Source organism: Varanus komodoensis, unplaced genomic scaffold (genome assembly GCF_004798865.1).
Source record: "Varanus komodoensis strain SLA01 unplaced genomic scaffold, ASM479886v1 scaffold4, whole genome shotgun sequence".
NCBI lineage: Eukaryota > Metazoa > Chordata > Lepidosauria > Squamata > Varanidae > Varanus > Varanus komodoensis.
This window is the reverse complement of record NW_025335941.1, coordinates 48,845,558-48,989,736: the sequence shown is the minus strand read 5'-3', so window position 1 is coordinate 48,989,736 and position 144,179 is coordinate 48,845,558. Positions and strand designations below refer to the sequence as shown.

Below are 144,179 nucleotides of genomic sequence, written 5' to 3'. Positions count from 1 at the left end.
ATCCTGGGTACTTCTCTCCCTCTCCCCCCCTTGCTCCTCCAGGTAATATCCCAGAGGCCCCAGAATTCAGATAGTTGCAGCTTTTGGAGATTATCCAGAGAACAAACAAGGTTTGTGTACTGAGGGACAATACAAATTCCAGTAGAACAAAAAACAGAGGGCTATATCCACTGCCCCCCTGCAATGAGTAGCTTCCTGCACACTGACCCAGCTAAGGCTAGAAGTTTATCTTGTGTTTTAGGGCATGAGCCCAATATGTGCTTTGGGAACAAAGAAGAGAAAAAACAGGGTCTGTGATCTGTAGCACAATGGGGAGGACAGGGGACCTAGCTGGGCACCGCACCTAGTGCTCCTTCTTGCTCCTATCTCCTGCCAAAGAGGTTTTGTCTCAAGCAGGATGAAGAGGCTATCCGATTTGCTTCACATCATAACCCACTGCATGGGACAGGACTGCAGGGATTTCCTCTGGCTCTAATGTACACTAAGAGGCCTATATTCAAGCTGTCAACATATTCTAACAGAAGCCATCAAGTGCCACTTGGAAAATTTGGGGGCTGCTGTCAATGATGTTCACCAGAATTCCACCAGTAAAGTGCCAAGGGATTTTTGCTGCTTTCACCAAGCAGTTCACTGGTTGTTGGGGCTAACCCATGGTGGGTTGTTTCATCCGGATGCAAGGAATACAACAAGCCACCACTGGCAACAACCACCCTAGAACTGCCTATGCACAGGTGCGTTTCGAAAAAGCAGCCCACCCTGGGTCACCTGGACTGCATTCAAACAACACAACGACTCACTTTTACTAGCCATTGTGCGTTATCATGTTCTCTGAACCAGGTCATAATGGTTCACAAGGTTCTTCTCAGTATTAGGTAGAACAAGAAAGAATGATTAGTTATATGTCAACTAATGATCACAGCTTTGCTACTAAACCTTTTACTTATTTATTTTATTTATTTATTAAAACATTTTTATGCCGCCCCATTCGCCGAAGCCTCGGGGCGGCTTACAACATAGATAAAACAAGTTAAAATCCACTTAAATTTGTAGACATGGTTTCCCTACATGTAACTCTGGCATTGCCTAATTTGCTTGACAAATCTGTCTGCTAGAGGTATATAAAATTATGAAAATGTAGACTAAAATGCATGGAGACTCTAGATTTCCTGCTACAGTTTAGAATGATTACCAGACAATTTGCAGTGCTCTTTCTACCTATGCAATAAAAAACTTAACAAAGCAAAGTACCTTGTCTCATCAGCATCAACTGATGTTCATGTCGAGCTGCTTCCATTTCTGCTTCCAGTTTCTCCTTAGCTTCTCTAATGTTTCTATCAACTTGTTCACGCTGTTGCTTTTCCATTTCATCAAGAGCCTTCCAACGTGAAGCATATTCAAATTCAAATGTTCCAGGTTGGGCAAAACGTGGTGGCTGTTCTCTTTCCCTAAGAAATTTCACATTTCACATGAATAGAAGGATTTACTTAAATATGACAGCAAAATACAAATGGACAATTTCAATTCCTTCAAGCTTTCTAAATTAAAAAGTTACACATTTCTAAATTAAAAAGGTATTGTTTTAATTATATATTCTGAGTTTAGGCCATACAAGATCTAGAAGCAGCAATTTTGTGTATGCACACACAACTGCCCAAACACATAGGATGGAGGATGGAGTGATTTTTTTTAAAGGGCAGGCACATATGTGCTGTGCTGAAACTTTCCTTTGTCAGTGTCTTAACATCCTGCAGCACCTATTTCTAAGCATTTTTCTCCCAGCCAGGGAGCCTCCTCAGATGAACATGCAGGGAAGGCAGCAAGAAGCCACAGCAGTCTTCACCATCTGGCATCTCTCTCAAGATGACAGAAAACTGATCCCTACAAGATCCAATTCACACTACTGCTGAGTGAGAGAACAGATACCAGCACTGGATGTTGCCACTGGCACTGTGCATGAGCAGAAGGGGGAAGGAGAAGGCAAAATGACACTCCTCCACAACTACAGCTATTTCCATCTTTTATATTGCTTCTAGTCCAGCCAATCTTCTTCAATTTCAAATGAAACACTGGCTTGGATCACGCATAAAACAAAGCCACTGTGAGTGAATTTATGGGCAGGACATCTCATTGCAGCAGTAATTTTGAACATTTGGAGCCATAAGCCTAAAACAATAAATGGGTTCTTGGTGCTCTCTCAAATGCTCAGACAATGCAGCCTTGCAAGGTTCACATGGAAAGAGAAGCTACAGCATGCTGATGCCATGCCTCAGAAGTTCATAGTAATGGCTGCCACCAGAACAAAAAACAAAAAACATGAGGAAACTTGCCCACAGTAGCTTCTCATTACATGAAAAGCAGATCAGTCTCTAAAGTCTTGATGAGTCTACTGGAGTGCCTTCATATTTTGAACCTCTGCAGCTCACACTTCGTGACACAAACATAAGTCCATCAGTTATAAGCCTTCTCCTAGTATGTAACTGAATAGTCTACAAAACCATTTTAAAGATTTTAAAGCCTCTATTATTGTACTGGAAGTAGCACTCAAGCCTTTTTTAATTAACCCTACACTTTCCAACATTAACGTCTCATTTCTCAATTACTTTATTTTTCAAAATTTTATAGTATAGATTGGTAACACTTACTTATGATACTGTTGTGTTTTTTGCATTAATTTCTCAGGCAACCCATCTTCATTATCAAATTGTTCCATAGGTTCTACAATAACAGGTCGAGGGGTTCTTTAAAAAAAAATACACATTTTTAATAAACAAATCAGAGTTCCATAAAGTGAAACTTCAATATAAAATGCAGTTTACCTAACAGCATGTATGATCTCCATGCAGAAAGTATACAGAGCTTTGCAGAAAGTATTCACACCCTCCTTTGTCTTTTCTAATTTTTGTTGTGATAAAACCTATTTAACTGACAATGTTGCCCCTTGATGTGTGCAAGATATTCAACACTGTGAACATACAAAACATCCTTACTGTGGCACAAATGTTAAGTAAGCAGAAACAAACCAGCATCTGCTGAATGAATTTAGTCATCATACAATACTTGGTTATACCTCTGGCAGCAATTACCATTGTGAGCCTTCTTGGTTATGTCTATGTCATTTTTGCACATCATTCTTCTTGGTAAAACTGCCCCACTTGCGCCAGGTCAGGTGAGGACTGCTGATGAATGGCAACATTGAAGTCTTGTCACATACTCTCAATCAGATTGAGTTCTGAGCTTTGACTAAGCCATTCTAAGACATTCAGATTCTTCTTTTTACACCACTCCAGTGTTACTTTGGTTGTGTGTTTAGGGTTCACTTCCTGCTGGGAGATGAAATTCTGCCCCAGAACCCCTGAAGAATGAAAGAGGTTGTCCTCTAGATTTTGCTGCATTCATCCTGTATTCAATACTGACCAGTTTCCCAATCCCATGTTATAATGCAGCAGCAAAATACGAAAAAGTCAAAGGAGGAGTGACTACTTCAGCAAGTATGCTAGGTGGAGCATGTTTGCAAAACAGATGGAATACTGATCATGTACACCATAGTATAAACACCAAGGCAGAAAATAATTAATTGATTCAGTCAATACTCTATGTATGTATAACTCCACCTATCAAAATACATGGATATTTACTTTCCTCCCCAGTAATTACTAGAAATCCTGATTGTGACTGAGAATAACTTTTTTTGTGGGTAAACATAGGACATGCTTAAGGCAGACTTAATACAAATACAAAGCTTGTAATGTACTTATGATGAGAGTGTAAACTCTAACCTAGCTTTATTCAGTCATAAATGTTGTTGTTTTAGTAATGCAATATGTTGTATATAATATTTTCTAAAATACTAAAGTGTTTAATTAAATACCTTATCAAATATATAGTGTATCCTCTGAGGTCACGTAAAGAACAGACCTTGTGGCTTTGTTGCTAGTGTCAATAATTAGATGTGTATTTATAATACTGAATCACTTAACAACTGTGAATACTAAACATTCTGGTTAATGTAGAAAGTACATTATCTTTCAAATATTAATATTAGAAGTGAGAGACCCACTCCATGGGTCTCCATGCCACTCCACTCATGTTGTCCCAATGAATACTGGTACGAAGGCTAATAAACTGAATTATGGTTTGTAATTTGGAAATTAGTTAAGCAACCTAGCCTAAATGGGAATGCACTCCTACTGCAGGAACATTTACACACAAAGCTTCACAGTTACTGCTACATTCATCCTTGTTACTGAAGGCTCAAATAGCCTCTGTAGTACTACACCCATGTACACCAGATGCTCATGAGCAAGGATGGGAGGCTGCTGCTTCATTCATGTTCTGCTTATGGGTTTCCTATGGGTAGCTGACAGGCCACTGTGTGAACAGAATGCTGGACTAGATAGACTCTTGGTCTGATACAGCATGGTTTTCTTATATTCTTATAGAGACACAGAAACATAGTGAGTCAGAAGGGCCCTCCCAGGCCATCTATTCTGACCTACTTGTGAGCTTAAGTCACTTCAATGCCCTGGAATGCTTTTTTGCCCAGTTTCACCTGGCCTGCCAGCTACAACTTTCCTGGATAGAGATAACAAGACCACAACAGTTTATGCAGTGGTAACTTTCCATCCAGGTCACTGCAATACTTTATTCTGGACTGACTGTACTTGAAGATAACATAGAAAATGCAACTAGTGCAGAATGTGGTATCTACAGTGCCAAAAGGGTGACCTTCACTTCTGAGTGCTATAGAATCATAATAAATGAAGTGAAATAAAGTACAGTAAATATTCAGCATAACTTTAACTACACTTGTTTCCAATATGCTTCCAGTTTTAAGTTCAAAGTGTTAATAATGGGATTCAAAGCTCTATATGGCTAGGGACCACAGCATTTAGCAAAGCTTCTCCCCTTATATAAACCTGCCCAAGTATTAAGATCTATCTAGGAGACCCTCCTCTGTATCCCACCATTGGAGGTTACATTAAATAAGGTTGCAAGGGGGACTGCATTCTCAGCTGTAGCCCAGGGTCATGAAATGTCATCCCACTGGAGGTCTGGCTTCATTTGCTGCAACATAAAGACCTAGGTATTCATCCCAGCTTTTGGATCTTAGTGACCATAGCTTGATTATGAGTTATCCTTATGAATTTTATATTGGACTATAGAGTTTTTACTGTGCTTTTATAATTCTATGTCAAATTGTTTTTAGTCATGATATACCATCCTGAGATCTCTTAATGTAACACAGGTTTGCATTTCAATAAATAAATATATAAATATGATACATAATTGAAAGTCTTATTTGCAAAATGCAATGGTGATTATTTAGTAAAGGTCTGTAAAGCAGGATGGGAATTAAGAGAACCCATCTTCCCCTGGACATTTTTCACTGAACATCTACAAATAGGTATGAAACCTTTCACTGAAGCTGTTGTCACCATCAGCTTCTTTAGATAAAAGAGAAATCGAGACTAAATAATGGGACCTACTAGAATAACATTTACCACAATGAAATTGACAGAAATAAACTTACGTTGTCAGCAAGAATGCACCGTCACTGCATCGTTCCAGAGCTTTACGTGCAGGAGGTTTTGCAGCAAATTCTACAAAGCCTTTCCCTGTTGCTCTGCCACGATCATCAACAACAACAACAGCTCTTTCCACAGGACCAAATTGAGAGAAAGCTTGCTCCAGAAGTTCATTAGAAACAACAGGTGAAAGATTCTTTACAGTCAAAGCAGCTCCATGAGTAGCAAATCGAATTCGTAGAGGTCTGCTCTTCAAAATAGTTCCATCAAGTTCTGCCTTTGCTATTTCAGCCAGAGTCCTAGATTCCTTTTCAAAAAAACATAGGTAACACTTAGTTGCATAAAATATATGAACAATTAACTTTCCATGCACACAGAGAAGGATTATTTTCCATATAGCAAACAAAACACAAGTGGAAAAGAATTGGATGGCAACTGTGCTAATACCTGAAATCCCTGCACTTCCATAGATCCAAATCTGGAGGAAGGCTTGGGTCATGTTGTAGCTGGAACACTCTGACTAGCCAGAGCCAAACCAGAAACACATACAGTCACTGGCCTTTCCTGCTCCAGTATGAAAAAAGGGGTAGGACACCACTACCCAAAAGCACCTCAAGTATCTTCAAGCAGGGATAACCAAGCTGTTTCCCTCTGCTGTTCCTTTTTTATGAATTCCTAGCAACTACATTCCCAGACTTCACAGAATACTAGAGTTGGAAGGGGCCAAGAAGACCATCAGGTCCAATCCCCTGCTTAGTGTAGGACTCAAGTTAAACCATCTTTCTCAGATGGCTGTCCAACTACCTCTTGAATGCCTCCAATGTAGAAGAGCCCAAAATCTCCCAAGGTAATTGGTTCCATTATCATACTGCTCTAATAGTCAAGAAATTATTCTGGATGTCCAGCCAGAATCTAGCTTCCTGTAATTTGAGCCCATTATTCCATTAGTCCTGCACTCTGAGATGACAGATAAAGTGCCCTTCTCTATGTGACAGCCTATCAAGTATCTGAAAAGTCCTATCATATCTCCTTGCAGTCTTCCCTTCTCCAAGTTAAGCATGTCCAGTTATTTCGACCTCTCCTCAAATGGATTTGTTCCAGTCCCTGGACTGTCTCTGTTGCCTTCCTCTGCAATTTTTTTTTAGTTTGCCAGCATCTTCCTTGAAGTATGGTGCACAGTACTCAAGATGGGGCCTAACTATCACTGAATGGAGAGGAACAAGTACCTCATGTGATTTGGAAGCTATACTTCTGTTAATGTAATGCAAAATAACCTTTACTTTTTTTGCAGCCACATCACATTGTTGACTCTTAGTCAACTAGTGATCTACAATAATTCCAAGATCTTTCCAACTTAAAGCATTGCTGAACCATTATCTCTCCTCTTGCAATTGTGCATTTGGTTCCCTTCCTCTGGGTGTAGAACTTGACATTTGTCCCTACTGAATTTCATCCTTTTGCTTTCAGACCAGCGCTCCAGCCTGTCAAGATCACTTTTGTTTCTATTTTCTAGTATATTAGCTATTCCACCCAATTTTCTGTCATCTCCAAATTTGATCAGTGTTTCCTGAACCTTTGTCCAAATAATTCATAAAAATGCAGAAGTGTATTGTCATGGTGCACTTTGCCAAAAAATTTGCTGAAATCAAGATGTCTTCAGCATCCCCACAATCCACAAGGGAGATTACCCAATCAAAAAATAAGAGCAATCAGCTTGGAAAGATTTTTCTTGAAAAATTCATTTTGGCTTCTAGTAATTATTCCACCGTCTGTGATGTACTTGCAGATTGACTTTATAATCAGCTCCAGAATTTTTCCAGGTATTGATGGCAGACTGACTGGTCTGTAGTTCCCAGGATCCTCTTTTTTGTCATTTAGAAGACAGGGACGACTTTAGCCCTTTTCCAGTCATCTGCCACTTATGATTTCTCAAAAAAAAGATAGTGGTTCTGAGAGTTCTTCTGCTAGATCCTTTAATTATTTTAGGGTGGAGTTCATCAGGCTCTGGAGATCTGAACTCATTCAAAGAAATTAGGTGTTCCTTGATCATTTGTTTATTAATCTCAAGCTTCAGTCTCAACTCTTCAGTTTATATTTCATTTCTGCCTGGACAGTCACAGATCTGCTTTTTGGAAAAGCTTCAGCAGAAGTAGGAAGAAAACACTTTGGCCTTTTCTTTGATATCTGTTATCCATTTGCCCTCTTCACTGAGAAGCTGAACCACCATTTCTTTTCTGTCATTTAGTGTGAACATACCCAAAAAAAGGCTTTTTTGTTGCTAGCCTCAGCTCACTTTTCAGCTTTAACCTTCCTGATCTCACTCCTGAACTTCTGTGCTACCTATCTGTACTCTTCTTTTGTCACCTGGCCTTCCTTCTACTTCCAGTACATCTCCTTTTTTTTAGTCCAACTTGAAGTGTTCTGAAGAGCCACACCAGTTTCTTTTGTCATCTATCTTTTGTTTTTATTGAAATTGTAATTGTGCCTTTTAAAGTTTCTATTTTAAAAACTCCCACCTGTCTTGGACTCCTTTTTCCTTAGGGTCACTTGCCACTTATCATTGTCCTGAGTTTATTAAAATCAGTTTCCTAAAGTCCAGAATATGTGTATAGTTATATTGCATTTTTGCTTCCTTTAAAATCAAGACTTCAAGTATGCTGTGGTCACTTTTTCCCAGAGTTCCTGTAACTTTATCAACTATCCACTTTGTCCCTATCAGTATTAAGTAGAGAATAGCTGCTCCTCTAGTTCCCTTCTCCACTTTCTGTACAAGAAAAGTTATCCACCATGTGTGTTAAGAATTTCTCAGAGGAGCCACTTTTGGCAGACTTTGTCTCCCAACAGAAACCCCAGTAACTGAAGTCCCCCACTACTACAACACCACACTTTCTTGAAATACTGGCCATTTACTTAGCAGAAGCACCATTCTCATCTTCTCTTTGAGCCTCTAACCTCAATTGTTTTACTGTTTTGCCTAGCAATGAAGGCAGGTTCAGCTGTGCTACGATTGCCTGCTTTGTGACACTTTTTTCCTCCAGCAGCAGCTTTCCCCATGCAACTTTGGAATACTGGCAACAACAGGACATCAGGTTGCATCATCTCCAGCCATCAGGGCAATCAACCTGAGAAACCCAGGTTCTCTACCCTCCCTGCTACTCCTATGTCATCCCTGGCATTCCTGAGGGCTGTCAACAGGCCCCACTGCCTCCTGCCACAACTGCATGACAACATTCCTTTTGGCCACTTGAAAAACCTTCTCAGGCAAAAGGCCACACAGGTATCGTCAGTGAAGTCTTTCTGGCAGGTTGTGTTCCCTTTGTCCCTGGCATGGCCTATTCGTGCAAATACCCTCCATGTTGCCTGAGTAACAGACCCTGGCAGTTAGTCCTATGCAAAGAAAAGTGTGAACACACATGCAGCATGGAGGGGGAGAAATGGATGTGTGGGTGGGTGTGTTTGCCTGATTGTGCACAGCAGGGCAGCAGTGCCGAGCATTTCTGCCATGCTCATCTAGATCAGCAGTGCTATGCTAGCAAGTAGGCAGTTGCTTCACAGAACAGCTAGAAAAACAATCCAAAAAAGCAACTGGTTGAGGACATGCCCAGGGGAATGCATGGGCTAATGAGGGAAAGGCAAGTGACACAGATAGGAGTGATGCAACCTGCGATTGATTCTGTGCTGCAGGGGCTAACTGGATATGTGCCACTATTTGGAGGAAAGATGGAGAAGCATACATAGGAACTACAGAAATGTCTGAACCCAGGACACAAGGTAAAATAAAACATGCCACACAAACTGCTCTGCACTGCTTAGCATTATGTGTGAATTCAGCCAGTGACTATCAGTTTAACCCACCTTACATGGTTGTTCTGAGGATGTAATGGAGAGGGTTATAGAAGGTACCTTGGGTTCTTTGCAAGAAAAAGATATGGATTAAAAAGATGCTGTTCTACAGTGAGCTGTCTAAGACTGAAAAATGTGTTACAAGAGAGCCTCTGATGACTCTTACAAAGAAAAACCAAGGTAGTACAATTAGGTGGCACAAGTCCACTTTATAACATGTTTGGAACCTGAAATATACAGTCCAAAATGGAGCTTACTGTACTTGCACTACATAGAACTTACTACTGTTCCTAACATGTGTGAACACTAGACCTTAAACATACCCTTCTGAAGTATCCAATGTCATTCGCTTAGAGTGCTTTAGGCCAATCTAGCAGTATATAAGTTTAATAATAACAATAATTCTCTTGACTCATGGCAGGGATAACAGAAAACAAACATCTTCCTCCCTTCCAAAATTTGTTAATGCTTTTGTTTCCACAAAGGAAAAATACATCCTATAAATTGCAATAAGCATGTGAAAGTAGTGCTATTTAAGATACACTGTAATACAACAAATATTTGTGGCTGAATTTAAATAAAATCTGCACTACTTGTATAACTGATTCTTATTCTTCCTACAAGCACTAAGCCATTGCAGCTGCAGTATACTTTGAAGGCTCAATCCTATGCCTGTTTAGACTGAAAAGAGTGCTACAACTCCCAGCAATCCCCGACCAGCCATGCATAGTATTACAGCCATGCATAGGATTTTGTGATAATTTCATTAGTAAATAGTAAAGCCTACTTCTCATGAGGCAGAGCCACCCCATCACCTTGTTTTTGTAGGGAACTGGCTACAATAAAATGAGTAAGACAACAACTATGTCAGAAGCAACTCAGAATGAATGCAATCACAGGCTAGAGCCTATTTGAAGGCCTACTCTGTGGCAAAACAAGTAGCAAAAAAGAGATTCTTTTCTGCCATTACTGCACCTGCAAAGATCTACCCAGGGTGGTCAAGGATCTTTTATACACTGACCTGCAAGGAGGACTCAGATCACTGGAAACTACTTGCTCAGTGCTTTGCAGACAAAGTCACTTGGAGCTACTCCAACTTGGATGCTGCAGTTGGTACAGTCCCAATGGATGTAACTTTGGCTCCAACTTGTCCCATGTTATTGGATACTTTTCAATTTGTATAGCCTGAAGGTGAGGGCAGAATCACAGGAGAGGCGAGAGCCACAATGTGTGTTCTGGATCCTTGCCTTCCTGGCTTGTAAAAGTAGCCAGAAGGGGACTGGCTGAGTGGCTAACACCTCCTTTAGTCAAAAGAGAATGATGAAACCCATGCCAAAAAGGCCTTCCCTGAATCCCATGGTATTAGGTAAGTAACAACTAGTCTCCAAAATTGCACTTTTGGGCAAGGCACTAAAGGGTGTGGTGGCCTTCCAATTCCAGGGTTTCCTGGATTTATTGTTGTAAGCCGCCCCGAGGCTTTGGAGAATGGGGCAGCATAAAAATGTTTTAATAAATAATAAATAAATAAATAAATAAAAAATATCTAGATCCATTTCAATTTGACTTCAGACCTGAATATGGAATGGAAACTGTTTCTCTGGGAACTAGAAAGAAGTGTGCCCCTATAGGTTCTGCTGGACATCTCAGTGGCTTTTAATACCACTGATTATGATATCTTTCCCAGCTGCTTCACTGGGATGAGAACTGAAGGTATTATCTTACAGAAGTTCCATTCGTTCCTAAAAGGATGGACCCAGACCACAACTCTTTTTTCTCCTTTTCGTCTCATGCCAGGAAAGCTGTTTTGGTGCTAAATCCATGTCTATTGGCAATAATGGACTGGATGAGGGCAAACAAATTGAAGCTAAATACAGTGGTACCTTGGCTCACAAATGCCTCAGTTCACAACCAAATCTGGTCGCGAACAGAAATTTTTGAAAAATTTTGCCTTGGGTCGCAAACTCCGCAGCGGGTGATTGCGATTGCACCCACTTCCTCCCCCAGCGCACCCACATTGGCTACCACCTTCCCCCCAGCGTGCCAGTGATCGCACCAGTCTCCCCCCAATCACGCTCACCTTCCCCCCAGGTCCACCCATCCCCCCCCCCCGAGCGCACCCACTTCAAATTTTTGTGATAAAAAAAAAAGTTACAGAATGAATTAAAATTCGTTAATTTACATTAAACCTTATGGGGAAATTTGACTTGGCTCACAACCAATTTGGGTCATGACCAGAGTCCTGGAACGGATTAAGTTCATGAGCCAAGGTACCACTGTACAAACAAGACTGAGATACACTTGATCAATTGAAAGACAGATCAAGAAACAGAGATTCAAACTAAATTGGATGGGGTTACACTCCCCCTGAAAACAAACGTCTGCAACTTGGGTGTATATCTGGGGTGAAACCTGAGCCTACATATCCAGGTTTCAGCAGTGGCCATGAGTGCATCTTCACTGTTAAAACTAATGCTCCATCTGCACCCACTCTTAGAAATGTCTGATTTGACACAGAGAAACATGTGTACACCCCATTTGGATTACCGTAACACACTCTGGATGGAGCAACCTCAGAAGAGTATTCTGAAACTCCAGCTGGTTTAGAGAGCTGCTGCTGGACTGCTGGCCAGGGCAGCCTACAAGGAGCATACATCTCCTATGCCAAAAGAGCTTCACTTCCTACTAGTCTGCAGGCACAATTCAAGCTCAAGCACAGGCTATTTGAAAGAGCAAAGTTTCCCCTATGAGCCTCCTTACACTCTAACATGTTCTGGGAGGTCCTTCTCTTAGTCTTACCTCACAGGCTGGATGTGTGGGAATACGAAAGACACCTTTGCTGAGACTGCCCTAAAGCTTTGTAACAACCTTTCCAGGGAGGCTAAACTGGCACTCTCCCTCATGTATTTCAAAGCTGTTTGGGAACTGTTCAGGCCTGTGAGACTGTGTTGGATGAGCTCTATTCTACATATATTTAAAATTCTTAATTTGGGTATTTTATGTAATTTTAATATTTTACTGATTTAATTGTACTTTAAACATTTATATATTTCTGTTTATGTTTTTATTTTTAAAACTGTTTTTAACTGTTCTAAGCTGCCTTGAATCCTATTACTGGGAATAGGCAAAATATAAATAAGTTAACAATAGTAAAGTAATAATTCAGTAGTACTGTGACTGCATCCGCTAGAACAAGGGTCTCAAACTCAACTTACCTGGGGGCCGCTGGAAGTAGAGTCTGGGTGAGGCTGGGCCGCATCAAGTATTCCACCACCACGGTGGTGGTGGGCCGCTCATCCCGCAGCCCCTCCCCCGTGCCCCGCCCGTCCCAGCAATTGGCCTGCGGGCCGCAGGTTTGAGACCCCTGCGCTAGAATATCCAGCATACAAGTTAGATCAGTCACATTTTGCATTTAAAAGTAGTTTCATCTTCTAGGTTATCTTCAAAGATGTACAAACAACCTAGTTGCTTCAGTGCAAGTTTTACAAGCTTTTCAACTTTTCTTGTAACAAATATAAAACTGAACAATGCACTGAAGAATTTAATTTAAAAAAAGAACTAGCAGGGAAAATATAAGAAGAATCTAGAAAATAGTATGGTACCATTAAGGAAGAAGCACCTTGCCTTTTAAAGTAAGGGAAGGGCTTCCCCACTTTCCTGACCTTATTACAGCAAGCAACCATTTTGCCAAGCAACCTATGTAAGAGGGGTTAGAAAAAATGAGGACAGCAGATCAGAGTGGCAGCCAAACAGCCAAAGTTACACTGGGGCACTAAACAGTTGAGGGGCCAAACAGTATTTCTGGCACAAACACAAAATAATCAACCTCACAAAAACACAAAGGCAGCAGCTTTCTTTTTTTCCGCCCAAGATGATGCGGATACTATTTTAACATTTTAATTGCATCTCTTTTTGATGCTTTGTCAGGACAGTTTTATACAGAAGCCATTAAAATGTAAATAACCTTAGAATAAATAACTAATGTGGTTAATATTAAGAAAGAGGAATCCTTTACTGTGGGTTGGGCAGGAGATGGGAAGACTGCAGGCTTGTCAGGATCACTTTTTATAGTAGAATCCCGATTGCCATGAATCAAAGCCAGATGCAAAAATTATTTTAAAGAAGGGTTCCAGTGAACATGGTCTGAGCAAAGGAACTGATCTCCAGCACACACAAAAGCCCACTCCTGATTATCCCAAGCTTTATCTCAGCAGCCTGATTTAGGTGCAAAAATGCTTTTTGTTGCTGATATTATTAAGCAAAGGGGAATCAGAAACCCGTATTAATCTAGTGCATATGGCCCAGAAATTTACCAGTATAACCTTTCCCAACCTGGTGTCCTCCAGATGTCCTGGATTTCAATTCCTATCAGCTCCAGCCAGAACAGTCAATGCTGATAGGGGTTGCAGTCTAAAACATCTAGAGGACATCTGTTTGGGGAAAATTCTGCTACTAAATCCCTATCTATATTGTGACAACCTACTCCTGCTGTGAGGAACCGCAAAAAGTGGTAAGAGAACCTCCAGCCAGAGCAGGCACCGAAATGCAGAGACCACTCGCGCGCACGTTGTCCTCAGGGGAAGAGGGGCTTGCTTAGTAGGTGCGCGCCGACGGCAACAAAAAGGGGGGCGTCACACTCTCGCGGGGTCTGCTGCAGATTCAGTCTCCGGGGGGGGGGGGACAGAGAAAGATTCCTCACGACCTCGTGCTCAGGGGAAGAAAGAAGGGCAACAAGCGGTTATCTTAACGCGTGAAGATAGGAAAAAGCCCCTTCCTTCCTTCCTTCCTTCCTTCCTTCCTTCCTTCCTCTCTCATTCACTTCCTCACACAGCCTTCCCAAAAGGCGCAGTTCCTCACCAAACGAATGAAGCCAAAGCCGCGGTCACGGTTAATAAAGACCTCACTGGGCTCCCCATAGCGCTCGAAAAGGCGCTTGAAATCCTCCTCGGTGATATCGGTGGGCAGGTTTCCTACGAAGAGACGGCACCGCTGCGTGTAGCTCTTCTCGCCGGGCTTGAGGAAACTCTTTATGTCAACGGTGAAGCCGCCGCCACTCTGCTCCTCCTCTTCCTTCACCATCACCATGGCCGCCGCCAGCGCTTCGTTCTCTGTCGGCTGCTCCAAACCCCTCAGCCCTTTCATGGTGCCGCCGCCCACCATGCTCATCGGCGGAGCGGCCGCCGGGGAACTGTTCTCGATCTTCACTTGCTTCAGGTTCCTGTTAGCAGACATAGCTCGAGTTCCTTGCCCTTATTTACCGTAGTACTGCTGGAAGGAGAACGAACCCCACGGAGAGGTCTCGCCTCAAACACCAGCAACGAGAAAAAGGGGAGGGGGAAACCTAAAATGGCGGCGACAGCACTACCCACTGACGACTCCTAACGTCGCTCCTCCCAAGAATCGTGCCCTCCTCCTCTCGCTTCCTTATTACGCAGGCGCATGAAATTTGAACAGCGGCCGACCAGCGCGTTCGCCTTCGAAATGCAGTGCGCTTGCGCATTCCCCTCCCGCCTAGACGATGGGAAAGAAGGGATAGACAAAAGAACCGAGTCTTCCTTAGGCGGAATCTATAATGATTCTGTGACGGAGTTGGTGTTGCGGTTCAGTGGAGGGCGCTGATGCTGGTTGCTCGGAAACGGCAGCTAATGTTTACTTAACTTATTATAGTATGGCTATTTCCAGGGAGAAGAGCTTATGGAATTTTCTGTTTTATATTTATTTATATATTTATATTGTGGTTTATATCCTGCCTTTTTCCTACAAAGGGCTCAAGGCAGCTTACATCATCTCTCCTCCTCTCATCTCATCCCCACAACAACAACCCTGTGAGGTAGGTTGGGCTGAGAGTCTCTGCCTGGCCCGAAGTCACCCAGTTGGCTCCATGGCTGAGCGGGGACTAGAACCCAGATCCTCTGAGTCCCAGTCCCATGCTCTTAACCACTACACCACACTGGCTCTCCTACACCACACTGGCTCTGGTTTTAGGAGCCATAATAACTGGGCCTGGTTTAAGTTCGACACACCTTGGCTTGGGAGTGGAGATTTGCTATTTTGCTCTCAACAGAATTTATTGAGTCTGTCCTGGGTGTATATAGTTCTGGATAGGGCTAAACCTTAACAAACAGTGCTCCTCAGAACCCTATTTAAAATGCTATTTTAACCTTTCATGCAGAACAATTATATATAAAACATTGTACATTATCATTTTTTAAAATAACCTAGTTTTATATCTCACTTATATAGTGGTTCTGAAAATTGCTGCTCGAAGATAGCAGGTAAAACTCCAGACAATATGAATTCAATCATCTGCATGTATACTCAGATAAAGGTCCCATTGACCCTGTTTGAATGGAATAGAAATCAACCCAGAAATTGCCTGGTTGCACACTCATTTTCAGTTTTCAGCAATAAAACTACAAATGCTGCATTTGTAGGTTGCTTCCATGATATCCAACCCAGGGCACTTTGGGGTGTAGTTGTGATTTTCTAAAAAGTACAAGTTAACCTATGGTTTGCAATGCACATACCCCAATTTATGGGTTCATTAATTCATAAAGTATTGCTAGACATTGTACTCCCATCGGAATAGGGCCACTAAGTTTCTGCTAAGTATAAAGGATTATGACCTAAACTACTTGTATGGCTAAGGAGCAGTGCAGTCTTTGAATAATACAGGACCAGCCATAGAGCATGGCTACATTTGTGACAACTGAAATCCTTTAAAATGTAATGGTATGAGAATTTCAGTTCTACCAGAGCAATCCCCTACAGAACAAGCAATATTAAAAAACAAAACACTCTTGCCACTCATAGAATACTGATTTAGTTGCACCAATGCAACCCATTGTTTGCTTCCCTATGGTGTTGCCCTGGGTGTTTAGAAAATAGCTAATCTTCCTTTATTGGAATCACTGAGAAGTGAATGTGCTAACTCACATCCATCAAAGTAATGCAAGGTTTCTTGTTATCAAATACCACACATTTAATTATACATAATTATTAATTTGAAAGTGTAAGTCAAAAGAAGTGAGGGTGCAATATTGTTGCTTTTAGAAAGCCAAAGAAGAGGTCAGAGACCAAGGAAATACACTTTGGGGTCAAACCTAAGATTCCAAGTACCCTCTCCCCAGCCTCGCACCTGGTGCACAAAGAACCATACTGGATGCAGCTCAGAGGTCACAAGACCAACCTCAGAGCCAGAACTTTGTGAACATTGCAGAACATTGTGAGAATATGCAGAAAGGAGGAGTGAGGGTCTGCCAGCGCAGGTATCCTGGCAGGGTCTCAGCCTCTCTGCCTCATGCTTCAGGGCAAAGGACTTGGCAAGCTGAAATAAGCTCTGAAAATCTTTTGCCCCCACTCTCCTTCTGACCAACACTTGATAGCTATAATACAAAGCTAGGAGGGTTATGGGCAGTGTCAGGACAAAATGGGCAAAATTTTTGCCATATTATAGCTGCCACAAGAACAGCTCTAGACTTGTCATGCTGTGATCCTGATCTGAACAGGAATCCATGTTGCAAGTCTTGTTCCTCATTTTATTTATTTATTAAAAGCATTTCTACCACATCCTTTATATATACATGTACCTTTAAGCCTGTTCTGAAGCCTTTTGTGTTTTTTCCCCTTGTCTTAATCCATTCAATCCTTTTGTTTCCACTCTCATGTGCTTCTATCAAACTGCTGACCTGATCCCCCACCCTCTTCCAAACCATGCACAGAATTCATCTTCATAATCCCCTTGGGGTCTACCTACATGCTGCATGATTTCTTGTATGTACGAATAAACTGTACTTTTTTATTGTATACCCCAGCATACTTGTGTTTGCAGTTTCTTAGACAAAATTTAGGTGGAGCCACCACTGCTCCTTCTACAATGCACTGGATGCTTCTAAGTCTTCCAATGCTTCCAAGCATAAAGGGTCCAATTGATAGGATTGCACCCTGTAACTAAGAATATCACTTAGGTTTAATTATTCAGTTTGGAGTAAGGTGGTCTGAGCATTAAAGATATAATTCAGAATTTATTCTAGCATGAAAGATATGGTTAAGCCTGCTAAGCATGTTTAAGTGTCAAAGGATTGCTTTAGAAGGTAATTTTTATTTTATTTTAAGTTAATGCAGTGATTTGGTTCAAACAATATAAGTAATTGGGGCCTGTAAGGTAAGGTAACTTGTCATATTGTCTGAACCCACCTACCCATAGTGTATAACAAACTAGGCAACTGGGTTCAGGTTAACACAACAAACCATCCCTAGTTTATAAGCCCCATGGTTTATTGTGTTGTGTTGTTAGATAAATGCAGCCTAGCAGTTATCAGTATAAAATGAGCACAGGCTGTATGTTATGCAACACGTAAAATGATCAGGTCTTGCTGACCATATAAGGAATCTTGACTGATTTACCACTTTTAATGGCTCACAATTAGAGAGTAGTAATTGGAGCTGATAGCCAGGGTATAAAAGTTTATTGAACTGCACCACAAAGGTGTGAAGACCACTTTGGTTTTAAAGTAGCTGTTCACCCTTCAGCTGAAACCTGTTAATAAAATGTAGTTTTGAGCCTACAAATTGGCACAAGTATTCTCAGGAGATTAATTACTGGGTACAATTTACCCAACAGTGTGAACCCAGTCTGTGAGTCCAAAATATATTAAATACTATGTTAATAATAAAATTATATTGTAGAAAGTGTATAAATATGTGTTGATGTCTTTGCTGTAATAACCCTTATCGTTTAGAAATTCACCAGCCTGTGTACCCATCAGCTGAACTGCTTATTCACAATAAATATAAGCAGTAATGTAATATAAGGAGTAATAATATGAGTAAGGAAGTTGGTACTTGGATATGAATATTTCTTATATAATATTAGAGCAAGTTGTATTTGATCAGAAGACATCTTTAGGAAATGCTATTCCCTGTTAAGCTATTAAGATCTTAACATTTTTATCAATGCTCTCTTTTATAATAATTACAATGTTTATTTTATGCAAAGTATTTTGATGTAATAAGTATATTTTAATTTTAATAAACAAAAATAGATAAATTTTTTCCTGAGTAATTCTTTATGACGGTCTGTTAGTACAAAGCCAAAAACTGAATCCACCATAGTACAGTGGCTGGGAGTTATAGGCCTTTTTTAAAACTTGCCAGGGATTATGCCGTTACTCAGTAATAAATAACTTAATTAGAACTTATGAATGACTAGTTAGAAGTTTATGAATGACTTCAATTAAGGAGTAGATGGAATCTTTACCATATTGCAGATGACAGAAGATTGAATTGTTAACACCTCTCAAGACAGAAATACAATTTACAGTGGCTTGAATAAAATGAAGAACTGGGCTGAAAAAACCAAAGAGGCATTAAGCAAGGTGACTGCAAAGTTCTGCATTTAGGAAGGGAAAAAAACAAGTGTACAAGTACAGGATGTGACATAGCTGGTTTGAAAATAGTGCAAGTGAACGGGGTTGCAGGTTGATCACAGTTGAACATAATGCCACTAAAAGAAAACCTATTGAGATTTCAGTAGGAAGTCCCTCTTTCTTAGCTTCCCTCCCTGTTATGCAGTAAGCTTTTTATCTCTTTAGAATAAGAGAGTAACATTAGCATGAAATAAGGGTATTTGCTGCCTAGGCAACATCAGGTTAAAAGTTTGTGTCTGCTTTCTATTTTCTGATGAATAAGCTTTCCTTTCTAAGTGTTGTTGTGTCTCTGTGAATGCAAACAGGATTTGCTCTCTCTGGCAGCTCACATTAAAGCCCAGCAAAAGATCCCAGAGCTTATGAGACAATCCTTTTGAGGTGCATTGCTCCCCAAGATTACCTGATGTAGCAGTTTACAGGTTAGAGCCCCTGTCAGGTCATCAAGACTCTAATAAACAGTCCCTTGGAATTTACAGTTGTGCTGAAGCTACAGAGCTTTTCCTGGAAAACATCTCTTTACTGCCTTAAGTCCCTTCTGCTTGTTTTTACCATTGCCTGAACTGTTGGATGTATTCCTTGACTGGACATTCTACCAAATCTAAACTATTCTTTAGTCCTGATACTGTTAACAACCTGCCATAGAATATATTGCTAGAAACAATGTCTATACTAGCTAGAACACTTTCTTGTTTGGATTTAACCCCTCTTTAATAGACCTATCTTAACACTTGGGTTTTTAGCCTACCTGATATTTAGGGTAGTAAAGATCTTAAATACAGTACAAATAGCTTGACTCTAAATGCAATGCAATAGCAATAACAATGATAATGGGGAATATCTGTACTGCCCAGTACTCTTACCTGCCTACTATTAGCTTGAACATAGTTCACCTGAGATCCTGAATCAAAGAAGTCCTGAAAAGGAACACTTCTACTGCCTGGTGGGCTGTCTCACACTTGTTTGGATTTATCATAATTTTTAATCCACCTTGACACATATCCATGAAAATTCCACCATAGACTCTACTGTTGTGCTGTTTGTGTTCTAGTTTAAGGCTTGTTCTTATTATATCTTGAATTGCCTGGAATGTTATCTTGCCTGAAGTTATAATCCTTATCTTTTATTCTGAACCACTGAGATCCCAGTTTGGAAATTATCATTGCATAATAATTTGACATGGTTGTAGAGGAAGCCTTTCCCTGTTTGCGCGAATCATAGTTCATAGCCCAAACGGTGAAAATCATGCAGAAAGTTATTTTTGCTTTCCCTATATTCTCGAAAACTTGCCCTGTTCCTTTACATCTTCAGAGCCACCTGTGTTGTTGGAAGTATTGATTGAGGCTGAATAGCTACATCATCTTACAATTCCTGTGTATACATACGTATCGATTATCAATGAATGTATATGATAAACAGGATCTCAAGGAAGAATAAAGCACCCTATTTTTCCCAATCAATGAACTGGGTTAACAAATCTTAGGCTACATTTAATTCAGCAAAAATTGATGTTATGAGTAAACTGGATGCCACAACATCTCTGATAAGGTCTTAATTAAAGCAGCCAATTGTTGGAGATATAATGCTTTTCTTTTTCATACATTTTGGCAGCTTTTTTGGGGAGGAGATAATGACTGGATAAATTTTGTGATGGAATTTTCTTTAGTTTTTTAATGATATACATTCTGTTTTAATTACCTATTCATGTCTTGATATTTAAAGCTACGTCAATGTAAATGAATTTTTTATGACCTTTGACAGGTAAAGTCTAATGCTACAACACTGGAAGAATAAATGGACACTTGCAGTAACGCTATGGATGGAGGATTTAATGAAACTTTCAGATTTTGAATGAGTAGTCTGGGTATAATTTACAAATGGACAAATATATGGGTATTTAGGTTGTATGTTTTACTATACACAAATACATAAGAATAAGTTAGTGTTGTGGATCCTTTAAAATTTTATCCAAAAAGTGTAATATTTTAGTTTATCCTACATTCTTCCTCTCTCTTCAAGGTTTGGTTTTGTAACACACAATATAAAAAAAGGAGCTGGCCAAAAGCTCTTTCCTCATTCTGTCATTTGTGCACAAACTATACATGAATTCACATGTAGAAATTGATCTATTGTTTTCTCAATAATTATTACATTGTCTCATCTGAGGTTTGTTAGGCTGTAAGTCAAAGCAAATGGAAATTTGGATGTGTTTTCATTAAGCTAGGGCAGGATGGTTCTTAGTTATGCTACAGAATTATACTGAATATGCTATTCTATATCATATGGCCAGGAATTAACATTGGTGTTAGCATTTGTCTCATTCCTCATGCTTTCTTCTCTCCCCATGTTGTTTTTGTCCTGTTTTTTAAACTGTAAGAATGTCAACCTGGACACTTTCATTTTTATTCTGTGCACAGTCTTTCATTAAAGCACTTTATGAAATTACTAGCAAATATGTGCTTCTTCTTACAGGCTGGAATGGCTCTTTGTTCAGTAAAGTGAAACTATCAAGCAAGGTTATGGAGCTGTCATACATATATACATTGTGCCCATCCTGCCTGACCAAATTGATGGCCCTGGCACCCCTCTAGGTACAGCCACTGCCATGATGAACCTCTATAGATTCCTGAAGGGTCTCCCCATTCCAATAGTCAAAGTCATAGACTCTCAGCCTAACCCATCTCACAGGGATTTGTTGAGAGTATAAAATGAAGAGCAAAAGTTTGCAATCTGCCTTGGGTATCTTGCAAGAGGAATAAAGGCAGGGTATAAATGTATTACTATTATTATTATTCCCTTTATTTTCCCAAAAAGCCAGCCCCCCTCTTGAGATCCCTTCAACATCCAAAATTAGGCCATTGGTGACTGAACAGAGAATATTTTCTGCCATGGTAATTTGTATACAGGAAGCTCTCTTAGAAAAATACACCTGATATGGGCCCCCTCTTTGTCTAGCATGAAAGAAAAAGGTTTTTACTTGATCAGGAATTCCGGTATGTTTATGACTATGATTAGTTTTATAGCATAACTGTGCTAGATGTTATTGGTTTCATGCCTGTTATTTCTGTGTTCTTAACTTTTTTTCCGTGTTACTACAATGCTTTTATCAATTATGTGCTTCCTAGGGAGTTTTAAACAGAAGGCACCACAGAAATTAGTCAGAACTGGGCAACAGAACCAAATGTGACAGCACAGAAATAGCCTTCATTTTGTTTGTGCAAATTATTTTGCAACAGTGCTAACCTACATTTTCTTTCATGACCAATTTTTGTACTGAGCTAGAAAAATAATGTTTTCTTCAGGACTGATTTATTATGACCTCAGAGGATATAGATCTCTGGAAGTCTGGCCACATGTTTGATAAGATGTGAGAGTTATTGTTGCCCCCTAGTGGACTCCCTTGTCAAATGTGGAGCATTTCCTGCCCTCAAGGTTTAAGGGTACTTCCAAACTAACAGTACAGTCTGATTATTCTTCCATTGTAACCAAAAGGCAGAATTACAACTGAATTTCAACACTGGCACTTTGTGTGTGCATGTGTGTGAGAGAGAAACAGAGTGCATCTTACCATGTTCTGTCAACAGTGAGCATACAATTAAAAACGTGTCCAAGTATTTAATTTGTAGTAAAGTGCTTTTTACTTAGGTGTTTTTGCACAATTACTGGTTAATCAGTTTTTCTTTTTAACAAGGCTAGTTGATAACTCTTTTAGTGGTAATAAAATGATTATAAAAACTTAATAGTGCTAAAATGGAACAAACTTTAATTGTTTAAATTTGCAGTATAACATTTTTAATTTATGCTATTATCCAAATAAAGACAATGTAGCACAAACTGAAACCACCCAGGTTCAGCTCCTGAGACTGGGGCAGATTCTCTGCTCTGTCCCGTAATGTTCTGGCACTAAATTCTGTAGACAGGCAGCACGTGCAGGCATAGATGATGCCATTACAAGATGGCTGACACAGCACTATTAAACTCCCACACAAACACACATGCAGTATATTTGGCTGCTTCTGTTTGCCATATAAGCTTCACACCACTGATAAAATGGTTTCTAGTTCACCTTTGTTTAAAGATGTTTGTTTTCAGATAATCTCTAAGCTTTTGTGAAGCCACATAGGCTCCTGCTGTTGTGTCCTACCTCATTTCCTTGGAATTGTTTGTAATTGTGCCTTTAGAATTTCCCGTTTGTGTATGTGTTAATTCCCACCCATCTTAGATTCCTTTTCTCATTAGAATCACTTACCATGGGACTTCACTTATCATTGATCTGAGTTTATTAAAATTAGTTTTCCTAAAATCCAGGATACATGCTTGGTTACATTTGTCTGTTGCTTCCTTTAGAATCAAGAATTGAAGTATGGCATGATCACTTTTCTGAGCATTCTTGTAGTTGACACTTTGTCCACTAGGTCTTCCCTGTTAGTTAATATCAAGTTAAGAATAGCTGTTTCTTGTTTCTTCTTCCACTTTCTGTTGGAGCTATGTTTGGCAGAATCTGTCTCCAAGCAAACATCAGGTAAATTGAAATTCTTCATAATAATCACATCATGCCTCCTTGAAACATTGGCAATTTGCTTTTCAAAAGTTTCCTGCTTGTTTTCTCCAGGGCTACGTGGTTGGTAATATACTCTAACCACTCTGCTCCTTTTGTTCCTTGCTCCATTTATATTAATCCAGATGGTCTTTATGGGGTTACTAAACTCATTCTCCTGTATTTCTGTGCAGAGATATGTATCTTTAACATAGTGCAACTCCGCCTACCTTTCTGTTCTCCTTCAACACGTCCTGTCCTTCAGTTGTTGAATTCGAATCACAAGAGTGATCCCACCAAGCTGCTGCTAGTGATCAGGTCATTCGCTTTCTGTTGTAGCTCTTAGGACATGCCCCTTTCACTTGCAGCTCTCTTGAAAGAGAGTGCTGCTGGACTTGTCCAGGCCTCCCACTCCTTTGCCTCTGCCTTTGACACCTCTTCCACTACAAATCTGCCACCAAACTCCTGTTTGCTTTCCCTGTTGGCTCACTCTGCTTACTCGTTCTCTGGGAGCTTGGCTGCTTGTATCCCAGAGTCCCTAGACCAGCTGGGGCAGCTTTCTCTGATCTGCTATGCTAGAAGTCAGGAACCTGGAAGTAATACCCATGGGCACCACACTGGAGACCACATTATCTTCTACACCTTAGCAACAAAGAACTACACACCAGCATAAAATTGATTAACCAGCATCCTGGGTAATAGTAGATCCTGGAAGAGAAAGATATAAATGTTAGGTTGCCAACCACTCAGTTCAGCAAGAGCTTCTGTGCCTTGGACAGTGCAAGATAATGGCTGTTGTTATCCTTAGACACCCAGCTCTATCCCAGGAACACCTTCATCTTTTGTATACCTGCATACAAGCAGCAGTTGGACCATTAAGTCCTAGAATCTGGATGCAAAGTAGGTGTTTGTGAGGAGTGAAAGAGAATAGGGAATGGTATCAACTTCTGCCTCAGTTTCCTCCTATCAAGATGGAGAAGTCTATGGTGACTGTGAGTCTACATACTATGTCCTCCTTGCAGTATAATTCTGTGTGCATGTGTTAACTTCTTTTGTATTCAGGTTGTGATCCTCCAAGATTGTGAGCTTTAAACTAAAATCTGTAGGGGAGGGAGATGTGCAGCATGACATACCATAACCTGGCAAAGAATTATATATTTCAACAGAGAAAAAACCTCAAGCAGGGCCCAACACCAGCCTCCCAAAAAGCGTAGGAAGAAAACCAGGGCACAGCAAGAATGAACTTCGATGTCTCTGCACCAATGCCCAGAGTATAGGAAACAAACAACACAAACATGAGCTCAAAGTACATGAGTGCAATTATGATCTTACAGGAATAACTGAAACTTGATGGGATGACTCACATGACTGGAATTCTACAATTGATGAATACAACCTGTGTAAGAGACAGGACAAAAAGGGAGATGGAATTGCACTATATGTAAAAGACACATATGTCTGCACAGAAATACAAGAAGAGGAACCTAGTAGCTAAATTTAAAGGGAGCAAAAAATAAGAAACACATAGTTATTGTCATATATTATTGTCCAACCAGTCAAAAAGAGGATAAGGGTGCAACCTTCAAAAAGCAACTTGCCAGCATTTCCAAGAAGAATGAAGTAGTCATCATGGGGGGCTTTGGGAAACAAATTCTGCCAGGCATGGCCCCTCCAAGAGAATCCTGACATGTGTTGCCGACAACTTTCTCCAGCAGAAAGGAGGAGGAGGTAGAGAATCAGTTATCCTCAATTTAATACTAACAGGGATGGCCTGGTGGACAAAATAACAACCATGGGAACTCTGGGACAAGTTGACCATGCGATACTTGAATTCTCAATTATAAAGGAGACAAAGGGTAACTGGAGCCAAACAAGCATCCTGCACATCAAGAAAGCCAACTTTAATGAACTCAGAAAAATGATAAATGAGGTGCCATGGCAACACACACTAAAGGGAAAAAGCATCCAAGAGGGGTGGGAAATCTCAAGAAAGAAGATTTTCCAAGCACAGCTATGAGCAATTCAATCAAGAAAAAAGTGTAGAAGACAGCAGAGGAAGCTCACATGGCTCCACAAGAAGTTAAGTGACAGTCTGCAAGAAAAAAAGAACATGTACAGGAAGTGGAAGCAGGGCCAGGCCACGAAGGAAGAATAAAATAAATAGTAAGGGATTGCAGGAATAGCATCAGGAAGGCTAAAGCAGGAAATGAACCAAGAATAGCAAGGGTTGCTAAAAACAACATGAAAGCCCTCTTTAGATACATCCAGAACAAAAGATATGAGAAAAAGAAGGGTGTTCAGCTACTTAAAGTGGATGACAGACTGATAACAGATGACAAGGAAAAGGCAGAGGCGCTCAGTTGCTACTTCGCCTCAGTCTTCTCCCACAAGGAAACCTGCAATCTAGAGGAAGTACAAGGTGGAAGTGAGAGATATCAGCCCAAGATTGACAGACAAATGGTCAAGGAATTCCTAGATGGAATAAACACTTTCATATCTCCAGGACTTGATAAACTAATTCTATGACAAGGTTTCAAGGTGGCTAGATGGAGGAGACATGGTGAATGTGCTTTACCCGGATTTCAGCAAGGCCTTTGACTTAGTGCCGCATGATATCCTGGTTGAGAAATTGAGGAGTTTCAGGATAGACCAATGCACTGTCCAATGGATTAGGGCATGGTTGACTCACTGAAAGCAGAGAGTGGGGAATCATCAGGATGGCAGCCAGTAACAAGCGAGGTCCCCCAGGGCTCTATCCTGGCACCAATCCTGTTCAATCTTTTCATCAACAACATGGAAGAAGGGGTGAACAGTCTGCTGATCAAATTTGCAGATGATACTAAAACAAGGACAGTAGCCACAACTGAAGAGCAGGTACTCCAGATCCAGAAGGATCTGGACAGACTATGGAAGTGGGCAGGAGACAACAGGATGGCATTCAATGTGGGTACATGCAAGGTCTTGCACTTGTCATAAGTACAGGTTAGGGGACAAGTGGCTGGAGAGCAGCACTTGTGAAAGGGACCTCAGGGTACTGATCGACTGCAGGCTAAGCATGAGTCAGCAGTGTGATATGGTGGTCAAGAGAGCGAACACCACCCTTGGCTCATAGGCAGAAGTGTAGCTTCTAGATCGAGAGAAGTATTACTGCCACTCTATATGACTCTGGTGCACCTCCAGCTGGAGTATTGTGTTCAGTTCTGGGCTCCGCATTACAGAAAGGATATAGCCAGATTAGAGTCAGTGCAGCATAGGGCCACAAGGATAGTGGCCAGATTAGAAGGAAAACTGTATGAGGCGAGACTGAGGCAACTGGGTATTTTCAGCCTGGATAAGAGGAGACTCCAAGGAGATCTGTTGGCAACATATAGGTATGTGAGGGGGTGTCACACAGAGGTGGATAGAGACCTGTTCTCCCCAGCAGAGAAAGGCAGGATGCATTCCAGCAGAGCCATGAAGGAATGAAGGTTCAATTTGGATGCCAGGAAGTACTTCCTGACAGTTAGGACCCCTAGGCTATGGAATGGACTTCCATGGGAGGTGGTTGAAGCCCCATTGATGAGGGTGTTCAAGGATAGGCTAGACATGCACATGGAAGGCATGTCATGAGCGGAGCTGGCTGGAGCCGGGGGTCAGGCTAGATGGCCTGGGAGACCCCTTCTGACTAGCTCACTTTCTATGTTTCTAACTCCATCCCAGAGTCATAATAGAGCTAGTGGAGAAACTCTCAGAACCACTGGCTATTATCTTTGATAAATCCTGGTAAATGGGAGAAAGGCTAATGTTGTTCCTATCTTCAAGAAGGGGAAAAAATAGACCAATTAGTCTGACATCAATCCCTGGAAAAATTCTGGAGCAAATTAATTAAAAAATCCATCTACAAGCATCTTGAAGAGAATGCAGTGATTAATAGAAGTCAGCATGGATTTGTCAAAAATAAATCCTGTCAGACTAACTTAATCTATTTTTTGACTGGGTAACCTCCCACATGGACAAAGGGAGCACTGTGGACATAATCTACCTAGACGTTAGCAAAGCTTTTGACACAGTGTCACATGACAGTCGGATAAGTAAATTAGCAAAAACTGGACTAGATGGAAAAACTGTTAGGTGGATTCAAAATTGGCTGCTAAATTGGACACAAAGATTCCTCACCTTCTCAGATTGGATGGCAGTAACGAGTGGCACAGGGTTCAGTACTGGGACCAATACTCTTTAACATCTTTATTAATGATTTAGATGAGGTAGTACACAGAAAGATAATCAAATTTGCTGATGATACAAAATAGCAAACACCCTAGAAGACAGAATGACGATCCAGGGCAATCTTGATAAAATTGAACACTGGGCTCAAAGCAACAGAATGAGATTCAGTAAAGATAAGTGCCAAGTCCTTCACCTAGGAAAAAGAAACCAAATGCATCAATACAAGATGGGGAATACGTGGCTCAACAGAACTGAACAAGAAAAAGATCTTGGAGTAATTGTGGATAATAGGGTAAATGAGCCAACAGTGTGATGCAGCCACCAAAAGGGCAAATGCTATTTTGGGATGCATCAACAGAAGCATCACTTCCAAATTATGAGAAGTAGTAGATCCTCTATACCCCTCACTAGTCAGACCTCATCTGGAATACTGTGTCCAGTTTTGGGCACTAAGATTTAAGAAAGATGCAGAAAAACCTGCAGAAAGGGTCCACAGTAGGGGAAAAATGCAGAGTAGGGCAAAAATGCAGAAAGCATCCAGAGTAGGTCAACAAAAATGATCCAGAGTTTGGAAACACTATCCCATGAGAAGAGACTGGGAGAACTGGGCATGTTCAGCCCTGAGAAGAAAAGACTAAGGGTGGACATGATATCCCTCTATAACAGTGATGGCAAACCTTTTAGAGACCGAGTGCCCAAAACCCACTTATTTATCACAAAGTGCCAACACCACAATAAAACCTGAAAATTGAGGTTGTAGTTTAGAAAAAACACCTCACATTCAGTCCAAGCAAATACATATACATCCTTGGCAGTGCACTGACTGGTGATGTGGAAGTTTGGACTAGTCATGGCTATGAGTTGTGGGTTGTGATGCTACTCCTTTCCAGGCATGCACATGTGTCCTGTGTGCGCTGTTATCTGATGCTCGGCTGCTGGAGCAATGCTGGGGTGACCTGGCTCGTGTGCTGACAGAGAGAGCTCTACGTGCCTGCTGTGGCACACGTGCCATAGATTCACTACCACTGCCCTAACCCTAATATAGGGCTAAAATACCATTGAAAAAGGGCGATTTTGGAAAAGCCTTCATTGAGTAGCTTTTTCTGCACAGCTCATCATTTCTGCCCATTCTAAACACATTCCAACCATCAAAATCATGCCAGGACCTTGTTTTTCTAACACTAAACCTACCCTGGTGTACACCCCCTAACCCTTTTTGTTGTTGTTAGTCACGAAGCAATGTCCGACCCATTGTGACCCCCATGGACAACATTCCTCAAGGCCTTCCTGTCCTCCACAATCCCTTGGAGTCCACTTAACCTCACACCAACTGCTTCAGTGACTCCATCTAGCCACCTCATTCTCTGCTGTCCCCTTCTTTTTGCCTTCAATTGTTCCCAGCATTAGGGTCTTCTCCAGTGAGTCCTTCCTTCTCATTTGGTGGACAAAGTATTTGAGCTTCAGCTTCAGTATCTGGCCTTCTAAAGAGCAGTCAGGGTTGATCTCTTCTAGGACCGACCGGTTTGATCACCTTGCAGTCCAAGGGACTCGCAGGAGTCTTCTCCAGTACCACAATTCAAAGGCCTCAATTCGAAGGCCTCAAAGGCCTTTGGCGCTCAGCCTTCCTTATGGTCCAACTTTCACAGCCATACATTGCAAATGGAAAAACCATAGCACTGACTATACACACTTTTGTTGGCAGGGTGATGTTCAGTATGCTTTCTAGATTTGCCATAGCTTTCCTCCCAAGGAGCAAGCATCTTTTAATTTCTTGGCTGCAGTCCCCGTCTGCGGTGATCTTGGAGCCAGGAAAATAAAATCTGTCACTACCTCCATTTCTTCCCCATCTATTTGCCAGGAAGTGAGAGGACCGGATGCCATAATCTTAGTTTTGTTAATGTTGACTTTCAAGCCAACTTTTGCACTCTCTTCCTTCACTCACATCAAGAGGCTGTTTAGTTCTTCTTCACTTTCTGCCATTAGAGTGGTATAATCTGCATATCTGAGGTTGTTGATAATTCCAACTGGTGATTCATCTAGCCCCACCTTTCTCATGATGTGCTCTGCATATAAGTTAAATAGGCAGGGCAACAGTATACAGCCTTGCTGAACTCCTTTCTCAATTTTGAACCAATCAGTGCTTCCATGTCCAGTTCTCATTTTTGCTTCTTGACCCACACATAGGTTCCTCAAGAGACCAGTAAGATTGTCTGGTACTCCCATCTCTTTAAGAACTTGCCACAATTTGTTGTGATCCACACAATCAAAGGCTTTAGCATAGTCAATGTTTTTCCGGACCTCCATAGCTTTCTCCATGATCCAGTGTATGTTGGCAATTTGAACTCTACTTCTTCTCCCTCTTCGGAATCCTGCCTGTACTTCTGGTAGTTCTCGGTCCACATACTGCTGGAGCCTAGCTTGTAGGATTTTGAGCATAACTTTGCTAGCATGTGAAATGAGTGCAATGGTGCGGTAGTTTGAACATTCTTTGGCATTGCCCTTCTTTGGGATCAGAATGTAAACCGAACTTTTCCAATCCTGTGGCCATTGTTGAGTTTTCCAAGTTTGCTGGCATATTGAGTGTAGCACTTTTACTGCATCATCTTTTAAGTTTTTGAATAGCTCAGCTGGAATACTGTCGCATCCACTAGCTTTGTTGTTGTTCAGACTTCCTAAGGCCCATTTGACTTCACATTCCAGGATGTCTGGCTCGAGGTCAGTGACCACCCCATCATGGTTATCAGGGATTTATTTATTTAAAACATTTCTATGCCGTCCTTCGCTATCGCATCTCAGAACGGCTTACATGATTAAAACCAATAGTCATAAAAACAATCAATAAAACAGTACAATAAAATTACTATGAACCAATACAGATAAATCAAATCAAAAGCGACTGTGAACCACTAAAATGCTAATTTTAAAATAACGATTAAATAAAAAGGTTTTGGCCTGGCAATGAAGAGTATAAACTTGGCGCCATTTTGTCCTTTATCATGCCCATCTTTGCATGAAATGTTCCCTTCATATCTCCAATTTTCTTGAAGAGCTCTCTGGTCCTCCCTATTCTATTGTTTTCTTCTATTTCTTTGCACTGTTCATTTAAGAAGGCATTCTTATCTCTTCTCACTATTCTCTAAAATTCTGCATTCAATTGGGTGTGTCTTTCTCTTTCTCCCTTGCCTTTCGTTTCTCTTCTTTCCTCAGCTATTTGTAAAGCTTCCTCAGACAGCCATTTTGCTTTCTTGCATTTCTTTTTCTTTGGGATGGTTTTAGTTGCTACCTCTTGTACAATGTTGCAAACCTCTGTCCGTAGTTCTTCAGGCACTCTGTCTATCAGATCTAATTCCTTAAATCTATTTGTCACCTCTACTGTATATTCATCAGGGATATGATTTAGGTCATACCTGAGTGGCCTAGTGCTTTTCCCTACTTTCTTCAATTTAAGCCTGGATTTTGCAACAACAAGCTCATGATCTGAGCCACAGTCAGCTCCTGGTCTTGTTTTTACTGACTGTATAGTTTCTCCATCTTTGGCTGCAGAGCACATAGTCAATCTGATTTCTGTGTTGACCATCTGGTGATGTCCATGTGTAGAGTCGTCTCTTGGGTTGTTGGAAAAGAGTGTTTGCTATGACCATCGTATTCTCTTGACAAAATTCTACCAGTCTGTGCCCTGCTTCATTTTGTACTCCAAGGCCAAACTGCCTGTTATTCTGGTTATCTTTTGGCTTCCCACTTTAGCATTCCAATCCGCCATGATGATAAGGACATCTTTTTTGGTGTTAATTCTAGGTGTTGTAGGCCTTTACAGAACCGGTCAACTTCAGCCTCTTTAGCACCAGTGGTTGGAGCACAGACTTGGACTACTGTGATGTTGAATTATTTGCCTTGGATTCAAACTGAGATCATTCTGTCATTTTGGAGATTGTATCCCAGTACTGCTTTTCCTACTGTTTTATTGACTGTGAAGGCTACTCCATTTTTTCTGAGGGATTCTTTTCCGCAGTAGTATACCTGATGGTCATCTGAATTAAATTCACCCATTTCTATCCATTTTAGTTCACTGATTCCCAAGATGTCAATGTTGAGTCTTGTCATCTCTTGTATGACCACGTCCAGCTTGCCTTGATTCATGAATCTTACAATCCAGGTTCCTATGGAGTATATATCTTTACACCATCAGACTCTCCTTTCTCCACCAGATACATCTGCAACTGAGTACCCTTTCGGCTTTGACCCAGTCGCTTCATTCTTTCTGGCGCTACTAGTACTAACCCTCTGCTCTTCCCCATATTGGGGAAGCGTATTGGACACCTTCTTACCTGAGGGGCTCATCTTCCGGCATCATATCTTTTTGCCTTTTGGTACTGTGTCAGAATCCTGGAATCTCAGTTTGAGAAGAGGAAATAAAACTCGGGTTTGTGGGAAAGATCAAGCATCCAGATCATCTGAGGCTTTATTGTATTACCCAACGTTCCCGTGGTACTCACGATAATGCATGCATTACCGGGCAGGCAGAGGTAAACTCTGCTGCCAAGCTTCAACAGAACTACAGGGTTTTTATACCCTCCCAGGTACAGGGCAATTGATGACAGAATGCAGAGATTACAATAAGATTCTGAGGTCATCACATACAGAACAGATAAAGGAATGTCAGTCAATCACACAGAGACAATAAGATTACAATATTTCAAATTGCAGTGTATTGACATTTTAGTTGAGTAACTTGAACCCATCTCCAGGTCTGCTTAGATATGTAAATTCAAGCTACTGAGAAACTATTCATGATAAGCTCAAACCCTTATCTGGATTCTAGACATTCTGAATTGACCAGGGCACATGCCCTCTGGGCTAGGAAGATACTTCCTTGTAAAACTGAATTCCAACAATGATTATTTAATCATTGTGAAGGTATACAATGTAAATTTGGACTAAATGACCTGTGTACTGTAGCTTACAGCTAAAGGTGAGAGAAAGGAGCGGGGAATGAATGCCATTTTAAACAGTGACAGCAAAGAGTACAGGATTTGATCCCACAGTGCAAAAAGCACACAGAAGTGATACTTTTCAGACAGGATTTATCCAAATTTTCCCAACAATCCCCCCTTTGTCACTAGCTTCGCAATGTGACACAAACAAGTGAGTCAGTTTGGATAAATCCTGTTCCAAGCTTTTTTCCAGAAAACAGTTTCCATCTCAAAACTAAACTAATGTGAGGAGAAAGTTATTGTATACAATGGAGACTTGTGTATTTGCTGAGAGTTCAATTCAAAGGGTAGGAAAAATGGGAAACAATTGGAAAAGCAGCAAAGAGAAAGAAAGAAAGAAAGGAAACAGTTCAAAACACATGAGATGCAACCTCAATGCTAGTAGTCCTCATGGGAAACTCCATGCTGATTTTGGCCCCCCCTTTGGCTGCAAAGAACTCAGTGTCAGCCAGCTCTCATCCTCACCTGCTCCCTCACCGCTTTCCAGTTTTGCCACTCAATTTTGAGGCCTGGTTCCTTTGCTCCCTAGGTCTCCTCTGACCCATTTCAGCCTTAAGAATTTCATCCTCATCTGGGCTGAGGCCCTCACGGTGAGGAATATCCTGCCTGCGGCCACCATCCCTTCTGGTCAGCAAACTTGGTGCTTTGCAAGGTGGGAGCAGTGTGAGATGAGGCAATGGCCTGATGTCCAGTTCAGTCATTTGTCTTGCTCTTTTAGGCAATTCTTCAAGATTTCGTTGTCTAGGCTTCACTCAAGTTTCTTAGCTGTAGACCTTGCCTCTCAGAGTTTGGTTAGTTGTTTCCTTGTGGATGATGCAATGGAGCAAGGCAGAACACAGGAATGGATTCCCATCACAGTCACTGCAGTTCCTGGACCCAGGACGTAGCATGGGACACGGAGGGCTTTTCCTTCCAGGGCTGTAGAGAAAAGGAGTCTTTTTTCTTTTCTGGGGTGCCAGCGTGGCTGTTTGGTTCCTGGAAAGGTGCAGCTCAAAAAAAAAAAAAAAAATTAATTAAGAGGGAAAAAGGCTTTTACACTTCTTCACAGAAGCTGGTTGTAGGCAGTGGCAGATCCACATAAGTTTGCAGAGAAACCTCAAGATGTAAAGTCTATGTCCTTTTTGAGTCTCTTTAGCACAGTCTCCAGAAGAAAAAGTTTGGGTTGCTGAAATCAATCCAGCCAATGCCAAAATGCACACAAAAGAAATCCTTTGTTGAACTTGTGTTGCACAAACCTGTTGCTTGCCTAGGTTAAAGAGAAATGTGCTTTCTGCTGGACTTTGGACAATGAGAACAGTTTCACACAATTTCTTATTACAGAGATGATACTCTCCCACATAGATAGAAAATGCACCAACCCATTGTTAACACAAACAAACCTGAACTAACACACATTTCATCAAACAATCAATGCTTGTGCATTTAGATGAACATATGAGTACTTATGTTCATGGAAAGAAGTTTTGAGAACTTGCCATTTTAGCTACCCACATCCTTGGGCTGGTAAATGGGCTCAGTCCCCAACAAACATTAGGCTACTGTAAGGGAAATTTTCTTTTAGCACAATCAATAACAGTACCAACAGTAACAATCGTTATCACTAATATTTGGCAACATTGCAAAAGGGAAAAGGAAGCAAAACTTTTTGTTGAACTCCAAAGGGAAAAGTAGCCTCATAGATTTGAAAAGAAATCCTTCCCACTGCATGTGAGTGCACGAACACATACACAGCCCCAGAGTTTCATCCATTCCCTCCCAATCATTCAGTTGTAGCATAGCAACAACAAGATGGTATACTCGGAATTCAGAACTTAGACACACATATATAAGACCCAGATCCATGTTGCATAGGAAAATGGAAGTTATTGGAGAGGGAAAACTCTTGATGGCTGACACAAATCATTGCTCACAACGTTGCTTTTTAGAAGGATTCCCTGCCTTAAAAAAAATCCCCTAGCTCCTCATTGGGAGTGCTTAAGGGTCTTTGTTTTAACCCAAACCTTCCCAGGCAGAATTTTTCCTGAGGCAATACAAGCTTTGAACACTCAAAGAACCTCAAATGCCTTGCCTCAGTTACACAATTTTATTTTTATTTTATTTATTTATTTATTTATTTAAGACTCCAAAATTTCTTTTGAGAGTTTTCTAGATACTCAAAGACTTATTTTTAGAACCTGTGACTAGAAGCAGAGCTGCTCAAACTTCCCAAAGTACTTTGAACTCTGCACATGCTCAGAGGCTTTGTATGCGCTACTTCTGCAGTACTCACAAAGTGGTGGTACCTTCCTGCCAGAGCATCCCCCCTTTTCTTGGCTCTGTGGAATAGCCAAGCCGACAGAGTCAAGAAATCCACATTTTCCAGTACAAATTCCCCTGAATTCAGTTGGCCAGACCAAACCAAGAGAAGAGGCTTCAGTTACTGTCTCTTTAAATAATGGGAGTGCTCTTAGCAAGGTAGACCATTCCTTTTTTAATTTTCTTGTCTTTACTCCAAAAGTTATACATTTCTTCCCATTTTTTTTCAGTAGAAAAAGTACCAAATCACCATTTACCAAAAACTCTTAAAATTCTCTCTCACACCAAGCACCATGCACCCCTTGAATCAAGGAATTCGTCAAATGCACTCTCATTCTCACATGGCATACACACAACATTGAGAAAAATAAAAATCTTTTTGCCTTTCACTCAAACCTCACATTCCAAACAGCTCTAAGTTCAACAGGGGGAGAAAAACCAGCCAATTTGACAGAAATATTTATTAATGGTTAACAGCAATCTGTCTTCCCCTGATTTACACTCTGCCCTGTTGAATTCCAGCCTGCTACTGCTCAGGCTAATTGCTAAACACAACAATTCAAATTTTCAAGATTTTACCAGCAAATGTCCCAATATAAAAGAAAAACCCCTTTCTTTATCTCTGGAAATCCTTTCAGCTTTCAGGATTCCTACTCTTGAGAATTCTCAACAGTATATATTTTTTTTCCATCTTTCATCTGCCCATCTGCATCCCCTCCTGGAATTTCAAACACAATTATTTAATCTAACAAGAAAGAAATCTTCCTACCTAGGAGGGCTGTAAGGCAGATGGAAGAGGCAGAAAAACTTGCAAGACATTAAAACAGTGTTCGCAGTTTCTGACAAGGAAAGGACCTGCATAAAAATGTTTCTATATAACCCCTCTTTCATACAGGGCTTTCACACAGGATAAGCTTATTGAGGATGTCCAGAAAACTGGGTAGGACCTGTGTTTGCAAGCCCAATTCAAAGGGCCACACATTTCCTTACTTCCCAGTTCTAGCTCATATAGAAGGAATGGGGGAAGGAAAAAATCACACACACATTTCCCTGATCATCACCTTTTGCCCAGCCAGACTCAGCCATGCTTAGGCTCAGGCAAATGACCTCATGAATCTGTATCTCTATCAAAGCCAGGTTCACACATTCTCATCTCAGGGGCAAGAACACCCACCCACACCCTTGCTTTCAACCATGCCCTGAAGAGGACAGATTGGTGCGGCTGCGTGGGAAGCTTCTATTTCCTGAGGAACCTCCACTCTGGGCTATGCCTACCTCCCAGAAAGGGTAACACTTTAAAATACAAACAGACAAGACAGAAAACACAGACAGCAACAATGAACACAAGACTTTCACAAACAGTGAACCTAAAACTCTTACACAAATCCCAATGCAAACATATACTCACACGTGTAGATCTTTCCTGGTGCACCAAAACCATATTAGCTAGCTTTTTCTCCACCAGCTTGGACCAAACAACCCTGATTCCATCTCCTTAGGATGTATTTCCACCAGATGCTTTTGCAAAAGGTGTAGCCAATTTCAATCAAATGAGCCCTCTGAGGCCAAATTAGTTAGGTTTGACCATGCTGTTTTAAATCAAAATACCAAGCACTCGCTTCTGCAACAACCCCGTAGGTGCCACCCATGGCCATCCACACCACCCTGCAGTTTGTTGCAGAGGTGTCCATGGGGTAATAAGCCGAGATTCTGAAACCCCCCTGCTTTCTGGGTGTCCACAATCAAAGCCAACATGCAATGAGGTTCAAAACCAGATCTAATTACATTGATCTGTCGGCGAAACGGAAGAGATGGCCAGTATCTGTGCTCCCACAATGGAGAGAATTTTGGCTGAACTTACCATCTCTCCTGCCCAGGATAAAGGGCCAAAAACCCACGATCCCACCTTCGTCGCCAAATTGACAGAATCCCGGAGTCTCAATTTGAGAAGAGGAAATAAAACTCGGGTTTGTGGGAAAGATCAAGCATCCAGATCATCTGAGGCTTTATTGTATTACCCAAGGTTCCCGTGGTACTCACGATAATGCATGCATTACCAGGCAGGCAGAGGTAAACTCTGCTGCCAAGCTTCAACAGAACTACAGGGTTTTTATACCCTCCCAGGTACAGGGCAATTGATGACAGAATGCAGAGATTACAATAAGATTCTGAGGTCATCACATACAGAACAGATAAAGGAATGTCAGTCAATCACACAGAGACAATAAGATTACAATATTTCAAATTGCAGTGTATTGACATTTTAGTTGAGTAACTTGAACCCATCTCCAGGTCTGCTTAGACATGTAAATTCAAGCTACTGAGAAACTATTCATGATAAGCTCAAACCCTTATCTGGATTCTAGACATTCTGAATTGACCAGGGCACATGCCCTCTGGGCTAGGAAGATACTTCCTTGTAAAACTGAATTCCAACAATGATTATTTAATCATTGTGAAGGTATACAATGTAAATTTGGACTAAATGGCCTGTGTACTGTAGCTTACAGCTAAAGGTGAGAGAAAGGAGCGGGGAATGAATGCCATTTTAAACAGTGACAGCAAAGAGTACAGGATTTGATCCCACAGTGCAAAAAGCACACAGAAGTAATGCTTTTCAGACAGGATTTATCCAAATTTTCCCAACAACTGTCCATGGGGTTTTATGGCAAAGATACTGGAGTGGGTTGCCATTTCGTTCTTCAGTGGATCACATTTTGTCAGAGCTTTCTGCTATGACCTGTCCGTCTTGGGTGCCCCTGCACAACATAGCTCATAGCTTCATTGAGCTACACAAGCCCCTTCGCCACCACAAGGCAGTGATCCATGAAGGGGCCCCTAACTCTAATATAGGGCTAAAGTTCCATTAAAAAGAGGGCAATTTTGAAAAGGGCTTCCTTGAGTAGCTTTTTCTGCACAGCTTAACATTTCAGCCCATTCTAAACACATTCCAACCATCAAAATCATACCAGGACACCTCATTTTTCTATCCCCAACCCAGAGATGGTAAATCTTTTAGAGACTGAGTGCCCACACTACAACCCAAAACCCACTTATTTATCGCAAAGTGCCAACACTGTAATAAAATCTGAAAAATGAGGTTTTAGTTTAGAAAAAACAACTCACAGCCAGTCCAAGCAAAATATATATATCCTTGCCAGTGCAAGTCACAGCTAATGAGTCGCAGCTTGTGACATCATTGCCTGGTACTGCTACTCCTTTCCGAGCATGTGCATGGCCCCTATGTGCGCTGTTATCTGATGCTCAGCTTCTGGGGCAATGCTGGGGTGACTTGGCTCGCATGCCAACAGAGAGGCTCTGTATGCCCGCTGTGGCACACGTGCCATTGGTTCGCCACCACTGCTCTATAAGTACCTCAAAGGCTGTCAGAGAGGAAGCTCAAGATCTCTTCTTGCTGATGCCGGAGCGTAGGTCATGGAATAACCGATTCAAGTTGCGACAACCCAGATTCAGGCTGGACATCAGGAAAAGCTTCCTCACTGTCAGACCAATATGACAGTGGAACCAGCTGCCTAGAGAGGTGGTGGGCTCTTCCACACTAGAGACATTCAAAAAGAAACTGTACAGCCATCTGAGTGGGATGGTGTAACGTGGTGTCCTGCACCAGCAGGGGGTTGGACTCAATGGCCTTAATGGCCCCTTCCAACTCTACTATTCTATGATTTTATAATTCTAAGGCAAAAGTGCTCATGAGCATTTGGCCAGTCACAGCAATGACTGAAGTGGAATGACTGGTCTTTGTTAATCCAGAGATAACCTGCATCTGGGGATGAGACCCTGCTCCCTTTTAGACCCTGTTCTAAAAGATGTTAGAAAAATGCAGTTCAGACAAGATTGGGTTATTTATTTTATTGCTACTATTTGATTTCTATATTGCCTTGTAGCTGAAGATCTCTGAATTTAGACCTCACGATAGCCTACATTCAAGGGTTAAGTATGGGTTGTTATTGAATCATGGGTTGTTGTTTGAATCTAGCTAAGATAACAAACCATCATGAACAATCCACAGTTCACAACCCAACAAATCATGGGTTGTCTGCGATTGACAGGCCATGGCTTGTTAGCACAACTGGGATCAGAACACAATAACACACATTTCACCAGTCAGCCAGGGTTCAACAATGAACATTCAACAAAACCTTGAATTTAGGCTGTTGTCTGAATTCATAAAGCGATGTTTCCAATTATTTAATGTACCATCAACTTGCCTCATTTGTAGAATTCTATGGAAGGTCATGCTTCACTTCATCATGGGGTAACACATGAAAAATACACATAACATGAATGCCAACATGTTTAATCTATTATGAGTTTTACGTATTGCAACTTATAACAGTAAATGAATATGAATTTTTTGCTACTTTAGAACCTTATTTCCCTATTTAAAAATAATAAATATTGAATAATTATATCAGATGTATACAGAAAAGATATGGTGTGAGAATGAAGGAATTCTAAAAACTGTACTTCTGTATCTGACCACAGATTCTATTTTATTTTAGGATAGCTTTATTAAGACCTTTAACATCTTAAATCCTTCAAATATGGTTAGAGTTGTACTGGTCTTTCTCCTGACAAACACAGTAATTGTTACTTTTCAGCAGAAAAGTTACAATTATTATATTTAAGTCTTCTCAAATATAATTACTCTAAGATTTAATGAAGTTAAATCACAATCCTATGCATGTTTAGATAAAAAATAATCCTGCAACATTCTACCTAGTCATAATTCCAGTTATATTTCCCACCAGCTACTTAAGACAGGACAGTTTTTGTACTAGCACCCATATTGGGGAGCTCCCTTTCTAGAGAGATTAGACTGATCACCTTTCCATTATATTTTGACAGGCAGTGAAAACTCCTATCTTAATTCTGTTTAATGTTTCGTGTTACTCATTACTGCTACTGTATAATTTGATTGAATGTAATGTTTGTATTCCTGTGTTTCTTTTTTAAATCAGATTTATTTTTTTAAAAAAGTTTTAACTTAGTTTTTAATAGTAATTTTATTTTGTCATCCTGGACGCTTGGTAAACAGACAGAGTGATTCATAGACCCAAGACTGAAAAGAGGAGGATTAGGTAGGCTACCTTGAGTTTCTTGAAGCAAAAAAAGCAGGATATAAATATGATAGATGGAAGACATTATCTGGCAGAAACAACTAGACACCTCACAGATTACAGGTTCAGGGATTCTATGGGGAGAGGGAGTTGGTTTTCAGGTAATCTAAGAACACCGTCTTATGCATGTTTAAATAGAAGAAAGTCCATCACCTCCCATGCTAGCTAGAGAGTTGTAGGACTTTTCCTGTTTAAACATGCACAGGATTTCACTTTAAAAATCTGTAACAGAAGGCTAAGGAAGTTCAATATTCAGAGTCATACATGAGGCTATTCTGTGGCACATATTACCTTGAGATCCCAGAAAAGTACATGAACTGAATTCCATAGTAGTAGCTATAGATACTTCACCAGGTGGTTTGTACCCATTCTTAAGCATGTTTACATTGTGTTCAGTTACATCTGAATAAGTGCCCTAAGGACATAGAAACTTGACTTGTACTGTGAGTCACATCCATGGTACATCTGGATCAGTACCATTGAGACGGAAGGCCAGTGTGGTATAGCAATTAAGAGTGCTGGACTATGACTAAGTATGGGTTCTAGTCTTCTCTTGGCCATGAAACCCACTGAGTGACTTTGGGGCAGTCACTGTTTCTCAGCCAAACCTACCTTACATGGTTGACACGAAGACAGAATGCAGGGGAGGAAAATCTTGTTAGCTGCCTTGGGTTCCTTGTAAGACAAAGAAAGGCAGGATACAAGTGCAATCTAATAATAATAATCGGTGGATAGCAACTTTCCAAGTTTTCAGGCAGGGTTTTTCCTGCCCTACCTGGAGTTGCCAAGAATCGAATTTGGAATGGGCTGCATGAGAAGCATGTGCTCTGTCACTGAGTGTTGGCCCCTTTGCATTGAATGCATTGAATGCATCCATGGACCTGCATTGTCCAGCAATGGCAAAGATTGCCAGCAATTGACTGTTACCCTTTTACAATATATGAGTAAGACCTCAGAATGAAAAGTGTGGCTAAATTTGGTCACATATGTTTGATAAAAATACATGCAGGCAAGTTGAATCCATACAAAGATGAACAACTAAAACCATAAGAACAACATAGCTTACGTATGAAACAGAAATGAATAGATATTGGCATCTTTAGTTGACCAAAGCAAGCAAGCAAGCAAGCAAAAGTGTAAAGTGTACTCGTGGTAGATATACAAATTATGGAAGTGAAAAATTAAACTCTGAAGAAGGCTGCATGCATGTTTCATATATAAATTAAATAAATAATGTCATTAGCAAATTGTCATTTAAATAGTTGAGTCTGGTAACTTGGCAAAGGCTATTTACCTATGCACACTGTGTTATTCTGAATACTCAATCTGGAGCAATTTTGCAGCTCCATATTTGGGGCCCAGAATAAATCTGCCTCTCACCCAGTCAAACTGGAAAATAATCCTTTCAGATTTGTGTTTAACTTCCTCTGTGTGAACACTTGGTTCAGTTAGCTGAATTTACTTGCTGTGTAAGCAACTTTATAAGTGGATAGGCTTAATAATGCTTTTGTGTCACACTTTAACCTGAATTGCATAGGATGATAGGTAGGAAGTTTGTTGGATACATATGATTAGGCTCCATAAGTGCTTTACATTTCTGCTTGTTTTTTCTGAGGCAGAAATATACTCACAATCATTTTGTATTGCTAACAGTCAGATGATATTGTCAATTTATTTACAACTTTCCTCAACTTAATTTGCACTATCTATAAGAAAAGTAAGGCCATGAAAGTCAGTATCTGCTTTTAAGGAATTAACCATAATTGCACAGGTGCCATTTTGAACAAAAGCCAACCATCACTTCAGCATTTTTAAGATTAATTGATTTCCTTGCAGCACCTCTGCCATATCGGACAACTGAGATTAAGTGTTTCTTCCTGTTGTTTTCCTACGCCCATTTGCTGATCCAAACTTTAAGACATTAAAAAGTCTCTACCCTAGCTTATGGGAATTAGCAGTACAGTTAGGTACGCCTTGGAGAAGGTACAGAGTATTTTCCTTAACTACTTTGTGATCTTAACCAGAACCCACACTTCTAAAAGTAAGATCTCTCTGCTATGCATGCTTACCCAAACATGATGGAACTTACTCCCAGGTAAGTGCATAGCAACGCAGTCTAATCAAATCTGGGGTTTTCATAGCACAGCTCATAGTAGCCCCATTCCTATATGGAGAAAGTAATGCCAAACTTCGTGTTCTTTGGAAAAAATAATAAAACAACACAATTCAGTCTGAATACTCTTGGTTCCTGTGCATTGCTGCCTAAGCTTTCAAGAGGTTTTACTAGCTGAAAATCAAATCCGGAATAGAAATCACAAACATGCAGCTATAAATGTATAGAGTGGCATTATCTCATTGTCTGACCTTATTATAATGGTCAGCGAGTACCAAATAAGTTTTTCTCTTCCCTACCAAACGGGCGTTCTAGACTTTGTGTAGTGCTGTTTGTAAACCTAGAAGTGCACGCTTTCGAATTTTCCATAAATCGGCCCTATGCTATTAATAGTTTCACACACGTTATTTGGTCAAAGCGGCTGCCAGTCTCCTACGTCTCCATCTAGAACAGTTGCGCGCTGAAGCGACAGCTCCGCGTTAAGAATTCTCGTGTCTTCGGCGCACGAAAATCAGCAACCATGCCTGGTATCGAGGGCAAAAGAGCGAACTTAACATCATCAAACGGTGCTCCCGCGCAAGTTACCCAGGGAGTTGGCATTGCAAGCAGCTTGCATATGTGAGACGGAAAGGGGCCAGCCGCTCCAAGCCCGGCTCCTTTTCACATATATAAACCTATCTCCAGGGGATAAAATACTGTGCTGTTTGCATGGAACTGCTGCAAGGTGGAGTGAGAAAAGAAAGGCGGTGGTGTCTTTTTCCCGCCTCTTTCTCCCCGTTTTGACAGAGCAGCAACAGTAAATGGGCTAGTAGGTGGGTTAACCAACCAAACGAAAGACTACGCACGCCCGCGTCCTCGAAGAAGCGGGCGTCAATCCCAGGGCTAGTGAAGGGGGAACCAACCGCGCAAGGGAAGTGCGCATCCTCCATTTTGGCTGAGGGAGGGTGGGGAAGCTTGGGTTTCGGTATTTGTCGCCTTGGCAGCTTAGGGTTCTATTTAGCACTTATATGGCATTGCCAAAGATACCCCCCGTGCTTTGCTATGACCCTGAAGCGAGAGGTTCTGATATCTACACCTTAGAGAGCCCCATGTTGGTTTGAAGTGGTCCCAAGTTCCCCGCAGCAGCTTCCGACAAAATGGAGGACGTCACCACCATTACCAACCATCACCACCACCACCAGGAGCCGTGCTGGGCTGCTGCTGCTAGTAGTGACACAGCTTTCTACAGGGTAGTCAGCGGGGAAAGAACCTTCTTCCTGGAGACTGGGAGCTTTGCCCGTGGGGAAGAGCTTGTAGGTTTAGTTTCATGCTTAGGGGACTACTTCTGTTAGTCTGCCCCCTCATTGATATGGTTCTAGGTTCTAATCCCTGCTGTGAGGGCGGACGCTGCTAAACAAACCGTGAATTGAGTATGCCCATCGTTACCCCTTTACAGAATGGGGAAGTCACCCCGTTCCAATTTTTGCCCACAGGGAGCGTGGAAATCAAATTAATGGGTTAAACACCACCTCCGTCCCTGGCAAACGTCGTGGGGGGAACCACTACCCTTTCATGTAGGAAAATAAAGAGCACAAAGTTCTGCATGAAAGTATCCAGCCGCAGTAACCACAGGGACCTCAACCCCTCCCCATTCACTAGGAGAAAGACAGAGGTGCTGCAGCTGTTGGTGGTGGGCAATGCAATTCGGGTTTCTTTAACCTGATGGAACCAAAGAGGGAGGGACCCTAGGCGGGCGTGAGCAAGTGACTGACAGAAGCTCAGCTCAACCAGCTACAGAAAGTCCTGATAGGCGGGCGAATGCTCCAATGCGTTTGGCCGGCACCAAAGCCCTCCCCCTGGGAAAGCCAATGGGCGGGCACACGAGGCGGCCTTTCCACAAGCTCGGATGGTTGGGTTGGTCCCTCCTCCTCCCCCTTGCCAGCAGCGGCGCTTTAGCCCGGGACTGGACCGAGTTAGAGTTGAGGAAGCGTTCGAGGAGCCGTGGAGGTTGCGTGTGACCCCGGGGAGAGCTACTTTCCCGAGACCGGTGAGGGAATAAGAGGGGCCGGTTGAGGTAGCAAGAGCTGAGCCGGGTTAGCCGAGCTGGCTTGAAGCCCAGCTGCCCTTTCAGGGTGGGGATAGGAGCAGACCAGCCGTGCCTCAGAGCAACCCGGGCTAAATACCCCGCTGCGTGTCGCTCTTCGCTGCTGCTGTTTTCCCCTCCCCCTTTCTCCAGTAGGGATCGGGAAGGCAATTAAGGGAGGGGGAAGGCGATTAAGAAATGGGAGGGAGCCCAGTTATGACGGGCGAGAGGGTCTTGGGCAGAAATGCGAAGGGGGCTGCCTTGGGGTATTTGGCGTGGGGGGGCGCAATCCGTTTTAACACGTCTTTCTTTCCAACGGCCTCCACTGGGATTGGCTTTGCCCTTAGTCCTTATTTTCTCTGTCTTCCCCGCTTTCTCCTTGCGGGGGTTCTCCTTTGCGCCCAGCGTTGCGCTCCGCGGATCCTCGTCTTTTTCTCTCGTTCCCCTCCCGTATTGTTTGGCTGGGTCTCTTTAATGGCGGCCGATTGGAGGCGGCAGTGCTGCTGGCTGACTGCAGGGGGCCAAACCCGACACCCGGGGCAATTGGTAGGGACGGGCTCTGGGACATATATCGCCGCTTGCGACGTGAGGAGTGGGCTGGTGTGGATTATATCGATTTATATTCGTTCTCTAGGTAGCTCTGAAGAGGGGCGCAGAGGCTTTGTGTGTGTTGTGGGGGGGAGAAAGTCCCTGGCTAGTACCTCCTTCCCTCCCACCCCCCCTACGTCTGTGGGCCGCCTGTTACCCTCGCGCCTCCAGCAGACTACTCCAGCTTATTGCTTTTGGAAAGGAGGAGGAGAGAAAACTGATCCCTTTTCATAGGATAGGGGACGCGTGGGGTGGTCAGGTCTGTCTCTGGGGTAATAGGTTTATATCCCACTGGGAAGGGGCAGTGGGGGGTTGGAGGGTTCAAAGTGGAGTGTTCTGCTGGCGACTATGACTTGCCCAGCAGAAAGGGCGTCTCCTGGAGGGGAAGATGGGGAGGCGCGCCCACTACCCCTCTTAATGCCCCTTCCCTTCCCCCACCCCACTAGCTCCTCCTCCTTTTCCCTAGGCTCTAGGCCAGTTTGGTGCAGCCTTGGCAGAGCCCAGCAAGGAGAAGGAGCTCCATTGTGAGTGCTATTTATATATATATATTGCCCCGGTTACAACTGCCTTGGGAAGAGATGGTGGATCACCCTTTTTTGGCACGAGGGGTCGAGGTGGGGGGGCAAAGAGGAGGTGCTTCCAAGGTAATGGGGGCGGGGAAGCTTGTTGGGTGCAGCTGCTGCTTCCCTGGAGCGAAGCCCCGGTAATGGCCGTGAGGCGACTCCTCCCCCGCGGGGTGGGCGCTGCTGCTGCTGCTGCAGAAGAAGACATCGCTCCTGCAATACCAACACCCGCACGCAGACGACGGGCTCCGTCGCTCGCTTTACCCAGCTCTGCAGCAAGGGGGAGGGTATCTTTGGAGTGCCCTCTAGAGTTTCGGAGCGGACTTTAAAGTGACATATTTAACCAGATTTCAAATTAATTCCCTCGCAACTTCGAATCCCTGTAACCTTACCTGACTTCTCCTTCGGGTAGGAAGGAGAAGTCTTAAAAACAATTTAGTCTTTAGCAAAACCTGTTCTAGTAACTGCCTTTGTGTGTTTGGAGCACATGCTTATTTTTCAAGTAGATTTGCTTGGAGATGGGAGATCCTGAGAGAGTACAGTTAGAGGCCACTGGTCTTTCACTTTGCTTCTTTTAGGCAGCCATCTTCCTTGCCCCATTTCCCTCCAAACTCAAGAGGTTGGTTGAGAAGCCCATGGGTTGTCATTGTGCCACTTTTGTCTCCTCTGAAAAAGATTTTCCAAGACTATTGCAGATTTCTGTGAAGAGTCACCCAAGGAGACGTCCCTGTTTTACATTCTAAAAAGACTGCAGTTAACTTTTCTTTCTTCATCTCACTGTAAAAAACTGAAATTGCTAAGTAACAAAGTAATTCCATTAGGGAAAACTTCAAAGCAACATCCAATGGCCTATTAGTAGGAGACTGAAAGTGATCAGTAGCTATCTGTAGAGGGTCTCGCCCATAGCAGGAACCCATTGGTGGTATTTCAGTATGTGGCCTATAGGAGGTAGTCATAGGATTGGATTAATCAAGATCAGTACTACTTTTACCATCATCTTGTCCATACTTTAGATTATAGCTACACTAGGCAATGATTTGTCCCCAAACCATTCTTTAAAATTTTTCAGCTGAAGTATTCTTCCTACATTGTTCCCATTTATGTTACCTTTAATAAACAGCTGTAATGATCTGTATTTTTATTTCTCTTTGTAAGATCAAAATATTCTAATTCTAACATGTGTTTTATAATTTCTTGATCTTTATATATCCTCTTTAATGTGTCTTTGGTGGTTATCTTCTGAGTCCATGAAATTTATGGCATTATGTGATAGACCCACATTTCAAATGCCTCTGTATTTTTATTGTAATCTGTGTTAAAGTCTGCAGTTCTGTTTTCTAATAATGGTGGGGATGGGTATACTTTCATGTGAATTATTTGAGGTTTATTCTGAAGAAAATAGCAGTTTAATTCCCAAGAACTGCTGTATTTAAGACAGAGTATTTTTTAAAAGTATAGACTGGAAATTCAGATCTTGAGACATGACATGGAGAGGCTTGAACAATAAGCATGGAATCCCATACATGTTTAGACAGAAAAAAGGCTTATAACTCCCAGCAAGCCTTGCTTAGGATGGTGCCCTAAATGGCTTCATTTGGAATCCATCTGTGATAGGCTTGCTGCTAAAAGAGACTAATGTTAGAATTGTTTGAGAGCTCGTGTAATGTAGTGATTAAGAGTGCAGGACTGGGACTCGGGAGATCTGGGTTCTGGGGCCTCCTCAGCCATGGAGCTAACTGGATGACTGGGCTAGTAACAGACTCTCTGCCTAGCCTACCTAGGGTGGTTGTTGAGGAGGAGATAGAAGTGAGTATGAAGTGAGGAGAATTATGTAAGGCAACTTCAGTTCTTTGAAAGGAAAAAAGGTGGGATATAAATATAACAACTATTAATAAATATAACTCAATTGCATAAAGTTTCACTTGTGACATTGATATGAAATGATGCGCAAAACAGTATGCTACTATTAAATATGGTTTTTCTGACTTTGTGTGCAGTCTTATGGATAATAAAGGATAAATTGACCAATAATTGCTAAAATACTTCTATGCAAGATAGAGAACTACAAATTGCACTACAAATTGCTTTAACCTACCTGCCTAGAAGTCACATGCAGACATTCAGCCTGCTCATATGAGAACTTAAAGGGCAGAGGGAATGGGGTGCACACAAGCCCTCCTCTCATGGTTCATCTTCCCATATTTATTTGAATCATCTGCTGGATTTTCTGTGTGTTTACTTCCAACACCAGCAGGTGCCTCCTTGTGTTTAGAACCATGAAAAAAAAAAACCCAAAAAACAAAACAGGTTCTTGATGATTTTGAGACTTCTCAAGTTCAAATAAAAGTGAGAAGAAGCATTCTTCTTTAAAACTTACCCAGGGGAATTTACATCTCAGGGAAGGGATGCAGAGGTGTGAATATTGGGGTTTGAGTTCACATGTTCACCTATGTCTCCTCACTGTGAGCCCTGATACGATGTGGAATGTCAAACTAAGTCTCTATTTAAACTGGTCTGAACCACAATTTTAAGAAATTGAGAAATGGGTTATATTGAAATAACTCAGCTGTATTTCCAAATAAATATGTTTAGATGAGAAATGTTTAATTTATTTAAAATATTTTTGACCCACCTGTTATGGTCCTCAGCCCTCACAGAGAAATCACAAAAACATGAATGTGCAATTGCAGTTAAATACTTTGCTATAGCAGCAGCTACTGATTTTTAAGCATCAAACAGACTGGAATAAATAAGTCTTGAGATTTTAATAAAAGCCAAAGTGATGAAGCCATACACACCCTTCTGGAGAAACAATTTCAAATCCAAAGGGTCTCCACAGAGAGAGCCCTATCTGTAGTAGCCACCAGTCTAATAGCTCTTACTGGTGAACCCAGCAGATTCAGCTAGCAATACAGATATTCATGGTTGGAGAGGCTTATAAAGGTGCATGTGGGCTATTAGGTAATATGGTCCCAAGCCATTTAGGGCTTTTAAGACCAAACCTAGCACTCTGGATTGGGATTAGAATCTAACAGGCAGCCAGTGGAAACAATGTAGAAAAGAAGTAATATAATCTAAGTTCCTAGCTATGAGAAGTGTTCCAACTGTTACATTATGTAGCGGTTGCAATGTTTGAATTGTTTTCAGGGTCAGGCCTATGTAACATAACAATATTGTGATCTGGAAATAATCAACATATTTGTCACTGTGGCCTAGTCAGCTTTCTATAGGTAGGGAGGGCCACAGCTGGCAAACCGGCCTGAACTGGTAGATGTAAACAGCATAGTGCATGAACCTGCACAATAAGCTGCATTGTAGAAGAAATTCAAACATTCCAATAGCCTTTTGCGTAGCTTGGCTCAATCATCAAATCGAGGAGGACTGCAGCCATGAAGAAGACTGAGAAGGACAGCATTGAAGGAACTAGTAAAGAACATCAAGTGTGAGAATGCTTTCACTGGAGACCAAGGTCAGGACTATCCAAGCTATTCTTAATCATTGTATATTTGTATGAAAAGCCAGACAGTGAAGAAAGCTGACAAGCATAAAATGTGTAGGAAACATGATTTTGAAGGAGTACTTTGCAAATACTGTGGTCCAACTTATCTGAAGGCAGAAGGGATAAAACTGAAACTCTTGTACTTGGGGCACATTGGGGGAATGCATGACTCAATGGAGAGTCCAATACTGCTAGGGAAGGTCAAAGGCAAGACAAGGAAGACCAAATATGAAATTGATTGATTCTATAAAGGAAGCTGCAGCCTTGAGTTTATAAGATCTGAGCAGGTCTGTCAAGGGCTGGACATAGATTCATTCATAGAATGAGTGGATTAATTCATAGAATCTCCACATAAGTCAGAGACAACAGCATGTAACAATAGGCTTTGACTCTAGTTAGGAGTGGAATATAAGATTACTTTGTCTATGTGATTGGTTTGGGCCCTGCTGACTTTACATGTTTCTAGGAGCTTAGGAATGCTGTCAAGGACGGGACAGTTTGGAGGACATTAAAAGTTGGAGACAACTTGATGGCATGCAGCAGCTTTATGTGGAAGAACCATTGATGTGATCTAGTGTTTACTCAGGAATGATGTATGTGTAGGCATCTTGCTTTCAGTGATAGTTTATTGTTTTGATTCATTTAATTTCTCTAGAATTCAGGACAATTTTGAATAGTAATTGTTCATAAGAGCAAAATGTCAGCTGAGATATTAGATACAGAGTTCTTAAGGCAATATAATATAACATTGGTTTCTGACACTGATACAGTGTTCAGAGTAACCACATGAGCATATCCATGGAGAATATTTATTTATTTATAGCATTTGTATGCCGTCCATCACATAGCCTCGGGATGGCTTACATAAAATAAAACACAATACAGATAAAATCCAGATCCACCCTGGCTGCATATTAAAACCTATAAACTGATATTAAAAGTTATTAAAATATTGTTGAAATATATAGGTCTTAGCCTGGTGCCGAAAAACAAATAACGACTGCGCCAGGCGGACCTCTCTGGGGAGCACATTCTATAGGCGGGGTGCCTCCACAGAGAAAGCCCTCTTCCAGGTACTTTGCCTCCTAATGTCTTTCACGGAGGGTTCCCGGAGGAGGGCCTCTGCTGCTGATCTCAGGGTGGGAGAGCAAATAGGGAAGAAGGCGTTCCTTTAGGTTTCCAGGTCCCAAACCATTAAGGGCTTTATAAGTAATAACTAGCACCCTGAATTGAGCCCAGACTTCTATGGTAGAGGACTGGGGTTATGTGAGAGTAACGCCCAGTCCCCGTCAGCAACCTGGCTGCTCTATTTTGCACCATCTGAAGTATCTGAAGTGTCTTCAAGGGCAGCCCCACGTAGAGCACGTTACAGAAATCCAACTGGGAAGTAACCAATGCATGTGTCACTGTCGGTAGGCAATCGTCCCCCAGGTAGGGACGCAGCTGATGGATTAACTGAAGCTGAAGGAAAGCGCTCCTCACCACTGCTGTCACCTGAACTTCCAGGGACAGCTCCGGGTTGAGGAACACTCCCAAGCTGCGGACCCTGTCCTTTAGAGGGAGTGCAACCCCATTCAGGACAAGGTCCAAGCCACCTACCCAAGAGCTCGAACCACTCACCAATAGGACCTCCTCCTTGTCTGGATTGAGCTTCAGTTTATTGGCCCTCATCCAGCCCATTACCTCGGCCAGGCACTGGTTCAGTACAGCCGCTGCCTCACCTGGATCGGTTGAAAAAGAGAGGTAGAACTGGGTATCATCAGCATACTGATGATTCTGCAGCCCAAACCTCCTGATGACCTCTCCCAACGGTTTCATGTAGATGTTGAATAGCAAGGGGGACAAAATGGACCCCTGTGGTACTCCATGGTGTAGCTGCCATGGCGCAGAGCCAGAGTCCCCCAGCACCACCTTCTGGAATCGGCCGTCGAGGTAGGAGCGGAACCACTGCCAAGCAGTGCCTCCTACTCCCAGTCCTGCTAGCCTATCTAGAAGGATACCATGGTCGATGGTATTGAAAGCCTCTAAGAGGTCCAGGAGGACCAACAGGGATGTACTCCCCCTGTCTCTCTCCCTCCACAGGTCATCATACAGGGCGACCAAGGCAGATTCAGTACCATACCCGGGTCTGAAGCCGGACTGAAATGGGTCCAGATAATCAGTTTTATCCAAGAATGCTTGGAGTTGTCCCGCCACCACCCATTCCAACACCTTGCCCAAAAACGGGATGTTGGCCACCAGTCTATAATTGGCGGCCATCTCTGGATCCAGAAACACCTTCTTTAGGAACTCTAAAGAACTTTATAGACCGGTGGCTAACATCCCGTTTATGTGGAACTCTACTTGTTCCATTTTCTACCAGGTTCTCCCATTTTATTCTGATCAGGATTCTGGTTCACCCATTTTGTTCTGATCAGTTAGCTTTTAAAAAGTTGAATGAATGACCAAATGCTACATAATGGCTTCATTGGGATGTTCACATGATAGACTTGTTAACGCTGAAGTTACAGATTGTTCGTGTTGGAAACCTATCCCTTGACATTTTATTGGCGATTCAGTGTTCACCTCAACAGTTTAGCTTGTAATGTAGGTCATCTGTTAGTTTGAAAATGAAGCTTAACAGGAGGGCACTTTGAGCAGGCTCTGTCTTCTAGATTTTTAGGAGATCATGAATTTAAAAATGAAAAAAAAAATGCCATTATTTTTAAAATGGGTGACCAGTAATCTTGTGATAACAGAAGTAGTTGATAATGATCTTATGTTTTCTTCTGGTTTTTAGGAGGTACTTAGAATGGAATGATACACATCTTGTATTTTTCCATTAATGCATAAGTTAATTAATTGCATTACTAAATTTTAAATTTAAATTTAATAACTATAAAACTTTAGCTCCCTTGTTCTCAGTGAAGTTCAGAACAACATTCCATATTTCATTGACAGAGCACATGCTTTGCATGGAGAAGGTTCCAGGTTCAATTTTTGGTATCTACAATTAGCTTGATTTGATTGCATTTTATCATACTACAGTTTGCTTACCAATGCCAGGATGTCTGCATTATCACCAACACTATTTTTTCACTGTACTCTTTGCGTTTCACTTCCACCTGACCTCACCGCTTACAATCAACTCCCCTGTGTGCAATGTGTATACATATTTCCAAGTTATGATAGCATCATGTATCTGATTACCTGAGCTCAAGTCCTCAAACGGTTATGCCATAATAAATTTGTTAGTCTTTAAGGTGCCACAAGGGATCAGGTAGTAGGTGATATGAAAGACCTCAGTTGGAGACTCTGGAGACCTGTGGCCTGTCAGTACTTGTCTCGACTGGACAAATAGTCTGACATGATATAAAATAACTACTCACGTTTCCTTGTTTTGCCTAGAATTACCTTGTCAGATGGGTTACCTAGAGAGATAGTGACTGGCCCAAGGTCACCCAATCAGCTTTAAAACTGATTCAAAGAAGATCTGCTTAATCTATTCTATACATTATACCATAGTGCCTGTTTGAAAGTAGCTCTCTACGTAGTATTCCTAGTAGCTTATAGTATAAAAACATGTGTTAAAAACATTTGTCATTGAAAGACACATGCTTAACTAAAATATTTTCAGGAGAAAATAGATAGCCGAGCACAAGAAAGTCCCTGCACAAGAGGCATTTAATACCTTAAACGGAACTATTTCTTTAACACCTTAGTTTGGATGTATGCTCATTACCAAAATCATTAGTCTGCTTGGCCACTATACTGATTTTAAAATTTAGTCCATTGACCCACTGGTTCCAGTGTAAAAAGTGATTCTTTTTAATTGATAGTTTGAAAGGCTTATTGAGCACAGAACTAACACATAAGTGGCTGTTGGCTTGATGTTATTTCTTCTTAATACTACAATAAAGTATATTCATGCTTTATTTCAAGATCTCGCACCAGCAGAATAGTTGAACTTGTGAATCCATATTAGAATTATGTGGCCTGTTTACAGTACTTAAGAGTATATGGTTTAAGACCAGTGTGCAGGTTTGAGGCATGCAGCATCTATTTTTATTTTGTTTTAACTAGAGCCTCAATGTCTACCATATGGAGCCAGTCACAGAATATTAGTTCATAGAAGGTTAAACTGGTGATCATGGAACTTAGCCCACAGAAACTGGTTTTCCTTGATGTATAGCTGTTGCATATGCTTGAGTATTATGCCAGCAAGCGGTATTCACATGAGAAGCCGTCACAGAATTGTATTTATAAGCATAAAGCAAGAATTTAAAGCTGTAGACTGTTTTTGCCAAGATGTATTTAAATAATTCAAAGTATAATGCCAAGCATGCACACCCACACATACATCTTTTATGTTTTCCTCTTACTTGCAGTCTCAGACAAGTCCAGACAGACATCTATGGTTGGGTGGACACACACTATTGTGCGTACAAATACATACACACTTTCATTTAGTTGTTTCATATATGTATGCACATATCTGTAACTTGCTTATCTACCTCAATGGAATTAGTCATTGTTGTGCTGGTGGGTCAGGAAGTAAACAAGGAGCCTGTACAAGAAAGGTATCAGCTTATTTGGTGAGACTGAGCAGGGCAAGCTTATCTACTGGCTGGTCTCCAGGCTGTCTGGCCTAAATGTGCCTGCTTGTTACTTGCCTGAGGACCAGTGTGGATAAAAATCTGTTTTTTTAAATTAAAAAAGGATTTTTTGATCAGATTTCCTTGATATAAATTGATTTTATTTTTAAAACTAAGGTTTTTTTGAGAAAAATCTGTGTAATAGTTTTCCATTTAAGATACATTATTGTGCAAAGGTTATTCATCAGGAAATAAGGATTAGTTTTTAATTATGTAGTATGAGACTGTATATTCCTCAGTGTTCAAATTTTTTTGGTAAATGAATTCTATTAATCCATTGACAATGTCATGCTCTTCCGGAGGTTTGTGTAAGATTACTGGGCAATTTTTCTGTCTAGAAGATACCACAGATGATTGGTTTTACACTCCTCAGAGGTGTGAATTTGTGTCTGCAAGGATCACATGTCTCTTCTTCACAGAAAAAATGGTAGAAAATAAACATACAGAGTTGAGCAAAAGAGGACTGTTCCTTTGCAAATCTATGTACACAGAACCAGTCCCCTACCTCTTCAAGTGCTAAATTTCAAGAAATTCAATGAATAGAAGGAGATTGTTGGGAGCAGAATAGACCTGCACAAGAAGTGTGAGGAGAAGGAGGAAGCAGTAAAAATGAAAGGGCAGAACACAAGTCTTTAGAACTTTTTGTGTATAGAGTGAGATTTATCATATTCTTTGGGGGTGATACTATTATTTAATATCTGCAGCTTTCCACTGCATAAAGCAGTATAGAAGAGACAAGCACACAAGTGCAGAAATCCATGATTAAGAGAAAAATCACAAAATATAAACAATAAGCAACCCATTAATACAATTAATTAGCACTGTAAAAACATAATCTAAGAAAAGCAATACAGTACTAATGTAGAATCCACAATGCCACCCAGCGCAACCTAGAATGAGCATGGCAATTGGGAATAAATGTTTGTTTAAAACATTTCTATATTGCGTTTCTGGGGGGGGGGGAGGAAGGAGAAGATTTATAAAAATTTAAAATGCAAATAAAATATATTATGTATTTTATAATAAAACAAATGTTAAACTGTGGAAATTTAACAGTGTGAATTATTTTGAAATGAGCGCTTTGAACTTAGCTTGGAAGCACAGTGGCATCAGTGCAGTTGACCAAGGACCAGATTGACCTGTTTCCGTCATTTGGCCACTAGATGCAGTTTCTGGACCATCTTCAAAGGGAGCCCTGTATACACTATAATATGCCAATCTAACTTAGAATGCTACTGAAGCATAGACAGATGTAAGTATTGGGAACACTTCTCCCAGCATAAAGCATTCCGGGGTGGTTTCCTCAGACTCTGAATCTGAGATGGAAGAGCTGGAATTCTTGGCTGAAATATCCAGACTGACAAGCCCTCAGATAAACCAAGTGACTGGTGAGATCCAGACCACATCTGATTTTGGGGCAGCGGGAGAGGTACTGTTGTACAGGCAGAGCAGGAGAAATATAATTTAATAAGCTTGACTATTCAATGCCAGTTCAAGCAAACTGGCTAATTGATGATATCTGGTGTTCCTACTGCCTAGCCCACAAACACTTGGAAACTCCCTGAGAGTGGAGCAAACGCCAGCTTCTTGGTTTGAGTCTGTCTGTCTGTCTGTCTGTCTGTCTTTTCATTATTTGGCATATTAGCTAACCAGATTGTCTTTGGCTGATGACCTCTGCAATTATCCAGCTGTATTACCAGGCCAGTTTGGCTAGCCTGTTTTTATTGCAGTTGTTTGTAGTTGTTCAGTTGCAAAGTTGTGCCTGGCTTTGCAACCCCATGAAACATAGTACACCAGGCCCTCCTGTCCTCCACTATTCCCTGGGGTTCAGCCAAATTCAGGTTCATTGCATCAGTGATACTACCTAACCATTTCATCCTTTTTGTCCCCTTCTTTTGCCTTCAATGTTTCCCAGCATCGGGGTGTTTTCCAATGAGTCCTTCATTATCATTGCCAAAGTATTTGAGCTTCAGCTTCAGTATCTGTCCTACTAAAAAACAGTCAGGATTGATTTCCTTTAGGATTGACTGATTTGATTTCTTTGCTGTCCAAGGGACTCTCAGGAGTCTTCTCCAACACTGCAGTTCAAAAGTGTCAATTCTTTGGCGCTCAGCTTTTCCTGTGGTCCAACTCGCACAGCCATACATAACAACTGGGAAAACCATAGCTTTGACTGTTGGTGATGGCGAAGCTATGGCACACATGCCACAGCAGGCACACAGAACCCTCTCTGTTGGCATGCAAGCCAAGTTGCCACAGCATCACCCCAGCACCAAACATTGGATATCAGCACACATAGGGGCCATGCGCATGTTCAGAAAGGAGTAGCGGCACCAGGCAATGACATCATGAGCTGTGACTCGTTAGCTGCAATGCATCCGAGCTTTTGCATGACCGGTCAGTGTGCTGCCAAGTATGTGTGTGTGTGTGTGCGTTTATTTGCTTGCACTGCCTGTGAGTTGTTTTTTCTAAACTAAAACCTTTTGGGTTGCAGCTTGGGCATGCGGTCTCTAAAAGGTTAGCCATCACTGGGCTATATGAACCTTTGTAGTCAAGTGATGTCTCTGCTTTTTAGTATGCTATCTAAATTTGCCATGCCTTTCCTCCCAAGGAGCAAGCATCTTTTAATCTCACGACTACAGCCACCATCTGCAGTGACTTTGGAGCCCAAGGAAATAAAATCTGTCATTAGTTCCATTTCTTCCCTTTCTATTTGCTAGGAAGTGATAGGACTGGAGGCCATGATCTTAGTTTTTTTCATGTTGAGTTTCAAGCCAACTTTTGCACTCTCTTCTTTCAACCTCATCAAGAGGCTCTTTAGTTCCTTTTCACTTTCTGCCATTAGAGTGGTATCCTCTGCGTATCTGAGAAACCTGGCAATCTTAATTCTGGCATTTTGCATGATATACTCTGCATATAAGTTAAATAAGCAGGGTGACAATATACAGACTTGTCATACTCCTTTCCAAATTTTGAACTAATAGGTTATTCTATCTGTTGCTTCTTGACCCACATACAGGTTCCTCAGGAGACAGGTAACGTTGTCTGGAACTTCCATCTCTTTAAGAACTTGCCACAGTTTGTTGTGTTTCATGCAATCAAAGGCTTTAGCATGTTCAGTGAGGCAGAAATAGACGTTTTTCTGGAATTCCCTAGCTGTCCCCATCATTCAGTGAATGTTTGCAATTTGATCTCTAGTTCCTCTGCCTCTTCAAAACTCAGCTTGTACTTCTGGTAGTTCTTGGTTCACATACTGCTGAAGCCTAACTTGTAGGATTTTGAGCATAACCTTGCTAGCATGTGAAATGAGTGCATTTGTACAGTAGTTTGAACATTCTTTGGCATTGCCCTTTTTTGGGATTGGAGCATAAACTGACCTTTTCCAATCCTGTGGCCACTGTTAATTTTCCAAATTTGCTGGCATATTGAGTGTAGCAGTTTTACTGCATCATCTTTTAATATTTTGAATAGCTCAGCTGGAATACCATCACGTCTGCTAGCTTTGTTGTTCCTTAGACTTCCTAAGGCCCATTTGACTTCACATCCAAGGATGTCTGGCTCGAGATCAGGGAGCACACCATCATGTTATCAGGGACATTAAGATCTTTCTTACATATTTCTATGTAATTTTGCCACCTCTTAATCTCTTCTGCCTCTGTTAGGTCCCTGCCATTTTTGTCCTTTATTGAGCTCTCTAGTCTTTCCCATTCTATTGTTCTATTTCTTTGCACTGTTCATTTAAGAAGGCCTTATCTCTTCTAGCTATTCTCTGGAAATCTGCATTTAGTTGGGTGTATCTTTCCCTTTCTCCCTTGCCTTTCACTTCCGTTCTTTCTTTAGGTATTTGCTTTCTTGCATTCCTTTATCTTTGGGATGATTTTAGTTGCTTCCTCCTGTACAGTGTTACGAACCTCCATCTGTATTTCTGCAGGCAATCTGTCTACCAGATCTAGTCCCTTAAATTTATTTATCTCCTCCACTGTATACTCATCAGGGATATGATTTAGGTCATACCTGAGTGGCCTAGTGCTTTCCCCTACTTTCTTCAATTTAAGTCTGAATTTTGTAACCAGTCAGCTCCAGGTTTTTACTGACTGTATAGAGCTTCTCAATCTTTGGCTGCAAAGCGCTTCAGTCTGATTTCGGTGTTGATTTCAGTGATGTCCATGTGTAGAATTGCCTCTTGGGTTGTTGAAAAAGTGTGCTTGCTTTGACCAGCATGTTCTCTTGGCAAAACTCTGTTAGCCTTTGCCCTGTTTTGTTTTGTACTCCAAGGCCAAACTTGCCTGTTGTTCTGGTTATCTTTTGACTTCCTACTTTAGCATTCCAATCCCTCATGATGACAAGGACATCATTTTTTGGTGTTAGTTCTAGAAAGCATTGTAGGTCTTCATAAAATGGGTCTGTTTCAGCGTCTTTCGCATCAGTGGTTGGGGCATAGACTTGATGTTGAAGGTGTGCCTTGGATTCAAACTGAGATAATTCTGTCGTTTTGGAGATTGTACTCCAGTACTGCTTTTCCCACTTTTGTTGACTATGAGGGCTATTCCATTTCTTCTAAGGGATTCTTGCCCGCAGTAGCATATATAATGGTCATTTGAATTAAGTTCACCCCTTCCTGCCCATTTTAGTTCACTGATTCCCAAGATATTGATGTTCAGTCTTGCTGTCTCATGTTTGACCACATCCAGCTCACTTTGATTCAAAGATCTACATAACAGGTTCCTATGGCAGTATTGGTCTTTACACCATCAGACTTTCCTTTCACCTGCAGATACATCTGCAACTGAGTGTCCTTTCAGCTTTAACCCTGTTGCTTCATTCTTTCAGGCACTACTAGCACTAGCTCTCTATTCTTCCCCAGTAGCACACTGGACGCCTTCCAACCTGAGGGGCTCATTTTCTGGTGTCATATCTTTTAGCCTTTTGATACTGTCCATGGGGTTTCCATGGCAAGGATACTGGAGTGGGTTGCCATTTCCTTCTCCAGGGGATTGCATTTTGTCAAAGCTTTCCACTAGGACCTGTCCATCTTGGGTGCTCCTATATGGTATAGTTCATAGCTTCATTGTGCTGTGCAAGCCTTTTTGCCACAGCAAGACAGTGATCCATGGAGGGGTTTACCCTGTACATTGTCTTATCAGCAGCCTTTCACCTTGATCTGTTTCAAAGGATAAAGGAATGAGGGGAAAGCGTAGTTCACAATAACCATTGACAATAAAGTATTGCCATCCAGATAGTATAACTTTTCTGCCAGGCAAAACTGATAGAAGACAGTGCTACAGAGACTACCTGAGCCGCTGAGGTGGAAGATGGATTCAGGAGTTTCCCCAAGCCATGCATCAGCTTCATCAGGGGCATGTAACCCTATCAGGAGGTAGTTGTATTTTCCCCATCTGGCCAGAGGAGCCAGCAGAGCCTTGTACGGATTGAACCTCGGCCTTATTTTAGTGACTCCCATTCAGACCATTACCATGGCCAGTCAGATGATTGTGCACATCTGCCTAAGCTGAAATACAGAAGCAGAAATGTGCATCATGAGCAAACTGATGAGAACACATCTAAACTTCAGATAAACTTACACAGATTTTTCTTGTGTATATTAAACAGCATGGGGGAATAGAATGAACCCCACCCACACTAGTGACTCCATGAGGCTAACCAACATCCCTCAAGCATGCTCTAGAAATGGCCATCCCTTAGAACAGAACCACCAGTAAACAAATGTCTCCAGCTCTGACAGCCACACCAAAATGAAGTCATGATCAATCATACCAAATGCTTTTGAGATATCAGTGTATTAACAGGTATGTACTCAAGTCTTTCTCCTGATTGTGGTCATCGTATTGGGCAAACAAGGCAGTTAAAATATAACATCTGGGTTTGAACCCTGACTGAAATTGATAGAGAAAAATAGGTTCTTCAAAGAACTTGAATCTTGTCAAGCAGAGTGACCAGGAAAGGGACCTCCACGGCCAGTCTTAAATTGTTGAGATCCTCTGGCTTCAGGAAGGACTTCTGAAGCCACCACTATGTATTGCAGATGGACTGGGATTGTTCCATTTGTAAGAAATACTACACTGGGGCAACTGACTGTTCCTTTCTGGCTAGACTTCTCTAGCCATGAAATACACATGAATAGTGTCACCCACCTAAGCTTCTCACACACATGCTTCAGCCACATTAATTTAAGCCCCACCAATACTGGAGCAGACAGTACAGGGCATCTCATAAAATGGATGTACTAAAACATGAGTTGTGATCCCAAACTACTCAAGTGATTTTTATGCTCAAAATGCCATGCGAATAGCAGGCCAGTGAGGCTTCACAATCTCCTATGGACTAGTGTGTAAAAGGCTCCAGAGTATCTGGAAAGAAAAGATCCACTAGATTACATAAGATGGATGTAATGGAGGCAGTGAAGTACCGCTTCTTTGCTTCATTCATTCATTTATTAAAACATTTTTATGCCGCCCCATTCGCCGAAGCCTCGGGGCGGCTTACAACAATACCGCTGCTGAATAAACTTGATGTTCATCTTGTACTAGTATTTGATTACAGTCATCAGGAATCTTTCTCCAATTGGGATCTTGTCATCTTCTAAGAGAATGGAATAGCTCAGAACATTACATCCTGCTTCCAACTCTGCTACTTCCAGTCAGGACACGACAAACAACCAGCTGTATTACTCTTTTACACAATAACATATTTTGTATGCTGATACTTTGATTTAATCACTTTAAATGTGTCAGTGTTTGAGAACAGTTTTTACCCCTGTAAAATAATTCAACTGTTTCTCTTAGACTTCTGTTAAAATGTAAAAGTGCAGTTATAGGAAATACAAACAAACATTGTGAGAAATTTAAACAGTACTACAAATTAAAGTAGTTTAGTGCACAGTTCTTGGAGATGTCTGTAATGCTCAAAATTCAAGATTATTATTGGCAATCTCCAAGGAGCTGGTGGAGCATGAAGATCATCTTAATGCTCCTGACCAGCAAAAAAGGCTGAGGTGCTGCCAGGCAACATTGATTCTTGGCAGTGCTAGTCTCCTTACCTCCACCTAGGAACACCCCTTAGACCTCTTCCCTGAGAAGAGAAGAGAGTTCAGAGAAGATATCCATTCATGCTGTCTTTATAATCTGGTTATACTAGGAGTAACGAGACCATCTAGAAGAATAGCTTAGTCAGGCTTGCTTACTTTTCTTACCTGTTGGAAGACAAGAAATAAACCCAATCCAGGCATCTAACTTTTTTAAAACCTTGCTGGATGATGTTTTATTGTTTATTGTCTTGAATTATATACCTAGTCAGTATTCTGCTGGTTTCTGTCAATATGAATCCTCTGTTGTTGGCTCACAGTCCTGGGTTGTCCTCACTTTGCTTTCTGTTTCCTTGAATCTTTTTGTTATGGGAAAGGATCGACACTTCTTGCCTTGAAATACATTATTAAAGTTTCTTGTGATTCCTTCTGTGGTCTGTTAGCAAACTTTTAGACTACCTTGGTTGGTACCTTTGCATCAAACTGGAAGCCCTCTATTTAGAAACAAGTTTAACTTCTGAACAACATTAAGGGAACTTGCAATAATCCGAAGAACTAAATATCAGTTGTAGTTAACTTTGTTGTTGTAAACTGTCACAAGACCTCTGTGATGGGATGGTATACAAAAGTTTTAAATACATAAACTTTAACTTTTCTACTACTGTGACATAAGCTTCCTTTTGACTTTGTAACTCAGTGAAGATGGAACAAAGTTAACATCAAGCTAAATTTGTATTAAAGGGTATATTTGAAATTTAAAATAGCATTTCCTAGTGATAGTCAAAAGTAACAGTAAAGAACAAATTGGAGGTGAGAAAGGCAACTGGTAAAAGTCAGTCTGCTGTTATTCAACCAGCTGAAAACAAGTACATATGGATAGACAGGTGGAAGTACAATAATTTTTTATTGGTGGATATAGTTCATTTGTTTTTAACTCAAGTTATTCTTGCTATGTTGAAGGTTTGGTAGGAATTCACATGCATTCAGTATAACAGATTTTAAACTACAGGCAAATAGGAAGAGACAAATATCTTTGAACTGAAAGGTTCAAAGCAGTTTACAACATGAAAGAAATGATGTAAACTTTTAAAAGACAGCATTATATTATGCCAACAAACATTATATGAATAGCTACAGAAAATTGTGTTATGTTGCATTAAAAGGGGGTATAGAATAAATTGTGCACAGGAAAATATAAATTTTCATATATATGAAAATACAACAAAATATAACTATTATACACATAGATATGAGGCAGATAAATGAACTACAAAGGTATTTCCTGTAATTTCCTGGAAAATGCTACAGGGAATGCATTTTTAAAGAGCTAATTTAGAGTAGCCAGTGTATAAAACTAATTTGATTCCATGTACCTTCAAACCTACCCATAACTTCTGTTAGAGTCCGTTTGCTTCAGTATCTCTGGCCTAAGGGAACTGTACATAGGGAGGCTACAGTTTTATAGCCTCCTGACAGTTTGGATGCACTGGGCCAAGGTTGATGACAACACTTTATCCTGGGAATTGGAGAAATGCTTCTTGCAGCAAGCCTGGAAAGAACCATACTAGCAGCTTTCCAAGGCTGGGAAAGTTACCTGGAAGAAAGGGAAAAGGAAAGTTTTCTTCGTGAGAGGTGACTGAAAAGGCATACAAGGTATCTTGATGCCCCTGCAGCTTCCTTCCATTCACTTCTGAAAAGCTCCAGCTAGGCAGTTAAAAAGCCTGTCTAGTGAGTGAAGCAGAGTGTTAAGACTGGGAAGCAAAGGTCACTTCACTCTTCTTCTTTTCTGCAAAGGATTACTGGAAGTTTAAATGGCTCTTAGTTTAAGACCTCCATTCTTCTCAAAATAAAGATATAATCATATCTTTGTTTAAAGTTTATATTCAAAATTGTAGTTATAGGAAATAGCTGAGGGGAAAATTAGTTTCATGGTAGAAGATTTGCACAGTCTTCTGGAAGCTTTGTCTTTGGAAAATATTAAGGTGAGCTTCTGTGTTCATGAGAATGCTGAACTGGGAGCCTGGAAGATCTAGATTCTAGTCCCCACTCAGCCATGAAGCGCATTGGGTAGCATTGGGCCAGTCGTGGACTCTAAGCCCTACCTACCTGTTGTGAGAATAAAATGGAACTATTTAAGCCATCTCACATCGTTGCAAGAATAAAAAAAACGGTGTTATATAAATGCAATGTAGTAAGAATAGTAGTAATGAGAAGAAGAATGGAACCAGCAGTAGCTACAACACACTGTTGTATTGTAGATACAACATTAAGAGTATTGTAACTTAATGTTAGTGTACTTTCTAATTTTCCATGACGTTTTAGGTCATCCGTTACCTCCTTTAGGAGAAAATATTTTACAATATTTTATTGTAAGTAAAATTGCCTTCAAACTTTTCTCATAGCATGTATTATTTGACACCTGTTGGAATTCTGCTATTATTTCTCAACAAAGCTCAGCAAATAAAGCAGTATTTCAGCTATATGTGTGTCGTTTCAAATATTAAGGTTTGCCATTTGGTTTATTTTCAATTTAAATGACCAGTTTAAGGGGTGATGATTGGCTTTGAAATAGTGTCTTCTGAATGTATTCTTATTATGGATTAAATGTGTTTCAGGATAAGTATTTTCAACCAAATGCCCTCAGTTGTTTTGGAAAAGTGAGCCAAGTTTCCAGCACAGACAAGGCATTGGAGCAGCTTTTAAAGTATAACGTATTGCTGCATGTTCTTGAATGGGTAAGTGTTTGGGCTGGGAACATAGAATATTGTTGAGAAGTCGTGTTCAGATTGTGAAGTACTCCAAAAGAATATATCTAAATTGAATGAATAGGATACAGAATTCCAGAAAGAGATTTAATATATGTAGACATTTCTACAGAAATTTATACTGTGTGAACTGATTGTAAACACCCAGAAAAAAATAATTCTTTGGTACATGAACCCCCCCCCCCATGATTATGCTGAAAAGGGCAAAATTTTATGGGGTTAGTATGCTATATCTAAGCTTGTGTTAACCCCCCCTCCCACACACACACACGCACACAGAACCCTGTAAAAAGGACGTTAAGGGAGAGCATAAGATTTACTGTGTAGTCATCCTCAATAACAGGTACCAGGATAATTTCAGGTCTTTTTTTGGGGTTTTGGACTCAGAATGAACGTAAGTCAGAGTGGAGAACTTGTGGCCCATCGGATGTATTTATCAGGAACTTCTGTCAGTCCTAGTCTGCTTACCATTGGGAAGGAATGATGGGAGTTGTAGGCCAAACATATCTAGATAGTTGCAAGTTCTTCACTGCTGCTTTAAATGCACATACCGTTTTTGCAGTTGTTATTTATAGCTAATTTAATCCAGAACTAAGGTACAACTCTAGGGTGCTAGGGTGTTTTTTTAACAGGAACATAAGTATTTGAACAGTATATTCATAGATATAGCAATAGCCTTACCATTCCCATGGATAGAATTAATGTTAAAAGGTGACAAACATTTAAATTAAGATAAAATCAAACTACAAATCAGAAGGATGGAAAAGGGCAACAGTTTGCATTTGGGTCAGATGAGAGATTGACATTTAGGATTATTTCTTTTGTGGGACAATTTGTTGGATGGACAAGGCTAGGCAGTTTCCAATCAACTTTTCAGGCATAGTGGAGTTTGTGATTTTTGGAAATGTAATATAGTGTGTTTGCTACTAATGATTGACCATCTTGGAAGTGCTTAGGCTGTAGGAATCCATCATGCAATAAGATGATTGCATATTGAAATGTCATTTCAGAAACCAAATCTAAAATGATATATTACATTTATATACCACCTGTATTCCTCTTGCAACAACCTAGTGTGACTTTCTTACAAGGTTTTCCCCCTCTCCATTTTATCCTCACATAACAGCCCTGTGAGGTGGGTTAGGTTGAGAGTCTGAGTGGCCCAAAGTGACCCAGTGAGCTTCATAGCTGAGTAGGTACTAGAAACAGTACAAATTCCTTGTCCAGTGCTCTCATCACTATGCCACGCTGACTCAGTGATAAGCTTGAAACATTTTAATATCAGTTTCTTAACATAATTAAGCAATATAATCATCAGATTTATTAAGTTGGACAATAGACAACAAGGTTTTGGCTTTGGTAGCAGCCATAAATGTGGTTATGTAATTATTTTGCTCTGGATCTAACCCTGACATGGTCCATGTCAGGTTCAGGGTATATACAATTCATGTAAAATTACAGCTGATCCACTCTTGGGAAACTTTAAGGTTCGGAAAAAACTGATCTGTGGCCAACTTCTGAGATAATATAGCTGTAATTGTATAGCTCCTGACAATGTGTAAGTGTGCTGTACATCCATGAAAGAATCTATGTGGCCAGTCATTTCAGATAAATTTAAATGGGTTAAATTTAGAATTCTTCCACCAGTTGTTCTTTGATATGATGTTTTCAGGATTTCCTCATACTGTTAGGCCTTGCCTCTGCATATGAAACAAAATGAAGATGATTTTTACAGGTAGCACTTTCCTGGCTGATTTTAATATTGCATATTTAGGTAAGTGGTGCTCTGTAGAAGACATTCAATTTTGTAATAGCTTATTTTAGACATAACACTATACTACCATCCCTACTCTCCCCAAATTTCTAAAAGATACCATCTCTTATCAAAGTAATATTTAGGTATAGAACTGGTAAGATAATAAGATTACACCAAAGATAGAAATCTTTGCTTTTGACTTCCTTGAGCATGTAGTGAGAAAGGGAGAACATGTTGCTCCTGTAGGTCATTACATATTAACATTAATCCCATGGTTTTGCATAAGAATTGCTTAGTACTGAGCCATTGACCTGCTTTCTATAACTCCATATCTTGTACAATTCTCTTATGATCCTCTGGTCTTTAAATAGCTCTTGTCCCTGAACCCTCTATATATAGAGAGACAGCCAGCAAGAGAAAATATCTTTTAAATGCTGCCTAATCTGTTTATATATGTAGATGACAAAATGTTATAATGAGATTAGCATAAAACAGGAACCAAAAATAGGATTATTAGAACAGATATTTGCCTTATGTGTTAACTTTGGCAATTTTTAGAACTGATTTTGACCAAAGGTAATGCTGTTTTCTTTTGAATACATATGACTAAATCAGCAAGGCAAATCAAGTGGAAATGCTAATTTGGCTTTTTTTTAAAGGCAAGAAATTGTATTATAGTAAAATTATTATTTTTCTTTTGTAACAGTTTTTCTGGAAGGTCCACAAGGTGTCTGATAACCAACGCTGTCTGAACGCTGTTATTGGGGCCTGTCACAATGGCAACTGGCTTAGCCAATGTAGGAAGCTCTTTTGGAGGTCCATCTAATTCTCTGGTTTCTAGATCTAAGTTCCAGAGTGCTTCTGTAGAAGACGACGACGATGTTGTATTTGTTGAACCAGTACAGCCTCCACAAATTTCTACACCATTGATAACAGATCATAGAAATTCTGTTTTTAGTTCACCTAGTAATGAAGAACGTCATGGAAATGACCCCAAAGTAGTGGCTCCAACAAAAGACCTGAGCTCTCAAAAGGGAAGTATAACTGAGACTATTATTATTGATGATGAAGAAGATACTGAAACAAATCAGGGGCATGAGAGAAATGATTCCAGTTTCAGTGAACGAAGATTTCCAGAATGTAAAAACAGAACCAATGAGATGGAATTCTCAACACCCAGTTTTTCAAGAAGTAAGGTAAATGCAGGAATAGGTAGTAGTGGTATAACCACAGAACCAGACTCTGAAATTCAAATTGCTAATGTTACTACATTAGAAAGAGGTATGAGCTCAGTGAATGTTGGCCGTTTAGAAAATACTGAAGGGCGTGACATGAACTTAATGATTACGCATGTAACATCACTACAGAATACCAACTTGGGAGATGTATCTAACGGACTACAGTCAAGTAATTTTGGTGTTAATATACAAACGTACACCCCATCTTTAACTTCACAGACCAAGACTGGTGTAGGACCTTTCAATCCTGGTAGAATGAACGTACCTGGAGATGTCTTTCAGAATGGAGAATCTGCTACTCACCACAATCCGGGTTAGTTGAACTTTATCTTTATCCTCAGAGAATTATCTAAGACTGATAGCGTAAATTAAGTTGCAGATCCTTTTTCAAAGAATATGAGTGAATTTTGCAAATCAGGGTATGTTTATATAATCCTGTCTATTTAGAAACTGGAGAAAAGATAAATACAAAATAAGTTGCATGTGCAATTCATACATTTACTGAACAAGTGTGTGTAGTAATGGATTGTTCTAGCCATTAAAGTATATTAATTTGCATTCTAGGAATGTACTCCACAGCCTTTGTTCCTGCAGTCTACATGAAATTTGCACTGCAGAATTGGGTGTAGTTAGTGACCAAACTGAGGAGACAATTCTTTTTTATTTGGCTTCTGTTAGCAAGATTATTTACTTGATGCATTTGGCCCTGGGGAATAAACACAGGATTAGTTTGTACTTGTCAGCAAAAATTGAACCTATGTAACAGGGGTGAGCCAAACTGCGGCTCAAGAGCTGCATACAGCTCTTCTGAGTTTATTTTGTGGCTTGCCACTCACTGCTGCAGGTGCCCAAAGGTGCCCACTTGTCATTCACTGCCCCTCCACCAACCCCAGGCACCTGTTTGCTGCTTGTGGCTCATTGCCACTGCCTGTGGGCTCCCACTTACAGCTCTCAAACATCTGACATTTATACTCTGTGGCTCTTCATTGAGCATGCCTGGCCACCCCCATTATATAAAATACAGTCTTTGATCAGTTAAAAGAAAAATATTCTTGTTTTGATTTATTTACGTTATCCATATCTGCAGTATAATGAAAAGTGTATTAAGTGGCTTACAAAATAAAATTACCCTGATTACTGGATCCAGTAGGAAACTGACAATAATAAATACAACATGCGATCTTTTGCTTAACCTCAAAAGTCATTTTCCACCTTGGCTTGTCTTAAAATAGAAAAAAATGCTTTGATTCAACTTTTCTAGTAATGTTATGGTTTCAGTGTGAGGTTATAAGTATAGATCTATATTAAATTTAGACCTCATTATAAACTAGACTTTTAAAAGATACTATGCCCGAATTCATTTTAAATCAGTTTTGAAGCATAGTTTTCTTCACCCTGTTTGAAATACAAATGTGAAAATTAATTTTGGTCACCTGTAATAAAAAGCATGCAAAATTTATGTAAAATGGATCATTCTGTATAGTAATGACTGAATTGTAGATGATGAATACAGGGGATGTTCTAGATACTTTTAGCGAGACCAGCTCATGTTTCAGCCAGCAGTTGTTTGCTCAGTTGCTCTGATATCACCATATACTTTCAGTGAAACTTGTTGGATATGGTCCAGGCTTTGTTTCCTTCCAAAAAGTGGTGCACATCACTTTAGATAGGTCTTCTGGGTGACAAGGTACTCATCTTCTATATATCTATGATAGTAATCCTTTTAACTACCTAATGTTATTAAAAAACAGTCCAACACTGAATTCTTATATATAGTGAAGTTTAACTATGTTCTGAAAACACAGTAGTAGTGCTACTGGAGAGATACATAATTTTCAAAAGTTTTGTGGACAGCATTAGTTGCTTAATACCATTCTTAAGGTTATTTCTAATTATACAAAAGTACAGAATTTTGGTTAGCATTATGTATGGACTTACGATTGCATGAATGTATCAAATAATTTGAAGCCATGGTCAATTTTCAAACTAGTTTAGACTGAATTTGAAATTGTTTAAAGTTATATTTAAGGAAGGCTTAATTTTGTTTTGTGAAAATGGAACAAATAATTTTTGCATTTAAGTAAATCCCAAGTAGAAATTAAAATAATCATAGAGAGCTCATTTTTACACAGCTTAATACAGTAAAGGATTGTGTATTGCTTTATGCAATTGTGTAAGTCTTTGTTAACACCTGTATTGCAGCTAGGGAATTTAAAGCTGAGTGTGTCTTGCTTTAAGCTACCCAGTGGGATACAGCTCATATATGATACATATTTCTTAGTGGAATTTGGCAGGAAACCATTTTGTAAGATGCAACACACTTCAGGCCTAAGAGTTTCTGCCTGTGTTCACATGCTCTGAGAATCTATAACCTTCCATGTGAATATGTAAAGCATGTGAAATGTTCTTTGGTCCATCGCTGAGTAGGAATTCTTAGTGCCTTCTCACAGGTATAATGCACAGTTCTGTCTGCTGAGCCACATGGGATTGTTATTCCTGTATATGACTGTTTGTGAGGTTAGCTAAGGTTATACTAATAGCCAAAATTTTAGCCCATTTATAACTTCTAAACAGTGAACTTTAATATTTTTAGTGTATAACTTTGTTTTTGTATAATTTTGTATGTTTTTGTTTTTGTTGTGAGCCGTCCCAAGGCTTTGTTGCGATGAGGGCGGCATAGAAATGTTTTAAATAAATAAATAAACTTCATTCTTTTATATTGTTGTGACTTTGGGAAATACCAATAAAACATTCCTAAAGTTCATCTGACAAAAGTGCAGCCATTAATGTTTTTGCTGTGCTGTATGACTGAAATGCTGTGTGGCAAAGGAAGTTGAAGTTTAGAGGGCAATTTGATAACAAACTTGAACAAACCTTTCCAAATCAAAGACATGTTGCTGCTTGAATATTAAATCTGATACATAGTCACAACCTAGCAGTAGTCTAAAGTAAACTTCAGAATGATAATTTATTTTCATGTGGTTTTCTTTCCTTTCTGTAGTTGGGAATTGTGACTAGTTACCTAGGGAAAACCAAGTGCTGTTGTGTTCCAGTTAATGACTCATCCATCTCCCATGCATCTATCATTATCGGGTAGTTATTCTGTAGATTTTTCTGGTAGACTTCTTTAAGATAATCTGACAGATTTTCTCAGATTATTTTAAATTCTAAAGCATTCCTCTGGAAAGATAACCACAAAGGATCTATACAACTGCAGGTCTATAAAGCCTAAATTGATTATAGGCAGTATTCAAGTTTGTGAAGTGTACTGTTTTGTTTCAATTATACTCAGTATGGTGGCAGGGGAAAAGGACCAGATGCAAAATAGCTATTTGGGTTGGAGCTGTTTACCTGGTGAGCCACACACTGGAATAACCTGCTTATATGAGTGCAAACCTGTATTTGCATAATTACAGATCTTGACCCTCAACAGCTTGCTGTCAAATAAAATTGCTATATAATGAAATATATAAATCCCACCTTATTTATTTCCTTAAATTTGGGTCAAAAACTTGTAAAATATTGGGCAAAAACAACCATGTGTACTTTTAAAAACATTGTTTACTAATTGCAGGTAAAGGAAGTATTATGTTAGATCAGTCTGTGGCATCAGAAGATTTTCTAATGCAAACAGAAACATTTTCTATGCAAATTACTCTGTGGAAATTAAACCAGTAGGAACTTTTTCTGAAAAAACTACTTACAAATTTTTAAACATTGTAAGTAAAAGAATGCTGCTGCTGTACTGGAAACTATCCAGTGATATACTGGTAGATCCCCATTTATGTTCTGTCAAACCTTAATTGGGTTCTCTGAATGGGTAGGTATTCTCAACAGCTTCTAATCTTTGGGACCTGTTTCAGTATGCAGCATAGGGCATTGTTGCATACATGGAAGAGTATGTGCATTTTATCCTTTGAGGTATTGGACAAGAATTATTATTGTCCACTGCCTAGAGAGCTCTGGCTATTGGCTGGTATATGAATTAATTAAATAAATTTCTCTTTTTTAAGTGCAGGAAAGGGGCTTTAAAGGTACGGTGAGCTGGGCTCTGTAGTTGAAGCAGAATGAACTTGGATTTTTGCACAGAGAAAGGCAATGGGTAGAGAACATTCACAAATTTCTAGTGAATCATTTCAAGAATTTCTTTACATTTTTAATGTGTTCTATTATAACTAGCATCTCAGAAAATACATACTTCTCTAATATCAACAAGAAGGAAACTAAGTTTGTGTTATGGGGGAAGGTCTTATTTCATAAGCACCTTTTTAGCATTCATTTTATTTCTATACTACTGAAGTACATTATGTAGACCCTAAAAGTTAAAAATACTGCATGTTGAATTAATTGTCTTTAGGTTTTCCTTGAAGAAGCAGTGAGAGTGAGAGGGAAAGGCACCAATTGTAAAAAAGGGAAAAATTCTCAGAAACCAGAAGGTTAACTTTTTTGTGGGGGAGCACAAAATCAGTATAATCTGTTTTTTACACTGGTTTTAATCAACATTGTAACATACACATTTTAGATTTGATGAAACAGTCTTGGGCACGAATCTACAGGCACGAATTTGGTTTGCACGACAAACACTGATACGGCTTGCAGCACATGCTAGTGAAATTTCATTATTCAGTGCAATGCAGCACAATTTGCGTTACTTCTTGTGTCTGATTCTAATGGTTTTAAATGCTTGAAATCAAAAGGCTCATTTGTTCGTTCTTCCATTTTTCATAATGCTTGTATTTTCAGCAATTAAGTTTCTAAAACTTTCATAGTCAATAAATATAAGCACTAGGATTTGAATACAAGTGTAACACTCAGATGTGCCATTCTAATGTAGTATATAGCACTAATAATTAAAGTAAATGCCCTGAAAATTGTTAAGACTGCAACTTTTGCACCTGCTGTAAATGAATCTTTTCAAAATAAAATTTAGTACGTTTACGCACTCAAGTTGCAGTGCAGACAATTAAACTTGCATCTATCAGGAATGCAATGATAATTTCTGTAGCTGAATCAGAAATGGAACATATTTCTGAATCTGGGGATTCTCTACCTTTGTTTGCTAACTTAACTTGGTTGTTGACTTTTTTCAGTGTGTTGACCACACTCTAGGAAATTGTTACTCCTTATGTTGGTGTAGAAAATCTCAAAGCTTTCTGCTTTCATTTTTTTCAAAGTGAGGCACAGAACACAATTGCTTTCAAATGACTGACACCTTCTTTCCCCACACAACCCCATCCCCACTCAGAGTTATTACATAGAATGACAATACTGACTGAACTTACTTTTGACATCATGAGAAAATTCTCAGCACTTTGTGTATGTGAACAGGTTTAATTATAAAAACTTCACATTTTAAAGAGTTTTGCTTTATTGTTGAGGAGAAAGAATATGTTCTTTAAAAATGCTTTACATTAGAATATTCTGTTGCTGTTTCAGTGAATAATATTATTTAAAACTTATTTAAAATTTGTGCACTATAGGAATTATTGCATCTCAGCTCCATTTATATTCCTAGCAAATTATCTGGCATGTTGAGTTAAAAGATTAGGTCTTGTTTTATTTACATTTGTAATGAAATACAGTATTTCACTTTTGAAATATATGCTATGTTTTCCTTGTAAACTGCATAAATTAGGAGGCAGCGGTTTACCTAACTTTCTTAATTTTGTCTCTTTAAGATTCCTGGATATCTCAGTCAGCTTCATTTCCAAGGAATCAGAAACAGCCAGGGGTGGATTCTCTCTCACCTGTTGCATCCCTTCCTAAACAAGTCTTCCAACCTCCTGCACAACAGCAACCTTCAAAACAGGTTAAAGTCACATGTGCTAACTGCAAAAAACCTTTGCAGAAGGGCCAGACTGCATATCAGCGCAAAGGATCTGTTCATCTGTTTTGTTCCACTACCTGTCTTTCATCATTCTCTCATAAACCAGCTCCAAAGAAACTCTGTGTTATGTGCAAAAAGTAAGGGCCACATCTTAGTATATTATTTTTTCAGTAAGATCAATGTTCCTATCAAGTGATCTAATTACTAAAATATTAGTTTTACTGTTCAAAACATGAATAAGCTATCTTTCTTCCGCTTGCTCTTTTCCATAACTAGATTGCCAAAACATTTTGTAGATAAGCAGTTGGTGTAATTCAGAAATAATGGCCAAATTATGGTTAACCTTCTGTGAACATGCTGTGAGTGGTACCAAATCCTACATTTTACCAGTGATACGATCTTAAATTAGTTGTCCCCTTTGAAAAATTGAGAATATTATCTTACCAGTTTCTTGTCACTTTTCAATCACTCCTCTAACCTGCATCAATATGTTTTGAACTGCTAGTTTGTTTAGTAAAAATTCTTCACCAGTTTGGAATGATATATAATGTAGATATTCATTGAGAGAGAAATAGACTTTGTTTTTGAAGTTTTAGAATCTATACTCCCTCTGTTGATTCATTTGCAGCCTTATGCTGAAAACACTGTTTTCCATCAGTTTGAGCAACATTTTCAATTGTGTGATTCCTTTGCTCCTCTGTTTTCTTAAATGCTGAAAAATGCTAGTTTTAATCAATTCATGGATAGTAAGCAGCAGTGTGTGTGTGTGTGTGTGTGTGTGTGTGTGTGAGAGAGAGAGAGAGAGAGAGAGAGAGAGAGAGAGAGAGAGAGAGAGATCAGTGACCTACTCCTGATCCATAAACATCTAAATACAGCTTATGTAGATACCCCATTCAGGTTAATAATCATTCATCTGCAGGCTAAATTCAAATTCATAGGACTGGTCTGTAAGTCAGGCCCTCTATATACAAATATATTTTAAAAACCTTTTCATTTCCCCAATATTTTAAGACTTTATTGTTTTAATGTGGGTTTTATTGTTGATTGGTTAAGATTTTGACTAGGATGCCATGTTTTATTCTATTTTGGATTATTGTTAAACCATCTCAAGACCACAGTAAAGGAAGGTCTAAAAAGTTTTTTAAAAAATTAAAAAATAAAGTTGATATGCTTCATGAGGAAAATGTGCCATGCAAATAAGGTGCAGTGATATTTTTGAATGGTGACCATAACTGAGTGCGTCAACTGATTCTTGTAAAATAGTTTGAAAATTGCTTAAGCCAAAATGGGATCCGATAATGAACAAGAGTTTACACAATAGCATAATACTTACTGATGTGTTTCCAGTGAATCCCCCTTTTATCCAGCAATACTACTAAAAGTTTTAAGTATACAGTGTACATTAAATTATTACTCAAGCTTTTTTTTGCTCTATAGACTGTTCATAGAAAAACATTTTCCACTTAAATATTTGAAAAATAAGGTGTCTATGGACAACTGGTAGATCATTAAGAATTCACAAAAATACTAGGTTGGTTGATTTTCATTTACAGCTCTGGCTTACGGTTCAGTTATTGTACCAGCCAAAGGCCATAACAAATACATCAAATGTTTGTGTATGGACAAATGAAGAATTTCAAACAGCATAAAATATAAATAGATTAAAATAAACTATGAACAGAAATTCATCTTAATTCTGAATTGTCAGTGCATTTTATAGCAATTTTTTCTAATTCTTCCTGATCTTTTTGCTGCCAAAACAAAGCAACTTTATTTGTCCTATAACTATTAATCCCATTTAAAAGAAAAATAAATGTTTCTGCCAAGGCATTGCTGTATCCTTATGACAGCAAGGGTTTTAAGAACCTCTCTCTAGGGTCAGTATATAGAGGCCAGATTAACATGTAATGAACCATATCTTCATATTGATACAAACCACAGATCTTCATTCAAAAGACACCTTGTTTTATTGCCCTTTCAGAACTGCAGTTGGCATAACTTGAAATTGTAATTCCATACAAGTATTTCTTAAAGAGGATGTTTTCAGTCTGAACATATAGCAAGCACTAAACTGTTTCATTTTCAAAAGAGGAAAACACTGAGATAATTTAGAGTTTGTAATTAATTTCAGGCCCTTTCTAGAGTCTGTCCAAAATAACCAATCCCTTAATTGTCTCTTATCCAGAGTAAAGATGGTATTCCAATCAGAAATGTACTGGCTACATGCCAGATTGTGTAGCATTGACTTCCAGATATGGTTTTCATTAATTTCCAAATTGCACAAAGATGGGAAGTATTCGTTAGGGAGAAGAGCAGTTCATATTAAGATACTGCAGTTGAGCACAGTCTGTTCTTGTACTTTTTAATGGTCATCCTGATTCTGTGTACAAAAGGCTGCAAGAGTTGTGGAAGGAAGTCAGCAAAGTCTATGAAACAAGTTATGCTGCACTATTTGCAAAAGATTTATGGTAGCTCTGTCCGTCCACCAAATTTCAGCCCCGTAAAGCATTTGTGTGATCACTTTGCCATAATACATTTTCAGGGTAGGTTCAAGCAACTTTCCACCTTTGTTACTATAGATTTTATTAATTCTGCAATGGTTTTCTGCACCTTCATTTTACAGACATTGTGTTCTTTGTATGAGAGCAACTCATTGAAAAGAATGCTCAATTATTTATTTATTTAAAACATTTGTATGCCACCCAGTTGGGCCACAGCACCTTTGAGCAGCTCACAATTACAGAATAAAAACACAATAAAAACCAATAACACAGTAAAAAAAATAAGAATAAAATACAAGTGGAAATACAATGGGGTCTTATGGCATTAGTTATTCAAATATTTTTAAACAATATCTAAATGAGCAAGTTTGTTCAATAATATGTTAGTCCGGGCACCATTGGTACTTAGACCTATGGCTGCCAAAAAGCATAATCTTTGTTTTAGAGTAATTTATTGACAAGTCTTAATGTTACAGTAAGTACTGAATGCCTCTAGAAGCCCATACAGGAGGGAAAAAAATTAATAATAGATCATCTGCATACCTTAAAATAAAGAATTTTCCATTCACAGTTTCTGGAGAAGGAGGATTTACTTTTGTTACATATCACAGCAGATCATTAACATAAATATTAAAAAGACAGCTAAGAGACATTTTTGTTTCACTCCCTGAGCTTTGTAAAATGTTCCAGCTAAAGAACCATTCAGTCTAATCCTAATCCTCATTTCAGTGTTGGTATATAGCAGGAGTGGCCAAACCAAGCCATGTGAGCCACATGTGACTCTTGGCAGTTTGCCACTGCCCATGGTCACGCACTTGTGGCTCTCAGACATCTGACATTTACCATATGTGGCTCTTCTGTTGAGCAAGTCTGCCTACATACCTTTTCTCCTCTGACTTACAAGAATAGGTATGTGCAGAATGAGTTCAAATTCTGCAGTGAAGATTAAAATATGATTTTGAATTTTATACTCCATACAGTGTTAGAGCTACAAGAGTTTGTCCTCCTACTGATTCTACTAGCTTAAACACTCCGGAAGGACTGGGGACAAAATAAGATATTTGTACAACATAGTTTTTATTTGTGAGGTGCTTAGGCAAATCAAATAGCAAAGAAAAGGCTGTTAAGACCTTAATTAGTTGGGGAAGACTCTTACCTATCAGTAATGGTAACCAAGTATGGTCAAGAACCTGTACACAATCTCAAGTTAGTACTTGAAGAGTGAAGTTTGTTCCCTTTGTTCCTCATAATAAAACAATTTAATTTTTGTTCACTTTGGAAGACTATCTCTAGTGGTGTTCTCGATGTGTATGCATCGGGGCCAGGCTGCTGAGGATGCAGTGCTTTGCTTTTTCCTTTTTTTGCTTTCTGCTTTTTGCTTATGTTGGTGGCAGTGATTAAAGGTTTAAAGTTGTGGTAGCATTTCTGAATGGTGAGATTTATAAAAGGAACTTTGTTAAAAACTATGGCAATGAGTTCCATAGATCCAAGTCTCTTTTCTGAATGTGTTTAGGAAATACAGGTTCTTAAAAAAAAAAAAAAGAGTCCTCATGTTCTGACACATGTGGTGGCAATTGCAACTTAGTGTTTCTCACACTTCTAGAACTACAGTAGAACCTCAACTTATGTGGGTTTAATTTATTTTATTTATTTATTAAAACATTTTTATGCCGCCCCATTCGCCGAAGCCTCGGGGCGGCTTAATGTGAATGGATTTACCATGTTTCCCTGAAAATAGGACCTACCCCAAAAATAAGACCTAGTCTTATTTTGGGGTAGGTCCTATAATATAAGCCTACCCTGAAAGTAAGACCTATTACCAAAAATTATTGATAATAGGTCTTTTTTTGCTTACTTACAGAGTAAGTAAGTTGCAGAGGGTGGATGCAGAGCGGCTTAAGCCAATACTTCCTCTATAGTCCTGGCTCCTGTGAAGGGTGGAGTGATATCCAATGCACTCCGCCTGTCACAGGAGCCAGCACTATAGAGGAAGCATCGGCTCATGCCACTCTGCTTCCTCTGCTGCCTGTGACAGGACCGGTAGCAGGTGCTGGAGAGGATCGGGGTATACAGCTTTTGGCAGCAATTGGAGTGCAGAGCAGAAGGGTGCACAGCAGAAAAGTGCAAGCAGAAGGGTGTACATTAAATGTACATTTTGTACACTAAAAAAAAAGACCTACCCGAAAATAAGACCTAATGTGGTTTTTTTTTGTTTTTTTTTTGAGCAAAAAAAATATAAGACAGTGTCTTGTTTTCTGGGAAACATGGTAATTATTTGCAAGTTTGCTGTCAATAATTACCTGAGAATTTTGGAGGAGTTTTGCAGCCTATGGCATCACCACCACCATAGGGAGAGAGGAAGTGAAAAAGCATGCCTTGCCCTTCTTGCCTTGCCCTTATGGAGAGGGAAATCTCCCAACTATTTCCTTTGTCCAAAGAAGATGCATTGGTGAGTGAAAGGGAGGGTGAACAGTATGAACATATGGATATAATAAATGAAGAGGAGCCCCGCTGGATCAGACCAAGAGAAAGGGAGAAGCAATCCAGTGCACCTCTAGTTTCAATCCCTAGTATCTACGGATAGGGCTAGGAATGAACCTTGCCTGAAATCCTGGAAAGCAGCTATCAGTAATGACTACATTATGTTACATGAGCAGACTTGTGCTTCTGCAAAGGAACCCTAGTGTTTTCTTGTAGCCTCCTGTATATCACACCAAGTTGTTTTGGAAGATCCCCCAGCTTGCTGGACTGGAGCAGATCTGGAGAGCACTTTGTGGGTAGGGGGTGGGGGGGAGGTGACATTTCATTTGTCAGCCGTGTCATTTTGCTGATAAATGGATGCCCTTGGCTGCAACCCAATATAAAAGAACTTCCAGTGATCCGTGTAGAACTGTGAAATCTATGGTAAAATAAACTAGGGGCCTTGTAACCAAAATATGAGATGGATTTGCAGGCTCAAATTTACAAAGAAGCACGTGGTATCGACCTAGATCGCATAGTTGCATATGAGAAGTGCACAGGGAGACAGAGTTGCTCTAAACATGCCAGAATGAAGGGTTTTGGCTTTCAATGTGCAAGCTATCATCTGCATTATTCCTTAGTCTAAGAGCCCAATCTAATGAGCAGCCACAATCTTCCTGATCTAAGTAATATAATTTTGTTCTATCTTGTTGCTTCTATAGCAATATAGAATGATAGTTTTGTAAAAAGCATAACAAGGGTGTAAAGGATCTAATTAGATATTGCTAACTCTGAAAATGTACCGTTTTACATGCAGATTTCTATTTACATACTATAACTTTAATATATTCTTGTGCTCTTTGGAAAAAAAAGTTGTAGTGCTGTGGATAATGTCCAGTTACCCTCTTTTTGGTGTAATTCTATACATGCCTGGGCAGAAAAATTGCTACAAATCCTAATGTTTCCCAGCCAGCCAGTTGGTTAAGCATACCTTTTAAAGTGTTAGACTCGTTATAAATATATTTTTTAAATTAATCACATAATTTCTGTTAAAGTGAAGCTTTTGGTGGTTGCTAGAACTCTGAGGGGAATTCTTTCTCTTTCAGAGATATAACAACAATGAAAGGTACCATTGTTGCTCAGGTTGATTCAAGTGAATCCTTCCAAGAGTTCTGCAGTACATCTTGTTTGTCTTTCTATGAAGATAAACAGAATCCTTCGAAAGGAATATTGAATAAGTCAAGATGCACTATTTGTGGTAAACTAACAGAGGTTTGTTTACTTTTTCCCCTTGATGTACTAAAATAATGTTACAAGTGTTTATAAGATGGATTACCCAGTTTCATAATATAATTAAATTATTTAGGTGAGATTTCTAACCAGTTGTGGATACAGTTTCACTTAGTGCAGTGGTCACTCTGCTAATTTTTTGGTATCGTACAAATTCTTAAGTATAACTAAGGAGATGTGTACTAGTTTCCTTATTTTTTCAGGTTCTTTGAGTGGATATATATGTCAGCCTTTCCATCATTCCTAGACAGTATGGGAATTGCCTTCCCGGCTGGGAATGGTAGGAATGGCAGTTCAGTATAACTGGAGGGTATAAGGTGAAGGAAAGCTGATTTACAGCTCACTGATTTGTATTTATTTAAATATTTTTGCATTGGTTTTGTTATCTTGATGTTGGAAGCCCTCCCCTTGGCATTATCAGTTTCAATGCAGTTTTCTTTCTTTGTAAAGATAGAAGCAATGTAAGTATTGACCCAGTTCAGACCCAACAGTTACCCAAGTTTTTAAACCCTGGTTTACTGCAAATGAACCCACATGCTGGTTTTGGAAACTAGATTTGGAACCAAAGTTTTAACCTTAGAATTGGAACCCTGACTTGTTTAGCTATACTTTCTGGTAGAAGGAAATTACCACGAGTGGTCAAGTTGTGTGAAGTGACATGCTGATTAATTCATGGTAACCCACTGTTTAAAATAACTCAAGTTTACAATTATATTGGGCTTAGGCCACTGAGTATTTGAGCTTTGCCTTGGTTAGCTGCATTCTTCTTTTAAGATACAGGTAAAACTATTCTTAACATCTGTCTGAAGTGTTAATTGATTCTGTGGGAAGTAATTTTATATTAAGTAGGCATAGTTGTTATAAAAATGGTGATCATAAATGTTTGGAGTCTTACTAGATTACTGTGGTTGACAGGGAATGCTTTGACTGTGATGTTTTCATATTAGGTTATTCAACTCCTTTTAAAAAAAGACTTAAAGTACCAGTACTGCTTGTATATCTGAAAATGTATTTTATTTTCAAACTAACTATCTGAAGTTATGCTGAATCTTTTTATCAGGCTAAATCTAACTTTTTTTCCTTTTAGATACGTCATGAAGTTAGCTTTAAAAATATGACTCATAAGCTGTGTAGCGACCACTGCTTCAATAGATACCGAATGGCAAATGGCTTAATCATGAATTGTTGTGAGCACTGTGGTGAATATCTGCCTAGCAAAGGCGCAGCAAACAATATCCTTATGGTTGATGGGGAGCCAAAAAGATTCTGTTGCCAAAACTGTGTTAGTGAATATAAACAGGTAATTCTTCTATTTTCATTTGATCATATTTTAAATTGTTTAGTTAATTTGTATTGAAAGTTTTATGGTAGTCTGCATTTTGTTGATGGAGAAGTGCATTACTTACTAACAGGTGAAGATAAATGGAGGATATGCTGTAACATCCTGTTGGTTGAGGTAGTAACTCCATAATCTCTTCTCCTCCACATAGCTTTGAGGCATATCTGTGGTATGGAAAGCTACTTTTCTTAGTAAAGCTAGGTTTCACCAATTAATATGTTTCAATCTTTGTTTTTAGAGGTTTCCATTTGTTTTGAAACTGGATTAAAATAAAAATTTGCCCACAAAACTTGCCTGCATGCATATGTTTTTTTCATTGAGACAGTGGTCAGTGTAGGTGGCTTCTTCTCTGAAATGAATTATTTGGCACATTGCATCCATTCAGCTAGTGTGCATCTGTGACTATGAAGCTAAGCAGTCACAACTTTATACAACAGAGCCTCTGAAATGATAATGTCAACCAATAATTGCCAATTGTAAATTTTTGAACTTACATTTTTATCCTGTCCTTCCTCAGAGGAAGAGGTTTTTCTGTCTTTCTGTTCTCACAATAACCTTCCACTGTAGCACCCTGGCCCATATGCCAGGTCCCCTTGCTTTCAAGAGAGGTTTTTCAGAATATTACACTGGAGAGAAAGGGTCAGTTTCCCAGTCATGAAAATCTCTCATGCAAGTGCTGCATGGGATCCAGCCCTTCAGATTTTGTCCAATGTATTGTTTCATCAAAGTTTTTTTTTTAAAGAAGATCCCAGTCCATATGGAAGAGTTATCCATTCCTTTCTGTGAGTAAGGTTATTTTGTAGTTATATAAACTAGGCAGATCTTGTGCCAATTTAAAAATACACAGTGATTTCTGTATTAACCTGACCTTTTCTGAATGTTGAGATAATACTTCTATTTTAATAATATGTAAATAGCAGTTCTAGAAGCATAACATGGGCCTTGTTGTTTTATTACACAGCAAAACAAAAGGGCCAAAATAGGTTATTCAAGATACTAAAAATGATAGGCATACAGTGAAGCCACGGAGAAACTTGGAGAAGCCTTGAATAAGATTTCATGAAGGAACCCAAAAGATACAAGAATAACATGGGAGTTTCCCCACAACCAGTAATGCATTGCTGAAATTCCAAGTGAACATGGAATTGTGGTCAAATTACAACTCTGTATCTCATCATTATTGTGACATGTACATTTTTTCATTTGTATAGGTACTTTATGCTATTTTTGACATAACATCCCTTATGTTTTCAGGAGGGGGTGTGGTGGTATAATATAGATAATCTTAAAATCATATTTGAATTCTTGAGGTTTTTTAGGGCTGGTGCAGACTATTTTAGAAAATTTCTGAGAAGGGAGGAACACTTAAAGAGCAACTTAAAACTGTTTAGGAAGGTGTTGAGGAGGGGACATTTGGGTTCATGTAAAACTTGGGACCTAATAAATGCTCCCTTTTTGCACAGTCCATGAGTCACCATAGAGTACTACCCTAACCTCCCTTCTTGCTGGCCTTTGGCTAAGTGCACAGCAATGTGCTTGGCAATTATTTGCATTTGGAGGCCCTTGTGTGCCTGTTTTTGTGAAATATAGTAGCTTTGCTCCTCCTCAGGGCTGCTCCCACCATATGTTTACTCTTGGTGGGGGGCATTCATTTGTGTAGGCAGCTGAGGGGAGAAGAGAGGCTGTTGGATCTTGCCTAGGAGGCCTCCCTTTCTTAGATAATTTTGTGCAAATTACAGTGTGCCTAGCTTTACATTCAGTTGGCCAAACCTGAGGTGTAGGGAAAAGCATATTATTGTTTTACTGCTTTTCCTTCCCATATGTAGGAGAGGGATGGAACATGCTGTTGAAGTATAAATGGCTTTTCATGGTGATACCTTAAGATTCTACACAGGAAATTAGTGCTTTGGCGTTATACCCTTAGTTTAGCTTATTTGATATGTTGTTGACTCTTTGAGCCTGTATAAGTGTTGTTTAACATTAGTTTTGAATATGTTGTAGAAGGGTAAAACTATAATCACAATTGACCCTCTTGTTAAGCATTTTGTGCAGTACCTTTAGTCTAACATAGAGGTTATTATAACCAAATGTAAATTGATTGCTTCTTAAGCCATGATTTTTTTTAGCATTTTTAATTTAAAAGTAAACTAGCATCTTTCTGCATTCCAATAGTTAAAATTATGGACATCTTTATCAGTGACTGTTTTGAAATTAAATATGACACATATTTAAAATATTCTCAACACTAATTAATTAAAAATAAGAATTTAAGGGAAGTCAGTTTGAATTAGACCAGTGGTCCATCTAGTTCAACATTCACAAAGCGGCAAACCAACTGCCCACAGGATTCCTTAAGCAAGATACAGCAGCTCCCTTCTATCCAAGCTCCCCAGCAAATGGAATAGACCAAGAATTGGCAGAAGTGAATTCAATGCCCCTGTTTATTTCATTGGTCTTCACAGTTGATGTTCCTGATGGAGTCTGCTCAGCTCCTTTTGAGTATTGCTTGATGTAGTCATTTGGATATATGACTTGTTTTGATTTTAATCTTTTTTTCCTTTGGCCTATTCCTTAAAAATTAGCTGGAGTTCCACCCTAAATGCAATAAGCTATACAAAAATTGCTGCCTTCGTTTTTTTGCTAATATAAGAGAAATATGTATTAAATAGTAGTACAAATATTTGGTATTTATGTAGTAGAAAAACTAGAACTTACACATAATATTTGTACCTACTTTACATTTGTTAATAAATAAATTTTCACAAATAACTTCTTTTGAAGTAATTGCTTGAATTCCAACTTTGGTCTTGTACATTTTTCATGTACCTTATTCTTGGTAATATTTAAGAACACATAATTACTGGATAATTAGCTTGGCTTGATTGACTGTGCTTAAAGATTGGTTTTCTAAACCACACCTCTAGTTTGTTTGTGGACTACCACATTTTCTTGCATTATGGCTTCTCTGTGGGAAAAATGCTTGAAAGGCTTGCATCTGAAGCATACTTCCATATGCATTTTGATATGACTGCACTTGAATGTAACGGGGAAGGGGAAATACTGCTCTGTTGTTAGTAAGCTTGTGCATGCTATATTTTGCTGAAAATGGAATATCTGCAGACTGGATAATTTCTGTTTGCCACCTAGCAAAACTTCTTTCCCTTAATCTCATGCTTCTAATAGAGCCACGACAAAGTGCAGAAGAGAATTGAATTTCGATTTGCCTTTTCTGTTATATTCTGAGAAAGTAATCCAGAGCTTTATTTTAGGGTGGTCTTAAGGATTAGATGGAAGCCCTCCAGTCCATGTCCACAAACATGAAGCTGCCTTATTTTTGGTCCATCTGTTTGAGTACAGTGCCCACTGGGGTCTTAAGGGGCTCTTTCCTCCTCTGCTGCCCAAAATGCTTTTAATTGGAGGTAGAGGTAGTATAAGAATACTGTTTGGAAGGAAAATTGGAATACACATGAATTATGTCTGTTCTGCCAGTAAAATGTCTGCATGTGGTCTGTGAAGATACTGGACATCTTTAATACTAGGAAGTAAAATTCTCTACCTTCTTTATAAAAATAAAGTTGTTGAAGGGAAGTCAAACTAACACATAAGTAAACATAAGCAAAAAACCCCATCAGTTAACTTACAGCAAAAGATGGTGCCCTCTTTATGGTATGAAATAAAAGAAATTAAAAAGAGATTTCAAATAGCCATCCATTTTTTTGTCATTGGTGACTATTATGAGGCTGAAAGCAGCGCTAAAAATAATATAACTGAAACTCCTAGAGCAGGGCAATTTTGCTCAAAGTAGGGCCTTTATATATTTGATTTTTGGCTACAGGGAAGAATTTTGGCAAATGTGTCCTGGATTCCTTTTCCTTCTTTGTTATCATGTAAGAGCTACACCTGTTATTCTCTTTCATATGCAGCTGTTTAATGATTCAGGAATCTGTCCAGACTGGCATGTATAGAGGAAATTAATCTGAATCCCAAGGGGGGTTTTCCTTTCAAGCCTAAGGACAGCCTGATGATAAAAAGTAGCACTAGGAGAAAAGTTGTTTGCTTTTACAGTTGATACTTGCTTAAGCTGGACTGCTTCCTAGAAATGAGCAGTACTTGAAGGAAGAAAGGAAAGTGGAGGAAGAAATGACCCTGCCTTTACCCTAGGAGAAAGATGGAGCTTTCTAATAGGAGTTTGTCTGAGAAAGTCAAGCATATAGCACATGCAGGCTGCTTCCTCATTCCTTAAATCTAAATGGCATAGGATTATGGAGGATAGAGAAGAAACAAAAGAGAGAAATGTTTGGTTGGATCTAGAGTTAAGTATGTGAAACTGAGTGGTGGAAGCAGAATTCTTTGCCCTTTCTCTTCCTTGTTCCCCAGTGTTTTGAAAATGCTACACATAGAGTTGAAAGACCCTGCTGAAATATCTATGGGGTGGTGGAAGAGGAAAAGGAGGGATCCCCCAAAAGCACCTTCCATGAATAGGACTGCACTCTTAAGAAAGTGCCCTGCCCGACTTTAGGTGATCCCCTTCCCCTTCCCTTCCCCTTTTACTATAGTCCAATACATTCAGCAGGCTTCACTGATGTTATTTGTAGCATTCTTTGTAGCATCAGGGCTGGAGCTGCTTCTTTAGGAAGAGGATGCCTGCTTCTGCCAGCCTAGTTCAAAGCCCAACCCCATGTCTAAATTTTAACCATTTTTGTGTTCATACTTACAAAGTCATTACGGGATCAGCTTAGAAGGAAAGAGGACTTGGCTATGAAGTGGTAAAGATGTTTCAGTGTGGCATGGCAGACAACCGTAGGCAAGTGAGTAGGTGCTTATAGGTGGTTGTATGCCTTTCATAACACAAGGAACATAAGAGCTAATTCCATGTATTACTCTACGAAGTACTGTCATTGTACAACTGGCCGCAAGAAATTACTTTTACATGCTTGATTAATTAATATTAATTTAAAAGCTGCCTAGTTACTTTGCTGGATACATGTGTGTCAGAAATGCATATGCATATTGAGTGGTTTACTGATATTCTGGTACCTATATCTAGAAACCAGTTACTCATTGGGAAGTTGATACAGGTATCAGCTCGTTCTTGCTTTGTGGACATAGTGCATACTATGCTGCTTTGTCATTCACACACTAAACCGCGCATAATTTTTCATTAAAAATTATCTGATAAAATAGTGACATCTATTTTATAAACCAGTATCTTTTGGTTGCTTTGCTTTTACTAGCCCAGCTGCATCTGTCCTTGGCCTGCTTTCTCTTTCGTGTTTGATACTTTAGGGAATCTCCTTTTTAGTTTCTGGCTCCACATTTGTTTTCTAGAATTGTGACTGCCCACAAAAAGGATAGTGTGGGCTATGTGCTGGTAGATCGTGGTAATTATACAGTGTCAAGGAAGAATCCCTTTGTTGCCAAAAAGTTTTGTTTCGAGTTACAGCAATTAATGAAGAAGAAAATGAGAGCATGATGCTAATGGGTGGCTCTCAAAGAATGTGCTATTGATCTTGTATTGATCTACTTGACTGGGTAAGTTAATATTAGTCTTCACGGCAAAAGAAAGAATAATATGGCAAAACAAAACAAGTAATTTATTTGGCATTTAAATGTGGCAGTTGTTGAGCCAGATACCTCTTGTAGCCAGTCTTCCAAAGGTGGCAAGGTGAGTACTTTTAGCCACCCAGAGAGCATTATGTTAACAGGCGGCTCTTGCACAAAATAAATATGCCAGGACAGCATTAGCTTTTGGTTAAACTCTTTATGTTCTTTGGATCTGTGAGCTACTAATCTAAAATTTAACACACTGGTTCTGAATTTGTAATAATTCATATCCCACTGGCAGACTTGTTCTACCCTGATCTCCACCTCCAACATGTGTTGTCTCCTTACTTGTATGCTTGTTGTACTTGATTTCTTCTTTCTTTTTTGCTCATTTAGAAAGCAATCATTTTCACTTCCTTTCACATCCGCTTCCTACAATTACTAATTGCTTCTATTTTCTCCTATTTCATTCAGTTTTCAGAGGCTGTTTCAGTCATTTTATTTTCCCCCAAAAAAACTTTGCTGGTACTTTGTATTGAATGTTTTTTTCCCCAAAATTTATTGTGTGTACTTATAAGCATTAGGTGTACCCATTGTGCATCTTTCAGTGTCCTATACTCTGGCACATGTGTACCAGTTTTTCTGCCCTGAAGTCCACAATTGGTGTCTTCTGGGTGGCAGGGGATGCACACAAGTGTGTACACAGGAAGAGAGAGAGAGAGAGAGAGATGTATATTCATGCACAACTCTGTTACAACAGCATTGGATTCACCCTTCTATTTGAAGTGATTCAATGGATTTCTGAAATGTGTGCTGGCATATCTAGAACTTAACTATACATTGGCTTCTCTATCTTAAGGTAAAGGTGATTTGGACCAAAGAAACAAGAATCTACCCCTTTGCTCATTTTTCTGTTCCATGTCATCTCACTCAAAGCTGCCTTTACATAATAATGCCAAATCTGATATGCATATTCTAATTCTTTACCACAGGCGCATTAAGGCAGCACAGGCCCAGTACTAAGGCACAAGTGTACATAATGGACATTCTGGAAGTCAAATGAAAAAATTCAGAAAGTGTTATGACAGGTTATTAGTGTTGTGGAACTGCTTGTTGCTATTTTTATAGATTAAATCATACTTGAGAATGCTTGGTGTGCTCATTATATACTTATTATTATTATTATTATTATTATTATTATTATTATTATTATTATTATTATAACATTTCTATGCTGCCCCTTGCCAAAGCCTCGGGGCCGCTTACAACACAATACAATACATTGAAATACAATAGAACATAATAAATTACCACTAAATACAAAAATACAAAAAATACACTGAGATACAAACATAATAATATAAAATTAAAATTAACAGTATAAAATAAGTAAATAAAGAATATAGGAGGAGAAAAGAGAAGGAAGAAGAAGTTGCCCTGGACAGATCATATATTTTAACAATTAAAATGATGTTTAAATAAAAAGGTCTTTACCTGGCGCCGAAAAACCAGTAACGACGGTGCCAGGCGGACCTCTTTGGGGAGTGAATCTATAGTCCTTTGAACTGCCAATCCATTCACCTCAGTTTAGAATTCTGCTAGTTTTCCCTTGATCAGACAAAGTACCTATCTTCCTTAAATGGATGTTTTTGGTATCTTTGTTTTTATTATTGTAATTCTATAAAACCAAAAGCACCATCATGACTGACAAAAATCTGTGCCATTGTTAGGCTCCAAAATTGTGCTGAAAGAGATGAGTTTTGTCCCTTATAAAAATTACAATGGGGCATGCAGGCATTCAGGGACTTAAAATCCCAACCATCTGGAATGTACAAGGCTACTTACCTGTGTTCTACTCATGCCAGCAGTTACTTGCATTTGGTCAGGCCTTCATTATCCAAAATTATTGGTAAACCTTAGAAGAAGACTGTTCAAAGCAGAGGAAGATGCTTCACAGTAAACATAGAATCCAGATCATTTACGACCCTAAAGGTTAAAGCCCAAACCTTAAATTGGACCTAGAAAAACAAATATGTTTCTAAATAAAGGAGTCGACATTCATCGATATATGGGCAGCTGCATTATTGTCCTATTGAAGATTTTGAACAATCTAGTCTATAAGTCAACAAAGTATGAATAAGAATATTCAGATCTTTGTTTTTCAACAGCAGGTGCAGTTAGCAAATGAACTCAAGCAATATTAAAAAGCATTTCAGGCCACAAGTATTACTTTGGCATCCTGGAGCAGAAATGGACCCCAAAACATACCTGAACTGAACTTTATATAAAGATGATAATCCTTTATAAAATAGGCACTTTTCCAGGTAGCAGCTTGCATGGACCTCCCTTCAACATAATTCCTAGATTGAGCATTAGTTTATTCAAGCCTATCCAGTTTTTCTGCAAACTGTTGGTGCTCTTTTTCCTTCCTTCCAAAGGCAATTAGATTCATCTGACAAGGGGAAGTAGAGCTGGGTGTTACATTCCTATTTATGACACAGCAGTCTATGACACAGTTACGTTCCTATTTATGACACTATTAGACTACTCACAATTTCAGGTAGATGTTAAAAAGTAAAAAGGTGAAATTGATTTCCCTGGGAGTTCAAGATAATTCCTTTGTGAAGAAACTAACTCCATTCCAGTACTCCATTTTGTAGGCTTAGTGAATATACATAGATATTACTGTAGTGTACAGTACAGGTTTTGAAATAGATTATTTGGGCGCTTTGTGCTTCTGTTTCTCTCAGGCTCAGAGTTGGTTTGCTTCTTGTACCTTTTGAGCACTAGATTGTGGTGCGCTCTGACAGAACATATAACCTATCATGAAACTATAATGCTTAAAAGCATGAGCCATACTTTCCCTCCCAAATACTTATACTGATTTTTGCTGCTCTGTCTGAACTTGTCCTGCAAGTTGCAGTCCTGTTGCCTAAACATGAACCAACCTCTTCTTTCTAGAGTATAGGCCAATTAAAGTCTCAAAATGAATTCATGATACATCGTTCTGAATTTGCGCTGTTGTAGTTTAGGATGATTGAAAAATGGGTTTTTGTTGTTCTGCTTACTCTGGTTTACATTACCTCATTTGTCTCACTTTGGACCATGAATCACTTGTTTTCCTTCCTTCCTTCTGAAGATTTAATACTTAATATGAAATATTACAGTGACAAGTAACACTTCGGAACAGAGGATAGCTGAATCAGGTACATGGAGAAATGGGTGATTCTTTCTTCAATCTTAGAAGGATTGTATTAAGAATCCATCTTAAATATAACCTCTTAAATGTGAAAAGTTCAGATATATAGACGGGCCAAGTGAATAACATGCTGAAAATCCATGAAATCAAGGCATATTTTATTTCTAATTAATATCTGAAAGAAAAAGATTTATTTTTAAGTTTCTCCAGAGCAAGTATTGTGAAGAAAAAGACTTTGTCCTTAATTCACATCCTTGAATCTCTAGTTCACATTGGTTATTTTTGGTGAAAAATCCAGATGGTTTTTTTTTTTTTTTTTGTTCTATGCCTATTTTTAAAGAGGTCTCTAGTTCGACCTAATGCTGACTTCCTTTATTCTTTCCCACCTTTGCCCAACATCACAGTTACTTCCCATAGTTCAGTTGCATGTTCTGAGACAAAAAAGGAAACTTACCTAGCTACCCCACAGTTTGTACCCAGTGTGTACCCAGCATAACTCCAATTCTAATTCTGTGTTCTTCAGCACAGTTAATTAGTAGAAAATTCCTGCTGTCATGTTAAACTAAATAGCTGGATAGTGTCATCATTATAGTAATGTGTTAATAATTTGCCTGTTGTTGACTGTTAAGTTATAAGGCTTCAGAATGTAGGAAGGCTTTGATTGCCAGTTTATTACCTATAGCTGATAACTACACTTTGTACAAAGCATACACCACAATTTTATTTTATTTGTACCCTATCTTTCTACCAAATAAGGTTTTCTTTGTAAAAGTGTTCATTTTTTGTTCTTTTGATCTTTGGATTTGTACCAGCAAGAATTAATAAGAGAATATGGAACTTATTTTTATTATAAAATATTTTTCTTAAAATACATAAAAACATGATGGCTTAGGTTGAAGTACCCAGCTTTTTGGATTGCAAAGCTCATGGGCAATTTCGGTTCACAGTGTGTGGAGCACACATGTGCACAGGCAAGTACATATCCCAGCTGTCCTACAGGTCTGTCTTTCCTGCAAAGATTTCTGCAGGGAGGAAGTAAAAAGGAGCCTTCTGTCCAACACCAGCAATTCCAGTATGGAAGCATTTCTATATTGGAAGAGCAATCTGTATAGCAGGTAGCAATGGGTAAATCATTGGAAAAACAAGGCATGGTTACAGGGGAAAGTGCAATGGGCAGACTTCCAGGGGAATTGAGAGGCACGCACACAATGGAAAGTATTGCTAAAGTTTCTTAGACCCTAATAGTTTAACAGGAAAATATTTCATTAATATTTCTTTTAGCAAAGATTTCTGGTGCTTATACGTCTAGTAGGAGTTTTTACCTAAATACTAAATTTCTCATTCATTGTTGACATGGCTATTCAGTTGACTGATACTAAATCTGGTAAGCTTCTGATGATAAAAAGTACATTACAATATCATACCACTTATCCTATTTTATATAGAAATTGTATAACTATATAATTATATAAACTATATCTAAATAGTTTATTATATAAACTATTACCTGCTGCCTGATAAATTTGGACTGAATGCATTTGGACTTCTTAAAATATGTACTAAATTAATAAATTTAAAAGGCTTAAACATTTTCCAGGCTAGATAAAATTACTTCTGAATATTTGAGAAAACAACTTCTTATTCAAACCTTAGTTTATAAGTTTTGTACACATCAAGCATTTTGATGTTCATGTCTTATACCAAGGTGTGCAGAATATAGATCTCCAGACTTCAACTCCATACATTCCAGTAGAGATTTCCATGAGTTAAAGTAGAAATTGTATGGAAGTATATCTTCTGCCCACCCATCTTCATACGTATTTTCAGTCATTTAATACAATTAAGGTTGGATAATAAAGTAACAAGTTTTACACTTCAGTACTTTTCAAATAAATTGTTTCTGGCTATTAAATCCCAGAATTCTCCATCCCTCACAGATAATTGTTCAGGTAATGTGCCTTTTAGTTTAGTATACTTTTCTTTTACAACATCATCTGGGTGCTATCCAGTTCATTTTCCTAAATTACCAATAATTCATTGAAAACCGGTTCATGTCTTGTTTTTAATATAATCATTACTTTTTAAAGCTTATTTTTTCTAAATGGTAAGTTATGTATCATTAAGCATTTCTACTGCTCTTCACATGGTATTTACAAAAAAATCTTGAGAGAAGTAGATTAATAATTTCTCCACACTCCCCTGGAAATTTCAGTACCCTCTGCTGAAGAAAATTTAGCTCTCAGATTCATTCTGAAATTAAAATAGTGCCCAAATGGACAGTGAGTGCCAGTATTCAACACGTTGTATCACATGTTGACTATTTTGTCATTTCTTTCAATTTCTCGATAAATGTATTGAATCTTTCTTCAAAGTGTTAAGCAAACAGAATATAACATACTGTTAATCAAACCTATTCTTGTTAAACAGACTTTGATCAACCAATATAGCAAGACATTTTAAGTCATCTTTGAGCTAGCAAAATGTGTCATAAATGGAAAGATTAGAAGTGTTTTCTTGAACATGAAGGAAAAAGAGGAAAATGTAAGGTCTCTGTTGGATCAGAGTGATCCATTGTGTTTTCTGCAGTAGACAACAAGCAGCATGTGAAAGCAGCAGCCCCCTTCTGTTACTCAATAGCGTACCAACTCTGAACAAAACAAGTCATGAAAAAGATGCATGTAGCCAAACAACAACACTCCTTTTCTTAGAAAATAGGCACCTTTTATAGGGCTAATTTTATTTTGCTCCATTGTTCCTTCCATTGAGTTGAAAGATTAGTCAGATCAATGGTCCATCTAGCCTGGCATTGTTGAAACTGTCTGGCAGCAATTCGTCAAGGTTTCAAGCAGGAGTTCTGCCAATCTCACCTCAAGATGGTGGGAAACTGAACCAGGAACTTTCTGCACACAAATCATGTGTTCCATCACTACAGTGCAGTTACTCTATAAGAGTGCTTCTGTGCTAGAGGATGCGCCCTCTAAAGAATGTATGGAAATCCACTATATGTGTTTCAAAGCTGTGTTTCTGTACAAATCAAAGAAATACACATTCTTGCCTTGTTTTAATACAACTAAACCACTGTTCTTCTAGTCTGCTGTTTTCTTCCAGGCTTTTAAGCTAGTTGTTTCAACCTATTTTCATATATTAGAATTTAAGTAGATGGCTTTGCCAAACTGCATCAGAACATCTTCCATGCAGATATAAAATTATGACTGTTTTGAGTCAAATCCAAATCAGACCAACATGACATAAGTTTCCTTGGTGGGTATTGATACATGTTCAGTATAACCCTGTGAATTTCAGTCATAATGTCTAATAGCATATGGAAACAAAGCATTTCTATTGTCTGCTGTATAAAGCAGATATTTCATTATATGAATGGCATTTTCTTATATTCGACAATAACTGAAACATTGAACAATGGGAGAAACAATAGAAGCTAAAAGTGAGTTGCCTTTAGTGTTTTATCATTTACAGAAGAATTTAGTGTGAAGTTATGGAGTTATGATCTTGGAGTTATGGGAAGCTGAGTGAAAATGTTGACCCAGTTTGTGGATGCTGTCAAATTGCCAGCGAATTCCATGGTAAGGTTTATTGGCAAAGAAGTCAGAAATGAACAATATGAACCATTCCACTTAAAAAAACCCCACTATGTTGTATCTACAGTTGAAATACTACTATGCACAATTCTTGTTGCTCCCCCCCACACAAAAATGGTAGAAAAAGGCAACCAAAACAATATGGGAACTGTGCAGCATTTCGCTCTTAATAGTTTAGGAAAGGGACTATATGGAGAAATAGAATCAAGATTTATAAAATTATACATGATGTGAACCAACAAGAAGCATTTTCACATTCTAATTCAGTGAAAAATTCAATATTTGTAAGTTTATAACAGTGAAAAGGAAGTACAACTTCCTGTGTCAATATATTAATTTACTACTACAAGATGTGATGTCCACTAGCTTTGATGGCTTTAAAGGGAGATTATACTTGGGAATATAGGACGACTTGATTACATGTATTATATTTCTATGCCACCCAGTAGGCAAAGCTCTCTCTGCAGTTTAGAACAATTAAAAACCTTAATAGTACTATATTCTACATAATATAAAATGGTGTCATAAACTTATAAGCAAATAGAGAATACACAAATATATCTAAAAAGAATACCATATATGCAGGTATAAAAGGTGACTTGCATGTAAAATATTTGGGCTGTTGATATTTTGGGCTGTTTTCTGATGTTTGTCATATGTTGGCTGTATAAGATAACACTCAAATTTTGCTTTGCTATTTTTGGTTTCAAGGGTTATCTTGTACACCCATTTTTATGGTAACAACAGTACGAAATAAGACCTGTATTAAAAACTTCATTGTATGCTGCAAAATACCTGTGAGTAGGGGAAGGTCTTAACCCGGAGTTTAAAAAATGGCAATGTTGGGACTAGGCAGACCCTGTAAATTGTTCCAAAGGGCCTTTAGATGATGAGCATAGTATACAGGTCAGTTCATCATGCTAAGAGAAGCACTTTTTCCAAGTATATATTTATTTCATTTTTTATATTTTTAAATGTATTGCATTCCTGCGTGATATAATTTGGAACTAGTTATGATGGCTATGCACAGGCTGCAAGTTCAGTGCCACTGTAATACTGAATGCCTGTTGATGAGAAGAAACAATAGGAGGAGCTGTTAGAAACATAGAAACAGCGAGTCAGAAGGGGTCTCCTGGGCCATCTAGTCTGACCCCCAGCTCCAGCCAGCTCCGCTCATGACGTGCCCACCATGTGCAGGCCACCATGTTGCCTTTATTCCTGCTTGTAACCTTCCAAGAAACACGGATCTGTTAGAATCAACAGGGCTTCTTTTTATTTTTATAATGTTTTCTTGCAAGCTCCTTTGAACACAGTCAGCATGGGAATATAAATTTGGCACTGCATGTTCTGTGCACAAATTTATATATGTTTTGCATGAACTGTTTAAAGAGTTGATACAGCATTTTTTTCTGTTCATGAAATAGAACAGCATGCTCAAATTATTACCTGAGATTTTGGTTAAAAGTACGAACTTCCTAACAATATAAGCTATTCAGCACTAGAACATGCTTCCTTGTATGGTGATGGTGCCTCCTTTATTGGAGGCTTTAAGCAGAGCCTGGATGACTGCTTATCAGGGATGCTTTAGCGGATATATTTTAGCGTTCTTGTATTGCTAGGGAGGTGTAGAATAGACCTAAAAAGACCTTTCCAATTCAATGATTCTGTGATTTTCAAAGAATTCAGTATTTTCAAAGATTCCAGTATACTACACATACCTGATCTTAAGAGCTATTCACTGAGTTCACTTACTGGCTGTGTTAGCACAGCCTGGTTGAGTACAAAGCAGAAATGAAGAGTTTGAATATTTTTACTTCTGTTTTAGATTAACATCTTGCTGTGACATTAGATGGTCAATAATTACAGTTAGCCTTAGCAGAAACAAACCATTTATAAACTTAGTTTGTTTCCAAGATTACCCAAAATTTAGGGCATGAATGTAGTGCTCATCTATGATTAATTTTAAAAACTAAGGCAGAAGCAGTTCTCCCCACAGACTGGCTGCAAGGAGATGAAGGAAGCACAAAAACCTAAGGCTTGCCTTGAAAAAGTCTAAGGCTTGCCTAGAGTCATCCATGTTCTGATGTTATATATCATCACAGCTAGTCTTTCCTTCATAGTATTTTATTCCATGGTTCATTGTAACAGTGGTTGCTTGCAGGATGGCCAAGAAAACTTGGTAATTGTATATGAATTTTGTTTTTAATGAACAAAAGTTACTAGATGAAAGCTTTATTATGTTTTTCTTGGATTGTTCATACCACTGTAGAACATTAGTTACAGTTTTGTTCTTTCTGGCTTCCTTTCTTGAAATCACATACTAGCCATGCACACTGTTTGGGTAGATGTTCAGGTGTTTTTGCTGCAGTGTTAGAGATGGGAAAGCCTGGGGAAAAACAAGAAAATGAGGCAAACCAATAACATGATTTCCTCTCCAGGAACCTTTTGGAAAATTTAAAAAGAACAATTTCACCCCTCCCCCCGCCAAATGTCTGCCTTGTATTCCCAAGCCTTCACATCTTTAGACATGGAGCAGTATCCTACTGTGTCATTCTCTGAGAACAAATGATGTTGCACTAATGAGCACTAGGTTCTGAAATTTGCTCAAGAGGAGAAATCAAGTGATCTGCAAGAGAGCTTTGGCTATTGGGTGGTACAGAAAATAAATAAATAAAATTACATTTGCACAAATTTGGTTGTACATGCAGGTAGTGTATTATGCCTGTGCAGTGGAAAGCTTCTCCAGATCTCTACTAGTGCTAGTTTGTTTGTAGAAAGCTGCTGTTGGCTACCATTCTAGATCAGTATGCAAAGTGAATCTTATTTGACATTTAGGGTTATAGACTTAAAATGGCACAAACAACAATGAGTATATTACTCATTTGGTTGCAATTTAATTTAATCTAATTTAATTTAATAGTGTTATCAAAGTAAAAATATTAGTATTAAAGGTTGTATTTGTAAGTTTTGATCAGCAGCTTTAAAGGCACTTAATTGTTTGATGGTTTTTATGTGGAAAACTTGGTGTTATGTTTTCTGCAAAATGGTAAGTATCACTTATTGCCTGGGAACATGGTTTCAGGAAAAGACAATCACATCCTTGTGTAGTGACTACACACGCCAAAGAAAGGTTTTTGAAGTGTGCTTAGGAAATTTGGAGCCATACATTAATTTTCAAAATTATGTGATAAGAGTTTATTCTCTCTTCCCACCTTCCCAACAATACATTTTTATGGAACAGCTTAAATGCAGCTAAAGTCACCTTGAATGTATCAAGTGCAGAAACCTAAGATATAAGGAATTATGTTTGTGTTTTTGAGGTTAGAGCCACCTGCCTGTGTTTGAATGCACAGAACCCTACTTGTTTCATGTTTAACAGCACACTTGGTTTCTGAAATTATGACAGTTAAATCCTTCCCCCAACTTTTTCTTTCCTATGGTAGTCTTATTTAAAATTAATGGGGCTTAAATCAGGCTACTACTGGCTGCCATGCAATATATAATACATACCATAGGGATATAACCCTACTCTAGCAAATCTTTTCATTCTTGTCATGGGGATGGTGACTTCTTTTTCCATCATGTTTAGGACAGATGCTTCCTTTTAGGATTGAATCTTCCAAATCCTGTCTCTTGAGAGCTAAAGTTTATTGTGGTTAATAAAGGTATTCCTAAACCTGGAAATTTGAGTACTGTTTCCCTTAAAATGCCCACACAACATATGCCTAAATTCATGTGGATTTGAAAGTGTATGGATTCCCACACCTAGCCAGTGAACAGGCTCGAGTATATTTAAATGAGGTCTGCATAGCCACTCAGGAGGGGTTAAAAAGGAGTCTACCTAGACATTTAACAGACTCTCATGCATTTATGTTGGTATGCATAGTCAGATCCAGTTGCCCTGATAATATAGTAGGAACAACCTTTACACACTACACAGTTCAAAAATTGGCTTGTAGTATGATGGGTGCAGATAGAGTGAGTAGGTACCACTTAAGCTTGTGAGATGTCCATGCTTTAAATATATGTACATGCCATTCTAGTATGTGATGACTAAGCAACTGTGACAATATCTGACATTTGAAGAAGATAGTAAGAAAATTTCTGCATGCCTGTTGTAATACAGCAATTTGAATCAGTCATAACTAATGTAATTTTTGCTTTTGTTTTTATTTGCTTTTTAGAAATTTGGCAAATTAACAGCTTGTACTGGTTGCAGAACCCAGTGCAGGTTTTTTGACATGACACAGTGCATAGGACCTAATGGATATATGGAGCCATACTGCTCAACCGCATGCATGAACACACACAAATCAAAATATGCAAAATCACAAAGTAAGTGAAAAGGGTGGTGTGTTTCCAACAATAATCATAGAATAATTTTTCACTATAGGGGAGTCTTTTTCACATATTGCTTCTTCTGATATCCCTCTGAAATAGAACTTAGTTTCTGCCCAAATTACATTAGGACATTTTTAAAAACCTTGCTTTTGCTTATCTATTATGCATGAGAGCTGTAATGTTTTCAGGCTCTGTCCCCAGCTCTGTCGTCATCTCCTCCATTTTACTTTTTCAGAGCAGTGACAGGCATAGACTGTAAAAGAGTGAAATGGCAAAGGGAGAACCAGGTAACATCAGGGGAAGTATGGCAGCTTGGGATTAAGGTCCTTCCTCCTTACAGCATCCAGCCTACCAGATTGATTCAGGAAGGAATCCAAACCTTCCTTGCAAAAAGTTCCCTCCCCCTGCTTTTCTGCCTTGAGACTTCTAATACTTTAGCTCATGCTTTGGTCAGTTACAAGTTCTTTTTACTGGGCATGTAATAGTAGCCTCAACTTTCTTGAATTCAGTGTAGCATATGTGAGGTTTACATTTTATTTTGACAAAAGGATGCTGGTAGAGCAAAAATAAGAGTGCACACTGCTAGCACCAGTCTACCATGTCTGCGGTGACCAGGCTGAATACATGGTAAATTCTTTTGGCATATACTTGACAGATATCATTACACTTTTTGCATACAGATATAAAACATTTTGGTTAGGGTAGGAACTTTGTAAATAGATTAAAATAGTAGAAGATTGGCTGGATTTGTTTGGAAAACAATATATTAAAATTTGTCAACATATGTTATTTCATTTTAATATAACTTTCACATTGGTCCAGTTTAGACCATCTTTTGTCTGTCTGGGTAGGCCCTTTAATCACCCACAGGTAGAAAAATCAAACCAGGAAGCATCTAATTAACCCTGTATTGTCTGAAATAAGACAATATTAAATCATACTTTGATGTAGCTTTAATATTCTGACTTGTTCCAAAGCAACTTAACCACAGTTTCCCAGTTCAGAAGCTGTGAGTTGAATATACAGACAATGGGAAACCTTGGTTACTTAGACACTTCCTCATTAGAGTGCTCAAGGAGATCAGAGGCTGTATATACAGACTCAAGATGTAGTAATGCTTTGGCTTGTTAAGCTGAGGTATGGGCCTGGCCTGCATGCAATGAAAATCAATATGTTGATAGGGCTGCAGGTAAGCAAATGAGCATGCTGCTTCCTTTGTGCTCATCACTTCCACTTTCAATGAGCAGCTCACAAAAACTTTGGCTTGCTTGTTACCACTCTGACTTGTCAATTCCTTTGTTAAAAAACTCAGGAATTGCCATAATGTATGAACCAGGTTATGGTTGTCCAAACACAAGCCATTGATACAGCTTTGAGAAATGCCAGCTTGTCATTCATCTCCATGTACATTTGCATTTATTTGTAAACTACATTTTTCTTTTAGGTATGGGAATTGTTTGCCACTTTTGTAAGCGAAACTCTTTACCTCAGTATCAAGCCACAATGCCTGATGGAATTCTGTACAACTTTTGCAGTTCCAGTTGTGTAGCTAAATTTCAGGTTAGCTGTTGTGTTAAATCTCTTCCTCCCTAGATATGTATTTTTCTGTGCATGTCTGTTAGGTACTCTGAATATGTTTATATTAAATTGTGTTACTACTTGGTGTTCAAAGTCACTTTCTAAAAATATATATTTAAAGACATGAGCCTTCCAATGTCCCTTAACCAAATAATTTTCCAATTTTAAGGGTTTTCATGTCGAGAGCTTCCTTCTAGAGGCATTTGATTTTCATTCCCTGTTCCCTGCACAGGAGCAAATTATTTATATTCTCTTCCTCACTGTGAATACCCCATAGACACTTGGATACAAAATTTCTTTGGCCCTATGCTCTTTGGCACAGATAAGCATGAGATTCCCTGGTTCAGGCATTGCTGTAATAGAAATGTGCTTCCTGCCTGCTCATATTTTGCCATAAATTTAATGGACAGCACTTTCTAATTTCTTCTTTATCCCAGTAGAAGAGAAGTTTTAATTTCTGGGATCCTTTTGGCTGCAAGAAAAACAGAACATCAACCATAGCAATCAACCCCATTGTAACTGATACATTCTTAGCTTTTTAGAGAGGACAGTTGTATTGAACAGAATGACTGACAGTTTCTAGAGCATAGGTTGCCTTGTGTTCATTCCATATGACCAGCATTTGAAGCTTCAATGTATATATACTTAATTAGGCTGCCATGTATATTCACTGCAAAAGTTTCAGTGGCCAAGTTGTGAAGAGCATTTACTTAGCCAGTTGTAAAATGTGTGCCTTTGAACAGGGGGCAGATGTTTTATGTTGCTTAAATAAATAGCGCACTGCTTGCCTTTTCTGCCCTGGCTTTACTTTATGCACCTTCCATGAATTTGCTTTCAGATGATGAGATGTACAAGCAGATGTACTATGTTTGAATGTATGAAATATGACTGTAATTCTGTCTAGATTCAATTTGAGCAGATGAGGCTTGATGCTGAACTGGCCTTTTGTTTGTGTTGCTTTCCTAAAACTTTGCCTATTTTGCTTTGTGAAAATGAGAAGTCCTAAGATGTCATTGTAAGAATGCATTCTGATATGCAATAGGTATGATCCAGCCAAAGTTAACTATTATTAAGTCTGATTGAGTTTGGGAGATATTCAAGCATTATTAGTAGGAGAGTCAGTGAGTATTAAGAACTGCTTAACTTTGGCTAAGTTTTTGCCATTACTTGCAAACCTAATGATTACACTGCATTTTTAACTGTGCCCAAATTATCACTAAAATACATAATTGATTTCAACCTCAGATTTGATTTTGACTTGTGACCAACTAATTTTAACATGGTGATCTATCCTTGAAAAGTTCATACAGAACTTCAAACAGAAATTCCATTAAATGGAATATGGTTTGGCAATACTTTAAATCAAGTACATTCTTGCTCTTCTGGTTCATCTTCGACTGAGTATATTTGCAAAGTTATAGCTATATATATAGAGAGAGAGTGTGCGCGTGCGTGCGCATTCTGAAATTGCTAGAATATATTTGACCCGCATCTCTTTTTATACTTATAACCCTGGCTGCTTCCTTTACATCCAAACCAGCTGTACCTTTTCTTTGAAAACTGCAAAATAGCGCTTAAACAATTTTCCTCTTGGTCTTTAACCTTTTTGTACATTATCTGCTAGACACACTTTTTGGCTGCCCCTCGCTTTTTTATTTTCATGTTCTAAGCCTACATCTCAGTCTACTTCTTGAGCCTTAGGGTATATCTTCTGTTGTTCATAACTATATATGTTGGCTGTTCTGCTCAATCTCCGTTTTCCTTCTGCCCAAGAATTGTTGGCTTTGGGAGGGATGTGGAAATCTTCTGGCCTACTTGTTTATGGGCCATCAATCATATTGGTGAATATAAACGTCGGGTGAATTTGTTGCGTATGCAAAGAGGGACGGGCAGCGCTCAACTAATGTTTGTGGCTGATAATATTGTGTAATATTGTGTTGTGGAAATGAAACCAATCTGTGGATCTAGACTGCCCTCATTTTCACTAAAGTGAAAATTTACAGGTAAGTTGTATTTTCTAAGAAGTAGTAGTTTTAATTGGGTTGTCCCAGCTTTGATCTCAAAAACAATTAACAGGAGATATATTTTTACGCACAAATAATAAACATACAATATTCACTTGACACAACAGGTGGGACAAAAATAAAAATAGGCCAGTTTTTTTTGTAATATTAATTTAACATTCTCATGTGAGGGTGCTATAATACATTAAAACTGCTGAAGTAGATGTATGCCATCAATTCCGATGGATGGCAGCTTGATGACTTTTTGTGGCACGCCACGTTTGCCTACTAGAGCCCACTCTTGTGAGGTAGGGCAGAACCATCTCCTGAACCCAATGGTAAATGCTTTTATCATGCACCCACAGGAGGAATTGTCTTCAAAGGAAGCATGACAGCTTTGATATTATTGGGACACTGCAGATTTGTGTACCATTTCATTGGCTCAATACCCATAAACATGGTAGTTATCAAAATCAAGTGAGTGAAGGTGAAATTAGGATTACAGAGCACTTTGATAGACCATAAGCAGTGTCTGAACAGCTATTGGAACCAAGAATTTTCCCCCAACTCTGCCATAATGGTCATTGCCACAACCACAGGAGAAGATGTGGAGGAAAGAAAGGGGAGTGTGCCGGTGGTGAGGGAGAGCAAAGGACATGGATCTGGTTGTACTACAAGTTTTTTAGTGCCTATACTTCCCCCCACTTAAAAAAAAAAGATGAGCATGCTGGATGGGCTTAGAAGCCCATCTAGCATAATAGGCTACAAAGGAGAAACAAGAATGGTCTTCTGAGAGCAGCTTGTCTTGTGCCATCACTACAGTCTTTTCAGCACCAGGCAAAAACGATTGTATTCACCACAAATTTTAATAATTGATTTAAACAGGTGATTTTACATTGTGCAGTTTTAATAGTATTGTTTTTATCTATTTCTGTCTGATCCCTCAGTGGCATTTTGTTGATTTTTATGTTTATATGTTTTTATCAGATGTTGTTTTATTGTACTTTGTTGTAATCCACTTAGAGAGTCCTTGGACTAATTTAAAGCAGAATTTAAATTGAATTAATAATAATAAAACAATTTCCTTCTACTTTGCCCAGCTCTTGTGGCTTAGGACAGAGGTATGGTTTCATCTAGTGGGTGTCTGTCCTATTGGATTGTGCCCATAAAGTAAGACTAGACTTGTGCACTGAAAACATCTTTATAAAACAATATGAATATCCTGGTATCAGATTAGCGTATGCTGTGTAACGCCTACATACAGTTTTGTTCTTAATCCTTTGCATTCTAAAGCTAGATATTTTAGAAAAGTTGCAAATATATATTTAATGCCTCTGAAAGACATCAGAACTTCTAAGGCTTGAAAAATTAGCATTCTGTTCCCCATGGCCTGCAAAGTTTCAAAAATCTTACCACATCCCAAATACTGACACTTTCCTCAAATACCTACACTTTCCATTCTTCCATCTTTTCTTCACCAGAGTCCCCATTAATGCAAAACTGAATTATTAGAATTAAAATTATTAGTGAAGAGTAAACCACAAGTGCAGCTGAACCTGAAAAGAAAATTTTGTGCTTTGGTGATAAACAGTTAGGGAATTAATGAAGCACTGAAAGCCAAGTATGAGTCAAAGGGTCAGTACACATTTTATGCCAGTAAGTTGTGGGTTAATTAACCTATGCTTTTCCCAATGTGCATAGCCTGTGAGTCACTTCCATTTTCTGCAAACAACCTCTGCTCATCTGTGCTGGTGGTTGTGAGCACGATGCATGAACCTGTACTGATGGGCTGTTCAGGGGTTAAACAACTGAGTGGTTAACCAACAAGATCTTGGGTTAACTGCTGGCTTTTTCTGAATCCCTATGCCTTTGTTCATATGTCATGCTCACAACTTCTTACTGGGTCGCTCAGAGGTTATTTACAGAATATGCACACAATTTGCAGGTGGTGTGCATCTATGAACTGCTGCCATGATGTGCAAACTCAGTCAAAAGAAACCAATCTCCAGAAGCAAGCACGCTGGCATTTGTTGAGTATTTCTCTTTGCTAGTATAGTGCATTCATCTCCATTCTTCTTTCCCCAAGCCATAATTCACTCTTATCCATGTGTGGGCTCAAGAACCTGGGGTAACTTCTGAAGACTTCTTGTGCACTAAGCATTAGTTGATCACAGCATATTGTGATAAATCTGTGTGTGTGAGCAGAAATAGAACCCAAATCACTGAGTATACGGACAGACCACAGCAAAAACTATAGCTCACTGTTCTACATAAACACCACTGGTTTGACCAGAATAAGTGTCCTAGATGTAATCTGTTACAAATGGGGATGTGAAAACGTTTATCGATGCTGCAAAGAGGTGTCTTAGACTGAGTAGAGTTTACAAAGGTGAATGGGCTGAACAGGTAAAAGGAGATTAGGTAATGAAGCTTCACACATTCTTTGTCCTCACTTCACACTTCTGCAGGAGTTTGCTTCAACCTCATCTGCCTGCACTTCTTTCCCAACATGTCTCTGTTGCACTTTCAGCTCCACTAAACACCTGTTACCTAATGTTCTTAACCCATTTACCCATTCTTCCTTATCTCCACCTGAACTGGGAACTTGCTTTCAGAACACCCAGCTCTCCCTATTTCCATAACACTTTGGCTTACTTTTTGCCCTGCTGGAACAAAGCCAATGTTCTTGTTCATCTTCATATTTAACCTTGCCTTTTTCATCATCCATGACTTTCTGTCTCTTCCACGGTTGACAGTTTGAACTGAAAGGTCCTTATGGACAGGAACCTAGTGTACTTGCCTACATAGCTCTTAACATGCCATAAGCATTAGCCATTTAGTGAATTAACCTATACAGGACATTTGAAATGTAACTGATCTATTGTGTGAAGAAAGTTTGCTTCATCCTAATTCTAACTTTAGTCATCCAGTAACACTTTCAAATGACTAAAGTTACACACTCCATCTTTGTCTTATATTCTTCCTAGAGTGATCTGTATATTTTAAACATATTTTTCAGGCTCTTAGTGTACAGTCTTCAAACAATGGCCAGTTTGTGGCTCCAAGTGATATTCAGCTGAAATGCAATTATTGCAAAAATACTTTCTGCTCAAAGCCTGAAGTACTGGAATGGGAAGTAAGTGAATCATACCTAAATGGGATGTATACTACATGTCTTAAATATAAAATAATGCTGACATGCTGTTTAATATTTGTATGAAGTCAATAGTTAAATATAACAATAAAACATATTAAAGGAGCAATCCTGCGTATGTTTAAATGGAATAACCCAATGTAAACATACGTATCCCAAATTTCTAAGTGTGTAGATGAAAACCCCAATAATTTCTGCTTACAAAAAATGAAATGCATTGGCAGTCTTCAATATTCCTATAAAAATGCTAAAAACCCATGCAACATGTCTAGGAGAAGGGCAGTGATTATTCAGGTTGTTGGAGAGGAACTCTGATTATCTAGCTAGTAGCAAGTAAAATGCAAGGGACAAAGTCAGTGTACTTCTTCCACCTAGGCTGTGTTCTTATTGCTGCTGTAACGGGAGCAGGAATGCAAGCTACCTGCACAATATTTGCATGGGAATAACTAGACACTGCAGAGTAGCTTCTGTTTTGCCAACATGGCAACTTTTCCTGATAGATAGCATTGCCAAATGCTTGGTAAAAACAATCATTTAAAAAAATAGAATCAGTTAGAATATTTCATTTATCACTTTCTTTTTCTTTCTAACCTTTTCTTGGTATATAATAGGGATAAATGATAAAGACAAATAATAGAGGCAAAGAGTACTGTGTTAGTTATGGAAGACTGAATTGTGAATATTTAGAATACAGTTTATCTTGTATGTTTAATTGCAACAATATGTGTGCTTGTGTTGTGTGTGTATGTAATATATTTGTATACTTTGTCTATTAATAATAAAATTAAGCCCCAAAATTTAACATTTTTTTGATTAGGAAATATATAAGCCTTACATACTGTAAATGCTGTATGATCTTACATTTTAGGGAACTATTGAATAGCCAAGCACAATATCCATTTAAAGTACTCCTTCCTAGTTATTTCTCGTATGAAAGTCAACTATATAGAGTTTCCTTTGGATAAATGTTATGATAAAATTCAGTCATTTCCTTACATGTTGGAAGTATTGCTACTTATCCATCTATTTCCTGTGATATTTCATTGTCTCATTAGAACAAAGTGTATCAGTTCTGCAGTAGAATTTGTTCTGATGACTATAAGAAGTTGCATTGTATAGTAACATATTGTGAATACTGTCAAGAGGAGAAGACTCTACATGAAACGGTGAAATTTTCTGGTATCAAGAGGCCATTCTGTAGTGAAGGTGTGTAGTGTGCCTGTGGTATGTATTTAGTTGCCAGTACTGCCATATACAGATAGAAAATGATTAGTGTTGCAAAACATGAAGTTTGTAAACCAATTCTGGAAGTGTCTGTGGACTACACATTCATGGGTATAGTCTGCCACTTACTTGAGTCATTTTTGTCTGCTCGTACCCAGATGCATCTATAGCAAAGTGATCTCACCATCCAATGTCTTTTTTTCAATCTGTGGTTCACTTTTCTTTATTTAGATTATGTAAATCTGTTAAATATAATTGTTCTTATAGGATAGGATTCCATCAGTAATACGACACAATTACGGCTGTAACAAATACAGAGTATGACTTACTTGGCAGAAACCCAAACCTATGTTTTCAAAATTCATTCTTCTCCCTGCCCCCCAAATTTACGTTTACTTTGCGGTGGTTACCAGAATAGCATATAGTGAATGAAGACAATTTATTTTTCCTATAATATATAGTAACCAGGGGAGGGGAAGAATGAATTTAGCAAAGCAAATAAGTGAATGTTCTGGAAGATATTTGGAATGTTAGGCTTTCAATCATAAGATAAAAAAACTTGGATCTTGCTCTTTTCAAGTTGACTTTTATTCTTATGTTTTACTCACATTTCAACAAGCTGCTATGCTAGTCTTTGGAAAGGATATCATCAGCTAGGGAACCAGAAAAAGAGTATGGGTTGAAAATTATTCTAGTTGTACAACTTTTGTGCACAGTACTGAAGTAGCAAAAAGCTGTCATTTTTCTGCCAAGAGGCAGTAGCAAAATCAAGTGAGCAGGAAAGAATTTTGAGTCCTTTTAAAAGTAAAGCCATTTTGGGTTTAAGAATGTACCTTGTTTTGGAGATAACTGGGGAAAAAGATTGCTGGAAAGAATGAATTTTGTTCTACTGTAGCTATGTTAACATGGAATATAAAGTGATAAAACAGCATTTTTTCAGAAAATTATGTACACGCTAATGAATTGCCATATATATAAGGAAATGCTCTTTTTCAATAACTTATGAAAAACGACTATTAAGGACAACATTTCAGCTAGGGCGTAAGAAAAGCTGTGCTGGCTCAGACCAAGGTCTGTCTAGGCCAACACTCTGTACACACGGTGGCAAAGCAGCTGCCCGCAGGTTCACTCAAGCAGGAAGGGTACAAGACTTCCACCTGCCCAAGCTCCTCAGCAACTGGTGTATGCTGACATGCCACCTCTGGTAAGGGAGGTAGCACTCAGCCACCAAGGCTACTAGCCACTGACACCCTCCTCCTGCATGAATGTGACCAATCTCTTTTAAAGCGATCCAGATTGGTGGCCATCACCACTTCTCATGGCAGTGAATGCCATACTTTAACTATATGCTGTGTGAAAAACTACTTCCTTTTATCTGTCCTAAACGTCCCACCAGTCAACTTCATGGGATGACCTCACATTTGAGTGTTACAGGTGAGGGAGAAAAAAGTCTCCTCTCTACTTTCTCCACACCATGTATTATTTTCATTCATTCATCCATTCATTCTATTTATATCCCACCTTTCTTCCATTGTGGAACTCAAGGTGGCTACTTGCCATTCTTAGGATCTCCCCTCCCAAGTTCAGGTCAGCTCCAGACCTGCCTGCTTAGCTTCAACATGGTGGGTGCCTTCTGTGTCTTCAGACCATACACTGTACTGGTTGAGTAGAGAGGGCAGCATAGGACTATTGTCCTGAATCTCATTACTAGGACTCCAAAGGCCAAGCTCCAACTCATCTCCCTTACAGCTTGGGTGGAAAGAACTGTGCTGGCTGCCTCCCTAAGTACACAAAAGCACTTAAGAGAGGGGGGAAACAGGTGTGCTGGAGGAGGCAAGGGGGACAGGAAGCTGGGACCATCTCTGTACATTGATTTCTACCAGTGTCCCAGTTGTCCTTCCTCCCTCTTGGCAGCACTTTATCTAATTTCATGGATTGGTTCACTGTTTCCACTAGATGGAGCAATGCATTGCAAAAAAGTTAATATACTCAATCCTCAAATGGAAGAAGTTGAGATGATAAACTAGGCAATATTACATCTACATGTATTTACATAAGTAGTCGTACTGAATTCTGTCCCATATCAGTTGAGTTCATTACAAAGATGTAACTCTGAAAGAATCTACAGCCTTTACATTCAGTGTAGATAAATGAGTGTGTAAACAACAGCAAGATTGTTCCTTCTGATTGCAGGAATTGGCAATTTGCATTGAACCGAAGGTTGTTAGCTAGGAACCTGGCTGAATTTCCATTCTTAAAGAGTATCTTGTGGAGATACATAATGCTTAATATAAAAAAGTCTTATTGAGCAACAGCTTCATATAAGTTCCAAACATTGGTGTCATTTTCTTTTTCCCAGGTTGCAAGCTGCTCTATAAACAAGACTTTGCAAAACGGTTAGGATTACGATGTGTTACATGCAATTATTGCTCCCAGCTCTGTAAAAAGGGAGCAGCTAAAGAACTTGATGGAGTAATCAGAGATTTCTGCAGTGAAGAGTGTTGTAAAAAATTTCAAGATTGGTACTATAAGGTAATGCTATATTCCACAAGTATTCAAAAACTTGAAAAGAGATAAAGGTTGTTAAGTATGTTGCCCAAATGGTTAGTATTTCTACTAATGCATGCATGCTATAAATATGAATTGCTAAAATGCATACTGCATCTCTTGATCAGATAAAAAAATAAAAAGAGTGAATTAAATCAATCTTAGCAGACTTAATAGTGCTGCTCTGAAATGTACCAGTGTGATTTTTTTACTGTTACATATATAGAGTTTTATTAAAGATACAAGTCAAGTGATGTTACATTTCTTACTACTTTATTATACTCATGGCCATCTGAGATGAGATTTGAATCGGTGATTTACAGGTTATACATCTGACTACAACACCCTTCAGTTTGTCTTGCATAAATTTGATTATCCTGCAAGGGAAGGGTAGGGTAGGGTAATATATTGCTTAACATATTTTTACTATTTTCTGAGGAATCTAGCAGGGATTTTTGTTCTTGACAAAGACATTCTACCTCTGCTTTTATCTTCATATGTTAGACTCAAACTTGTATCACTGGATTAATATAAAATCTTTAAAAAGTTAATTTATGGAAGTTACCATTTTGAATGACGTATTGGCCAAAACTCATTTATGAGGAATTACTTCTTTTATTTACTCCTTTTCCCAACTGCCTAAATAACTTGTATGATGCTGTTCACTATATATATAGATAGATAGATTTCTTTTTAAATTTGTTCCCAAGAATTCTAGTTAACAATGTTGAAATTGCTTTTAAGGCTGCAAGGTGTGACTGTTGTAAATCCCAAGGAACTCTTAAAGAGAAAGTACAGTGGAGAGGAGAGATGAAGCATTTCTGTGATCAGCACTGCCTTCTGCGTTTCTACTGTCAACAAAATGAACCAAATATGGCAACACATAAAGGACCAGAAAATTTACATTATGGTATGGTACCCCCATCTCCACTCCAGCCCTGACCACACAGTACATCTCCGTTTAATTTCATGAGAAATACCATGGCATGTAACCTTCCTTTAATTTTTTTTCCAAGATAAGGGATTGGAGTGGTCTTTATTAAACTCAGATATCAGTGTGTAGCAGTGTGGGTAAGCAGGAGATCTATTACATGTAAAGTCAACATTAAATAAAAGTGGTCTGCTAGGTCAATGTGTTGGCTGCCAAATATTGACAGTCACTGTAAGAACACCTTTCCTATTCTTAGAGCAGGATATTGAGCTCTCCCAAACAAACTGCTGATCCTTAATATCTTCAGTACATCACATGAGTAACATTTCCATACAGTCAAAAGAAACTTGGAAGTATTAGGCAGTTAATCTCTGAGACTAAGAATAATAACAGCAGTGCTATTAGGATTTAATAACTGTTTTTGCTGTCTACAACTTCAAGTAAAAGACTGATTATATTAACCATTTCTTCTTGTATTTATAGATCAGGGTTGTCAAACTCCACGAACGAAAGCCACGGTAGGTACATCATAACTTATGCAAACTATTTAGCAATGTCCATTGCATTTGAGTCCACATTAATTCCCTCATAAATTCATTTCAAACTCCCATTTTGAGGAATTGAGTACAGCTTTCTAAGGACATGATAATATTCCCATAACTCTGAAGTCCTAAATCTAATTCTTGTCATTAGAAGGCAGATTCTTTCCTTAAAAAAACTTTGAGAAGGTTGGACTAGATAATACCTAATTTCTAATGCCAATTTACTCAGTAAACAAATAAGAAGGTGTGTATTAGCTGACTGGTGTACAAAATTAATTTTTAGCGCTCAAAGACAAACATATTCAGTAGTGCATACATGGATGTCCTGAAATTACATGCATTCAGTTGCTATGTGTTATAAGCATATGTAAGCACGGGGGTAACATGTAAATGTATAAATACAATAAAGAATTTTCTTACAACCTAAAAGTGAATACTATATATCTTCTGTGATAAAGATATATTTAAATTTTGTAAAGGCTTAGCTCAAGACAGGTTAGCTTGTCTTCATTAAAACTATTTCCTTACATTTATGTATTTATTATATTTACAACCCACCTTTTTCCTGCAAGGAACCCTAGGCATAGTCTTTCTCCTCCTCTCCAATTAACTTCACAACAACCCTGGATGATAGGTCAGGTCAAGTCAAGAGTCAGTTACTGGCCCAAAGTCACCCAGCAAGGTTCATGGCAAGATGGGGACTCAAACCTGCATCTCCTGAGTTCCAGCCCAATATTTTAACCACTATGCCATGCTGGCATTCATATGAAGTGAGCTGTCTTCAGAGGCAGAAAAAAACATTGTTTTCCTTCTCCAAAGCAGCTGTCATCTTACAGTGAGCCTGTTCAGTTCTTAAATTGTTGGTGGATTACATCATGATTTGTGGAGATGTGCAGAGTATGCAAGCTATTTCCAATTTCTGTACATAACTTACAAATATCCTGTTCATAGATGGTGTGACATCCAAACCCATGTAAACAACCCAGGGTTAGTCTATGATTAGTTATTAGGTTTCAGCATCTGGGCTTGGACATCATACTGACAAGTTGGTGGTAGTTTATTGATACCAGAAACTTCTGCCATGGTCTGTGTGAATCCACAAATTGTGGATTAATTAACCCATAATTTGCTTGCTATATTGTGCAGACCAGATCAATGTAAGAAATTTGCTGGATCAAATGGAATACCTAATAGGATCCAGCATCTTGTTTCTCACAGTTGCCAACCAGACACCTCTAGAAAGTGCTCACACAGGATATGAAGATAATAGGCCACTCCTGCTCTTTTCACCCAGCAAAGGTATTCAGTGTCATGCTGCCTCTGAAGATGGAGGTGGCATATAGCCATCATGACTAGTAGCCATTGATACCCATATCCTTCATTACAGAAACTTAAATGTGAGTCATATTTTAGCTAATATTGTTTGGAGTATGTGCTAATATGGGGTGGTGTCCCTATATATTTTCAGGGTTCAGCACCAGCTCCTTCCCCAACACCAAATAAAGAAATGAAGAACAAAGCGGTTCTTTGCAAACCTCTGACAATGACAAAAGCTACATACTGTAAACCACACATGCAAACAAAATCATGTCAAACAGGTAATTGTTAAACAGAATCAATAAGCTCTCATGGAGCCATTTATGAGGATTAGAATTGTATTTTGATCATTTTAAGGCATGCTGCTAGTGCTGTTAACTATATTGTCTTTTATTTTAGATGATCGCTGGGAAAAAGAATATGTCCCTGTACCTGTTCCAGTACCTGTATATGTACCTGTTCCTATGCAGATGTATAGTCAAAATATTCCAGTTGCTACAACGGTTCCTGTTCCAGTAAGTCAGCCAAACTTTCCTTTGAATTTCTCAAGTTTTATCTGCTTTAAAAAGAATACTTTTTCAGTTCCGTATGTTGTCATAAAAGGCTATCCTGCTTGAAGCTGAACTAAGATTCTCTTACTCATAGTGATCCAAGTTACTGTGGAGTCATTCCAGATTACCAGGTACCTGTAGTAACTCTGTGGCAGGCCTGCTTGGGAGCAGTGGCCAAAACTTCCTCAAATAGTCCAGGAGGCATACATTTGCATCTTTCAAAAGCCAAATGTAAATACACCAGTTCATACAGGCTTTTTCTGCCTCATAATTAAATGAACCATGCTGTTCCATTTTACTGCTCTTGTATTGTTGCTGTTCTTGTACTTTTCAGTATTTTAGTTTTGAATAGACTTATGATTTTAATATTTATGTGGAAATAACTTGCCTATTTTAAATGTGTTAGCAGTATAGAAAGAGTACAAAAAATAAATCATATTATTGAGGAATAAGGACTTTATATATTGTGATATGATGGTGATGTAATAGAGTGGGAAGGTAATAGGAATCTTTTACTTGAAAATTTGGCACATTAATGCAGAGCTTTTTCACCTCTTCCTCCTATTCCCCAACCCTACCTCATTTGCAAATTCGTATTTTTGTGGTGCCCCTGTAAATGCAGAAACCAGAAATAATCATTTTTATAGAGCAAACTGAGGTTCTAGCTAACACAGTGAGCTGAAGTAAAATATAAAATTAAACCTTGGTACTTTAAAAATGCAGTGTTCCATAGGTAAATTATACTGGCTCTTTTCATCTTTTTTTCAGTAGCCCACCAACTCAAACCAAGATTTTTAGTAATACGTGCTTGTCACCAGTATTCAGTTAGGCCTTGTTGAATGCTACATTTCTAGGCCTTCTTTCTTCTTTGAAAAGGTACAAGGGCTTACTCCATTTCTGCTTTTTACCTTGTTTGGTGGTGTTAGTACTTAATGATTTAATCATTCCTATACTAGGTACCAGTTCCAGTTTTTCTGCCCACCACACTAGATAGCAGTGAGAAGATACTTGAAGCAATAGAAAAGCTAAAGAATAAAACCCCTTCCAATCCTGAAGAAGGAGGGGATTCACTGGCTGTAGCAGAGGAGGGGGTGCCTGAAAAAGATGGGAAAGTACAACCTGCAGAGCTCAAAAGTATGTATTAACAGCAAGTTTTTGATTCTGCAAACTTTGCTAATATTGGTCGTTCAGTTCATGCTTTTCTTATCATGTGAGCGATCCTGATCCTTCCCACTTACATGGAGAAATGTAATTGCCTGGGGCAAACATGTACAGTTTGTATGTATAGTATGTAACATACTTGTGTTTGCAGTGACAGCCATGGCCAATCCCAAAATGATTTTAATGAGCCCAGATAATCTTCATCAGTGTCTGAATTGGGATTTGGTGAAAAAATTTCAAACTTTCTTGAGGCCTCTGCATTTTAAATTCTGAATGATAGGATTCTCTCCCCTGTGCCCACACACAAAATGGCTACTAGTAGAGGAACCATATTCTGTGTGTGTGCACGTGTGCAAAAAAGAAGAAAGTTGTCTTTTCGGTGTGTCACCCTATAGACCATCCTGCTAATTTCTGTTGAGCATCTCCCTGTGGTCCAGCTGGCACTGGAGCTGCCATCTTTTTGGTGCCTGGTTAAGGCGACCCTCTTCTCTGTGGCCTTTAAAGGCTTACTTGGCCACCCGCTTGAGGCAGATCAGCAGGTGTTTTGCAAAGTCATTATTTTGCTATTGTTTGTTTTTATCGTCTGTTTTTGAGCTGCTTTAAATTTTAGGGGCTTTTTTTCTGATTTGCTGGTATTTTTATCATCTCATTTTATGGTTTACTTTAAACCACCTAGAGAACTTCGGCTGTGGGATGATATAGAAATGAAATAAATAGGAATACGAATAGGTATAGGTATAGGAGGAGGAAGACAACGACGACGGCGAAGAAGAGGATGATGACGGCGAAGAAGAAGACGATGACGGTGAAGAAGAAGAGGACAACGATGAAGACGACAACGATGGTGAAGAAGAAGAGGACAATGATGAAGACGACAACGACGGCAAAGAAGAAGAGGATGACGACGAAGATGACATGGGTGTATCCATGATTATGATAAATGGGAACAACTGGAAGAAGATTCCGTCCTACATTAGGCACCTAGTCTGACCAGGTGTGGCACAGGTGGCTTCTCTTGCTCATCACAGCAGCACCAGCTCTGAAAGCTGACAACAAAGAACATAGTCTCTAAGGTTGGGTGACATCATGGGCTAAGACCTAGGTTGGACCCAAGCTTTAGCGATGAGAAGTTGAACCAACTTCAGACTCAGAGCAGTAAGCAACAGCTAGGTAGGTGTAGACAACTCTGTTCCTGCCTCCTTTTGTTTTATGGAAGAAATGGCTGATCCTTGCCAGTAGCAGGATATCACCAGACCATATGAGTTATGGGTGAACATAGTGAGAGAAAGCCCTGGGAGTATGATGCATGATACTTCATAAGGGCCATGGAGGCGGATAATCATCCCTTTTCTAGTTCATCCATGCTAAGGTTTGGGCTTGAATTGTCTCACTCCATTGGTGGCCTGGCTCTCTTTTAGTAGAGGTATGTGTCCTTCTGGAGAGGGAGGAGACACTGCATTAAAGGAGAGTGAATATATGCAGTGTTTTGAGTTATTATGCCATTCTAGCTTGCATGAGCCATGATGCTTTTTACAGTCTTAAATTATAAACATCTTTCTTGAGCTGATTAACATCTCTCTTTCCCCAGAGGACTGTAAAGAGTGATTGTAGCCGTTGCTAGCTCATTTTTTGAAATTGTTGGGCATTAGGCCTTTTTCTCCTCTGGAATCTTATGCTTTGCAACTATGTTTCTAGTCCTAGATAGTAAGATAGGACAATACTGTATCTGATTAGACCTTTTTGATATGTTCAGGTAAGTTTGTCCACCTTCTGCCCCACTCTCACTTCAAACTACTAGATTCACTTAGGACTATAAAATATTGTAAAGGGAAACAAAGGTATAACTAGGCTCTCTTTTACAGGTGTAATAACTGGGACAAAATTGCCTAACTCTGAAACTGAAACATACACAAGTTTGCCTGATATTCCCTATCAGCCAGACCTTGATATTGAGCTTGATTTTCCTAGAGGTTTGTATACCAACTTCTTTTGATAAATAGCCTGAATTTATGCCAACATGTATTTGTTTCCACCCCATTCCCAAAGGCTCTGGGCAGTTCACAAGTGATTAAAGCCAGCACTAATTTTTAAAAATTGAGCATAAAACTATTGTGGGAAGGCCTCTTGGAAGAGATATATCTTTCATGTCCTTTTGAAATTAGCAATCTGAGATATCTCCCAGCAGGCTCTTCCATAGTTTAAGGGCAACCACTAAGAAAGTCCTCTGGGTAGCTGACATTAATCTTGCAGAAGTAAAACTCAGAAGATTATCCCCAGAGGACCTTAGTGGGCAAGTGGAATGCATGGGAAAGGCACTCTTGAAGGTATTTTGGAGGCAGACTTGTTTTAAATTCCTGATCTCATAGCCCCCCAAAAAATCCACACTGGAGTCTTTTCTTTAAGCCTTCCTGAAGCTTCCTCCCTCTCTGTGCGTATTGAACTACAACTTGCACGATGCTTACCCAACATGGGCAGTGCTGAAGTTTTAGCCATCTGGAAAGCACAATTGGGAAGGATGGAATAGAGCAATTCTACAAACATGTGTCTAGGATGAGAGAGTAGGAATGCCTCACTGCACTAAACCAGAGGTACATCTGGATCAACATTCACCAACAGCTGGCCAACTTTTCTCCTTTGGAAGCTTACGCTCCATCTGTTATGGTGATAGGTGCATTTGTTTTTTTTGACTCTTAACATCTGGTATCTGGAAATGGATGTTTCATTTCATTCCCTCAGTTCTTGATACGTCTTGTTTTATCATGTCTAATTTCACTCTTGATATTCTCACCTTCTGTTTGCAATATCTCATCGCACTAACAATCCATACTTAATCCTTATTGCCCCATTGAACCCCAACTTTTTTCTTCCTTATGCCAAAAAACAAAAGGTGTGACCTACTTCTATCCAGTTTTCCTTCTGAAACTGACCCTGAGGGCATGTGCACAGGGACTCAAGGAAGTGGATGCCCCTTCCAGCCATACTCTACAAAAGGTTGGGGCCCCTGCTGAGTTAGGTAGACTGTGGGGTGGAGATATGAAGTATATACTGGAGATCCCCCTAAAAGCAGGTAAAAGTATCTTCCACAAGCAGAGGTTGCTCACAGTGGGTATTTTTGCCTAGCCTCTACCTGTATCCTCTGACCCCCACCCTCAAACCCCCGTACAACTGCCTTTCCCATTTAGTAATGTCTTCTGACCTTCTCGGAGGCATACGGGGGCTTGTGAGGTTGATGGTGATGGTGGTGGTGGTGAGAAGTCTACGTTCACCAGCCTTTAGCACTTGCCTAAATCTGGATCCTAGATCCATTAGGCAATGTTTACTGGCCAGCAGGGAACTAACACAGAGTAATGTGTGAGTAGGAGTACAGACTGGACAGATAATGCCTCTTTTCTGTCAAGAGACTGGAGATATCAATCTTGTGGGTCTTTAAAATGTTAATAATATAATTTAGGGTTGCATTTGCTGTGGATTATAACTATTAAATGGTTTAATTCTAACCCCAATAAATGTATATACTGAAGAAACCAAAATGGGCTGAGGAGTTTGTTCATTCCCTCATAGTGCAGTGGGTGCATATGAATCACTTACAGCTATTTTGTAGTAGGCCAAATACTATTGAAAGAACCAGCAAGTTGACTTTTATAAAAAGTCATACACATTCTTAGAATATTCACATGATGCAGTCTTGTAGAATAGTTATCAGTATTGATTAATACTATGTACGATATGCATTGCCCCATAAACAATGCCTCTACATCTGATGCAATAATCATTAGGCTGCTGCTTAAATATTTCTCATGGGAATGTACTTCTAATATATGTACAGCCACAGAAGAACCTGACATGGAAAATGAATTTTTGTTGCCACCTGTCTTTGGAGAAGAATACGAGGAACAGCCAAGACCTCGAACTAAAAAGAAGGTAATGTAACTGAAGCATGTTCCAATGAGTATTGCATGACAAATAGGGTATATTATTTAGTTATGATCCATATAATGGGAGCCTGAAGTGGTTCTACCATGAAGATGAGGTAGCTGCCTCAGTAGGTGAATTTTGGGCACGACAAATAGAGAGACAGGCAGTGTAACCTGCAAGATGAAATTCATTAAGATGGTCTCCTGCACAAGCCTCACTGAAATGAAAGGGAACTGAGCAGTAGCATCAAATTGTTCTCATGTAGCTCCCTTTAATTTCACTGTAACTTCCTCAGGAGAATTTCTCAGTGGATTATGCCTCACATTAAGTTATGAGAGATTTCCATCTTCCGAAAATCCTTCAGGTCACCCCTGATGAGAGTAGTTTTCAAAATAATAAAAGTCTCAGTTTCATCTGTATATCTGATTTGCCTTTTTAAAGAACTTATAACACCCCTGTTTTAGATTTCATATCTTAAGATGTAAAAGAGATGAGAAGTTTTGCATAAATAAAACTCTTTCAAACTTGAACATTTAGTTTAAATTTCCCTGGGATTTTGTTACTGAAAAAGGTTTTGCAGAGTGCCATTGCACTGCTGGCATTAATACAAGTTCTCCTGAATGGTTTCTGTACATCACACATCCAGGCTTTTATTATATAGCCATGTGGGGCTCTATCATCTTGTATTTAGATTATTGTAACATGCTATACATGGGTCTGCCTCAAAGTATCCAGGACTGACAGCTAACACGAAAAACGGCAACCACTTTACTTTTCTTTGAAGTACATTTTACACTTCATTTAAATCCGGGCTTGAAGCAGCTTCATAGCTCCGAGTTTGTTTCTCAGCTCAGTCCGAGGTGGTGTTTCTTACCTATAAACCACTAAACCAGCTCGGGTATTTGAGAAAGTGCCTCCCCCTACTATGTACGTGCCCAATGTCCATCATCTACATCACTGTTACAGCTTTAGCTTCCTAGAGGGGTGAAGCTGGTGGGGCCCTAAAATGGGCACCCTGGTAAAAGTCCCCAGGTTATGAATCCTCATTCCCAGGGTTGGCTGTCCTGCCACAGGACATTAAGTAACTGGTTAAAAACTGTCCTGCTCCACTGACCTTTTACTGGTTAAAACTACAGTTCTGGAAGAGTATTTTGCTTTGATGTGATGTATGCATTGTTATCATTTTGTTTTAATTTTATTTTGAACTGTTGTGTTTTATTGTTTTTATGATTTTATGTAAAGCACCTTGAGCACTCATTGAGTGAGCCTATATTTAAAGAAATAAATCATTAATTACTGCAAAATGAAACCTACATTTTTCTGTAGTGCAGAACAGTTCTTGAAAGAGAATATAGTTTAAGGAACTAAACAGCCACTCAGTGAAGCTACAAGTATTACCTTGGTCTTTAAAAATCCACTTTGCAGCTGATAGTTATGCTTTATTTGGATTTCATTTATCCATAGTAGAGAGTAGAATTACTGACTGTAAGTTGAATGTTAATAAGCAGTAATATTTACAGGTCTGTTTTAATGGCAGGGAGCGAAGAGAAAAGCAGTGTCAGAATGCCACTCTCAGGATGATAGCTCTGAGAATTCAGAGTGCAGTTTTCCCTTCAAGTATGCATATGGTGTAAATGCATGGAAACACTGGGTAAAAACTAGGAATCTAGCTGAAGATCTACCAGTATTAGATGAGCTGAAATCAAGTAAGTATCTCCTACTTAGCTATAAGTCTTAGGCCTAAGAGACAGCCAGTGTGCACCATTAGATAAGTGTGTTGATCTTGGATCTGGGTTCAGCTTCTGACTTTGCCATGGGCTTACTGGGGTGGCGTAAGCTTCAGAGCCTGATCAGCTAGATGGGGTTGCAGCAAGTTATCTCAAATAATTATTAAGAGTACCTAGTAGCTAAGCATTAGAAGTACTATAGCAATTGATCGCTTTAGCGAAAAGCTCACTATAGATTTTCTGCCTGAAATCACTTTTTATGGTAGTATTTGTAATTTCTTTGAATGCATTGTTATATCTTTATTTTATATTCTTTACCGTATGTTCTTTACTTAATTACAAAGGGATTGCATTGGATTACTCTTTATCTTTTTCACTGCAGCAAAGACAGTGAAATTAAAAGAAGATATTGTATCACATACTCCAAATGAGCTAAATGTTGGGTTGGCAAATTTTGTAAATGAAATTCGAAGACCAAATGGAGAAAGCTATGCACCTGACAGCATTTATTATCTGTGTCTTGGGATTCAGGAGGTGAGAAATGTTTACAAGATGTAATCTATATAGGATGGTTATTATGATTAGCTTTAATAAAAGGGTAGATATGGCAAACTATGGAAGTATCTGTTGAAATCATAGCCTTGTTAATACATCAAGTTAAAACATGGTCTAACATGCCATAAGCCAGAATGAGCCCGAACAAGCCTCAGGTTCTTAAGATAAAGAGGAAGACTTCAAGAACATTTCACATCCCTCTGAATCTCTGCTGGTTGTTATATGCAGCCTAAGATGCACTGACTGGGTTTGCATGACTCTGTAACCAATTGTGGGTCACTAGCCACATTAGGTAGACATGTCATGCAGACTCAGACTGCTTCCGACAGTCTCGCTTGTTTTTCTCCAACAAGCCACCCTGACAAATCAAGGCTTGTTTTAGGGTTGCGTGCATGAGGGGCTGCCATATCCAGGCATCCAGTCCTCTTCAGCAGTTGTGAGGCGTGCAAACAAACTGCTCAGCACAAGTTCACCATCACTGCCTCACTCAGCTTCATTCTATTCCCTCCTTTTCCAGTCACTGTGGCTACTTTACCTTTCTTTTCAGAGAGAGAGTTTCATCATCTCTGAGGTGACAACCCCTCCAAAGTTCTAAAATGGCACATTAAAGCAGCCATATTTCTTTCTTTATTGTTGCTAGAAATATACACAAATATGCTCTGACATTTTTGGTGTGAACGGACAGCAATTTGGCATTTCAAGGTTTGCCACTCCAACTGCTTGAAATGTGAAGATTTGTTTGGTAGAAGTCATCACTTTGCAGCAAAGATCTTCTTGGTTTAAGTTTGGGCTCAACAGCTCTCAGAGTCATCCGGCTTTTCTAGTGTGCCCCAAGCCTACGTGCTGCCACTTCAGAGATTGTGGAAAGCAATTTCTGAAAAGAAAAAATACCTGCTGTGATTACAAGGAGCAGGGTGAGGAGATAAGATGTCTTCTGTCATGCAGGTCCCTAGGAACCTTGTGAGAGGACTGAGGAGAAAGGAATGGAAAGGACAACCCAGTGAGCCTGGCCCTTTGTCAGACTTGCTGTGGATCATTTCATAAACAACCCTGTGTAGCTTGTTTTCAGGTACTCACCTAAAGGTCACTTCCAAAGCAGACTAACTCGAGCCGTCCTGTTTCTGGGAATGGACGGGTGCCTTTACATCAAGCCAAATATATTTACCTTTACAAGCCTGTTAGTTGCTGAACTGAGATACATTTATTAACTTGCCACTGTGGTGCTATCATATGCAGGATGTCTTGCATTCAAATCACCCTGCAATGAAATACTTTAAGCAAATAAGTCAAATGTATGCAAAAAAGAAATAGATATTCCTAGAATAATTCTACTAGTTTTGGTTTGAATAGTCTAAATTTTATGCCTTTCTTTTTCTACAGTATCTTAAAGGAAGCAATAGAAAAGATAATATCTTTTTGGATCCTGATTACCATACATTTGATGAAGAATTAAATAAAATACTAAGAAGTTGGCAACCAAACGTACTTCCAGATGGTAACTGCCCTTGTCTTGGTCATTTTGGTCATCTTTTATTTTCCTTAAGCAATTATTTCCAGTGCAATTAAAGTTATTCCCTTGTTTAGTATATGGAGAGTCTGAGAACAGCATCCATTCCAGAAATGAGTATTGCTGTGCATTTCCATGGTTATTTTAGGAACTGCTTGTGTTCATGTTAGCAATCCATTTCAGTAACTCAAAAGAACTCAAAGACAGCAGCATTATGCCCTAAATATTTAAGTTATGTAAAGCTTATCACAATTATGAATGTTAGTAACCTTCAGTTTTTTAGGCTAAAGAGCTGGGATTAAACATTTTTGTTTTATACTAAACATTTTAATGTTTTCTTTTAAGAATTTGTTTCATTTTGAAACAGATAGAGACCTGTCAGCTTCAATTATTCTTTCTGTATTCTCTTTACTTTCTCCTGCCAGGTTCAATATTTTCTCGGGTTCAAGAGGACTATCTCTGGAGGATAAAACAACTAGGATCTCACTCCCCCGTTGCTCTTCTAAATACACTGTTCTACTTTAACACTAAGTATTTTGGCCTGAAAACAGTGGAACAGCACTTAAGACTTTCCTTTGGTACTGTTTATAGACATTGGAAGAAAAATCCTCTAACAATGGAAAGCAAAGCTTGTCTTAGATATCAGGTTTCCTCCCTATGTGGAACAGATAATGAAGGTAATACAACATTTCAAGGTGAATCTTCCGCCTAGTTGAAAGCCCACTGGGGGCACTTGTTTGACGCAGCTGCCAACACTGATGGAGCTAATGTGCCTGGAGAGTTCTGATCTCCAGCTGTAGAAAGGTAGTGCTGTCACACTGGGGCTCGAGGCAAAGTTTCCCCAGTAAATACTGGCCGGTAGACCAAAGGAAAGTTCTGTCCTTTTAAACTTCCAGGTCTGTCTCTGGAAAGAAGGCGAAGAATTGCCTTAGGAACATAAGAAGCTGCTTCTTCTGAGTCAGACCACTAGTCCATTCAGACAGTATTGTCAACACTGACTGGCAGCAGGTCTGCAGGTGTTCAGGGATGAGTTTTTCTAGCCTTACTTGGAGATGCCAGGGGTTGATCCTGGGACCTTTTGCATGTAATGTACATACTGTGCCACTGAGCTTGTCTTACTTCCTCAGTACTGGCTGACTGCTGGCAGCACTTTTCTGGTGTTTCTGGCAGTTCTTAACGGGGCCTGTCTAGAAATGCTGAAATTGAACAAAGACCTTCTTCATGTGAAGCATGAAATATTTCTTCATATCGAATTGTTAGCTGAGCTGGCTGGAGCCGGTGGTCAGACTAGATGGCCCAGGAGGCTCCTTTTGAATCTCTTTGTTTCTATGTTTCTATGAATCAAGGAAGCTAAGAAGCTAGTGACTAGCTTTCCTGACGGTTCCAGCTAAGGACAAAAACACAAAGGGAACATGGAAGCCCTTAGTACCAGCAAAGTTGACCTAACCAAAGGGAGTAAAGGAGGTCTGCTCCAGTACCCCTTCTAGTCAGCTGTCAGAATGGTATCCCTTCAGTAAATATAAGCCAGTGTGTGTAGTGGTTAAGAGCATGGGACTGGAACTCAGGTGATCAGGATTCGAGTCCCCACTCGGCCATGGAGCCAACTGGGTGACTTTAGGGCAGTCACAGACTCTCAGCCCAAACTACCTCACAGGGTTGTTGTTGTGGGGATAAGATGGAGGAGGAGAATGATGTAAGCTGCCTTGAGCCCTTTGTAGGAAAAAGGCAGGATATAAATTGAAAAATAAATAAAATAAATAAGCCAAGAATTTCTGAGCTGGATGATGCTGTTTATTTTTGAGAAAACATAAGAGCTGGTAACCACTTTGGTTTTAATCTCAGCTGTTTGCAAATCCGCATCACTATCTCTTTTTACTGGTAAAGTTCTTTTAATGACTGTTGTGTGTGGTGAGATGCTTTTAAAGTCAAAGCCTTTATCTGGGGAAGATAAAAGGGGAAGGAAGATAATTACTGCTGACATTTTCAGGTGTTTTCGCTTTCTTGATCACGTGAACTTTCCTGTGAAGTCTGCTTTGTAAAAGTGCCTCATTGTGCAAACATGGCATTGGTAGAGATCCCTGAAATTACTGTATCAAAAAACATTAGCTCCAAATCTCCATTTTAGAGTGGTAGTTTTACAGCACTGTAGCCTTTAAGCTTGCACTCCATTTATTCCAGTGTGTTCAATTTTCTTCCAAATTTCCCCTTGCTTTAGAAGAAAAAAATACTACTGGAAAGAGGAAGCATGAAGATGATGAGCCAGTATTTGAACAAATTGAAAACACGGAAGATCCCTCTAGATGTCCTGTAAAAATGTTTGAATGCTACTTATCTAAGAGGTATTTAAAAACAGTAATGGTGGTATGTCTTGTACATTAGACTCTTGACTGTTTCCATTGTATATTATCAGAAATTGTTGGGTCTTCTAGCAGAAAGTGTTGCTTATCTCATGAGACAATAATTCCAATAGAAATAAAATGTAGTGTCAGTACTGCTGCTGTCAACCACACTGGATAACACCCTATGCCTATACCTAAGCAGCCCTGTTTCCAAGCATCAGCCCCCTCAGCCCGTCTGTACAGTGCCGCAGGTGTGGACCAAATGAGCCATCATGCATCTCCATCTGAAGGAGCTTGTTACCCTTTGGCTCTTCTCATGCCAGCCTTTATTTTTAAGTAAATCCAAATCTCTGACTCTTGCTAACTCTTAGCTGGTGAGCTACCCAAAAAGAATTTTATTTCTAGCCACATCCCCCTTGCTTCAGCCGAAAGACCATTAGAGGGAGCACTAGACATGCTTTGGAAAGTGCACAGTAAGATTTGGATCATTACAAGAAATTCAGACTGCAGTAGGCTACATTTAAGCCTGGTGATGTCAGTTGCTTCTCTGTGCTTCCAGATGGTTTCGGCATGTCACCAATTAAGATCTCTCTTCCCTGTAAGGAAGGAGAACAATATATTGTGAGGCGCTATCCTTTTAGAGATGCCGATTTTATGAAGCACATCTCTTGAATACAGTGTGGATTATGTTTTAAGTATCAAGTCTTGCATTTGTGTGTTTGCAAGCCACCCCACAGCTGAAGCGCTCTGGGCAGTTTACACAGTTCATAAAAACAGATGATAAAAATATCAGAAAATCAGAAAAAAATATTTAAAAGTGTAAAACATAACAGATAATGAAAAAAGACTATAACAAAGAATAAAAAAACGTGTGAGTTTGCGAAACATCTGGTGATCCCTCTCAAGCCATTGGGTGTCTGAGTAAATTTTAAATAGTTAAGTAGGTACTTGCTGTTCTGTTCTGACATATTTCTAATTCAGAAGGTTCCATGTAATTATAACTTTGCCTTAATTGTGCTTCTGTTAGTGCAAGTTAGGGCACCTTTTTTTTTTGGCAGTTGTCCTCTACCCATTTAAGTCTTCCAGCTTTCCCAAAAGTCAGGTACAAATCAAGTGTCCTGATATTGCATAAGCAGAAGCACTTTCTGTTGAAGGAAAGCCATCATTGGCTGTAATCCAGAATGTTTAAAACTGCAGTTGTGCAGTGATGTTTACATAGATATATGTGAAGTATATAGAGGTATATTTTCCTAATGGTTTCATTTCCCTTTCAGCCCACCAAATCTCAGTCAGAGAATGGATGTGTTCTATTTGCAGCCAGTCTGCCCGGCTTCCTCTGACAGCCCAGTCTGGTATACCTCCACATCAGTGGATCGCAATACTTTGGAAAATATGCTTGTACGGGTTCTTTTAGTAAAAGATATTTATGATAAAGACAATTGTGAACTGGATGAAGACATAGATTAAACAGTTCCCAAACTCTCCATGGAAAAACACACACAACAGCATTAGCTAGTCAAGCTGCTAGATTTTTATTATGAAAATAAAAACATTTCAAGTTTACTCTTTGTTTAACACGTTTTGTAGCAGTGTGCCCTTAGCTGGGTATTACCATGTAAATAATCTGTGAGAGAAAGTGGCCATTATTCTACATAGTGGTTTTAGAAAACTTAACAAACACATTCTTTTTTAATTATTATTTATTTGGTTAGATATGTTTGTAACTTTTTACATTGCAAAATTTGATTGAGAATGTGCCATGTGTAATTTTTTTTGGGGGGTGGGCGTCTTAGTAAGCGACATCCATATTGCACAACTTCAGTGTTGCAGAGCTTCCTTGAAAGAGATTTGGAGCTTTTGCTGGGTTCTGAAACCAGGTAGTTGTGTATGGGTAGCACTACTAAAGTTTAGAACTTGCTGTGTCTTTCAGAATTTTTTAAAGAAATTGTAAACTAATAGGTTTTTTACTCTTAGTTACTGAAGCCTTACGAAGGTTATGTAGAAAGGTTCCATCTTATGTACCAAAAATAGATGAAAGAGAATGCTGTTAATATTGATGTACTGTAATGTGAATCTATACTGGTGAAAATGACTTTTCTTTTGTTGCCCTTATTAAAAAAAAAAAACCTTAGTATCCTTTTCTTATTTGTGACTTTCTGAATCTGCCCTTACAAATGGAGTGTACATTGGATTAGGAGCACAAGGTGAAAACATAAAAGGCCATTCAGACATTCATTGCATTTGAAAGTTTGTACAATGTCAACTGCCATTTTTGTTTTTGTCTGACCCTGCTGTATTATTTTATTTCTGTTATCCTTCAGTGTAAACATTCTAAGGCAGCTTACACAAGAATGAAACAAATGCAACAGAAGAGTAACAATATAAAATAGCATATAGGGGACTGCTAGCAATACTAATTAAACACTTTTAATAATTAGAATCCTGGGAAAAATTTAAAAAAGGCTTTGGCATGGAAAAGATAGCAAAATATCAACATCAAGTGAACCTCTCCAGGAAGACAATTCCAGAAGTCGGGTACCACCAGTGAGAGTTTTCACTGATGCTGTCTTAACAGTGTAGTAAAAAAGGATAACTGTATGATGAAATCAAGGGTGTTGGAAAATATTTTATTTAAGCCCTTGCTTGTGCTGCACTTATTGAAAATTCATTCTTTCCCATGTTTTATAATCAGTGGGCCCAGTTACATAGCTGCAAGATACACAAGGTTTTTGCACACTTCAAGACATAAAGCGTACAATGGCTGCATTTTCCTTTTGGCAAGTGTCTATAGAGGCATCTTGTAGGAGCAGTAAGCATGGCCACTTTATCAGGGGTGAACAGTAGTTTTCATTCTGGCTGCATCCTCTTGCATGATATCAAGATCCACGCTGGAGGATTCTGAAACAAGCATGTTTCAGGGATGGTTTTCTAGGCCACATTTCTTACTGTGGTGGCAAACAAGGACAGTCCCAATGCACATCTAGTGTTGCATGACATTTCTGTAAGACCCTGATAATATAACATTACACCACTATTCAAAGATGCAGTAATGCTTTACTGCAAGATGTAATACCTGTGCTGGTTTCCCCCTGCTTTTTAAATGTGGTTTAGCAACTGTTTTCTCTAGTACAAAAGAGGGAAATTTTTAAAATGGTATGGCAATGCTTCTAGATAGGGAAAAGGGCATTGCTTGGTAATGTCTGTTGTTTAAATGGCTAGGACTATGGGAAGCTGGAAAGGAGGCTCACATATGCTCAAAACGTCAATTTCTTTTACCTGAATGGTAGGTAGGAGTTGTTACTCATTACAAATCACTGTAAAAGGTGCCTTGACTCATGAAACTTGTAAGAATTCAGTATTGCACTTTGAAAGCCTGGAAATACAATACTTTAACACAGAATCAGAACCATGATATAAGACATGTCTAATGCATTCAACAAATGTACACACTTTTGTAAATTAACCCCAGTGTTCCAATGATTTTAGTGTTCTTGTACAGAAGCTGCATCAATTGGGTGGAGAGCACAGCTGGGCTTCAGTAACAGGATTTTACTGTCAGGTTATTTTTATAACCATAATCTTGTGCCACCAAAAAGACTAACAGATGTATTATGGCATAATTTTTCATGGACTGCATGCCACTTCATCAGATGCATCACCAGGTGATTATTTTTGTGGTTTTCCTACTTAAACTCGTGTTGTTACAAATCAAGTTACAGGCACAAACATCAGTTTCTCTATTATGTGTGGTGACAGTCACACTTTCCTGTGTGTCACATATTTCCAGACACAGTGATTCAGGGGGAAAATAACACGTTTCAAATTCAAGCAGTGGAAGTAGTAGAAATAATTTGATTCTTATTACTGATATTTTAAGATGCGTAAGCAAGTCACCAAAAAGCACACCTAGCTGAAATCTGAAAAAATGTTATTTTTGCTTGAACACACAATTCCATACTTTTACTCTGCCCACTTTTTACATGGAAGATTAAAAATTAAACACACTAGCAATATTAAAGATGTTAAAGGTGAACTTTGGGATTATATATTCAGGATGACTTGGTTGAATTCATAATAGAAATAGGTTTTTTTAAGTCTTCATTCAAAAAAGAGACATTCATAGTAACTAGAGCTCAGGGACTCCTTTTGCTTTAGAGATTAATATTTTGCAATCAGTAATAAGCAAGATTGCATAATAAAACTGTATAGTCCATCTTGTTTAATGAAGATATTCTAACAAGCAGTACTCAGCTTTATTTCATCAGTGTTTTTTTTTTTTTTTGTGGTGTATCAAATGATTGGGAAATACTCTGTGCACTTATTCTTTAATGCAGCTGTGGTTGGCTAGATTTTCGTGTTAAATTGTGGCTAGAACAGCAAGCCTCTAGGACACGTGGTACAAAATTGTAATTTGACATTGCGCAGTATCCTGTGCTAGTTTTCATACTGTGCTTCGAAACAGCAGTTTGATCATTTATATGCTCCCTAGGCTCCCATTGCACCTTACCACAGTGGTATAGATGTCGTATTAAAAATGCATTCAGATGTGTGAAAAACCTTATGAATGTGTTAAATGGCGTAGTGGACATCATAATGCCAACAGAAAGGTTTCCAAGAGTGAAAACTTCAACAAAATTTAAATTTACATGGTTGATTTAACAAAACAAAAAAGAGGTTGAGACTGAGAGTTGTATTATATTGTGCACTGGACTCAGTCCCACATTGAGACATGTAAATCATGCCAGTGTCCGAAAGCATAACGCAACAGGGAGTTCTTTGCATGAATACCTTAGAGACCACTTGTATATAGTATGTTTTCCAAAGCAATTCAGCAGTATGCGAGCTGTAGAAACCATCATGTGCCTAAACCCATCTTATTTTCTACTTTTAGATGAGGAGATACTTCATGGAAGCACCCCAATTGCTTAAACATTATATAGGAAGCACCTCAGTCTGGTCCAGATGGCACGTTCCTAAATAGTCTGTCCTCTCATTACCCTTCCTTTGCTTTAGCCATGGCGTAGTGTGATCTCTGCATTGCTTCTAACCGGATTTATGACCAGATCCACTTCATGCCTTGTTTTCACACTGGTTACAGTTGGGGGAAAATGGTTGGCATTACCCCTGGTTAGTGTAGATGCAGACTTAGCACTGCTCCGTGGTAAATGGGGCAGGGATTCATATAAGGAGGAGGAACATACAAGCCACACCTTCCCAGTCTCCTAACCATGGTTAGTAGATAAGGAATGTGCATGCACTAGTTTGTACAGGATATTTCAGTAAAAATCAGGTCGATTGTTGTCAGGGTTAGGTCATTGGAAAGATGGACAAAATATGTGTGTCTCCTTCATAAAGAAGTGGTGATTATGTAGTAAGAGTAATCAGGGTTACTGCTGATGCATAGTTACTTTTGTGTATATATAATTGCTCTTTGTATATAAACTCAAGGTGTGTGTTTTCCCCTTCACTGTTTTTAAAATTTTGTCTGTTTATTCCAGTTTTATTGTCTGATTTTTTAAAATAAAATTTATTTTGCTCCTCTTCAAATCAAGACTCAGAAACTTAATGGTTAATAAAATTAATAGTTACTTTCATAAAGTACCTCAAAGGCTATAGATTTGAATATCCATTGACCCACTGAATTTATTTCAGTCCCAGAATATACTACATCAGGACTATGTGCTTTATTCATTTCAGAAAATTATAAGAAAAACCATAAAGGCAAGCGGAAGAAAGACAAAGTGCAGTTTACCTTGCGTAAAGCTTGAATGTATCTGTTGTGATAAATACATGGGAAATGTATGCCTATATGTATTCTATATGTGAAAAAAACGTTATGTAAAAGCATCAGTGAAGGCAAACCTAACCTATACTTTCCTTTTATATGTGGTATTTAAATACCATCTGTTAAAAAGCTGAAAGCATCATAACGTCCTCAATCCATTGCCTCACGAGGAGTGTCCTTCTTTCCAGTGTTGCAGTAGTCTTTTAGCTGACAAAAGAGTGCAGAAAATCTATTTACATTGTCTTTATGTTAAGCTTCAAGAAACAGCTAAGAACATGCATATCAGTAAATACCAGAGTGTTCCAGCACAAGGTATTTCCACATTATATCCTAATGCCAAGAGGATGCTATTAGTGGTCATTGTTAAAACATAGGTTAGAGAAATATTAGCTAAATTATACCTGCAATGGTTAACTAACTTAATTAGTAAAGCCCTTGTTGTTGTAGCATCCCAGATACGAGGAAGAGAGTATGTTTGAATAAGATGTAACCTAAAATCCACTGACTTTTCTGAGATAGATGCTAACACAGCAATCTTTGATTCGGCAAGACAGGAAAGTAATTTGCTATTCCATCCCACAAGACTGTGTCATATTTATTTACTGATAAGTATTTATACACTTGGATCCTAGGGTGATATATTGATTAGCCTTAGCAAGTACCTTAATCATGGAGGAGACTCTGAAACAGCAAAAGCAGCAGAACTAAACCTAAGATTCTGACAAATGACACAATTGGACTACTCACTATTCAACCATAGCTGGCAAGTTATATTCAGCATGGGCAATAGATAATGGTAGAAAATTACCATCAGTGCTATCTGTCCAGATCTGCCATATTAACTTTTCTTGCCATCTTGATTTCCCCATAAATTCAATTTAATTTAGATCAAGCTGTAATGTGATATTTTGTGTTGTGCCTCACTATTGTAACTGTGCGAGGTATCTTGGCTTAGCATATCAGAAACTTAGTCATCCATTTGGAGAAAAGGGTCTGACAAATCAGGAGGGCAGCAAGTTGGGGAAAGTTGCATTTTGGCATTTGGAATTAGAGCATAAGGGCAATTTGTACTAGTGGATATTTTGCAGCCTGGAGTGACTTCCTTTTGAAACCTGCTGTGGCAGTTGTCATTTTGCAGAGATGGGGAGACTTTGTTTACCCTTTTGCCCCACCCTAGTAACTCTTGCCCATTTGATTGTTTTGATGTATAACGTGTCATCTGACTCAAGAATGGTGGTTGCTAGGTAGGGTGTAAAAATATTGCAAATAAAGTAAACAATGAAGATACAGAAGCTATTTCCACAGTTGCATCCGCACCATTGCACTCATTTCACATGCTAGCAAAGTTATGCTCAAAATCCTACAAGCTAGGCTCCAGCAGTATGTGGACCGAGAACTACCAGAAGTACAGGCAGGGTTTCGAAGAGGCAGAGGAATTGGGATCAAATTGCCAACATACGCTGGATCATGGAGAAAGCTAGGGAGTTCCAGAAAAACAGCTACTTCTGCTTCATTGCCTTTGTGTGGATCACAACAAATTGTGTCAAGTTCTTAAAGAGATGGGAGTACCAGACCACCTTATTTGTCTCTTGAGAAACCTGTATGTGGGTCAAGAAGCCTCAGTGAGAACTGGACATGGAACCACTGATTGGTTCAAAATTGGGAAAGGAGTTTGGCAAGGCTATATACTGTCACCCTGCCTATTTAACTTGTATGCAGAGCACATCATGCGAAAGGCAGAGTTACATGAATCACGAGTTGGAATTAAGATTGCTGGGAGAAATATCAACAATCTCAGATATGCAGATGATACCACTGTAATGGCAGAAAGTGAAGAGGAACTAAAGAGCCTCTTGATGCAGGTGAAAGAGGAGAGCACAAAAGTTGGCTTGAAACTCGCCTAAGAAAGCTAAGATCATGGCATCCGGTCCGATCATGGCTTTGCCATGGCTTCCTGGCAAATAGATGGGGAAGAAAAGGAGGTAGTGACAGATTTTATTTTCCTGGGCTCTAATATCACCACAGATGGTGACTGCAGCCAAGAAATTAAAAGACGCTTGCTCCTGGGGAGGAAAGCTATGGTAAATCTAGACAGCATACTAAAAAGCAGAGACATCACCCTGCTGACAAAATTACGTATAGTCAAGGCTACGGTTTTTCCAGCTGCAATGTATGGCTGTGAAAGTTGGACCGTAAGGAAGGCTGAGCGCCGAAGAACTGAGGCCTTTGAATTGTGGTGCTGGAGAAGACTCCTGCGAGTCCCTTGGACCGCAAGGCAATCAAACCGGTCAGTCCTAGAGGAGATCAACCCTGACTGCTCTTTAGAAGGCCAGATACTGAAGATGCAACTCAAATACTCTGGCCACCTAATGAGAAGGAAGAACTCCCTGGAGAAGACACTAATGCTGGGAACAACTGACAGCAAAAAAGAAGGGGGCGGCAGGGAATGAGGTGGCTAGATGGAGTAATTGAAGTAGTCGGTGTGAGCTTAGGTGGATTCCAGGGGATGGTGGGGGATAGGAGAACCTGGAGGAATGTTGTCCATGGGGTTGCAATGGGTCGGACATAACTTCGCAAATAACATAACATTGAATATACTGCCTAGGACTAATGGGTGTTGTAGGCCAAAACTTCTGGAGGTCCAGAGGTTGCCCATCCCTGGATCTGAATGTTGGTCTAGAGCTGTGGAGGCCACATTCACATCCTTGTTCAGCCCTAAAATTCAGGAGAAGACCTTGTGCCTCTCCCTCTCCATTAGCCTACATTATCTTACAGGGTGGTTGCAAGAGTAAAATGAGAGGAGAATCATGTCTAATGGCTTGATCTTCTTGCAGGAAAGGCAAGATGTCAGTGTAATGAATACATAAAGTTTTCGGCCAGTCTTGGTTCTTAGAGGACTTGGGCTAGCCATCGTCCTTGGACCCCTGCCTGCAGTCACACTGGATCTGCCTCCTGCTCCAGAATTTGAGTCTCCCTTTGTGGCATAAAACTAATGTCATGGTTCTCTGGATCCTACCCATCGCATACAGTTTGAAAATGCAATTACTTACCTGGTTAGAAATGTTTGAGCTCATTCAAAATTCATCAGGACAAAAAAGAAAAAAAAGATGATTTGGGAGTAGACAGCACGGGGGAGATTGTAGATCCTTATCAAGAGGTACTGGCTAGACTCCATCCCCCCACCACCCCATTCAACTGGAGCCAGGATGGCACTGAACACGCAACGATGGGTGTGACAGCAATTTGCTCCCCTGCATTTTTTGTTTTTGTTCAATCCCTTGCTCTTTTAGCCAGTATAATAAAAGTGCTTCAGTAAGCAGGGTCAAGAGGGATATGCCAGTGAGAAACGTGAAATGGGACTATAGGCTGCGATTATGGGCTCTAATGTGTGATGAATCCTTCTTAATCACATGATATGAACTAATGTCACCATTTTATTATAAAACAACGGAGTATTCAGCTACAGGAGGGACAGAATGGATGACAGCTGCATTTTTACATGTTTTGTTTAAGCGACTACAGTGTGGTTGGGTTAGCAAAGAAAATAAAGTTCAATTAATGTTTCATTCAAGGTTCATCTCGTAGGATTCTTGGTTCTTTTTCAGCAGTAGCTGTGAACCAAAAATCCTTTACAGCTCTTGGGTTAGGAACCGAAGACTTGCTGTCTGTTTGGTGTGATGTGAAATCAAAATTCAAATATTAAATCTGGTTAGAGAGGGGTATGTCTGTGGGTGAGGGGAGAAAGAAAGAAAAAAGGGGGGAACCAGGAAATAGCTTTCTTCCATGGACTTTTAGAAAAACTGGGGGGGGGGGGGCTTCCCCCTGACTATTCTGGGTATTTCCAAAGCTCTTTCCATCAGGCCTTCACACCTCTATTGCCAAAATGTGGTACAATGCTGTGAATCGTCTTGGATTTTTCGTGTGTACCATACTTTTAAGATGGCTGCTGTCCTGTCAATAGGGAAGGGAAGCCACCATTTTTACTCTTCATCAATGTGCTTTGTTTATCATGACCACGGTTGCTTCTGAGAGTCATTTCCGCACATGCAAGTGCTTCACCCATTGAATGATGTAACTCAGATGTGCTGCATGGGCACTCTGAATGGGCTGCCACTGACTGTCACCTTGAAGAAGTGATATCTGAAATAGGAAGGTTGGGTGTAAAAAGCTAAGATGAGCAGGAAGGGGTTCGTGTCCACATCAGAAAAAGGAAACGGTGGTTTTAGCCACCAAATCCTCTAGGACAGGGGTCTCAAACTCGTGGCCCATGGGTCAATTGCTGGGACAGGCGAGGAACCGGGGAGGGGCCCTGTGGCCTTCAAAGCACCGGCGGCGCCCAGGCCAGCCTCCGGGAGTGACGCAGGATGAGCAGCCCACCACCACCGTGGTGGTGGAATACTTGATGCGGCCCAGCCTCACCCAGACTGCCCCCAGCTAAGTTGAGTTTGAGACCCCTGCTCTAGGATATTGGGTAGAGGACCAAGGAAGAAAAAGCTGGTGGAGAACACATGATGAGCATAATTGTCCGCACGGTGGATTGTTTTGTGGACAGCCAACTAATTGCTGGCTATTTACAGCACAACTTACCATGATGTTTGAACCTGCCCAGTGACTTGTATTTTGCTTTGGAGCAATGCTGCATTCACCCCATGTTTTAAAACATTTAGAGGAGGAGGACTTAAGTGCAAAAAACCCCTGCAACTTCAGACTAAAGGATCATATAATTCACCATTCTTATCCACTTGATAGTCAATAAGGATGGCTGGGAATTTTTTTTGATTTTTTAAAAGAAATGCACAGACTTGTAAGTCCACATGGTTGAAAAAGCAAAATAGGCAGATCTGTCCATCTGGGTAGTGGTCTTTGGGTGCTTATCTCATACAAGTCTAGGTTTGAATTCTTATGTGTACAGCAAAGTTTTTGTTGCTGAATTAAGCTTGCCACATTTGCTCTACTCTGCTCTTCCAACAACATAGCAAGCAAGTAAAAAATTTCTGCAGAAAAGGACCAGAAATAGCAGGTATTTGTTTTTAAATGAGAAATCGTCCTTGCCTCGTATTTTTGGTTGCTTTTTATGGCACTTGTTATTGGAATTTATACTCTATAACGTGTTTACTTCTAATTTCAGTATCTGGCTGAGAGGAGGTATAGAAACTGAAGGAAAAAAGAAACAAAGTAAAAGAGGTTCCAATGTAAATGTGCTTGGCTTAGGAATCATGTGGAGATGCCAGGTCTGTCTGCTGCTAACCTGGCAGCTTGACAGCTAAAAGTAGCAGGGGCTTTTTCTGTTGTAGCACCCAGTTGTGGAACCCTAATTACCGAGGCAGCCCAGGACTTTATGGCTGCTATGACAACCATGGGGCTGTCTCAACATGCCACTGGCCCAACACATGAACGAGGCCAGATTCTGCACCTGGTCTTTTTGATGGAGCAGGAAGATGGTGACCTGGAAGTAAGGGATGGCATTAATCCCTTTGTCATGGTCAGATCACCTCCTCGTGAGGTTTAAACTTGGGCCCAGTTTCCCCATCTGTAAGGGTGCAGATCCTATTAAAATGGTCCGCCCCAGGAGTCTTACGGATCTTGATGGATTCCTGAGGGCTCTGGGGAAATTTCCAGTTGATAGGACTGGCACTTCTGTCGATGCCCTGGTTGATATGTGGGATGGGGAAATGACCTGGGAAATGGACACGATTGCTGCCAAGTATCCTCTCCCACCATGCAGTTCCCACACATGCCTTGGTACATGCCGAAGTTGCTGGTGATGAAGCAGGCTGGGAGACAACTAGAGCGGAGGTGGAGAAAATCCCATACTGGATCTGATTAAACACTTCTTAGAGCTCAGCATTGAGCCTATGCTGTGGCGGTGTGGGCAGCAAAGAAGGAATTCTTCTCCACTTCCAGTGCTTCCTCCCAGTGCCATCCAGCTGAGTTTTTTCTGGGTGGTGCAGGACCTGTTACACTCTGGGCCAAAAACTGACCCTATCATACCATCAGCAGCTTGCTGCGATGACTTTGCCCAGAACTTCATGGATAAAATTGTTCAGATTTGCCACAAGCTGGATTCCTCAGCTGATGTGGTCCCAGAACAGGAAGTGTCCAGAGCGCCATCTGGTCTGTCTTTATTGGATGAGTTTCAATTGTTGTAGCCTGAAGATTTGGACAAGGTGCTTGGACTAGTCCAACCCACCAACTGTTTACTTGACCCTTGCCCTTCATGGCTACGCATCAAAGCCAAGGACAGGGTTTATACCTGGGTCCAGGAGGTAGTCAATGCCTCTCTGAGGGAGGGTCGGGTTCCTGCCCCTTGAAGGAGGTGGTGATCAAGCCCATCCTGAAGAGGGAAAACCTGAACCCAGAGATGACCACCAATTATAGACTGGTGCCTAACATCCCGTTCTTGGGCAAGGTGCTCGAGTGGGTGGTAGCTGGGAAACTCTAGGCTTTCTTGAGGGAAAGTGACGCTCTGGATTCATTTCAGTTTGGTTTCAGGCCTGGTTATGGGACAGAAACTGCCTTGGTCACCCTGTATGATGACCTGTGCAGGGAAAGGGATGGGGGAGTGTGTCGCTGTTGGTCCTCCTAGACCTCTCAGTGGCTTTCGACACCATCAACCATGGTATCCTTCTGGATAGGTTGGCCAGGTTGGGGGGTGGAGGCACTGCTTTGTGGTGGTTCCACTCCTACTTGGCTGGCTGATTCAGAAGGTGGTGCTGGGGAATTGTGGCTCTGCGTCATGGCAGCTTTGCCATGGAGTGCCACAGGGCTTCATTTTATCCCCCATGCTGTTCACCATCTACATGAAGCTGCTGGGAGAGGCCATCCAGGGGGTTTGGGCTGTGGAGTCATCAGTACACTGTAGACACCCAGCTCTACCTCTCTTTTACATCTAATCCAGGTGAGGCAGTGGATGTCCTGAACTGGTACCTGGCCAGGATAATGGACTGGATGAGGGCCAAGGAGTTGAGGCTTAATCCAGACAAGACAGAGGTCCTGCTGGTAGGTCAGCCTCCTGGGTAGGTGTATCCAACCCTGTTGTGTATGGGTTACACTCCTCCTAAAGGACAGGGTGTGCAATTTGGGAGTGCTCCTAAACCCAGATCTGCCACTGGAATCCCAGGTGGCAGCTGTGGCGAGGAACACTTTCCTCCAGATTTTGCTGATCTATCAACTGCACCCTACCTGGATGAGCAGTGCCTACCAACAGTGACCCAAGCTCTGGTAACTTCCCAATTGGACTATTGTAACATGCTCTATGTGGAGCTGCCCTTGAAGATGGTCCGGATATTTCAGTTAATTCAGAACAGAGTTGCCATGATGTTAATAGGGACTGGCAGGTATGCACATGTAACGCCAGTCCTGTACCACCTACACTGACTACCAATTGGGCCCAATTTAAGGTCCTGGTGAGGACTTATAAAGTCCTAAATGGCTTAGGACCTGGATATCTGAAGTGTCTCCTTCCCTATGTGCCTACCCAGCCCTTAAGATCTGGGATGGAGGTCCTTCTTTGGGAGCCCTCCTTGAAGGAGATTAGGAGAGTGGCTACCTGGAGAAGGGCCTTTTCTATGGTGATGCCCCAGTTATGGAATATGTTCCCCAGAGAGGTTTGCCTGGCACCGACACTTTATTCCTTTCGGCACCAGGCTAAAACCTTTTTATTTTCCCATTACTATAAGGTTTGAGTCTGATTTTAATGTGGAGTTTTATTGTATAAAAAATCAGTTTGGATGCTGTGCTCTACTCTGTTTTATCATAAGAATGTCCTGAGACCTCAGCAGTGGATGGTATATAAAAGTTTTAAATTAATAAATAAAACAATGTGCAATCTATTGGGGAATGTTCATAGAAAAAGGGGAAAGCATCTTTGCAGCAGTTGAACTAAAATGTTATAGCATACATGTGCTGCTTGCATATGTATTGACTACAAATCAAGGCTGAACATTCACTTATTAAAATTATGCAGGGTGATTAGAGAGCTGTTTGGGACATGTGTTTTGATACTTTAGATACAGATAACTATGGCTGTCTGTGTGCTAAGGCCAAACCTGTTGCAGAGTAAATGTTCATACTAATCAGTGTTTAGGGCTCAGTGGTGACAAGAACAATTCATTGCCTAGTCTGTCCCACACTAAAAATGATTTGTCTTTTTCCACAATGACCCTAAGTTGTTGCTATTCATGTACTGAGCTGTTTGCACATTCATTCACAATTGCATTTAAAATTGAAATACACAAGTGTTTTGAAATACAAAGTAAGGAAATGAACTCTTCATCTATGACAAAGATTACTATGTCTGTGATTGTTCCACCTTAAAAAAGGGTGAATATGAAGATACATTGTTGTTGTTAGTCGCGAAGCCGTGTCCAACCCATCGCGACCCCATGGACAACATTCCTCCAGGCCTTCCTGTCCTCCACCATCCCCCAGAGTCCACTCAGGCTCACGTCGACTGCTTCAGTGACTCCATGTAGCCACCTCATTCTCTGCCATCCCCTTCTTCTTTTGCCATCTATTGTTCCCAGCATTAGGCTCTTCTCCAGGGAGTCCTTCATTCTCATTAGGTGGCCAAAGTATTTGAGTTTCATCTTCAGTATCTGGCCTTCTAAAGAGCAGTCAGGGTTGATCTCCTCTAGGACTGACTGGTTTGATCACCTTGCAGTCCAAGGGACTTGGAGTCTTCTCCAGCACTTCAAAGGCTTCAATTCTTTGGCATTCAGCCTTCCTTATGGTCCAACTTTCACAGTCACACATTGCAACTGGGAAAACCATAGCCTTGACTATACGTAATTTTGTCAGCAGGGTGATGTCTCTGCTTTTTAGTATGCTGTCTAGATTTACCATAGCTTTCCTCCCCAGGAGCAAGCGTCTTTTAATTTCTTGGCTGCAGTCCCCATCTACGGTGGTCTTGGAGCCCAGGAAAATCAAATCTGTCACTACCTCCTTTTCTTCCCCATCTATTTGTCAGGAAGTGATTGGACAGGATCCCATGATCTTAGTTTTCTTAATGTTGAGTTTCAAGCCAACTTTTGCACTCTCTTCCTTCACCCGCATCAAGAAGATACATTATAAAGGTGCAAAAAGTTCTGCATGGTGCTGAGGATTGTTCTCCTTTTCTTGTAATACTAGAAGCTGGGAGCAGCCCAAAAGCTGATTGGTGCGGTGGGTCAGCATGGACTTTGTTTACATAGCACAAACTATGGAACTTGTTTCTACAGGATGTAGCACTGGCCACCCATTTGGGAAAGACCCATTCATTGAAGGTAAGACCATTGGCAGCTGCCTATCCTGATGACTATATGCTGCCTCCAGGATCAGAGGCAGTTGGCCTGCATACCTGTTGTGGGGAACATGAGCAAGAAGGTGCTCTCGTGTCCACCTTGGAAGTTTCCCACAGGCAGCTGGTTGACTACTGTGTGAACTGAATGGTAGATGACACAGACCCTTGGTTTATCTAGCATGTGTCATCTTATGTTCTTTAATCAAAAGATTCTCAAAACCTATATGAAGACAGCTGTTTTGCTAGACCGTTCCTTTAACCACTAATGTGATCATTTAATATTGCATGATTTGATAAGAATGTAGCATAATTGTTTTAAGCTGCTGTGGCTCTTAAATCGCACAACCTATGAAAATAGCTAGTTAACACAAATATTTTCACTTGAATTGGCTTGTCATTTCCCACAACTTTTCACAGCTCTGCCTCTCCCCAGATGATCCCCAGTTGAGCTACAGTTTACTTAACTCAGCTTGTCCTGGTTGCTTATGTCTGCAGTTTGTGAAAAATGCAATCTGGAAAAAAAAACCCACTATGTAAGCCATATGAAGGAAACAATACTGCTGCTTTAAGGTATCTGGAAATTCAAATGTATTAGTTTTTAGCCTTTGCTGAAAATAGAATAATATACTTCTTTAACCATGAAATGTGCTCATTAAAACTGGGCTATTTTATGCTTGTGTGTGCTGTAGTTTCTTATTTAGAAAGATGTACTTAAAATGCTGAATAAAATATAGGATTTAAATTTCAAGTAGGGACAAGGAAGAATTCGGATTGCTCTGCTTTTTAAGCAAACAAACATTAAATTATACAAGCAGATCTTTATTAATTAATGCATTAATTTATTCCAATATATGGACTAGAACACAGTTATCCTTTGAATTACATAGTTTCCATTTTTTGATGTAGTTCTTGGCTTGTATAGAAAAGTGTATATAGAGGGCTGAGTGCAAAATGGATAGATTAGGAAACTTACACATGAAATGCTTAAGTTAGGACAAATCGCATACAGAAGTTTTAATGTGCCTCTTTTTAAGATTGCACACTGATGCAGATACTGGATGAATGAATTTATGATGGAATACTTGGGAAACTGGCAAAGAATGGAAACAGACTAAGTCACTCATTCCTTGTTTGAAGACTTCAACTTTTGTCTTTTTCATTTTTGCATCAAAAAGTGGGTTTATTTCAGCTCTTCTTCTTCCAGTTATTTTTTTATATCCACAGATTGAAGCATCTCCAGTATGCAATATATCTTTGTTAAATTTGTCTTGTTTGTAAACCTGGATTGCTCAAGGCTGAAGTTTGCCCTTCTGTGGCCGCAGTGACATGAACAAAGGCAAACTTGTACAAAGCAATACAAAGATACTTACTGTATTGAATTACAGTAGTTTTATGCAGGTTCTGAAATCTGACTTTTTTTGTTCTTCATCGTGGCCTCTGTGCCTCACACATATGGGTGCTGCACCTGCGCGGTGCCTGTAGCCGGGAAGATGCAAAAGCTTTAACGGTTTTTAAAAGCTTTAACTCCGCACCCCTCCCCCCCCTATAGTTTAAGAAGGCGGAGTGCCCGCCATTTCCCCGCTCTTCTTGTGACCTGCCGTTTGTTTTGCCTGGAGCCTTTTGCTGTAGATATACTCGTGGTTTGTTCTATTCTAACCTTCTATTGTTCCTCTTTTTTCTCGTTAGATCCCTCGTTAAGATTTCTTCTCCAAGTTAGCTTACCTTTCCCCTCCCCCGTTTAGAAGTTTTTCTAAACCCGTATGCCATCAATTTGCATAGTTAATTGTGACCCTATAGTTAATAGTGCATAGTTAATAGCGACCCTATGTGTGGATTACAACCAAAATGTCCTGTCCTTGACAACCCTGCGGTGCTCTTGTGGACCGAAACCTGACTAGGGCCATATGAGCCATAGCCCAGTGGGAGTGGGTGGGACTCATTGCAGGCAGTGTGTATCTGTTCTGGACGTCCACATGAACAGATCTATACTAAGCCTCTGCACGGCAGGAGACAAAAACACGGTCTTTCGCTTGCCATTGTTAGATCAGTGCTATCCAGTGGTGCAGTAGAGAAATAGCATGGTGCCATTGCCATTTCACTGGCTGGAATGCTGATGTCATCTGCTCCCACCCTCCCCAAGAATTCCCTGTTTCTGCTGAGCTGAGCTGGACAAAAAATATTTTTGCTAGCTACAATATATTGTTTCCTATGGTAAAGCAAATTATTTGTGGATAACTTCATCTCGAATGGGCATTTAAGAGTCATTAGCTTTATAAAAGACCTACTCCTGAAATGAAGATTGATTTGGAAATGAAAATTGGAAAATGACTAGAATTGTTGACAGAGATCCATCACAGCAGTGAAAGGGTCATAGAGGGAGTCGCCAAGGGAGCAGTGGATGTGGCAGATGGCACAGGTCTCCTGGAGTGGAAAGGCTGCCATAGATGCCATAGACTTCAACCACGTGGAAGGCCTTATTCCACAATTCTGTCTGGAGATGATGGGCCCTTTGCTTTCATGCCTGCTTGGAGAATGCCTGGCAATGTGGACATTGATCCACAACATGCCCCTTGCCTAGGCACAAGGAAAACAAAGAATGCCCATCAGCTGGGGTCAGCCGGGCATCACAACAGATGCATTTATGGAGGGCAGCCTTTGATACCACAGAAGAAGGCATGAAGGCAAGTAGAGAAGAATGAAAGAAGTTGAAGATGGAGAAAGGCAGGGAAGACAAAGGTTTTTTGTTTGCTTTTTTTCTGTGGGGGAAGGTAAAACTGGTTAGGAGAGACAATCCGTGAGGGGTTCAGACACAAAAAGCAAGAAAAAAGACACTCAGAAATAATAAGGAAAAAATAGGAGAAATGCTTGAGAGAACAGGAAGGAACTTCACAGGGCACTGAAGGTAGTTGAAGAACATCTGAGGGAAATGGCAGAAGCCCCTCCCTTTTATATGGATGCCAGTGTGGGGAAAAGGTTCTCGCTCTTAGCTTTATCTTTCCAGTAACAGGCTCCACACAGGGGCAGAACCCACATGTGTGATGCACAGAGACCGCTAGGAAGAACTTCTAGAGTTGGTTGGTTGATAGAGAGCCACATGGCTGCCTGGATTGTTGAGCCATCCTTGTGAGAGTAGCAATGAGGACTATCATGAAAGCTTGCATTTCAAAATTTCCCATTACACCACTAGGCTATCTAACAACCGAGCATGAGCAAGATGATCTATTTACATACTGCTCCTGGGAATGGAAGTATGTATCAACAGCAATGCCCTGCTCTGTCTGTGCTGCAGCTGGGACTGTGCCCACATTTCTAATTACATGAATCATTTTTACTTATCATAAAGTGGAATGAATTCAAGCCATATAGTGAAGCCCACGAGTCATTGTCTCCCATGCAATGCCGTACAGCCTCACCATCATCTGCGTGTTAAGCACATGGCTGCCACTTCGTTTGACATGAACTTTGCAGCAAGGGAGCTGCATGTCCTTTCAGTGCTTCTTTCGCAGAATATCAGAAAATTGGGTGAGAGGAAACCTTAGCAGTTCCTTCCCATACCTGCATCACTGTTCCCAAAGAATGGGGATGTGGGTGAAAGGAACCACTTTCATCACACAGTTTCAGATATTTTATTTGAATGCCTGGGGTAGAAGTTGCTACAGTGGCTTGAACGCTGGGGTAAACTCAAAGGGGGAAGGAACTGCCACAGTACATTTTCTAGAGCAGACATAATTTTATTTATGGTGGAGAACCTAGCAGCTATGCTATCTCCTTTGAAAGGCATGCTAGAATTGGAGCATTGGCAGGGACCTCAGCAGTCACTTAGTGTACCTTCCTCTTATCTGCTGCTCCAGCACTCCTGATCAGTGACCATTCAGCATCTTATGAAAAACCCCTTACAAAGGAGAGTCCAATGACTTCTAAGGCTGTGTGTTCCATTGTCCAAATCCTCTTTCTTGTTATTTTAATTAATTAATTACGATTGGTCGGTGTTCTGCCCTGTGGAGACACAGAGTAGCCTGTTCTCTTTTGTTTATGATGTAAAGCATCCTCTACATTGACATTGCTATTTTAATAATCATCACAGTAATAGGAACAATCATGTGTCTGCATCTGTTGAAATTGTGCTTATAAGAGACAAAGTTATGGTACAAAAGTTTATTTAGTAACAGTTTTGTAAACATTTGAGGTAAATGAACATTTACATCAGCTGGTTCTTACAGAATTAATACACAAGGCACTTCTTCAGAGACAGCACTCGCAAGAACTTGCAACTATTTGTCCTATTACGAGTCCCTGACTACCCAGAAAGCTCTCTTTGTTCTGCTGTGAGGTTTGGTGATGTAAAAAGCACACATATCATAAGGGCACAATCCTATGTATGTTTGGACAGAAGAAGTCCTACAACTCCAGCATTCTCCAGCCAGTAAACTTCTAATGCAACCTAATCCTTCAGTGGGGACAAAACATATTGAGAGAATACACTTCCTACTTCAAAACATCACACTTTTTAAAAATATGCCAACAGTTTCAAAAATCAGAAATTAGAGTGCTACATAACATTTTTTTTAAATCCAAACCTGCACATCCTTTCCTTTCTCTTGGGAATAAATTCTACTTATGCAATCAAACTCACTGGTTCCACCAGAAATATCTATGAGCAAAATAAACTGGCTTATTGTCTGTAGTAAGAAAACAAAACTTCTTGTTTTTTTCTTAACGACTGCCACATAAGTACCATGCAGTGATGATTCTCAACTATATTTTGAAGGGGACTTACAACTTCAAACTGTGATAACAATTTGTTCTGTAATAGCTTAACTCTGAAACATATTCACATATAAGTAAAATTTCGTTGACTGTATTATTGCAATTCATTTAATTGATTTAATAATTATTTTGTTTATCATAATGGCAATCTGATGTTTCATGTGTCCAGAAGCAGCATCTTGAGATGGTCTTCCAGAACATGTGTAATGCAGCAAAATCAAAACACAACAACAACAAAAATCACTCAAAGTTGTATGATCATCACCATTGTCATTTGGTCACATGGCATTCTTGGTATTTTATAGAGTTGCTAAGCAAACAATTAAAAGCCCCTGCTCCAAGGAGCTTACAATCTAAAACAAGCCATGGGGAAGAACAGGAGAGAGTGGGAAGGGAGATAAAAGTGTAGGAATTAGGGTATAATCTATATCATATTTAAAAAGATAGTCACATTGTGAATTATTTGGCAGAGTAGCACAAACATCTACACAAATTCCACATTGGGATTTCATAATGCTTGAAGTATTCCTAAGCCTCATTGATTGATGCCACACCAATATATTTTCATTCAAAGGAATATTCAAGCCCAAAATGTAATAGACAATATTGTTTTCTTTCCATAATACTATGTAAGAAAAACAATTTATAGTTCACTATTCGTGTTGCATATGTTCCTGCTTCCTATCTACCTTTACTTGTTCCAATCCACAATTAAAGTTGGGGTTGATTCTCATGACAGCTTGAATGGATGGGGGTATGTGGTCTCTTCCAGAGAGGAATGGCCAGAACTCAATGGTAGAGCAAATGTACCGCATGTAAAAGATTATAGGTTTATTTTCTGGATCTCCTCGTCTGAAAGACTGTAGTCTTGCTTCCACTCAGTGAAGACTAGGAATGTTCAGCCTGCACCTGCCCAATGCCAGTACTGGACTTCCCCAGTTGCCTCCTCCACCACAGAGTCCAAATTCCCCACAGAGCGCATAATTTCCCACTGATCATAACATCGCCTCCAGTGAGAGAGCTTTTTTTGGAACGTCTAGCAGCCGGGTGAGACAGAATGGAGGGCCTTCTTGCATCAGGATTTCTGGGGGTGGGGAAGAAGAGGTCTTCCCCCTTTCCTCTCCCTCAGAGATTGATCTTTTTCCTGTCAGCAGTATTTTATACCGGGATCATTGGGATGTGTGTGCGTGGCCATTTACCCAGTAACATATGCAACCTCTAATAGGATTGTAACCCCCCTTTCCCACTTGTATAGACAATACTAGACTAGACTAGACAAACGGGCTGAGTTAGGAATATAGGAAGCTGTCTTATACTAGCCCAATTTACATGCTCAAAATAAGCCAAGTTGGCTTATATAAATTATGGTGTATGCCTGGCACAACTTTTGTCATCACTGCCTGGGTGCAACTTGCCATGTTGCCTGAACCTGGGCAACATGGCCCATTGGAGCAGGGGAAAACTCTACCAGACCTATACCAGCTTGTTGAATGTCAATGATTTAAATAAGTGACAGCCACTTATTTTGATTGTGTAAATTAGCCCACTGAGTTTCACTATAGGTCCATCCAGACCAGTACCGTTCGCACTGGCTAGTAGTGAATCTAGGACAGGGGTCCTCAAACTTTTTCAACAGGGGGTCAGTGTGATAGGGATGCCCAGAGGCGCGGGCCGGTGTGGTGGTGGTGGGCACACGAGGAGGCAGTAGCTTGCTCGCTCAGAGATCTCCCAGCGAGTCCAAAACCATCTCCGATCGAGCAAGGTGGTGGCGAGCGTGTGTGGTGAGGTGGTCAGCGGTGGTGGCAGCGGGTGCGGGGAGTCCAAAACCTCCGAGGCAGGCCAGATAAATGGGCAAGGCAGGCCGGATCCAGCGCACGGGCCGTAGTTTGAGGACCCATGCGCTAGGATTTCAGGGAGGATTTTTCCTTCCCCACCCTAGCCAGAGATGCTTGAATTGAACCTGAGACCTTGTGTGTGCAAAGCATGTGCTCTATCACTGAGCTATCATTCGGTATAAGACAGATTGACAGATGTAACTGGGCATATTAACTGCCCACACAGGACATTTAATTTTAAAAAGTTGTGCTTGTGGTGCCATGCTAAATGTTGATGCATGCTTAATTCTGTTTGGATCATCATCCCCTGTGCTTCTGTCTCCTCTTAGGTCACCAATGAAAGCATGTGGTATGTGCAATAGTTACCATGTTATTACCTGTAACAACCAGACCTGAGTTGTGACTGGCTCTTATTGAAATCAGTAGAACTAGAGCAGCCTTTCCCAAACTGAACCTTTCAGATATGTTGGACAATCCGTCCCATCATTCCTGGTCCTTGGGAGTCTAGTTCAATAAATTTAGAAGGAAAGGTGAACTAGAGAAAATGCCAAGCATTTGCATTAAAGTAATGCAGTGTGACTTGCTTTTAAGGTGTGCATAGTAAGTCCTATTTAACTCAGTAGGATTTAGTCAGAACTAATTTTCATTGGATTGCATACAATACCCTACAATCCAATTATGGAGGAAAAGAACTAGTTAGTAGTGAATTAGTAGCACGTCTATCCAGAAATGTTATTGACACTATCTTAATAATGAAGAGGTCCTATGTTATAACAATTAACAAATTGGGAGAGCCATTAAAAGAAAAAGTAGTATCATCAGTATAAACTTCAAATGTTTTGCACAGCAGCTGCTTTTGCATGCAATAAAGTATCAGTGGGAGGGTGCACTTACACTCACGTCCTGACAGTGGGCTTTCCCCAGGCATCTGGTTAGCTACTGTGTGGACAGAAGGCTAATGAGCCATCATGGATCATATGTTCTTAATTACAAAGTAGATAAAGGAGTACGCAACCTGTGGCTCTCCAAATGTGAGGAACACTGACTGTTGTACACTACCGTTGGCGATGTTGGTGAGGGCTGATTTGAGTTGTAAGCTAAAACATCTGGTTTACAGTTTATCCAAATTAGCACTATGTAA

General features: G+C 39.6%; 2 protein-coding genes across 22 annotated transcripts in view; one reads left to right on the top strand and one right to left on the bottom strand.

Annotated features, from left to right (window-relative positions):
- PSPC1 (paraspeckle component 1) overlaps positions 1–14,708 on the bottom strand; it is a 77,060-nt gene extending 62,352 nt beyond the window's left edge. For 11 of the 19 annotated variants that reach the window (XR_006415867.1, XR_006415858.1, XR_006415859.1 and 8 more), the window contains exons 1-4: positions 14,223–14,708; positions 5,531–5,832; positions 2,643–2,738; positions 1,249–1,445 (exon numbers count right to left, since the gene is read on the bottom strand). Coding sequence is in view for 1 of the 19 variants with exons in the window: in XM_044441778.1 (XP_044297713.1) it covers positions 1,249–1,445; positions 2,643–2,738; positions 5,531–5,832; positions 14,223–14,597 (970 nt within the window). In the remaining 18 variants the exon portion in view is untranslated. The remainder of the gene's footprint in view (positions 1–1,248; positions 1,446–2,642; positions 2,739–5,530; positions 5,833–14,222) is intronic. The other 8 variants (XR_006415869.1, XR_006415874.1, XR_006415868.1 and 5 more) reach the window with 2 other exon arrangements.
- A 29,331-nt stretch (positions 14,709–44,039) lies between these two features.
- On the top strand, positions 44,040–123,502 carry ZMYM2 (zinc finger MYM-type containing 2). 3 transcript variants are annotated; one of them, XM_044442535.1, is made up of 24 exons: positions 63,076–63,196; positions 65,689–66,178; positions 66,440–66,533; positions 71,899–72,184; positions 78,115–78,280; positions 79,386–79,598; positions 96,164–96,314; positions 97,765–97,880; positions 102,921–103,037; positions 104,111–104,261; positions 106,639–106,811; positions 107,571–107,736; positions 108,241–108,275; positions 109,768–109,897; positions 110,016–110,131; positions 111,124–111,301; positions 113,191–113,298; positions 115,155–115,249; positions 116,781–116,949; positions 117,353–117,504; positions 118,906–119,020; positions 119,458–119,709; positions 121,248–121,371; positions 122,646–123,502. In XM_044442535.1, exons 2-24 carry the CDS (start codon positions 65,759–65,761, stop codon positions 122,836–122,838), a joined length of 3,720 nt encoding a protein of 1,239 aa, XP_044298470.1. In that variant the 5' UTR covers positions 63,076–63,196; positions 65,689–65,758; the 3' UTR covers positions 122,839–123,502. The 3 variants fall into 3 exon arrangements, with proteins under 3 accessions (XP_044298471.1, XP_044298470.1, XP_044298469.1); XM_044442536.1 differs by lacking the exons at positions 63,076–63,196; positions 65,689–66,178 and adding an exon at positions 44,040–44,099; XM_044442534.1 differs by having other exon boundaries at positions 65,689–66,533.
- The last annotated feature ends 20,677 nt before the right edge of the window (positions 123,503–144,179 follow it).

Coding starts and splice junctions, on each gene's coding strand:
- ZMYM2 (XM_044442534.1), top strand. CDS start 65,759: ATGGCAACTGGCTTAGCCAATGTAGGAAGCTCTTTTGGAGGTCCATCT. Junction 79,599..96,163: donor GTGTTAGTGAATATAAACAG/GTAATTCTTCTA, acceptor TTTGCTTTTTAG/AAATTTGGCAAATTAACAGC. Junction 106,812..107,570: donor TTCAAGATTGGTACTATAAG/GTAATGCTATAT, acceptor ATTGCTTTTAAG/GCTGCAAGGTGTGACTGTTG.